This window comes from Hippopotamus amphibius, chromosome 3 (genome assembly GCF_030028045.1).
Source record: "Hippopotamus amphibius kiboko isolate mHipAmp2 chromosome 3, mHipAmp2.hap2, whole genome shotgun sequence".
Taxonomy (NCBI): Eukaryota; Metazoa; Chordata; class Mammalia; order Artiodactyla; family Hippopotamidae; genus Hippopotamus; species Hippopotamus amphibius.
In genome coordinates, this window is record NC_080188.1 from 140619056 (window position 1) to 140763234 (window position 144179).

Here is a 144179-nt window from a genome sequence, read left to right on the forward strand (position 1 = left end):
CTTAATCACTGCACCACCTAGGAAGCCCTGGCCAACTTATTTATAACTCCTCTTTTCAAGCCTTCTTCATTGGCAACCAATTCATTTTTTCTTGTAAATTTTTACTTAGTTCTGTTTTAAATTATCTCAATTTGTGCATAATTTACAATAATTTCTGAATCCCTTACTAGGCCTATGGACTCAGGATGTCCACTACTGTTAAGTAGTCTCTATCCCTGAGACAAAACATAATTAGGTCAATTAAGTCCACTGATGAAAGTCAACTCAAGCTATTCAATTTTTGTTTAACCTGAATAATTAAGGCTTGACCTCTGTGTGAAAGTCTTCAGAACTCTGTCTAGGTAGAGTTGAACCAGACAAAGTCATTTTGTCTGCCTGTGTCCTACAGCTTTTCCTATCTCTAGCCTATAAGACCATAAGAACTTGGGAGAATTAAGCATTCAGAATTTTCCATAAAACAACTATTAGAAAAAAAAAAAAAGACCCACACATGGAACCCTCAGATATTTTTAAGTGTGTGTTTAGCTTACTACCTTAGGGCACATGCCAATTACAGAACCAAAATCCACTGCCCCATGACTTGCTCTTCCTTCTCCATCCAGAGAAATAAATGATGAAATGTTCATGGCTCTTTGGAGGATCCAAGCTACTTGGTGAATGCTTTTTCCCCTAGCTTGCAAAAATTGTCCTACGCTCAAAATAGGTTATTCAAAGTTATTCTAAAAAGAGACATGTAGTTTGTAATTTCTGTTAATCTGAAAAAATCATGGAAAACTAATTCCACGTTTCCTCTGACCCTTTCTTATTTGTGATACACTCACAGCCCCTCCTCACAGCCCCTTTTCCAATTCTCAGTTAGAACAATTGATAATGTTTAGGATATTCTCTGTTGATTTCCTCTTCCAAGTCATGATTCTACTGCAAGTCATTTAACTCCTTTCCATAGCAACCCAGTTATGATATAGCAAGCAGTAGACTATGTTATGTTAGTGGAGTATGTACTACATATCAAGATTGTAATTTTATCTGAATGACTTCAAAGAGAAGAATAAAAATATGGAAATGCTTTTTATTTCAAAATAAGAGGGGTTTTAATATTTCTACACAGCATTAGATATAACCCAAACATCTCACTGATCCCCAAACAAGTATATTTCAAATCAATCAGTAGGCCTTATTAATCAATATTCATGTCATGTCTATCAGTATTCTGGGAGGATGAATCATAAACATTATCATTTCCATTTTATGGAAGAGAAACCAGACTGAAAGAGAGAGTGGGTGTCTGATCATCTGGTTTCTGGTTTCAGCTCTGACATAAACCAGGGCATCAGGCAGGTTGTCGAAACTTTGTGGCCTTATTTTTTTCATATATAGAATAACGAAGCTGGACCTCATTCTCCATTCTCATCTCTTCCCCTATCACTCCTATTATTTTCTTGCCCCTGTTATACTTCGGTAGATTCTAGAAGGGAAGAGATCCTGCCCATTCGTTTGGTAGAGGGACCCAGGACTAGCTATATAATTTGTGTGGTCCATTGCAAAATGAAACTTTCAGACTCCTTGTTAAAAAATTAAGAAATTCAAGAGGGTGACCACAAGAGTGTTATATACTAAACCCATGGCCCCTCTGGGCATGGAGGCGCTTTGTTACTGAATAGATCACACACCCCTGAGGCTGGCCCTGGAGAGACCGAAGGAATTTTTCCTTCCCATTTAGACACACTCTTTTGCTCTTAACAGAATGAAAATAAGAGAAATTTTGTTGAAACAGTAACATGAATCATTAAAGGGAAGCAATAATGGAAATACAGTATTAGAAAGTCAGTGTTTTAGACTGACCAAGATGGCAAGAGAGGGGGCTCCAGACTTTCCTTCCTCCCACAGATTCACTGAATATACAGCTACACATGGGTCAGTTTCCTTTGAGAGAAATCTAGAAACAAATTGAGTGACTCCTACACATTGGGTGACTGAAAAAAAATACCCATATCGACGAAGTGGGTAGGAGGGGCTGAGATACACATTCACCGTAAACTCCACCCCAAGCATAGTGCCTTTCAGTCAGAAGAGAACCCCCAAATTCTCAGCTTCTGCCTGTGAGCAAAGGTTTGGATCACACATCTAGAGCCCCAACTTTTACAACTGCCACCTGAGGAATGGGAATGCCCAAATCACCTAGCTGAGAAAGCCAGTGGAGTTCAGCATTCACAAGTCCCACAGGACCATAGCAAACAGATAAGGAATGGTTAAAGGGGCACAGGAGCACTCCCTGCAGTTATACCCCCGGGCTCAGTGCAAAGGGAGCCAAACACTCCCATCTCCCAGTTTCTGTTAGAGGGGATTTGGATGTAGACTTTCCCAGCTGCTGCCTGAAGTTCTCGCTTCTAATCAGCCTATATCTGGATGCTAACTGGGATCCTAAGAGGCTAAGAGAGCTGATGGGCACTTCCCCTACATTCTTCTGGCTCACAACAACAACAACAAAAACCAAGTTAGCAGCTTCTCCCTTGAAATTTGTGCCCCAACTTTTGAAACTGACACCTGAGGAATGCGGGCTCAAATTACGTAGCTCTGATATCTGACAGGGCTTGGCAGTCCCACTAGACCATATTAAAATTAAAAAAGCAGTTTTCCAATAGGCATGCAAGCACTTCTTGTAGCTATTCCCTCCCATGGCTCAGCATACAGGGAACAGGCAAAAACATTCATCTCCCAGTTTCTCCCTAGAAGGAATTTGACTATATACTTTCCCAGCTGCTCGTTGAGGTTCTGGCTTCTAATCAGCCTGCCTGTGGAATCTGACTGGGATCCTCCCTGGAGCCTGAAAGAGCTGGTGGGCATGTCCCCTGCTGTCTCCCTTAGCTTGCTACAGCAATAAACCAAGTCTCCAGCTTCTGCCTGGAAGAAACGTACCCACCCAGGTAGCACACCAAATATTATGTCTGCAAATTGTGATATGATCTTTTTTTTAATAAGCAAATCTTGCAGCTCTTTTTATTTATTTATTTATTGGCTATGTTGGGTCTTCATTGCTGCACACGGGCTCTCTCTAGTTGCAGCAAGTGGGGACTACTCTGTTGTGGTGCGTGGGTGAGGAGCCATTGCAGTGGCTTCTCTTGTTGCGGACCATGGGCTCTAGGTGCATGGGCTTCAGTAGTTGTGGCTCGTGAGCTCAATAGTGGTGGCTTGCGGGCTCTAGAGCGCAGGCTCAATAGTTGTGGCACAAGGGCTTAGTTGCTCCGAGGCATGTGGGAACTTCCTGGAGCAGGGATCCTGTCCCCTGCATTGGCAGGCAGATTCTTAACCACTGCACCACCTAGGAAGTTCCTGATATGATGTTATTTGTAGAAAATCCTAAAGTCTCAACCAAAAAACCAGTGGAATTAGTAAGTGAATTCAGTAAAACTGCAGTATACAAAATCATTATACAGAAACTAGTTGCATTTCTATACACTAACAATGAACTATTGAAAAGAAAAATTAAGAAAACAATCCCATCTATAAAAGAATCAAAAATAATAAAATACTTAGGAATAAATTCACTCACATAAGTGAAAGATCTGTACATTGAAAAGTATAAAACATTGAGAAAAGAAATCAAAGGCACAATTAAATGGAAAGATATTTTCTATCATGGATGCTAAGAATGTGTATTGTTAAAATGTCTATACTATTCAAAGCAATCTACAGATTCAAAGCAATCCCTCTAAAAATTCCAGTGGATTTTTTCACAGAAATAGAAAAAGGAATCCTAAAATTCCTGTGGATCCACAAAAGACCTTGAATAGCTATAGCAATCTTGAGCACAAAGAGCAAAGGTGGAGGTATCACACTTCCTGATTTCAACTCTATTATAAAGCTATAGTAATCAAAACAGTATGGTACTGGCATAAAAACAGACACATAGACCAATGGAATAGAATCAAAGCCCAGAAATAAACCCATGAATATAAGGTCAATTAATTTTTGACAAAGGCACCAAAAATACACAATGGGGAGAGGACAGTCTCTTCAATAAATGGTGAGAATTGACATCCCCATGCAAAAGAATGAAAGTGAACTTCTATCTTACAGTATACACAAAAATCAACTTGAAACGTATTAAAGACTTGAATGTAAGACCTGAAATCATAAAACTTCCAAGGTAAAATATATGGGATAACTCCTTGACATTTGTCTTGGCAGTGATTTTTTTGGATATGACACCCAAAGCACAGCCAACAGAAGCAAAAGTAAACAAATGGAACTTACCAAACTAAAAGTTCTGTACAGTGAAGGAAACCATCAACAAGGTGCAAAGGCAACCTATGAAATGGGAGAAAATATTTGCAAACCACATAATCAACAAGAGATTAATATCCTAAAGATTTAAGAAACTCATATAACTCAAGAGCAAAAACTCCAAAAAACTCAATTTACGAGGGTGAGTCAAAAATTATCTGCACTCTGGCTATAGAATTTATAGAAGTTTTAATATAACTGGAATGCAGATAATTTTTGACTCACCCTCGTAAAAATGGGCAAAGACCTGAATAGACATTTTTCCAAAGATGACATATAGATGGCCAACAGGTATATGAAAAGATATTCAATGTCACTATTCACCATGGAAATGCAAAATCAACATTATAATGAGATATCACCTCACACCTGTCAGAATGGCTATTATCAAGAAATAACAAACATTAGGGAGGATGTGGAGAAAAGTTAAAACTTGTGTTGTTGGTGGGAATGTAAACTGGTACAGCCACTATGGAAAACAGTATGGAGATTCCTCAAAAAAATTAGAAATAGAACTACCATATGATCCAGCAATCCCACTTCTGAGTATATATCCAAAGGAAAGAAAACCACTAGCTTAGATAACTAATGAGAACCCACTGTATAGCACAGGGAACTCTACTCATTGCTCTCTGGTGACCTAAATGGGAAGGAAATCCAAAAAAGGGGATATATAGTGATACACACACACACACAGACACACACAGCTCATTCACTTTGCTGTACAGCAGAAACTAACACAACATTGTAAAGCAACTATCCTCAAATAAAAATTAATAAAAAAAAGCAGCTTTGTTCTTAATTGCTAAAACTTGGGAACAATTAAAATGCCCTTTGGTAGGTTGAATGGATAAATAAGCTGTGGTACATCCAAACAATGGAATATTATTCAGCGCTAAAAAGAAATGAGCTGGGACTTCCCTGGTGGCACAGTGGTTAAGAATCCGCCTGCCAATGCAGGGGACACGGGTTCAAGCCCTGGTCCGGGATGGTCCCACATGCCGTGGAGCAACTAAGCCCGTGCGCCACAACTACTGAAACCCATGTGCCTAGAGCCCATGCTCCTCAACAAGCAAAGCCACCGCACTGAGAAGCCCGCACACTGCACCAAAGAGTAGCCCCACACTCCACAACTAGAGAAAGCCCACACACGGCAATGAACACCCAACACAGCCAATAAATAAATTAATTTAAAAAAAAAAAGAAATGAGCTATCAAGCCATAAAAAGAATGGAGGAAACAAATTCACATTACTAAGTGAAAGATGCCAATCTGAAAAGGCTACATACTATATGATTCCAACTCTACGACACTCTGGAAAAGGCAAAACTACATAGACAATAAGAAGCTCAGTGGTGGGCTTAGTGGGGTGGTGAAGGGTCAGGAAGGAGGGATGAGTAGGTGGAACTGAAATCATGCAGAGGATTTTTAGGGCAGTGAAAGTATTCTGTGTGATACTGTAATGATGGAACCATGTTATTATACATGTGTCAAAACTCATGGAATGTTTCAGTCAAGAGTGAACTACGTAATGTAAACCATGGACTTTGAGTGATGATGACGTGCCATGGTTGGTTCACTGATTGTAACAAATGCACCCCTCTGTTGGAGGATGTTAACAGCAGGGAGATGTGTGTCTGTGTGGGCAGGAAGCATATGGGACATCTTTGTACTTTCTGTTCAGTTTTGCTGTGAACCTAAAACTGCTCTAAAAAATAAAATTTATTTATTATAGTGGGGGAAAAAAAAAGAAAACCACTAGCTTGAAGACAGATCTGCACTCCCATTTTCACAAAAGCCAAGATATAGAAATAATCTAAGTATCTGTAGATGGATGAGTGGATAAAGAAAATGTGGCCTGTATATACAATGGAGTATTATTCAGCCATGAGAAAGAATAAAATCTTGTCATTTGTAACAACATGGATGAATCTGAAGGGTATCATGCTAAGTGAAATAAGCTAGAGAGAGAAAGACAAGTACTGCATGGTGTTACTTATACGTGGAATCCAAAAAAAAAAAGTCAAACTTATAGAAACAAAGAGTAGAATGGTGGTTGCCAGGGGCTGGTTGGTAGGGGAGACAGGAAGAGGTTGGTAAAACTGCAAACTTACTGTGATAAGATGAACAAATTCTGAGAATCATCATAGCGTGGTGAGTATGGTCAGTAATATTGTGTTGTCTGAAGTTTGTTAAGATTAGATCTTCAGCACTTTTTAAAAAAGTAACTGTGAGGTGATGGAGGTGTTAATGAACTTGATGGTGGGAATCCTTTTACAATGCACACATATATCAAACCAACATATACACTTTAAATATATTTCTCTTTTATTTTTCAATTATGCCTCAAAACAGAAAAATTTTAAGCATAAAAAAAGAAAGCCTGTAGTGAGGAGGATGGACCTAGAATCTGTCATACAGAGTGAAGTAAGTCTGAAAGAGAAAAACAAATACCGTATGCTAATGTGTGTATATATATATATGGAATCTAGAAGAATGGTACTGATGAACCTAGTGACAGGGCAGGAATAAAGACACAGACATAGAGAACGGACTTGAGGACATGGGGGGACAGGGAGGCTGGGACGTAGTGAAAGAGAAGCATTGACATATATGCACTGCCAAATGTAAAATGGATGGCTAGTGGGGAGCTGCTGCACAGCACAGGGAGATCAACTCGATGCTTGGTGATGACCTAGAGGGATGGGATAGGGAGGGTGGGAGGGAGGCTCAAGAAGGACATATGTATAAATATAGCTGATTCATTTTGTTGTACAGCAGAAACTAACACAACATTGTAAAGCAATTATATTCCAATAAAGATGTATTAAAAAAAAAAGAAAGAAAGCCAATGTGTTGTGGATGTTTGAAGCTCCTGTATACATTTACAATGCTCACCTCACTCATAGGTGCAGTAGGTAACTCCGGTAGTTAGTATCTAAAGATGCTCCCAATGGCTTAAGTCTCTTTGAACTGCCTTTGTGTCATTACCTCCTACATTGCATCCAGACTGGCCTGTGACTTGTGTGAACCAATGGAATGCAGCAGAAGTGAGGCTGTGCTAGTTCTGGGCCTGGCTTTAAAAGGACTGGCAGCTTCTGCTTCCTACCTCTTGAACACTTGCTTTTGGAAGCCTCTATCACCCTTTAAGAAGCCTAGCTTACCTGTTGGAGACACCGAGTGAACAGACCGCATGGAGAAGCCCTGCAGTGAGCAGAGAACCTGAAACTACTTGGAGAGGAACAGAGGACCAGCTTTCCCAACAGCCAGCTGCACCTCCTGATGACTCTGGCTACAGTCACTGCCTGACTGTAAACTCACTAGAGACCCCAAAGGAAGCCAGCAGTAAAACCACCCAGCTGGGCCCAGTCAACCTGCAGAATCATGAAAGAGAATACATTTGTGGTTAAGAATAAGTTTTGGGGTGATTTGTTCCACTAAAATAGCCTCACCAGTGAGTCTATCCCATGTGATTTAGAGCGGGGGTCCCCAAACCCTGGGGCGAGAACTGATACCAGTCCGGAGCCTGGTAGGAACCAGGCTGCACAGCAGGAGGTGAGCCAGTGAATCTTCATCTGCGGCTCCCTGTCACTCCCCATCACTCTCCATCACTCGCATTACCGCCTGAACCTCCCCCCCCCCCGCCCCGCCCCGCCCAGTCCAGGGAAAATTATCTTCCACAAAACTGGTTCCTGGTGCCAAAAAGGTTGGGGACTGCTGACTTAGAGGATACCAGAAGGCTCCCCAGTCTCACAATATCTGTAAAATCATTAGATGCCAAGTTCCCAGGGAAGGGAGTGCTTGAAAGTGGAAGGGAGAGGTGGAGGCTGGGGCCATAAAGAGAAGGGCACTGAGAGAGAATTTCAACTGTTTGCCAGTTTGGCCAGGGGCCAGTTCTAGCAGGAATAGCTGCATTTGGGCCAAGGGTTCCAATGCTCTGTAGTACAGGTATTCACTTTCCTTTAGGTGAGCCTATGTTTTCAAACAGTGTGCCCATGTAGTACGAGCTAGAATAAAGCCAAGGTTACATGCTCAGCCATCCCATGGTTATTTTAGGTCTGTTCTATTAGTGATCCCTAATCCTGAACATCAAATATGCAATCATCCCAAGGGAGACCAGGCCAGATTCACAAGTCCAGCGGGACTACTGAAAACATGCTTACTTGTATCTTTACTCAATGGAGGGTGAGAAAAATCACTGTCATGTCAGTAAGATAGGATATTTTAAGCACTTGTCATTTTATAGAGTAACATTGTTTTTCTCTCCACTTTCAAGAAAAACAAACCATTTAGAAATACTGTTTGTTTCCTATACTCTTAAATCATAGTTCTTTTAAAGAAAAATGTAGGAATGAAAGTTGTCTGGGTTTAGAAATGGTTTAAAAAAGTAATATCTGTTTTATTAATGTATATGGGGCTTAAGAGAACTATAATGAGGAATGTTAACTACATGAATATCACTTTATGTAGCATTTTTAATCAGTAAAAGATAAACCTTTTCTTGGTTCTTGATATTTTCCCATTTATGTTCAAATTAATACAGAAATAACAGTCATCATCTCACTTAGTGGTTAGAAGGAGTTATAAAGGTTTCACATATAAGGTTTTATTCTCTAATAGAAAAAAGAGAAATAATGGAAAATGTTTAATATTTAAAATAGCTATAAAATACATCTCCCACTCTAAATGGTTTGATATCTTTGAGTCCCTCCTATCTTTTTGAATATTCATTTCTAGTAAATATTACAGCCAAAGAGTTCCAGGCGAAGTGCAATACTTTGATTCCATGTTTTAGGAATGATGCGTATAAACCTGGAAAAGATTGGTGGGTTGAAAAAGTTCTTCACGTGTCCTTTGATATTATTATTTCCTTCAAAAATCTGAAAGCAAAATTTGAGAAAATCTTTAATGATGGCATAATGGGTATAAAAATCTTATACCTGAAACTAACATAATACTGTATATCAACTGTATTTCAATTAAAAAAACTTACAGATAATTTTTTTATCCTTTTAATTCAAACTGTGGGCATCAATGAACACTTACAACATTATCGCAAACATGGTCCTCAGTCAATTATGAAATCACACTCCAGACATACCTCTTTAGGGATGTCACCTCACCAGTGATCTGAGTTGAAATAGGGAAAAATAAGGAAATCTGATATGGTGCTGTGAGCAACCACAAAAGCATCTCTGCTTTTAGTTTCTTTGTAGCCATGTGACTTTGAGTAAATTACTTAGTCTCTGATTCTCCACTTCCTCATTGGCAAAATGGAGATAATAAATTCTATCTCACAGAAGTTGTAAAGATTTTAAAGAGCATGTAAACATATCACAAGTGTTTATTAAGTGCCACATAATGGACACCAATAAAATGGTTAGCTATTACTAACATTTAAAATGAAATGCAATCATGCATTTTTATTTATCCTTTTTACCCTATGCCCTATAACCTCAACTAAACTGTGTTTTAGGTGTGTTTTTGTCATCCCCAGCAAGTTCCCAAGATTTATACACATCAGAAGCTGTCATTCTTTGTTTATAAAAATGTTTACCCTACTATGAGGACATCTTGATACAGTGAGAAATAAACCAAATCAAGCCAAAAAAATAAACAACCCAGGGGTTTAGAGAGAGAGAGATTCAAATCCATTAACGAAGTGCTGAGCCCATGATGAGCATTCAATAAATGTCCATCCCCTTCTCCTGTGTTGCCCCTCCTACTGGTTTCAGCCCAATTCGCATTCCTGGAATATTAAGTTCATCTCCTTAGCTTTGCCTCTGGTAGTATTTTAAAACCACATAGCTAGGAATTTAGGAGTGTAATGGAATAGTTCATCTTGCAGGAAATCATTCTTCTCCTCAGGAAGGATAACAATTGTTTTCTCTTAATAGCAGTATAACACAAAGAAGTATATGGCCATGGGTATTTGATCAGTCATGAATAACAAGTATATCCAAGCTAATGCTAATATGGTAGAAGGTTTTCTAGACCGTTGGTATAGACTGTATGTTTGTATCCTTCCAAAGTTCATATGTTCAAATCCTAATTCCCAGTGGGATGATATTAGGAGGTGGGGCCTTTGGGAGATGATTTGGACTAGGATGGGGGTAGGGCCCTCATGGCACCTCTCTCTGTGTGTGCACGCACCAAGGAAGGCCATATGAAGGCACAACCAGGAAGACTGCCCTCAGCAAACACCCAACCATGCTGGCACCCTGATCTAGGTTTCTAGCCTCCAGAACCGTGAGAGGTAAGTGTTTTTGGTTTGTTACCCAGTATATGGTAATTTGTTACACGGCCCCAGCGGGCTGAGACAGCCCTTTCACCATGTTTCTCAATCAGAGCTAACTAGATGTCATACCATCCCCTGTTGTTTTGTCCTCGTTCTTTCATAGGTGGCTCAGTCAAAGCAGAAAGATAGTGTGCGTGGTCCCTGTCCCAAGACCAGGTACCTACAGAGCTAGGGCTTAGAAGACTTAAACAGTGATGCATGTCAGTGCCTGCTTATCAAATACAAAGAGCTATTTGTAGATCTGAGATACTGTTCTCATCATAGCAGTTTTCAAATTGTTTTTTTTTTTTTTTTTTTTTTTTAAACCAAGATACCCCTGTACCTTGTCCACCAAAGAGGACTTCTCCCTGTAAGGTTTCCATTCCACTCCCTGGTCACTGTACTGGATGGTGTAGCTCTTCACATACATTTCAGAGGACAGAGACTTGCAACCCTGCGTTACAATCGCAGTTATCTTCTTGATTTTGAGCAGATCAATTTGTAACCACTGATTGTTGTTGTTTGCCTATGAAAATGATCAGAACAATGCATTTGACAGATGTGAAAACCTTTGCTTTTTTAGACCAAGATACTCAGAAATACACTGAGCTCAAGGGATTTTTCTGTCTCATCCCTGAGGATTCCCTTCTCCTAGAATCCTTCCCTAGTCCTCCCTGTTTATTGCCAGCAGATATATAACCTTTTGGAATATTTCACACATTGTACAATAGTTATTTGTTTACTTGTGTCCCTTACCCTTTGAGGGCAGGGACTTAGTTTTGTTTCCAGGTACTCACTGCAATGCATGGCACACAGATGGTCCTCAACAAATACATCTGATTTGAGAAAAAGTATTAAATTGCTAAATTTTCTGTAAATATTTTTCTCTTAAGCAAGTCTGTTGAAAATACAATGATGATATTACTGAAGAGTTATCTGGGAAAGAATGAGATAGTATCCTCTCTCTAACTTATTTTAGAAAATCCCCACTTTTCTTTCTATTGCTCATGTCAAATAGGAGAAGTAGTCCAATTTCTTCTTTTCTGATATTTCAAATAAATGTAATATTTGAGAGACCTAATAAAGCTACACCCTGGGCGGGATGTGGCGGAGTAGTTGTCCTGTCTCTGGCCTAACACAGTCCCTAATCATATGTTTGATGATAGGCACTTGCAGGATGAGGATCAGAAAGACTGACTGAGTTTTGGAGTACTCTGAGATTAACATTTATCTTTGGGAGATTTATCATGCCCCATAGTCTCATTCAAATCTACATGAAATAATGAATATTGATCTGTTTTCTCAACATCACACATATGTGCATGTCTCTGTGTACACACATATGTATATATATGTATAATCGCGTTATTGTATTTTTAAAGCCAATTAATTGAATTAAAATGACTATTATATAATTTTGGTTAATATTGTAACACCCTCTGGTGACATCTGGTGGTGTTTTAGTGTGTCTTCAAGTTAAGGTACATGTAATACAGAATGCATATAGATAGCTAGAGGATTTTTGGAGGCATAAATTTTTTTGGAGGCATAAAATAAAGACACTTCAGTCAGTGTGCATACCTGCATATGTCTGGCTTAGATTTTCAGCCCCTCTAAAGAAACCCTATAAAAGACATTTCATACTGTTGAAGGGTAAGTGAAATAAATAGTTCTAACCTAAAATTCCAGATTTAAAATGGCAGCTTTAAAAATTAAAATTAGCCTTTTATCTTTGGAGCCTTTATTATATCACAGAGACTAAGAGCAAATTATATATTTTTTAAGGCTGTAAAATGGAGGGTGGGATGACAAGGTTACACCATAAACAGGTCTAAAGGGCCATCTGGGAAAGAACTGGTTGATACCCTCTATCTTTTTTTTTTTTTTTTTTTTTGGCTGCACTGTGTGGCTTGTGGAGTCTTAGCTCCCCCATGAGGGATGGAACCCAGGTCCCTGGCAGTGGAAGCGCAGAGACCTAACCACTGGACAGCCAGGGAATTCCTTTTATTTTTTTTTTTATTATTTTATTTATATTATAGAAATTAAATAAACATAATGTTATACATTATTATTGTTATTACTTTAGCTTCTGTGGGTCTCAGTTCCCCTGTTTGCAAAATTGCAAAATGAGGTGCTTGGGTTGCTTCAAATGGTGCAAGGAGCACAGATCTGTTTATTGGGAGAGTGGAATTCCTGATTCTGCCACCAGGCTAAGCTAAAATTATTTAACCTCCTTTGTGTTTGGACTTAAAAGGAAAATCTGGACCAGATGCTTTGTAAAACCCCTTGTCTTTCTAACACTCTGTGATTCTGTGATAATCCAGAAATGAGTTTCAAGGCACAGACATCAGTTCCCAAGACCATCTGTATGGGGTCCAAACTCTTCTGTTTATTCCACTTGCACTACACAATTCCCTTTTCATTTCTGGTGGCCTAATTTAAGACTAGGACATGGAATTCTATAGAAAGTCCAGGGAATTGGAGTGTAGCTTTCTTAAGGGAGGGGCTTAGGAGGATAGAAAATAGGGAACTTGGATTAAGTTGATTGACTGGACTGTTCTGATTTCTGATGCTATTCTGATTTTTCAGTTCAGTTGAAGAATGAAATAAATATGAGTCAATTATTAATAGTTACCCTAGAACTAAGTTACCTTAATTACTCAATGGGCCAATATCAAGGGCAATATAACTCTCTGTGAGATGTTTATAAAACTTAGATCACAGATTTATAAACCGGTTTTGCAGCATTTTATCATGCCACTAATTATCTAAATGAATGTTATATAAGTTCTGAAAAAAATGGGAACAAAAATTTAAATGACACAAGAAAATGAAAAATATTGCTAAGTTCTGGAGGGAATAAAAAGAATAGAAGATATTGCAAATCTAAATCATCTATCCCTAATGTAAGTTGTCTCAATCAGGAGTTGGCAAACTACAGCCCAAGGCCAAATCTGGCCTACTGCCTGTTTTTGTAAATAAAGTGTAATTAGAACACAGCCACGCTCATTCATTTACTTATTGCTGATGGCTGTTTCCCTGCAACAATGGCAGAGTTGAGTAGTTATGACAGAGAGTGTATAGCTTACAAAGCCTAAAATATTACCTGGCCCTTAGCAGAAAAATTTTGCCCACCCCTAGTCTAAATCAGGACCACAGAGATGATAACTTCCCTCTGAGCCCAAGTTCGAGCTAAAGCTATGAAGACAGCACACATCCTAGTTCTCAGACCAGGATCATAATCTGGAAACAGAAGATGATACTCTGGCTTCCCAGGTGCCCCAGGTTCCCTGTAGTGAGGGCCCATGCTTTCTTCTGAAAGGCTGAGAAAACTTCATTCTCGGGGGACATTTTACCTTGGCTTGCCAGGCATTCACACGGCCCTGGGCATTAAGACGGGCAAGAAAGGGTTCCCAGTAATCTCCCCACCAAGATTTTTTAAATGAGGAAGCTGTGATTTGCTTGTTTTCTATCTTTCCACTTTCCATACCCAGCGGTGTGGAGCATCCTGTCAAGAAAAAAGTAATGTGATTAATTACATCCCGTGGATATTCCTTGCATGGCATTTTGTACCTCAGAGGAGACAAGAAATAATATTACTGCTCAGTAACAACCAAAACAACCATCACAGCAATGAACATTTATTGTCCAAGTGCTAAACCCTGTTTTCAGGCTTTACATGTGTTACTTAATGCTCTTTAATATCTCTATTTTACAAACGAGAAAACAAAAGCACAGCAAGAAAAAGTAACTTGACTAAAGTAACGCTGCTAGAAGAATCAGAAACTTAGCTTTGAGCCCAGGCAGCCTGACATCAAAAACCATGTTCTAAACATCTAAACTCATTTCCCTCCTTCAGAGAGTCATTGAAACTTTGGTCTTTGCTTTGAGGTAGACAATACTCCTAAACTATCTGTGTATATAAAACCATACTCTATTTCTTCTTCTAACAAAAGCTACAGAGAAGTTGTAGGGGACCTTGGGAGTCACATTTAATATTTTATTTTCAACCCTTTGAGGGTGATCCATGTTATACAACCTTTAGAATTTTGCCAAGGCATAAATATGAATGTCAGAGGCAACAAAGCTGATCTGTGAGTGTAAGAAACATATCTAGTGAGTGCGCCCAGCTGACTGTCCATCATCATCTCTGTGACACTTCGTTCTTGCTAATAAATCATGAAGACATTTTCTTGAAGTGATACTTTCTCCATGAAAAAAAAAGACTTGAAGAAAGCCTACTGCTAATACTAATTATATAAACATCAAGAAAGTGAAGAGATTTTAAAAAGTTATACTTCTTGTATAGAAAATAGAGGTTTTAAGTAGATTAACATTGTTGAATGTCACATTTTAGGGTAGCTTGGCTCTGTGACCTGAACAAACTACCGGTTACATCATATACCATATGGAAGGAAAAGAAATAATGGCTTATGGAGCTGTTTCAAGTTTTCCTCCCTGTACAAAATTTGCATCTTTTTTATGTGCACCGTTTTTAAAGTCTTTATTGAATTTGTTACAATATTGCTTCTGTTTTATGTTTTGTTTTTTTGGCCAGGAGGCATGTGTGATCTTAGCTCCCTGAGCAGGGATCGAACCCGCACTCCCTGCATTGGAAAGCAAAGTCATAACCACTGGACTGCCAGGGAAATCCCCCATACTTGCATCCTACGTGGAAGATGTTATATAGCATTGCTATCTGGGCATTGGCAAAATGTCCATTTCCATATCCCTCATGAATATCAAGAGTTTATTGTACTATTATTCGCCTGTAAGTTTCTTATTTGCTGATAAGAAATTGATTCCAAGGTTGAGCTACTTTCTCCACTGTGAGCCAGGGTTTTTTCCCTCTACCCTGAAAAAGGCAGTGTAGCCCCCCAATAGATGTGCCACAGCAAGTTTTGGGTGTGCCTGTATATAGATATATTTTTTTTTGTCTAAATATGTCTTTATTGTGCCTTCTTTTGTGAAGAATATTTTTGCTGGACAAGTGTGCCTGTGTATTGATCTCCCTCCCTCCTCAGCCTTGAACAGCTAGGTGGTGCCTAGATCAGCCAAGCCGGGGGTGGATTGCTTCATTCTTTTATCCCAGACTATGAGACGGATATTATATTCTATATGTGCTTTGAAGTAAGAAATGTTGGAAAGCACCACTTTAAGAGTCAGAGAGGGAGAATAGTTGATAAGACCCTTAAACATCTTGTTATATACGGTAGAATTTTATTATGGCCATTTACGGTTACCTAGATTTATTTATGCCACAGGTCACAATCCATCCCCTGAAAAATAGACGCTTACATAGAAAAGGCTTGGGTACCTACAAAGAGTGTGAAACAGAATACAGAGTTCAAACGAGGTTTCAGGAAGTTGGGAGGCAGATTTATATTTCAAAAACATTCATTGAACACCTCATATATGCCAGTAATGTTGCTAGATACTTTCATTACATTAAAGTCTGTGTGATCTGGCTGGAAGACTTTGGAAGAGTCAGACCTAGTGTGACTCTCAGTTCTTATTGAAAATGGGCCGATGGAAGTCATTCTTCACTAGGGCCCTTCCTCGGAGGGTCAGGGCAGTGTCTGTATGATCCAAGCCTTGTCCAGAGAGATGATGCCTGCCCTCTGGCTGGTAGAAGCAGTATCAGTCTAGATCACAGGGAGAGTTTAGCTGAGTGGAACTCTGTTTCACAGAGGTTTTTCTAGGAGCCTAAGTGATTGAAGAGAACTAAAAATTCTACCCATTCTCCCATACCCCCAAATCTTGATTTTCTGAGTGGCAGCGAGAAAACCATGCATCTGTGTTCCTTACCATTAACCTTACAACCTTGCAGCTCCAATCGAAGGGCAGGTTTGTTATAGGATTTTGTTGGAGAGATCCTAATATATCTAGCCACAATAGGTGGGTCAAATTGATTCTCTTTTATTGTAGAGGCATCCCAATTGCCATCAAAATACTAGAGGAAAAGAGGAAAATTTAGTTATATAACGATTCTCTATCATGTGATTTTATAATAAAATTTTCATCCAATTGCATATTGTAATATTAAGTTTTCATGTAGCTTGAATCAAATTAATTTGGTCTTAAAAGATAATTGGGAATACTTCCACTTCAGGAAGATGGTATGGATGTACTTTGCCCTATTCCTCTTGCTAAGTACAACTGAAAACATAAAAAGACTTTGAAAAGTGGAGAGAAAGCAGACTGACTAGGGTTCTCAGGACCCAAGGAACAACACGGTGGTGAGTCTCCTGGGTGTTTTTTGTTTTTGTTTTTGTTTTTTAACCTCATATACAGACTTATAAGTAAAGAAGCCAGGAACCAGGAAACACCAATAGATGCAGAGAAAAACAAAACAAACAAACAGCAACAGCAAAAGCCTTCTTTGCTCTAGCCTCAGGATCAGGAAAGGGTAGTCTAGCAAGACAGAAAACTTTTAGACAACAGTTGTTCTACTTCAAGTCAAACACTATAGAATGGAAAACACTTTGGCCCCTTCCCTACCCACAGCAGCAAAGGCCAAATGGGGAGCCTAGACTTCCATGCTCATGAGACTGTAACAGGGTACCCCAACACCCTCGTGTCAGAGAAAGCCAAATAGAGACCCAGCACTTTCATCTCTTCCAGCTTCTAATAATGCTCCCACTCCTGCAGTGTCAGTGGAGACCCTCCCATCCCCACCCAGCAGCAAAGAGGAGGGGTCCCAGCTCAGATGTCAACAGGGGAGGCCAAGTGGGGGAATAGACTTTGACCTCTACCTGGCAGTAAAAAGGCTGTGCCCAATCCCCTTTCCCTGCCAGAATGGTGTCAGAAAGAGCCAAGTAAAACAAAAGATAAGAGCAGATATCAGTAAGATTGAAAACAGAAAAGCAATATTTAATAGCAGTGAAACAAAGAGCCAGTTCTTTGAAAAGATTAAAAAAAATTGGCAAATCTCTAGCAAGGCTGGCAAAGCAAAAAGAGAAGAGATACAAATTACCAGTATCATAAATGAAATAGACAATATCACTACAGACCCTGCAGACATCAAAAGGATAATAAGGGAATATTACAAACAACCCTATACACATAAATTTAACAACTTAGAGGAAATAGACCAATTGACTGAAAAAACACAAACTATCCCAAGTCACCCAATCTGAAATAGATAATTGGAATAGCCTGTAACTATTAAAGAAATTGAATTTGTAATTTTAAGATTTCCAGAAAATAAATCTCCACGTCCACCTGGTTTTGCTGGTGAATTATACCAAATGTTTAAAGAATTAACACTAATACTAGATTATCTGTTCCAGAAAACAGAATAGAGGAGCACACTCCCTAATTTATTTTATGAAGCTAGTATTACTCTGATATTAAAACCAAAAAGACAATATAAACACATAAAACTACATACAAATATCCCTCATGAACATAGAAGAAAAAATCTTTAAGCTATGGACTTTAACGTAATTTGTGTACTCTCTCCAATACTGATTGGTAAGAACCATAATTTAAGATTTTCGTGATCTAGTCTAAGGTATAGTGCAAATAATTTATTATTAGAAATAGTTAAATGATAATATAGAAGATAGTAACATAGTAAATGATTTACAGAAAAAGTGAAACTGATTCAAGGTTATCAGTGTAATAATGTTGGACTGACCCCTTGCATTCAGATAGCTTTCTTTGGAGAGGGGGGTGAGGCAAAAGGGGAAGAATTAGGGCTGGTATAATTAGGTCATTGGGGATAACCCTGACTGAGCCCCTGGACGATCTAGCAGGGGAACGTCAGTCCTTAGGCGCGGCAGCAAAAAAAAAAAAAACCTGAGAATCACACTGCCTCAGCGCGTTACTGGTACTAATACTACTATTTCCTTCAGTTACACTGAAATAAAGAACAAAATAAAATGTAAGAGTTAGTAACATCAAAACTCTTGGTGGCCAGTTTTTAGCATGAGCTCTTTAAGGCACAAGACCAGATATTCTACTCTACTGTATATCATCTGCGAATCTGAGAAGGCTGGGTATTTAGTTTGATTATAAAGAGATTTTTTTCCTTCAAGTTTTATGAAGCTTTAAAATTTCAGAAGTCAAACTTATCCCTTTAATTTGTAATATACAGACACATCATTTTGCCACTTTCCTCTGTAAGACACTCAGAAAGCCATTTGTATTTGTAGCACTCAGAAAGGTATTTTTTAAAAAGATACAGTAACCCTAGGCTCAGAAAGAAACAACAAAGCACACAGACCATCACGTTCCTTGTGCTGTTCCCTTTGAAGATCCGCCAGTTTTTCTGGTCGGAGCTGTAAGCCACAAAGAACTGGGTGGTGTAGTAGGACTTCAGGTAGTGTTTGGCACCTTGGGTCTGGATCCCTGTGAACAGGACTTCCCTTTGCATGTCTACCTGCAATAGAGCGAAGACATTAAGCAGAACCATCCTTGTCTACAAGTCACACATTGCCTTAATTCACTGTACAACTAACTTTCCTTAGAACAAAAGAACCAACACCTAACAAGCTAATAAAATGGCTAGGTGCAATCCATATTTGAGCACAGTGTACCTGAACTTGAATCCAAACTCAACCACTAGCTAGTTGTATGTGACATTGGGAAGTTAGTTAATCTCTCTGTGCCTCAGTATTTTTTTCATTTGTAAAACGGAATATTACTAGAACTAACCTTATAGGGTTCATTTTGAGTATGTAAAGTACTTAGAATGGTGCCTAGCACCTAGTAATTGTCGTGTCCCCTAACAACATTGCAAGAACAAGAAGAAATTATTAAATCACTGTCATATTTATTATGAAAAATTGTGGTCCAGTGGTTAAGACGGCACTTGTACTGCCGAGGGCCTGGGTTTGATCCCTGGTTGGGGAACTAATATCTCACAAGCCGTGCAGCATGGCCAAAAAAATTAAAAAAAAAAAATGCAAACCACATTTTTATTATTGTAATAGCAGTAAATATTATCAGGTTAATAAGACATACCTGGATCCAAGGTTTAGGGTTAAATTCTGTTGAAAGTTTTTCTGCGATCCAAGCATTATATGATCCACCATTGTTTAGTCTTGCTAATTTGGGTTCCCAATAACCTAAATCCAAAGGAAGAAAAAAATTTATTCTGAATTAAAAACAAAACAAAACAAAAAACAACCATACAACTAGCAATTTCTCAAGTGAGTTTAGTTCCAGTGGAAAACCAGATTCCTAAAGGAACTTCTGCTGCAGTTAGGAGATCAGGCAGTTGACACGGGCCTCAGCTACTAAGTCAGTCCCTGATGATGAAATCTTGGTTTCAGGCCTGTGCTTGGACAGCTGTCAACCACCATGCACCCACTTTCTTGCATTCAGCTCATATTTGTTTTTTCTCAGTTACATGGTCGATGTGGTTTCTGCTGAGTGTGCCTGCCTAACAGAAAGATACTGGAGGAGTTTATGGGAGTCTCATGATCCCTTACATTTGACCTTTTGATGTTAGGAAGAGTTTGAGGCAGAGAGAAGAAATTTAGGAGGAGTTCCTGATGCACAATGGGTGAACCAAAAATTTCTTGAATAGATGAATGGTTGACACAGCAAAGGGCTCTGTTACTGGGGACTGTAATACCTGGCCTATAAGACTCTGTGAATCTGGCTAGAATGTTACATGGTTTAGTCCCATTGACATCTTACATTCTACAAAAAACAGAGTAATGAGTAATTTCTGCTTAGAAAATACATATAACAAAGTAAAAATTCCATGGTTAGAGATTATATCTCTGGTGGGTCAGAAATTAGATATTTTACTTCTCTTTTACTATGTTGTGGTGGAGAAAAGCCTAGAGAGGCGCAATGACCCAGAGATTCAATAGGCAGGGTTGTCATGTATGGTTTTGCAGGCTGTATACAGCACAATTGTTGGACGTGCCTTTCACAGGCTATGACGCTACTACTTACCCCAATACTCAGAAGCCTTGATCTGTGAATCAGCTATGAGACCAGTGCTGAGTCCCATTGGCACCTTACAGTCTACAAAAAATAGAACAATGAATAATTTTTGCTTAGAAAGTACACATAACAAAGTAAACTCTCTATGGCTATAGATTATACCTCTGGTGGGTCAGTAATTAGATGTTTTCACCTACCTGTGTGGCACTGACTTAAATAGTCTGAGCATAAAATCGTAAATGCACTGGCAAGACTGGTACCTTAATAGAAATTAAAATTTGTGACACCCTAGTGGAAAAAACTCATCCTGAAGTGCAAATAGTTTTAAAATTGATTTCCATCTGTTTGTATCTTAAAATAAGCCGTTTTTACAATATTAAGTACTATCCCTCATAAGAGTGTGTTCTCAAAAGTTGACCTGAAAGTTACAATGTTATTTATATCCTGATCAAAGAAGGGAATACTAGCCACTGAGCTATCTGGATGTTGACACAGTGCTTGGTACTCAACAGGTGCTTAATAAATGCTGGCTTACTGGCTGGATGGTTGGATGGACAGACAGATGCACAGATGGAAACTGTGTTTCTCAAATATAAAAATGCCAAGTTCAGTGACTATCTTGGTCGTAGTTGAATTCCTGGTACCTTCCCCTCCTCCACCCTAGGAGTCTGGAGAATTTCTTACATGCACTTTCCCACGGGTCACAAATCATGAAGGAGGATGCTTTATATTGGTTCCCCAAATGAGAGGAATGCCTTTAGCTTGAACCATTTGGTTTAAGATTCCTAGCTGACTGATGTTTGCAGTATAGTCATACTATAGGTCAGAATAAAAAGTTACTGCTACAGATCATGGCTCTGTTATGTCAGAGTTCTCAGAGTTCAATATCTCTAATCTAAAACTTGGTGATATTCTAGGAACAGGAACTCTACTGCTAAAAAAAATAACGTAGCTCTTGGATGATACCTCTGTCTATGATGAGAAATGGCGTTTGCATCCCTGCTCTCTGGTTTTCTCCAACTTCTGTGTCTAGGAGCCACCAGCCAGATTTTGATGCCTTCATTTCAAGAGTTTTAAATGAACCTAAAATAGAGAGTAAAGGACAACATTGCATATGCAAAGATTAGCAGGTTAACATTGGTTGACTGCTACCAAAGAATCCTAAAATTCCTACATTGCAAGTGGTTTAGAATGTAATTTAAGTTACCCATTTCTCTTTAGGCAGGACTACAGGTATAACAAAACAACAACAACAACAACAGCAACACACGCACACACTAAAAATAAATTGCCCTGGGACTTTAAAAAATCCTCAACACCCCTTACTAGAAAGAAACTTTCATTTATCTAAATATAATGTTACAAGTTAACCCATATATAATACAGCTTATCAAAGCAACCTTGAATGATGTCATTGGGCCTCAAAAATATTGCACATGTTTCTTTTCTCTCCATTTCTCTAGTTTTTCTTTTTTATATGAGAAAATTAAAATAAAACATCCTTCCCCCATGTTTCAATTTTTTCTATGAAGTTTACATTTTAGATGGAGATGTACGAAAATTGTTTCAGAAAATCACTGAAAGAATGTGATTTCTGAAACAACTGATTATCCATTCTGGTATTTAATGTTACCTACCACCAGTTAATACTTAAATTCTGCTGACTATAATTTGGGACTATTTCCTAGATTGTGAGTAAAAAATAATAGCTGATGGTCATCCTCCTCAAATACACTAAAAAAGATCTCCAGCCTTCTACTCTTTAATGCAGATATTAAGTATGAAGATTCAGGCAGGCCAGCCAATCCCAGCTTCTTACAGGCTCATGGAAAGGATGACTGATCTGGTAATACTTGGTGAAAAGTTAGGAGTGAGTCTGACCTAATTCTTTCTGTCCCTGATTTTAAGAGTGGGTCTTTATAGCTTTGTTAAGGAGAAACTATCATCTTTCATACAAACAAGGACCCTCTTTTCCCCATCCTTAACCAAATCAGGCCTGTTTGGACTTCTGTGCCTACATCTTAGGCTGATTCACACAGCAACTTCCCCACCCAAGGTCCTGTCAAGGGACTGCCCTGACTAGCTTCTCAGATAGCATTTATGGAAGATAGGCTGGTTGTTAAAAATGCAGACTCCTGGGCCCCTGCCCAATTTCTATCAGAGCAAAGTCTTTAAGACCAAAACCTCTCCTTAGCATCTGCATTTTAACCAGCTTTGTAAGTTTTTATTATGCCCAGTACGGTTTGAGAATCAATGGCATCTAGCACTCACACCCCTGCTCACACACCTACAATACACACCTACAAACAATTCACTGGCACATAAAAATCCTTTTTGATGATTGTAGTTTGTTTAAACCTTATTATTTTGCATAGGAAAAGCTTTAAATACCTTTATTACTTTTTAGCTTTCATAATCATTTAAAAATATAATTTTCCCCTCATGATTCAGTTTATTTAAGATTCAGATTCCTACAGTCACTTGCCCAATGATTTCAGGGTGATTGAGGAGTAGAATTCAAGAACCCTGAAATCCTGGTAAGTTTCTGATCTCCGCCCAACAGAAAGCTTTAGCTGCCTGAGCCTTCTGAGATTCATTTTGTAATCTGCTTAAGATGTGGCCTGCATGACACATAATGGCTTGGAAGAACCTGCACTAGACAGAGCATCTCTGTAGAAGCAGGTGGGTTGCACATTCAGTCTGTGTGGCGCTACAAACAGTGCAGACATTGGCTGACTCTTCTGTATCCTGCATGCAGTTTTGGAATTTGGCTTTGCCCAGGATCCATATGAGAGCCCATGCTTTAACCCCTTTGGAAGGAGAGGCACAAGGAGGGAATGAGGGAGAGTTACAGATGCTAAGATAGTCCGCCTTCGCCATTTTGTAACAGGGAGCTCTTTTCGTTGCCGAGATTTTTACCAGGCAGAAGGGGCCAGACCCCTAACTGGTGCTGTCGAGTGCCATTTTCCAGCAAGGTCTGGCCATGAAAGTGAACCACGTGAATGTCTTGGGAGCCGCCTACGTTCAGCAGGTGCAACCTCACCCACTCTTGCTCGTACATTCTCAGGCCAGGCAAGTTGTAGATCATCCCATTAATGGCTGAAAGGACAGAGAGTTGTAATCGATTAAAAATCTGTGTACGCCAGGAGAGAGGCTGGTAAGGAAATGTGAGGCCTCCCACTCACCACCCATCTTCCTGATTACTCTGCATGCCGGGGCCCACCCGGGCATAGTAAGGGGCCCCCATATATCATAGTATCAGTGAGAGGCTGAAGCAGAACCACCTTCTCTGTCTCACACCAGCCTATGGCCGAAGTGTGGGTGGGCACCCTTTCCAAGCAGTTTATCACTCTTTTCCCCAGATTTACACTTTTCCTGTTCTGTGCTTTATCCATTTATTCTTTACATATATAGTATGAATTTTCCTAGGCTCCTAAAAGGGTAAAGACTAAGGTGGGCAGATAAGTGAACTCTGGTCTTTAGAGGAAAGAGGGTAAGTAAGGGGATATGCAGTGTATCACTCTAAGGCCTCCTAAATTCAGAACTAGTTCCGGGGGCAAAATTAGGAAGTCGGACTTTATCTCTGTTATACCCGCCAACCTTAGAGGTTCATGTTTACTCTCTCATTGTCTGATTGTTCCTCTGCCCCCTTCCTAGCTTGGATGTCTAGGGTTCTCAGGCTGTATCAACTCTTCCCTTACTGAAATGTGTTTTTTTAAGCATGTGATAAACTTGATCCCCTTAAAAAAAGAATACATACAACATTTTAATGGTGAAACTTAGTGCCACCCTGCAGTTAATTGGGATTGAAGTGAGGGAAGTTTTGGTCATTGGTGGTGGCTGTTGTTGTTTATTCTTCCAAAGTTAAAGGAACGACTGTGGAATTTCAGGAACCAAGCAAGTGATTTTTGGGGGGGAGAAGAACTGAGATCATTTTGATGCCCTAAAATTATATCAGGTACGAAAGCACCTCTCTACATACTCATAACACCAGCCTCACCTCCTCATCTTAGTTTCTGTGTAAGAAATAGATCTCCTAAGAGTAAAAGGTATCTCCAGTGGTTTTAGGTCAGCATTGCTAAACCATTACATCAGGACACAGAAGTGAAGACTCTCAACGTAGGGGTGCTCAGTAAACATTTGATAAATTGAACTGAGTGATAGAATTCATTCATTTACTAATCCAACACATATTTACTTAGTGCATACTGCAGAGGCCAGGAACAGGTGGTCTGCTTATCAAATACCCTGATAAGTTCTATAGTGGAAGATTACCAAATTACAGAGATTGAGATGATGATACATTTAAAATTAAAACTATATTGGATGCATTTTGCTCTTTCATTGAAGAATCAGGAAGCAGGGCCTCGAGGGTACTCAGCAAGTAAAGGGCATAGCCAAGAGACAGGCCTGTCTGATTCTGCAGTGTGTAGTTTCCCACTAGGTTGAGAGCTTTTCGGAGGATGTGCTTCCTACCCCTGAGGCCAAGCACCCTGGGCTGAAAGGCCTAGAGATGGTAGGAGAAGAGACAAGAAAGCTCTGCTTAGAGTCTGTTGGTCAGCTCTCAATCGACTCTATTCTAGACTGCTTAACAGAATTTTTTAACCTCATGTGATAAGCAAATTCCAGAGGATGGGATTTTGGAGCAGATTGTAAACCATATTGTTTGCCTTGTTCTACACCAAAATGTTTTTACAGGTGAGATCAGATCATATTCCACACTTACAGAAGTTTAATGAGGAAAATACACTAAAAAAGGTAGCCTTTGTATAAATGGGGTGGGAGAGGGAGCATAGACCCACTTAGGCTTGATGATTGGCTGGGGAGGGGAGGTGGCAGTGAATTGGATATTGTTTATAATGTCTTTTTTTTTTTTAATTGCTGAAGCAATAGCAGCTTTCTTCTTTCTTATTACACTGAATGACTGACCCATCTCCCAAAGCACAGGACCTTCCTGATCAGAAATCTCATAGCAATCAGCTCTATCCATCAAACTCTGAAAATAGCATCTTCATTTGTTTTCTAATCCTTAAGTCATTTTCTTTGTTGTTCACCAAATCCTAAATTCTGCCTTTCTCTAAAACTGTAATTCCATTGCCAATTTACAGACAAAATTGCTGAATGGATTTCAGAGTAGATATACTTTTCCCTCTTTTCCCACCCAAATGCTGTCTTGGCACCCTTCTTCCGTTACCTGGCTGCCCAGTTTCCTATATCATTTTCTTCTCACATGCTTTGGGTGCCACCTGGGAACTGCTGAGAGCTGCAAATATTACAGTCATTCTTATTTTGAAAGTATGTATGGGTGATCTCTTCTACATAAATAATTGATCCTTTAGAGATCAAGAAACAATTTTATTACCTGTTTAAATTGCAGAATAATGCTAATTCCTTTCCAATTTATGTTACCGACTGAAGCACACTGGCTTTTTTGTTGGTTTGTTTGGGTTTGTTTTGCAGCAGCCTTGTGTGCTATCTTTCAGATTTCAGATTTTGTGTACTCTTTCACCTGCAATGTCAGCTGCCAGGTTACATCAGCCCTCGTAGATATTTAAGGACTTGGTGTTACTTAGAGCTCCTGAATCCACAGAAGCATCTCATGTCTAATTATGGGAAGACGTATAGGCAGGAATCACTATCACCCAGTGATTTAGTTAAGAGATTAGATCAAAGTCAGAGGAAAATACCATGAAACTCATGGGAGTTTTTTACTTCTGAGGATGCACGTCTCCAAGACCTCGTGGGCTTCTTTTCATAGTACCAGCTCTTCTTTTCATCAAAGACCATAAAAAGTAGGACAAATTCTCTCATGTCCACAGGCATGTTGGACTCCTTATGAAGTGTTCCTTTTCGGCAGATCAGGAGGGGCCCTATCAAGCCTGAATGGATATCTTTTTCCTGGAAGACAGTAAGAGCAGATTGCACATACTCTTTCTTTCTCAGGATTGTCTTTGTTTCTCTGACAATCACTGAGCATAGTGAAAAGGAGACCTTCTCAGAGGCTCTGAATTTGAAGATTATACATGAATAGCTTAATAAGCCTGGCTATTGATCATCGAATTCTGTGAAGCTCACAGCGTGGTGGTAATAATGACGATGCTGCTGCTAATAGTGATACTATTATAAGTACTATTTATTGAGCATCTGCTGTGTCAAATATTTTGCCTATAGTATCTTATTTAATTCTGACAACAATCCTATGTGGTAAAAAATAAATTCATTTATTGAACAAATATTACCAAGTGCCTGCTATATATGCTATATACTGTTATCTCATTTTTAACTTTGGAAACTGAGGCTGGGAGAGATCAAGTAACTTTCCTAGGGCTACACAGTAAGTGACAGGATAGGAGTTGAAATCTAAGTCTGTGCTCTCTCTACCACGCTCAAAATGAGGGGGTCTTGACTTTGCAGCTCTTTTACTAAAAAAAAAAAAAAAAGCAGAAGAAAGCTAATACATGTTCAAAGAAATCACAGCTAAACATCTTCTGTAAAGGTAGTCGCTCTAACTAGGGCCAGCCACTTAAGTAATCCTCACTCCTTTCCACTGGACAAATGCTTCTCACTGCCATCCAGAGATCCGTGTGGAGAGTCCCTGGTTATGGTAGCTGGCGACTGTTCACCATGATGCTTACACATTCCTCATGGAGAGCAAGACAGACGTTTACTAGGAAATCATCGTGACACTTCCATTTGGTGGACTCAGGTTATAAGGTTAGGGAAATGACAAAAACTTTCGATAGCGCTGCTTACCGGGTTCACTGCTGAGTAGTAGGCCCAAGCCCGACAGGCAGAGCCAGGGTTTTCGGGCCCGGATCGCTCAGTAGCGTGCCATACATACGTATAAGTGCTGTTGGGCTGAACGGCATTGTCTTCCTTAAACCATTCAGGGGAGTCATCCTCATAAGTCTTTCCCTCTGAAGATTTTTCATAGGAAAGCCCGTGGGCATGAAGAGAATATGGTCTGGATGCTAAATTTTTAAAACGCACCTAAAAAATAAAAAAGAATGATTCACAAATGTATTTAAGCTTAATAAAGCCCAAGCCCCAAAATGTCAGCCTTATGGGCCAAAGTGGATGGCTGTTAAATTGAACCTAAGATATGCTGAATGCTTAGAATTGCAAAATAACTTTTCTACATTATTTCATCTAATTTTACAACCGTCCTATGAGAAAAGGCCTAAGTAGTTTACTTAGAAACACCAAAACAGGTTTGTTTTTAGGCTCAAAGCAAAACTATTGACATTATCTACAGATGAAATGATAAAGACAGGTGCTACAGATTTGAAAATGAATGAAGCTTGGTTTCTACTCACAGTAGGGTTTCAACCTACTGTTGTAGAGAGAATTCAAGTTAAAAATCTGGAGACAAAAGGTGCTGTAAACAAAGTATGAATGGGATTAGGTGGGAATGCCTGGTAGGAGCAATTCAGTTGAATGTTTAGGAGAGATTGGGGGAATTAAAGAAAGTTTTTTAGGAGAAATGGAATTGGCCTATATAGAATGAACAGAAACTTAGCAGAGGGAGAAATAAAATCATGAAATCATTTTTTCCCCAAGTTACTTGGCAAGCCATCTTTGAAAAGAAATGTAGTTATTTGTTAATTTTGAAAAATAAATAAGTCACCTGTAGCTCTCTTGCCACTTTCATCTCTACAACCCTCTGGTGCTTGTGGAAATTCCTCTGATGATCTTAGCAATACTTAAAAGATGACTTACTTGGATAACATCATCCACTTCAGCTCTAATGACAGGACCAAGTATGCCAAGGTGCTCTTCATACTCCCCCCGAGGATCAAGTTTGGTGAAAGTGCTATCAAGGTACTTTCGAAAAACTACTTTCTTGTATATGGTGTCCTCTGGAACATCATCAATGTCTTCACTGAAATGATAATAACAGCATTTGTTTAAAAGAACAAATTAAAGACCATTCAAAGAATTTAGGATATTATCTCTGTTTCTGAATATAGTATCTAGCATAGAGAAGATATTTGATAAATATTTGATGAACAAATGAATTAAAATATAAATGACTAAAATCACAAGCCAGTAAATATCCTTCAACTCTCAGCTCATATATTTCTAGGTATGTCCTCCTATGATCCTTTAGATTGGGTCAAATCTCTCTCTAGCATTCTTTACATTTCTGTAGTATTACTATAGTAGATATAGTAAATCCCTGTAGTAGTCTTATAATATTTCTATAGTATATATATTCATAATATATAATTTATTCATGAGATTATCAATTAATATCTGACTCTACCACTAGAGTGAAAGCCCCATGAGGTCAGGGATTGTGCTTATAATTTTTATTTCTAGTGCCTAGCAAATTATCTGGAACATAGTAAGCAGATATTTATTTAATGTATTAATGAATGACAAATTTAATGATCATTATTAACATAGCAGATTTTAATATCAAAAGCAGACAAAGCCAAGCAATGGGACAGTGCCAGGACAGGCAGATAATGATGGCCAGTTGATTTCGAGGGCCACCCCTGTAAAGGCCCCTGGATGGATGGGTGTTCTATACTCTGAAAGTAGCCACTTTTCCCACATTTGCTTTCACTGAATCACATTATTTCTCACGTAGTTCACCAGCTCAGTCTGGAGCTAAAGCACATCAGATTTTCCTACTGACTCTTAAATTTCCCAAGAGTCTGGGAAACAGGCCAGAAGCTCACCCATCAATCTCATAGTACGTGTTATACAACACAAGCCATCCAAAGAGAATCCCATTCTGCCTTCCTTCTAGTCTTTCTACCCTACTAACCCCATTCTTCCAGACCCTAAGCATAACATATAGTTTCACAGAACACATGGGGAGGAGCAAAACAACTCTGCCATAAAAATGGGTTGCATATCTGGAATGGGACATTGGATTTTTGAAGGAATTGGTTCCATCCCTTTACGCTCTGGAAAACCTTACTCCCTCAGGAACTTGCTTAGAAATCTCCAGATAAACTAGTTATTCTCATATAACTACATTTAAATAGGAAGTCATGGGAGAAAGTCTCTTGGACTAACAAAGTTCTAATATGGAAATGTCAAGCATCAGATTAATGACATAATTCCTGTAAGTCATGCCATCTGCTATGTTTGCTTACTCTAGTTGCACTTTGTTTTTTAATTTATTAGTGCAACAGTTGGCTTTTGTAAAAGCTATGGGCTATATTTGGACAGTTTGCACATCTGTAATCCTTTGGAATCTGTAGCTGCTTCTCGTCCCCTTTTCTCTCCTTTCTCTATATTATCATCCTGGAATACAGAACCCAGCCCAATATGGCTTTCCACACTTAAGCAAAATTACATTGAGAATTATCTTTTAACAATGTATAAGGGTCCTTGACTTTGTAAGTCAGGCCACTTATAAAACTGCATCAACTCCTTCAACTTGAAAAGTGGCTGGAACCCTAAAATGTTAGCGCTGAAGTGGACCTTGGGGGCCACTTGGTGTAACTCCTCTGTTAAAAAGACTGCAATTAACAAGGTTCAGGAAAGGAACTGACATATTCCAATGAACCAGGAATGGCTTAAAGCTTCTGAAGGGTTTCTCAATGCTCTTTGAAAAACATCTAAGTTCTTCCCAGGGTCCACAAAGCCTAGTGGCATGTGATCTCTGCAGAGCTAGCCAAACACCTTCTTAGCACCCGCCCTCTTCTTGAGCTCCAGCTACACAGGTCTTCAACTTAAGGGCTTCCTCCTTCCCCAGGGCCTTCGTCATGCTATTCTCTCTGTCTGGAATGCTCTCCCCTTTCCACTTCCTGTTCATCTTCAGATCTCAGCTCAAATGCCACTTCTCCAGAGTCAGATTCCCCAATCTTCACATCTCCAAGTATCACCTTTCCTTATTGGTCTTTTTCAAGGTTATTTTTCACACTGATTTGTGTGAGCACTTGGTTCATATCTACCTGCCCAACTAGAAATAAGTTCCATCAGGACAGGAGTCATGTGTGTTTATATTCTCTTTTATAGTCTCAGCACTGAGCACAATGCCTAGGAGAGAATAAGCACTCATTAAAGAGTTACTAACTGAGTGAGTCTATAAACCAAGTTAAAACAAAAGTTTAAATCAAGATAAATCATTACCTAATGAATGGCTCAGTTGAGGGTATAAACTTGCTTTTTGTTTCTAAGCTACTTTATACCCTTGGCCTCTGCTACTGGAATCTCATGGAATTTGAATTAATCTTCACCAAGATGTCATATACTTTATATTGATCAGTAAACAAGTTAAAAAATGTTTTTGTTCAATAAGTAATTGCAAAAGGTGATTTCTACATCACAAATTTGGATTTGAAGCCAACTTCAACGAAATCATATTGATTAGCCTATAACTGGATAGCTGGGCTCTGCATTGGAGCAAAAAGAGGGGGTAGGAACACATGTGATAAGAAAAGAAGAGAGAGGTGGGGGCTGATTTAACTACAAAATATCATAGACTTGGGATTTCCCTGGTGGTACACTGGTTAAGACTCTGCACTCCTAATGCAGGGGGCCTGGGTTCGATCCCTGGTCAGGGAACTAGATCCCACATGCATGCTGCAACTAAGAGCTTGCATGCCACAAGTAAGGAGCCGGTGAGCTGCAACTAAGGAGCCCGCCTTCTGCAACTAAGACCTGGCACAACAAAAATAAATTAAAAAAAAAATCATAGACTTCTTAAAGTGATTGCTCCCATATTGTCCAGATGTCACCTAAAGTAGAGAAGCTAATTTTGGAATTGGCAAAGGAAACAGTATGGGCCAAGTCGCAATAGGGGAACTAAGTGATACTTAGTTTAAATTATACTTAGTATAATTTGCCCAGAATAATCTCCTTAGACTGTTGTAATTACTTTTTTTAGCAGTAGTGGAAAAATGAGAATATAAAAGGAGAGAACTGGCCAAACCTTTGCGCAAATTTTGAATAATCCCAGGATAGTTCTTCAGCAGCAATGTAATACTTTTTTCTGTTTCCATTGTTGCTGCGAAGGTACCATGCTGCAATGTTGTCAGGATTTCTGGAGGAGTTGATGTCTATCCTAAGATCAGTTTGGTAAGGGTCATCATAGGCCACGAAGTCAAATTCACCATAGTTTTCTTCACTGCTCTCTTCCTTCTGCCTTGGAATAATTTCAACGTAATCTCCATCATCTTTACTGAGGCCTACTACAACCAGTGGATTAAAATCTCTTGGTATAAGAGTGTCATTTAGTATAGAGTGTGGTGAAGGAGATGGCATCTGACTAAGATCCGCGTAAGGGGAAGTCTGACCAAATTCTGGAAGAGGCAGTGACTGACCTGATTCAGAAGTATAGGACGTCTGATCAGGATCTAGAGGAGGTAATGTCTGTGTGAGATCAAGAGGAAGTGTTGTCTGACTGAGGTCTGGAGAGAGAGTTGCCTGGCTGAGGTCTGGAGAAAGTGCCATCTGACTGAGGTCTGGAGAGAGAGTCTCCCCACTGAGGTCTGGAGAAAGTGCCATCTGACTGAGGTCTGGAGAGAGAGTCTCCCCACTGAGGTCTGGAGAAAGTGCCATCTGACTGAGGTCTGGAGAGAGAGTCTCCCCACTGAGGTCTGGAGAAAGTGCCATCTGACTGAGGTCTGGAGAGAGAATCTCCCCACTGAGGTCTGGAGAAAGTGCCATCTGGCTGAGGTCTGGAGAGAGAGTCTCTCCGCTGAGATCTGGAGAGAGGGATGGTTGACTGAGGTTGAGAGAGGTGGTTGTCTGCCAGACTTCCAGTTCCAAGGAAGGTGGCATTTGACTAACATCAGTAGGGAAGGCCTTGCTTCTTAGGTCATTGTCAGGTATCTGGCTGGGCTCTGGAAGAGGAGATGTGTGACTGGGGAATGTAGTGGAGTTCGTTGGGTCAGAGTCTTGGATAGGGAATGTTTGATAGTGTTCCTCTGGGCTCCCTGTCTGATAAAGATCTGGAGGGGAGCTTGTCTGACTGGTGTCATGTGGGGGGTTCTGATCACGGTCAGGAAGTGAGGCTATGAGGCTAAGATTCATAGAGGGGAATGTCTGACTGAGGTCTGCAGGAAGAGATGATTCATTGGACGTAGAGAGTAACAAGGAATGATTATGTGTCCTGTCTGAAAATGAGTTGTTGGCCTCTTCTGCCAGAGGGCGAAAACTCCTTGGAGATAGAGGAACATGGTGTGCAGGCTTATTTTCCTTTTTCTTTTTTCGTGTCCTAATTAAAAAAAGGCCTTTCTTCAATCTACTATTTTCTCCATCTTGCCTTTCTTGTAGAGGCTTATGTCCAGTTACAAAAAACATTGGGTGGCCACTCTGCTTTCCATGCAGATTTTTAAAAGGGATATTTTCTCTCCAAGTCCTTGAGACATTCTGGGGGCTGTTTGGCAGCTCAGTAACAGCCTTGTCTTCATCAGCATCTTGGATTACTTTATAACTGCCTTTCTCAGAAACCAAATGCCATTCCCCATTCAAAATCTGAGATGGATCCTTTCGTTGTAAGAGTAACAGGTCACTGGGAAGGTCCTCCCAGGGTCCTGTTCTGGAAGAAGAAGTGTTGCCTTGGCTTAAATGTCTCCCAGTTTTATGTCCTGGGAATTTCATCTGGGAGAACCTATGCTTTGCTGCTCGGCCTCTTCCTGCCTTGAATCTTTTATGTTTAGTATGTTCTTGATTTCTGAATGCTTCTCTACCAAATGGAAGTAGGCTTATCCCTGTGACATCAGAGTGTGGAGGATCTTCTATAGGGTCTTCAGAATAAGGGCTAGAAAGCTCTGCTGTGGGAGGGTTGAGAACTGAGTTCTTATCTAAGCCAGTGTGTCCCAGGGGGGTACCAGCTGTGGTGGCTTCTGGGTGAGGAAGAGTTTCCCGAGGTTCTCCCAAGTCACTGGCAACGAGCCTGCTAATGTTACCTGGGGAAGAAGAATTTGAAGCAACAGCTCTGTCAGTACTTGGAGGAATGAATTTAGAGTTGTGCTCCAGAGCCAGGGCAGTAAGATTGAACTCATCTTCCTCCTGATTCCATGATGAATTTCTGAATGACCTGATTCCTAATGATAAAGCCAGTGTTTGCTGGTAATCGTAGTCAGCATCATTATCTTCATCTTTGATTTCTGAAGAATCATGCATTTTCCTTGTAGCCATGCCTGTAGGTTCTGAAGGTTCGTATATAATCTCATATGAGTCTTCATCATCCTCCCGGATACACTTAACATCCCTGAATCTCAGCCGTAGTTTTTTGCTTCTTGGATTGGAATTCATGGTAGTTAACATCCAAGTTCCTATGAAAGAGAGACAGAGAGAACAGAGAGCTCTGAGTATAGAAAAAGATATAAAAACCAAGGGACTTTTCTGGTGGCGCAGCAGTTAAGATGCCGAGCTCCCAATGCAGGGGGCGCGGGTTCCATCCCTGGTCAGGGAACCAGATCCCACCTGCATGGCTCAGCTGAGAGTTCACATGCCACAACTAAGGAGCCGGCAAGCCGCAACTAAGGAGCCCACCTGCTGCAACTAAGACCCGCAACCAAATAAATAAATAAATAAAACCCTACTGTCCATTGTGGCAGGTAATTTCCAGTGAACTTTCATCAGGGATACTGTGGTCTGTGGACCACAACTGATCTGTGAACTGTTGGTTACTGTTCCACAGGGACATAAGGAAAGAAATTGAGAGTAAAGTGTATAGGCAACCTTTTGGCAATTTGACACTTCTACGACATGCAAGCATGTGATCAGCACACTCATCTCATTTAATAGAATGTAGACCCAAGGTATTGGTCGTTGAAAATTAGGGAGAAAAGACTTTCAGCACAGATAGTTTGAAAGTCACTATTTTAGAATATATTTTAAAAGGGATGAATCAAGAATGAAATGGACTTTGAATATCACAGACGTCTTGTGAGTTGCACATTTTGTTAGAGAGCTGGAGTTAGGGGGAAGATGATGATGTTTACCCCCACAAATAAGAGACATTTAGATATGTCTAAGTAATAAATAACTCAGATGGGCCCGGAGCAATTTTGAGTCTCTCGGAAATGGTATGATTTGCTGGCACACTGAAGATTTCCTTGGAGAGTCTTCGATAGTTACCTCATGTTGATTATCTACTGAGTCCTAGGCACTTGGCACATATTACAGTTAATGGTCAAAGCAGCTCTGTAAGGTGTTATTATTCTGTTTTTCAGATGAATAAACTGAGGCTCAGTGAGGTAAAGTAATTTGTCCAAGGTTACACAGATATCAAGTGGCAGAGCAAGACTTAAACCCAGGTTTGATGAACCCCAAAGCCCATGTGCTTTCCATGACACTGCTGTCTCCGAAGCCAGTTTCTAAGGCAATGTATCAGATGATCACTAACCCTAGGGTGGGACAGCTGTCTTAAAAAGCTGAAAAAGGCATTTTGATAAAAGAAATGCTCTTTTGTGGCTGAATGCTCATGCTTTCTCCTCAAAGTCATGCCTTATCTTTTTACTGTTGTATCTTTACTTCTCACGTAGCCCAGAGGGGGATGAATGGAATGCACGTTAAAGGACTGGACCCATGTAAGTAATTAATTCCCCAAATAGAAATCATGAGTAGCCTTGAAGGGAAAGCCTGCCAGGCATCAGAGAGAGAGGCCCAGGAACCGCCGTAGTCTGGAGAGCTGCAGCAGACTGGGTAGTCCAGAGAGTCCCCTCTAAGTGTCCAAGCTCTCACCAACATTATCCATTGTGACGGTCACAGATTCCCCACGCATGGGAAAGAGGGTCAAGGTGTCCTCGTGCCTCTTTCCATAGATGAATGAGTGCCCAGTGAAGTGAACAGTCAAAATGTCATTCTGAGTTCCCACACTGCAGAAGTGCCACTGGACGGTGTCATCAAAGCAGAATCCTAGTGTGGATATGCTCTCAGGCACATAGCCATTGATAGCTGAAAGAGTGAAATTTGTTAAAACATCAGGCCTGTGCCAACAAAAGGAAATGTGTCTAATTATACTTAAGGTAAATATCCCAGCGGTAATTTGGTTGCATCCAAGCAGTGATTATCTAAGTAAGCTTTACCAAATCTAACATGTAACTGAAAGATCCAACTCACACTTTTCAAATGAGAGCTTATTCTCCTAAGTTAGCCAAGGGAGAAGTGCCAGGATAAAGACAAAGCCTTTCATTCACATTGATTTATTTATTCATTTGTTAAGTGTATATTAAATATTTTGTCCTCTAGGTTCTGCTTTTAAAGATATTCTGAAGGTCAGCTTAGAATATTAGCTAGAGTAATGTTACCTGGAGAAAAAGCATAATATAAGAAATACAAATTCTTGACACATTACTTATTGGATACGAAGTAATGTCTCTAAAAATGAAGCATATTTAGCACATTTTTCAATTTTAAGTGCCCCCCTTAGCATTTATATAACCTCTAGTTTGCACTCAACTGTCAAGCTCAGACATTTTCATTCTCTTTCTGAGGGATACAGTTTTAGGCAGTATCATTATTTACTTACATGTTAAGCATGATAATAAAATCACAGATATGGCTTCTATGAGGGTAGGGTCCATGTCTGCCTAGGTTACCACTATAGCCCTAATCCTAGTACAATGCCTGGCACTAGTGAGAACGTAAATATTTATTGAGTACCTGACATAATGTCTTTTTAGTTTGTACCTCATTCAGGAAACTTTTCTAAATGGTCTATAGCTGCGCGACTGTGGTAGCCACTAGCTACCAGTGGCTGTGGGTGCTCGAAATATGGGTAATGTAGATTGAGACATGCTGTGAGTGCAAAATACACTGGATTTCAAAGACTTCGTAAGAAAGTAAATCTCATTAATTTTAACGTTGATATATGTTGAAATGATAATATTTACGATAAATTAAACATTATTAAATTTCATATATTTATCTTTAATTTTTAATATGCCTATTAGAAAACGTAAAATTATATTTGCGGCTCATAATTTCTAACAGACAGCACTGGCCTAGAACTATGACGGATTCATTGCCAAAATGAAATTAAGTAAAGAAAGCTGAGGCTAACTCCCTGTTTGGAGTTATTTTCCTGGCACCTGCCAGTTCTGATAATCCCCCGTTGTTAGTCGTCTGGAGTTATGTGAACAGACCAGGGGGAAATCATCCTCATATCTGTGATTACTTCCCAGAGAAAGTGATCACAGTGACTCTCAGCTCTGAGGAAGGGGGCCCTGACCATTGTGGAGAAGTTTGCTTCCAGCTGGCTCCGTGAACTCTCTCCCAGACTTCCCACAGCAGTGGCTCTGGGCGCTGACTTTAAAAGTTAGCAAGAGTCTGAACCTTGGCTCAGGGAATTCTTTCTGTTCTGAACTTCTTACTGCGCACTTAAAACTTCTTTATGGATTGCCTTTCCAAGACTCTTGGCTCCCCATATGCATTTTTTGCCTTAGTTTGATTTGAAAATCCAGCTTTGGATTATTTACTTTGTTTCTGCCCTGGCCATGAAGAGTATTCACCTTGTACCTAAAACCCCCAGATACCTCTGACCAAGGCCTCTTCCCTCACCACCCCCACCCCTCACCCTGTTCTCTGCTTAGAGCGTGTGCACGTGCACACATGTGCACGCACACACACAAATACACACACACACACATTTGGAGTAGGAGACCAAGAAGACTTCTAAGGATAACAAGCTTTTGACCTCTTGCTGTAAAAAGATTTCTATATCACCTGGTAATTTCATCACCAAATCCCTGGACTGGAGGTAAGTGGCTTCTAATCCATGTCTCTGCCTCTAGGCAAGTCATACTTCAGCCACAGGAGTGAAAAACTGATGGACAAAAAGAGTGCTCCAACTTACTGCTCATGATATTTGACTCATAAAACTTGGGGTCATCACGTTTCACCTTCTCAGGACTTTCACAAAACTTGTAGATGTTGTCCTCAATGTACCAGCTCTTGTTCTCATCAAACACGGCAAACACAGCCTGCTGCTCAATGTCTGCTGTCCTCTGGGGGGTAAAAGTGCTGTGTTCAGTGATTAATCTCCTAGCAGATTGATTACCTACAACACTGAGTTCTCAGAAACCAAAGGGGCACAGGCCTTGGGGCCAGTGAAGCCATGAATTCACACATCTGTGAGAGCCTACTGTGTACAAAGCCCTTGTTATAGCCAAAGGTAACATGTCAAGGCAAACAGAGCAGACCAGAAAATTCAGAGATTAAAATATCCTACTAGAAAAATCCCATTTCAACATAGCAGCTGGAATTCTGTTTATCTCTGTTATCACCTTTCAACCGGAATGACTTATTGGATGTGTTCCAAATAGTTGCAAAGGATAAAAAAGAAGGTTGCAATAGGAAAGCTTTATATCTCTCTCTACCTGTTTTCCTTTCCCAGATCAATAAAGTAGGGTCTTCCAAATGTCTATTTTTGCTTTTTTCTAGGCATATATTTATTTTATATGCCTTGGGATGAGACTTCTTTGATTATAGCTTAGCCTAATTGGGAACTTTAAGTTAATGATATAAGACTTCTATTCTTCAATGAAGATAAAGTCAGAAGATCCATATCTTTGTTCACATTCTTCTGTATAACTTGGTCTTACTGGAGATAGACCATTGTCTGGGTTCAACTTCATGAGAAGCTATGTCTGCAAGCTATGTCTGTCTGTATCTCGCCTTTCTCTCTCTATTGCAGGTCTCTAAAAATAACAAGGACTGGTATGGAGCTTGACACTTGTTGAGCCCTGAAACAACCCTGTAAAATTTTTAGGAGGGGGTAATACCCTTTTGATGAAAGGAAGAAATTAAGAGAAACTGAGTGATTTGCTCAGCACATAGCCAGTATGGACAGAGCTGGAATTTGAAACAAACAAAATATACAGTATCACACTGTCGGCTTGCCTTCTCCAGTAAGAGTCCGTATGGAAATACACAAGACAAAAAATTGACTAAAGGAATAGGCATTGTTACATTCACACTAAAGAAGACTACTTAATATTTTCTGGTTCTCTAGAAGCAAAACCCCCATTTTTAACAAGGAGAACTAATCTGTTCCAGTCATAAGAAATTCCTGGAATTTCTGAAAGGTTACTTCAGGACAAAAATACCTGTATGCCTCGTTTATCCAAGGATCTGCTCTTACAAATTAGAAGTAGCCCTATCAGCCCGGAGGCAATGTCCCTTGTGATGTCCACGTTACTGTAATATGGTCTTGTTAAGCACTGAGCATCATTTTCTGTGGGTTCATCAGACTCGAGGATGTTCCACTTGTAAGTGTAGGTTTCCCCTGGTTGAACAGCTCTGATCATGGTGTCACTGCCTAAAACAAAATATTGTCAAAATTGTTTTCATTTTCAAAATTATTTCATGGGAATAAATTAAATAAACAAATAAGTAAATAATGAATGAATAATTTAGAATAATTGAGCTCTTGTTAGAATCAACGTTGGTAAAGGAATATTCTTTTTGTGTTAAGCTCTACTTGGTAGAACTCTGGATAGCATGTAGCTATTAGATATTGGTCCACTAGAGGGAGCTTATGGCCGTAACAAAAGACAAGGTATTTTGTAATTATTAGGGTAAACAAAATCCCTGACGTGAGCAGTGTTTGGTTGTGACTTTGAGCATACCCCTATACGTATACTACCTGACTATACAAGTTACACTACTGGGCAAGCAGGACAGTAGAAAAGTACGACAGCCTCTCAGAGGTCAATAGTTTCATTCAGTAGAAGTGAAAGGTTCAGACCTGAGGTGAAGGAAGAGTTGACTTCATCTTCATAAGGAGAGAAGGTCACACCATGAGGGTAAATGCTGTAGCTGCGGCTGGCCATATTTTTGAACACGATCTACAAAATTAACTCAAATTCATTATTTCAGGATTTAAGGTCAATCATGAAAATAGAGGTTGCTAGCTTTGCATATTTACTTGTGGGATGGGGTGTGTGTGTGTGTGTGTGTGTGTGTACATGAATGCAAACTACTGCTATTTATCTGAGCAGCAACCTCTCCCCATCACCTGACAGATGCATTTGAGAGAGTCCTACTCACATAGTAAGGTGAAACATGGAAAGAGATGTCTGACCTTAGAAGTGACGTTTTCCTCACAGTGTATCACCCTTTCCAAGTTGGTCCCCATCCCCCATCCCCTCTCCTTTCAGCTTGGACCTTCGAACCTGCTCCCTCTCTTCTCTAGACCATGATCCCCTTCTCCACCTGCCAGATCTCCTAGAACCCCTGTCCGTGAAGCCCTCTTCTTGATGGGGTGCAGCAAATAGCCAGATCCTGGATTTCCAGTGAGGCATGTTTATACTTTCTAAGAGCACCGAAAAGGGATCAGAAGTGAGGGAAGAAAAAGAGGACAGAGACAGGCTGCTTTCTGTCCTTTAGTTATTTTTTAAATGAACAGAATTGGCCGTATCTACAGATATCCTCTTGGTTCATTCCCATGAAGAGGTGAAGGGAGGAGGTTTATTCATACAGGAGTCCCAGTTAGCCTCCTTAATCTTCAGAAGAGAACTTTAATCCTATCTGCTACTTGCTTGCCAAAGCATTTGGATTATCCTTAATCTGCAGATTATCCGCATTCTAGAATCTTGCCGAAGATTGCAACTTTCAGTTCTCTGCTGTCTAGTTCTTATCAAAAGATGAAATGATGATGTGACACAACATTTAAGGAAAACTGTCTGAAGAACTCTCAGGGTTCTTGATGCATAACAAAATTTACCTTCATCAGAGACCAATCATCAGAGAATTACATACCTAGACCACCTTAATGAACTATTTTCATTCAGTTGGGTTATGTTCTCAGCTATAATGAGAAACATTATTTTAAAAAGCTATATAACTTTTAAATTTATTGTACCAGTTATAGGAATTTATCAAGGATTCCATCTGTGACATCATACAGCATCCTCTTTTTAAGGATCCATGGGAGAAATTTCTCTTTAGTCTCAGTAGCAGGGGACACTGTGCTTCTTTTATGACTACTGTGAATCTTTCCCTGACCTATTTCCCTTTTTACTTTGGCTGCTAGAAAGCTTAGGACAAAATTTGCAGACAACATTATAGGAGCATATGGTATGTGTTTCATTATACTTATCTTATCATTGGCTTTATTTTCTTTGTCCCCATATTATCCTTCACTCTAATTACATTGGCTCCTTGTTTTGTTCCTTTATAATTTGATAAACTGTTTCAGATTATTTGTATTATGAGATAGGCTGCAATAAGTGCAAATACTAAGTAAAAATTAAAGCTGCATTTGAATTAAAAATTATATGGACACATTAAAAAAATAAACCAGCACTTATAATCTGTTTTTCACTATTTAATTTCTTCCATGGGTCTATATTTCTGCTACTTACTTTAAGTGTGTCTCTGACCTGGGCTCTGATAATAGGGCCCAAGATCCCATCTTCTTTGATATTGGGATTCTCCAGGCGTTTGGTGAAAGATGCATCTTGGTACTGTTTGTAGACAACCTTCTTATAATGTTTTCCAATTTGGTTTGAGAAATTGTCCAAATGCAGAGATCTGTATTTTCTTAAAATGAAGTAAAATTTAAAAGATTAAATCATTTTCTCAAGTAGAGACACCAGTAGGATGGGGAAACCCTTATGCTTAGAAATTATGCTCTTGAATTAGCTAAAATGCTAGTTTTCTTAAGGAAAAAACAAACAAAATTTAATGTGGGATGCAAAGTCCTGATATCTTTTTTCTAGTTGGAAAACTGGAAACCTCTGATCTGTCTCCTCCACCGTTGATAAAGTCTTAATCATGGTTGGAAGCAGCCACTTAGATCTTCCTGTCGCTCTCGTTTCTAGAATAGACCTTAGCTATCTTTGAAAGGTCTACCTGGATGAAAGGATAAGATATACTATGAATTTTTCTTAAGTCTTTCTTATCACTTAATTTATGGTGCCCTTATTGGCTTTCTAGGTATTTCTCGATCTCTAAAAGCACATTTTCACTCTAGGAAGCTTCTGCTGTCTTTATTAAACATAGTTCTGTGCTGCTGGGCTATCTCTTCTACCATCCACCCAATCCTGGTGCCATCTGAAAACCAATTGTCTTCACCCATCTTCTGTAGCTACTGCAATAAATGTTTTGGGGGAAGCAACATGAACCATTTTCCCCCTGGGTCCTTTTTATAGCCTTAGTTTGCAAAAGCAGAGTTCCATGATAGAGTTTATGCATTTTATGCATTTATTTTACACAATAAAAAGCAATGACTGCTGCTAGAGAGTTCTGGATTCTTTTCTCAACCCCACTTCCCTAACTCCTGCATTTTCTAGATTTTCACTTGTATTAATTTTATGTGTATAATTCCAGAGCATCTTTATGCAAATATGACTTACAAATATAAATATTCTTATCCTTTCACTCCTTTAACAAGAGGCAGGTATTTATATATTCTGTACTATACCTTAATTCCTTTTTATTTTTTTTTGCATTTTTCCAGCTTTATTGAGGTAAAATTGACAAATGTATGTATTTGAGGTGTACAACATGATGACTTGTATATGAATATATGAGACTACCACAATCAAGCTAATTACCACTTCCATCACCTCACCTAGTTATTAATTTTTTTAAAATTTTGAGAACACAAGATCTACTGTCTTAACAAATTTCAAGTATACAATAAATTGTTATTAAGTATGGTTTCTATTTATTAAATTTCTTATTTTGTTCATTTATTGTTTTCCTGGTTTCATTTGGTTACCTCTTTGTGTTATCTTACACCTCACTGAGTTTAAGATGATTATTTTTAATTCTTTGTCAGGCAATTTGTAGATCTCTCTTTCACACTGGTTACTGGAGCTTTATTAGTTTCCTTTGGTGGTGTCGTATTGCCTGATCCTTCATGAGTTGTGTAGCTGCTGGGCCTGCAGCAGCATCTGTGGTTGGAACACCTTTTACCAGGAGCTCATAGACCCTGTCTGGTCCCTGGGAAAATGGAACTGCCTTAAGGACATTGGCCAATAGAGCTGGCACTAGGATAACAGTTTATTTCAAGGTCCACAACTGGGTTTGCAAATGGTAGGCCTGTTACCAAGCGTGTAGATGGTTGTGGCTCTCATCTGGCCCTTTGGAGGGCTCCCAGTGGGTCACTGGGTGGGTCCCTGAGTGGGCAGAACTGCTCCTGAACTGCAGTTTGGAGGTCTGGAATTAGGTAACAGGGCCATTTCAAGATCCATAGTGGGACCAAGGTCTGCAGGCCAGCCTCCAGAGGCAGGAGTGGATGTGACTCCCAGCAGGTCCCTGAGCAGGCAGGACTACTCCTGGATCATGACTGGGACAGGGATGGAATTAGCTATGCTTCAAGGTCCACAGTCAAACTGAGGTCTGCAGGTCAGTCTCCAGGGTCATGGACAGGCGTGACTCCTCCTGGGTCCCTTGTCAAATGGTGCTGGTGGCAGGACCAAGGTTAAGTGGGGCTGTAGCTGAGTCCATAAGGGGAGGAGGCTATTTCCAGGTTTGTAACTCTATCACAGTTAGTGAACCGACCATCTCAAAACAGTCCTCCTTGGTCTTGGCTTCCACTGGGATTTTGCAAGTTCCTACTTTGATCCCAAAGCTCTCACAACAGCACTTTTGTTTGTGGATGGCTGCCAAATTATCGTTGCTATGGGGGAATACAAGTGGGGGAATCTGCTATTCTATCATCTTGCTTCCTTGACTTTTTAATTTAAAAATATCTCTTGGAGAACTTTTTATATTAATATAGAGAGAGTGTTTGCATCCTCTTTAAAGCAGATGCATAATATTCCATTGTATGGATGTACCATAACTTATTATTTTCCTATTGATGGATGTTATGAGTTGTTTCCAATCTTTTGCTACAACTAACAGTGCAGCAGTGAACATCCTGTACATATATCATTTCACCTGTAAACAAGTATATCTATATAGTAAATTCCCACAGTGAGATTGCTGGGTCAAAAGACATGTGTATTTATAATTTGAATACAAATTGCCAAGTTGTCTTCTGGAATGGCTTTTCTAATTCACTCTTCCACCAGCCATGCACGATAGAATTTGTGTCCCACAGCCTTGTCAATAGATTGTCATCTGAACATGTGAGTCTGATAGGTGAAAAATAGTATTTGAGAGTTTAATTTGCATATTTCTCTTACTGTGAGTGAGCTTGAGTCTTTTTGAAGTTTAAGAGCTATTTGAATTTCTAATTTTCTTAATTCTACTCTCCCATTTCCTAATTTACAAAATAAATAAGAGCTGTTTCTAACTTGTGGAGTTAAAGCAAAGCTCTTAGAAAGATTTAACACAGTGCTTGGCAATAGGAAGCATTCAAGAAGTGGTAGCTGCTGTTATTGATGTTGTTACTACTACTATTATTATTTTGCTGAATTCAATTGGTGAGTTGGAATAATTTCAGATTGATCTGAAAAAGAAGACCTGAATGAAATTGAATACATGTATTCCCTTGAAAGCTGTCAACTCATTTCACCCCATGCATCTAACACCTTATGGAAAATGTCTTGAACCTTTGTACAGTAGTAAGAATTCCTCAAACTCACTTGTCCATGTTTGCCGGTATTACAGGTGCATAGTCCCAAATGACTTCCTCTGCAGTGATGTAGTATTCCCATCTCTTAATGTGCCGCCTCTGGTCTCGAGTTAGTTTCTTAGGATTCCTGGTTTTCTTTGCACAGTTTTTAATGTCTATGTAAGCCTGCATCCCAGCTGAGTTAGGACATAAAGACAATGAAAGTATTTGAGAGAAGAAATTAAGGCTTAATTTGCACATCTTTTAAATAAATTTGTGGAAGTTTTCAATAATCACAGTGAAAGTAAGTCAGGCAACTTTTGTACATCTTGATTTGAAGCTCTTTTAGTACAGTGGAGAAGAAGCAAGAATAAAAAAGCAAGGGAAAGAGAGGATGGGTTGGGGGAAGACTTGGAAAGGCATCCTTTGTTTCTTCCAGGGGAAGAAAACTTCTTATAATTTCCAAATCCTTACAACTTTATGACTTAGGTCATGTCAGTTTCTCATATTTCCTATAACCTGTTCCTTTTATTTGTAAAATGAAGATAATAATAGCATGTACTGTATGAAATTGTTGTTAAAAATTAAATAAGATAATACAAAAAGCACTTAACCTCAATAATGTTAGTTTTGCTGTTGTTTCATTATTATTTGGGGCTCTATCTTTCAGGGATATTGTGACAATTTCATTACTTCAAATATAATTTTGACTGCTTAGTGTGAACCAAAAATGAGATTATCCCATGAAGTGTCTCTTTTTTATATGTCTTGCTTTTATACACATTATTTTGGTAACACAATGACTTTGTATAGTGATATTTACTTGGAACCATCCTCTCAACAGTTTTAAAGCAACACTGTATAATAGAACATTAGTTATTTTGTTTACTTGATACCATATAACAACCTAGACTGATTTTTTTCCTCACCAGAATTCACTGATGTTCTTTAAAGCCCACTCTTCAGCTGGTTAGATACTATGTTTTTTTCCATTCAACAGACATCCACAGAGTTCCTCTTTGGGCCAAGCTTTGTGCTCATCTTGTTATGACAATCTTTTCATGTTAAAACTTTTACACTTCCTGTAACTTGGTGCAGAAAGTGTAAAAGTTTACACTTTGAAAACTTTTAACTTCTGTAAAAAAAAATTACAGAAGTTTGACGGGTTCCAACACCTAGTTCTTTTCCTTTAGCTGCATATTAAATACTCCAAGAAAGAATATCTCTACGTGTGCTTTCATTTCCTTCCTCCTTTCTTCTTTCAAGGAAGTAGAAACCTCTTTGGCTTTTGCATCATTTTAAACAATCTTTGTCAATTTCTCTACTTCCTCCACCCCCCACTAATGAGTTATAAGTCTAAGAGCAAAGTATCTAAATTTGGTTCTCAAGAACCAAGGAATGTATGTCTGCAGTATGGGAGGCTTGCAAGAGCAAAGGAAAACGAGGGAGTTAGTGCCTAGGAACAAAGGACCCTACATTCATAAGTAAGACTGTTGGAAGATTTTCTTGCCTTGAAAATGTTTTGGGATGAGTGAAGATATGACCCACTTTCCCTCTGGGCTCACGGTCATGTTTGCAGTTGTGGACGTGGCACTGACAAGAGTGATAGCTGAGATCTTATGATGGTTCTGCTCTAGGACCTGGCCGTTGAAATGAATGGAGAACAGTTCTGGCCCAGAGCTCATTCCAATCAGATGCCAACTGATGTGGTCATGGGCACAAACTGTTATATCTGAGGGAGAGAGAGAGACAGGGCAAAACAGGCAGTCAGCAGTCTGTGATAAAAAATTCACTCACCAGATAGGTATTGAGTACCTGCTTTGCATCAAGCATTTTGTAAGGTTCTGGAGGTATAGACACTCTCATTGTGGTTCCTGCCCTAGAAAAGCAGACATCTGAGTGGTGGGCAAACAAACAGTCACAATTCAGTGCAGTAAGTGGTACTGTAGAGCACGGAGATGGGAGATGTCTGTTCAGAAACACAGGGATTGCTAAGGCCAAGGAGAGAAACAAGTAGGTGACCAACCATCCTGGTTTACCGAGGACTGAGGGATTTCCCAGGACGCAGGACTGTCAATTTAGAATTGAGAAAGTCCTGGGCAAGCCTGAGTTGGTTACTCTAGAATCAATCTGAACTCAGCTGGAGGGAGTTGCCAGAGCCTCCAACAGGGCTAAGTTTAAGGGCCTAATCCTCTAATCCTTAAAAGGCCTGATCCTAAGAGGAAGAAGATGTGAAGATGCTTTAAGGATTTTATACTGTTTCTTTACCCACTGGTTGATTGTTTTAATGACGAGGCAATGAGCTACTCTGCGGGTTATAGGATCTTAAAATGCAGTGGATAACTCCTCATTATACTGGGTTACTGGGAGCATTTCATGGATGGAGTAATGAGAACTGAGTATAAAAGCTGTTTGTCTCCTTCTTTGCTCCCACAGTGACTGGGAAAATGCAAATTTGCTCTGTGGGAGATTCCGAATCTGGCTTCTATCCTTGGCTTAGGTTTTAAATTTCAGATCTATAATCACTCAATACTAGATTGTGGGGCCATGAATCAGCCCTTTACCCAAAGAGGGGCTAAGGGCTTGTCTATTTTAGACCATTGTAACAAGACCAGTTCCTGCTATCACAGGTGAGACCAAGAAGCCGGAAGGTAGGAGGCTTTAGTGGAAGAATGTATCTGCCTCCAATCAATGCTTATAGTGGGTTGGGTATTTCATGTATCTGTGTGAGCATTTCTCATATTTATTCAATTTATACTGCTCCGTAAGGCAGTTTTACAAGCATTAACTTTTTTCAGTTTCTACTAATGACGTTTCCCTACACTGCTCTTCCTAACCCCAGCTATTCTTTTTCAACTATAGATTCATAAACTCTATGCCCCAATAATTATTAATTTTCATTTTTTCATATGGGTTATTTTGGCTTCTCCTTCTCTACATTTACACAGATGATTCACTCTGCCAGGACACAGATACAATTTCTCTTTTGACTACTCCCCTGCGGGCTTTCTCTAGTTGCAGCAAGCAGGAGTTACTCTTCATTGTGGTGCACGGGCTTCTCATTGCAGTGGCTTCTCTTGTTGTGGAGCACGGGCTCTAGGCGCGCAGGCTTCAATAGTTCTGGCACACGGGCTCAGTTGTTGTGGCTCATGGGCTTAGTTGCTCCACTGCATGTGGGATCTTCCCACACCAGGGCTCAAACCCGTGTGCCCTGCATTGGCAGGTGGATTCTCAACCACTGTGCCACCAGGGAAGTCCTGATGATTGACCCATGTTTGTAAGTTGAGACAGCTAATTGCCAAAAACTATACTAAGGTAGAGAAGTGAGCAAGGTGTCAGAGCAGATGTGCTAACTCAGTTAACTAAGTTTTTAAACTTTGAGTCAAAACCCTGGGTCACCTGACACTATTTGTCATGACCTGGGTGGGAAGATAGAATCAAATGAAATGGAATATAATTTAAAAGCAATGTCCGGTAAGAGAAGCCATTTGTGATTTCCAGATATAGAGAATGGCCTCTGAGAAGCTTCGTGTTTTGAAGCATAGTTTATTTAATAAAGAATATTTTCATTTTCCCCATTTTCCCCCCACAGGATCTTTGGTTCTAGGTCATCTCTATCAATTTTTCCCTCTCAACAATTTTTATGATTTTTGCTTTTTCACAAGAGCCTACATGCAGGTGAAAAGAGAAGAAACATCCCACATGCCATTGAATGTTACTCATCCATCATCTTTTGAAATGCTAGTAGTGTTTTTGCATGTTGGGTATTTCTCCTAATCTGTTCGTCTTCACTGTGTCTTCACTGCATTCTTCCTGATGACCCTTCCTGCTAGGGATTGGCCTGGAACTCTGTCTTGTAGGGCTTCCTCCCTGGAAGAAAGCATGGTCACCATGCAGCGGGGACCACACAACTCACTGAAGGAGACTAAGCTGATATCCTGGATGTCTTCCTGGAGATATAGGCCAAGGTGAAACCTGCTCAGAGCACTACATCTAATAAGACTGCATACTTCTTTTCTTAGGTTGCTTTTAAGTTGTCTGTTGTACTTGCTAGTTAAAAAAAAAAAAAAAAGATAAAATCTTGAGAACCACTGGACTAGATTACATTGCCTTTCAGATTAGGAGTTAAAAAATAGTGAGTATGGTCAACTTCCCTAGTGCTGTAAGGAAAACAGTGGGACAAATGCTTCAGCTGTTTTTGGATAGTGTACAGCCCACGTGTTACCTGGTATCGTCCCATTCACATAGCCATTGACTGTGTACATTAGGGATGATGTTTGGTTCCAGCTTTTACTTTCATCAAACACAGCAAACATCAGTACATGTTGCTTATCAAACATCTTCTGAATCCCATCCTCAGTTAGGGTGCCTGTGAAAAAAGACATACTTTTAACAGCATCCCAGCCAGAAGGCGCTCATTAGCCCTTCCTAGATAGCAGAGTTTAAGATAAGCAGCCAATCGTAATGATGTCAACTGTAAAATGTTCTTATAAAGATATAGCATCTATGAAGTAATAACGATTGAAGGCTTTTTAAAATCCCAGTGCCACCTGTTTTTTTTCTGGCACCTGATAGCTTTGAGGAATGGGGCTTTAAAAGTAAATTTGATCTGGTACACATTTGATGAAATGTGTAAACATTTGATGACTGTCAAGCCTTCAGTAAAAGTATCCATTTCTTCCAGTGTCAATAAGTCAATGCATAGGTACCATAGCTTGTTTGGTAAAAGCATCACACTCCAAGTTTAATGTAGCCATCTTGCTAGTACATGTAATGGAACACTAGAGGATTGGTTGAGAGGGTCAAGATTAATCCACTCTCATGAGGAAAGAATGCAGCTGATAGTAAAATGAAAGAAGAGACTTTTATAAGTTAAAATTTTTTCAGTGTCATCACAGTATCTTCTCTATACCAGGCAATGAAAATATGTATTTGTGTAGTGAATAAATGAATCAGCAATGTATGTAGGTATGGTATGTGTGTATGTATAGACAGATGGTGAATCCATCACATCATTTTCCACAGTGCAGTTTGTCGTGGTTGTTTGTTTTAATGAAAGATGAGATGAATTCTTTGGGGGTAAAATAAAAGTCCAAGCTTGTTCCTAAGAAGCCCACCCAATGAAATTTCTTATAAAGTCATTCGAGCGTGTTTGAAACCTACCACCCAAAGTGTTCAGCTTGTTTACAAGAAAGGAACCTGGACTTTTGTGTGTTTATAGACCAAATTACCAACCCGAACCTCAGATATGTTGGTCAAAGTTCTTTCCAAGCACTCTCAGCAGAGTATGGGCTGCTCTATGCTTTCAGAAAGACTTAACCTTTGCAGATCATATAGGCCTGACAGCAGAACAGCTCCCAGACAGAGATTTACTTGGGAGAGGCTCCCAGGACCAGGATGAAGGATGGGTTGGAGAAACAGAAGAATTTTCCAAACCCTCAAATATCAATGTCAAACAGTGATCTGGTGTCTGCACCCTTCTCTTTCTGCTTGATTTATGAAAAGATACCAAGACACTCCCAAGCCTCGTTCCAATATAGTACTCCTTACCAATCCAACATTTTTGTTGTTGTTAAAAATTTTTTTTTTTACCTTTCTTACAAATAAGCAGAGGTCCAATCAGCCCAGAGTTGAAGTCCTGTACCAGGTTCTCATAGGAGTAATAGATGTGTGTGAGGCATGGAGGGTCATCGTGGGTGGGCCCACTGTCCTCACTGATACTCCACTCATAGGTATATTCTTGGCCCGGGGCTACAGCATCGTCCATCCTCTCCACGGGGAGTGTGTGGTCAGGGTAAGAAGCACCTGGAGACAGAAAAGCGATGAAAACATCTGGATAGTTTCTAAGGACTACTTTTTCATCTCTCTCAAATCTGGTGGAACATAAGTTCTCTCTGAAGATATATATGCCTTCCTGTAGTAAACCTTCATTGTTTGGAAAGACCACATATATCCACTTCTATGTCTATGTAATTATAAAGGCTTTGACCCATCATGATCTGAAGTGAACAAGAAATGTGACTAGTACATTATTTAAAGGTTAGCAAGTAAATTTTCCAGAGTATCTAAATAATTATTATTTAAATATAATCAGAGAAGTGAATCAGGAAATCATCTCAGAATCCAAGGATGGGTTATAACTTCTCTATGATGCTTGACAAGACATCCTATATTTTTAAAATTTTTACTTTTTTATTGAAGTATAGTTGATTTACAATGTTGTGTTAGTTTCTGGTGTGCAGCAGGGTGACTCAGTTATATGTCTATGTCTATATCTTCTTTTTTATTCTTTTCCATTATGGTTTATTACAGGATATTGAATATAGTTCCCTGTGCTGTACAGTAGGACCTTGTTGTTTATCTATTTTATGTATAATAGTTTGCATCTGCTAATCCAAAACTCCTAATTTATCTCTCTCTCACTCCCTTCTCCTTTTGGTAACCATAAGTTTGTTTTCTATGTATGAGTCTGCTTCTGTTTTATAAATAAGTTCATTTGTATCATCTTTTAGAGTCTACATATAAGTGATATCATGTATTTGTCTTTCTCTGACTTCACTTAGTATAATAATCTTTAGGTCCATTCATGTTGCTGCAAATGGCATTATTTCATTCTTTTTTATGGCTGAGTAGTATTCCATTGAGTGTATATATATGTGTGTGTGTGTGTGTGTGTGCGTGTGCGTGTGTGTATGTATATATACATATCACATCTTCTTTATCCGTTCATCTGTTGATGGACATTTAGGTTGCTTCCATGTCTTGGCTATTGTAAATCGTCCTGCAATGAACATTGGGGTGCATGTATCTTTTCAAAGTAAAGTTTTCTATGGACATATGCCCAGGAGTGGGATTGCTGGATCATATGGCAACTCTATTTTTAGTTTTTTGAGGAACCTCCATTCCGTTTTCCATAGTGGCTGCACCAGTTTACATTCCCACCAACAGCGTAGGAGGGTTCCTTTTTCTCCACACCCTCTCCAGCATTTATTATTTGTAGACTTTTAAATAATGGCCATTCTGACCTGTAGTTTTGATTTGTATTTCTCTAGTAATTAGCGACGTGGAGCATCTTTTCAAGTGCCTGTTGGCTATCTGTCTTCTTTGGAGAAATGTTGATTTAGGTCTTCTGCCCATTTTTCAATTGGGTTGTTTGGGGTTTTTTTATTGTTGTTGTTATTGAGTTATATAAGCTGTTTGTACATTTTGGAGATTAAGTGCTTGTTGGTCGCATGGTTTGCAAATATTTTCTCACAGTCCATAATTAAGGTATCTTATATTTAATCATCTGTTAGCATGGGTTATAAGTACACTCGGATCTGTTTATATATTGTTTTGCTCTGTATTTCATATATTCTTTCCAACTGATGCCAACCTTGGCCCTGTTTTATCAGTTTATCCCATCTCCACCATCTGATTATCCCAACTCTTTCCCCAGAGTCTTAGAGTCTAGCTCCTATGTGGAGTCCAGCTGTCCTTGTGAGTATAAAATGTATCTGCCCTCTGAAGTTTACATGCCTTACTTCAGTCCTCTGTGCACCCAAAGGCCCACCAGTAACACTCTCATGTGTATTCAGCTTTCTCTGCTGGTGGGAGAGGGGGGAGGATATAGACATGCTCTTCCTTATTGAAGAAAGGGAACTGTGATGCTGAAGAGTAAAAGCAGTGTGGAGGGTTGGGTGGGGCTTTCAACAGCAAAAGGAAGATGTGGCTAGAGATGGAGCAAGTGAGGTCAGGAAGGGCAGGGATCGTTGCCATAGACAGCAAGTGGGGAGGGCAGTTTCTTCTGAGGCATTCCTCATTTAATTGGGTGAAAGTTTCACATCACAGACTGGTGCCAGAATTCTCTTTGGGATATAGTTATCTTTGTTCAGTACAACAGTGGATAAATTCCTTGAGGTGGAAGGTAAGACCATCAGAGTGTAGATGTGGGTAGAAAATATAGATCAGAAAAAAGGGCTAAAATGTTTTACATGCTGGAGTAAAGGGCCAGCGGAAACTACTCTTACTGAAGTGACTGTACTTTTTGAAAACAAATGATTAATTTCTTTTCTTCCCTTCCCCCTCTCTGTTCCTTTTCTTCTCCTCTTTATTCCTCCCCACTTCTCTCTTTCTCTTCTCCCCTTCCTTTCATCATGTTTATTGAGGTATAAATTACAAACAATGCAATTCACCAATCTTAAGTACAATATTTGCTGAATTTTGATGAATATGTACAGTTCTATAGCAACCATCGCTATCGAGGTACAGAAGAGTTCCATCACTCCAAAAGGTTTCTGTGGCCATTTGTAATCAATACTTGCCCCTACTCTCTGGACACAGGCAACCGCTGATTTGCTTTCTGGCATAAGAGGACCCTCACAATCTATTTCCCAGCCTGTAGCCAGTATGATCCCTTAAAACCCCAGATCTTACTTTGCCATGTTCCTGCTTAAAATCCTGACAATGGCCTCTTATTTCTCAAAATCCTTAACATCAACCGCAGGTCCATGTATGATCTACCCCTGCTTCTCTCTCCATTCTCAACATGTGTGACTTGTCCCCTTCTTTACTATGTAGCAGTCACACATGGGCCTCCTTTAGTTTCCCAGAAATGCCAGGTTCCATCCTAGCTCAGGGGCTTTGTAGATACTGTTCCCTCTGCCTAGAGTGTTCCTCCTCCCTTTCTTCCTTTGGATAAATGTGTGCTTATCCTTCAGATGTCAGCTCAAGTGTAAGCTTACTTCTTGCCTGATCTCTGATTGTGCTGCGTGTTTTTTTTTTTTCTTTTACAGCTCTCATCACAATTTATAATTATGTGTGAGATTATATGATTAATTTTATTTCTTCCTACTAGATAATAATTATTTGTACCATGCCTATTTCTGTCACTAGAATATGAGCAACTCCAAGACAGGTGCTGGATGGTATTTGTCTTATTATCTCTGGTGCCTTTCTCCGTACCTACCATGGAGAAGGTGCTCAATGAATGTTTATTGAACCCTCAAGATGTAAGGTCCTGTGGGCTAGAAGCAAGGTCATCAAGTCTAAGTTCATGTGTATGTTTGCTAGAATTTCATGGTATTAAAACATATTAAATGCCAACATTAACAATATGGAGATACTATATAAGAATCTGGATTGCTGGTTTCTCTTAAAGAATAACAACAACAACAAATAAAAGCTGGAGATCTGGTGACACTGGATCAAATTCCTGCTGGAGTTTGGCTGGAGCTGAGTCCTGGCTGCCCCCTTCAGATAGGACACTGGCTATCTGATCACCAGTCCCTACTGGACTCAGGTTTTCATTGAATTACCCTCCTGGCTGCTGTAGGCGTCTAAGTTTGTGACCCTTGTGCTAGTGAAACGCTTAATGTGGGACGCTGTTGTATCTTTCTTTTTCCCCCCAAAAAGATATCCTTTAGACACAGATAACCAATATTTAATAGGCTGAACTTTCATTCTGTTGGTAAAAAGGATTTGCGTGTTAAAATTATCAGAAGCTGATAAATGTTAAAAACTGAAATAACTTCCTGTGAATAATATTATTCCAGTCTAAATCAAAAAGAAAAAAGAGTTTATGAGGAAGAGTCTCTGCTAATAAACACAATGAAAAGTTTCTCTGGAAAGTTGCAAAATAGCTTTGGTAGCAAAGCACAAACAGGACTGATAAGGAGATTTGCCCTCTCAGGGTAAACCTTGTCTATTGACGGGAATTCACATGGCAAGTTGTTGACTAAAGCTATGTTGAATCAAGCAGGATGACCCTTATTCAACGCTTCATGCTTTGTGACCTCATGAAGTTAAAAAATGATATTTCTGGACATAATGCTTCCACTGTTCCAACTGTGATTCTACTATAGGGAATTCCTATAGTAGAAAGTGGCAGTCATAAGCTCTCAAAAGGACAAAATGTAGGGTGAGAGAGAACTTTTGAAGTTCTTCCTCTCTTTCTCTGGATAAGCATATGCTCACACTTCAGATATCAGCCTGTATGTCAGTTTACTCATTCCCTGTCTCTGATATAATTTCACAAATATTAAATTAAAAATTGTGATGATACTATAATTAAAATATTTGTGAAATTATGTGATTAATGATACTTTCTCCTGCTAGATTGTGGGAGAAAGTACATGAGTTTGGGGCCCAGAATTGAAATTTCTTGATTGTACCACTTGCTACCTGTATGAATTTGGGAAAGTTTCTTACCCTCCCTTTCAGCTTCAGTTTTCTCATTCATAACTTAAGATAATGTAATCATTTTCTAGCAATAATATTATCATTTTCGATGGGTTCTGAGGGCTGAGAAATATATGTAAAATGTCTGGCACCTAACCAGTGCTATGGCAACCTGTGCTAATACACTGTAGTATCTTGGCTATTTCCTTTCCCGGCCGTTTCTTAAATTAACATAGCCTTTTTCATTTATGAAGAAATGAACTTCATACTTCTGATACGATATACCTTGTGTTCTTACTTTCTCTTAATATGCATGAGAAAGACTGAAGCTGGTGATGTATCTATTCTAAAGCAGGTAAGAACTGGCAGTAAGATCAGGTCACTGCTCACAACAAAATTAGTAAGTTTCAGAGCAGGTGAGAAATAACACATGGTTTCTCCTTCCCAGTCGGGTCCCCAGTCCCTCAGTTTAGTTCAGTAATGACTGTCATCATCATCATCTGTGTTCCAGGCTCTGGGCTAGGCGCCAGGACACAAATGTGAAGAAGACAGCCTGAGACCCTAAGGGGCTCACACCCCAGTTAATAGTAGACTACATGCTGGTGCCCTGGTTGCGATGGATTTCACTTCTAGATTTCTTCTAGGGCCACTTCAATGGAGAAGCCATAATCAGAACACACTGTTCATCTGTAATGAGACCAACCAACATAATTATCTAAGAATCATGTAAGAGGCTCTAACACATACTAGATATAGCAGTGTAACCAATTATCCAACGATACCAAACAATTTTAAATGGTCATTGTTACATATCCAGGTTTATTTGAACACATAGTGATTTTTAATGTCTATATCACTGATGAGTAAGTTACTGAGAATTTCACATTCACATGTTAGTTAAACATAAGATAAATTTCAAATAATTGAATGAATATTTTAATTGTTACTATTTCTACTACAAGGTGACTTATGGGCATATTGAAACAAATTTGCATATGGGGATAGATTCTGTAATTATACTGAGTGAGGATTACTAATGAGACAGTTTGGGGATAATTTTTCAATATTTTAATTCTTTTCACGTCAGAGTATTTTATTTCACCTTTCATCTAGAATAAAACAGGCATGTTGTATCTTTGAGTTTGCAACCTATATAACATGAGGTATGAAATATAAATAGCTATTTAGAGGAAGCATTTATGAAATACATTTTTGGCAAATCTGATTTTTGTTTTGTAATCAAAACAAAAAGCTTAAAACTCTTAACCAAAAAGATGAGACATAGACAGGAAATACTATTATGCTAGAGCATAAAAAGTCCTTGTTCAGCTTCTTGCTAGAATAAATTCTTTACACAAGGGAAGCCCTTTATTTTATATTTTCTCAATTCTGTTCCCTTCCTGCTTAGTCCATAGTCAGCTTTGTGATTTCTTTACCCTTGTCATGATGAACTAATTCTTCGCCAAGAGGCTCTGAGTATTTTTTTTCAAATGTAAAATGGTGCATACAAGCTTTGAAAAAGTGAAGTTACATAAAGAGCCAATTTGGTCACCCATTAGGGTGCTTGTTCATGAAATCCTCCCTTATGATTTATTTTTTTGGACAGCTCTTTTCCTCTCCATTTAATAAACTTAGTGAACAGTTCAGTGTGCATTTAAAGATTCAGAACATTCTTTTAGAAGCTGTAATTTAGGCAGTGGGCAGATTAGAGTGCTGATGTTTTGTCAAGAGCCTGATTTCATTGCACAGGACGTGCAAGTCTCTTTCAAAGGAGAGTTCGTATTTTTTAGATTTACAAGAACTATTATATTATCCCTTACAATTTGTTTCAGGTATTTATCATGTACTCAAAGAAGTGTCTATATAAGGCCAAAATATACAGATGCAAAGTGAAAAATGTAATTGACTACATTATGTCAAGCATTGGAATGTTTTGAAGAAACCTAGAAGACTGAGTTTTCACATAGAGAATTTGGCAATACTTATAGGCAAAGAACACTCTCTCGTGGAAAAGTTATTTATTTACTTATTTATTTATTATTTGGAGAGTTGGCTTACCAGCAGACAGCTGGATATTTTAGGACTAATTTTGTCATATAGTAATTATAATGCAACTCACACAATTTAAATTGTGAGAATATAAATCAAAGGATAATATTAAGATTCCCTCTGAAACAAACTATTAACGGTAACTGACCAAACAGCTTCAGAAATCTCACTGGACAACAAACTTTGCTCAGAGGTGTAGCATTATAATCAAACAGTTCAGCACGTACTAGCTACAGAGTTTCTGAAATGTTAACCTCAAATTGAAATTCTTTTATTTTTTTGTATATTTATTTATTTACTTGTTTGTTTTATCATTTTTAACTCTTTGGCACCATGGCTCCAGCATCCCACCCACCGCCATCCATAGACCAATGTACCCGCCCAGCCAAGGCTGCATGGTCTCCAGATAACCTGAAATTCTTTTAATGATAAAAAGTTTTAAAATGATTAGGTACAGTTGCAGATATTTTATTTACTGGTTTAAAACATGTTCCTAGTAAATAACATTTCTAAAAGAAATGTTCTTGTAAGCACTTTTACAAATCACAATTTGTCCATCCAGTCAAAAAGGTTACCCACCCTCACCCTATGTAACTGTACACGTGGGGAGGGGGTACAACTGGAAATCATTTGGAAACACCACACTGCAAGTTGGCCTTTATGTCAGATGCTGCCAGTTTATGGATTAAAGGCCATCATGAGACCTCCACAGTAAATACAGTAACATCTTTCCTAGCCAGGACTCAGATTTCCAATCATCTCCTAACTAAAGCATAACCAAGAATTTAAAAAGCAAGATGGTTCCTGGACAAGCAAAAGAAATGTTACAAAATCTATGAATGAAAGCTGAGGGTCTTTACCTGTAGACAATACCATAGGCAGTAATGTAGGCCTTCATTTAAAGTTTGTTTACTCTTAGACTGCACACAATTCTAACATTTGTGGGTATTTATAAAATCTCATAGTAGAGTGGAAGTAATGGTTTAGAAAGCGATTAGTATTTTAATTCTCCTCTTCTGTTTTAAAAAAGTCTGGGAAATTATGACATTTAGAAAGATTTATATCCAAAGTGATTAAAAACAAGTATCTTACACTTAAAGAAGTAAACCTCAAACTATCCAGAAAATGTTACTATTCAGAACAACTCACTCATTCCTTATGTACTCTGGATAACTGAAGTTTTCTGTGCAATTTTAGTTCATTTTGTCAATTTAAATTCTATCGTGGAGTTTTCTTTCATTTGAGTGAAAATAAAATGAGGAGCACTACATAAAGCCAAGGCCTTCATTCAGTCTAAGCTTCTGGAAACAGAATTTAATGCCTGTACTATAAACAACCATGAAAGAACCACAGAATTTAATGCCTGTACTATAAACAGCCATCAAAGAACCACATCATTATTGCATGCAACTATGTGCCAAAACCCTTACATATATTATGACTAATCCTTGCAATAACTTTAGATGGGAGGAATTACTATCCCCACTTTAAAGATATAAAACTGAGGGTTAGAGGTAAAGGAAATCGCCTAGGTAAACTTAGGGTTCAAACCCAGGTCATTCTGGCTCTAAAGCCAGCATTCTTTCCATGGCTCTCTTTTTCTTCCAGCTGATGACAGTAGGTCTCCAAATCTTTGGTGGGGCTCAAGGATTAATTCCCAGATAAGGAAGACTGCTGTCTAGGTTGGATCATTCACTGGTTAGATCAAGCAGCCACACAGGCAAGGATTGAGTCCTCTCTCAAGCCATTTATATTGTTTCAACCTCCTACCATTCATCTCTCAAATATCTACCTCTGAGATAAAGGAATCTGGATTCTCTTGGAGTTGACTCATCTAAAGAAATAGTTCAAACCATAGAAGGAAGCTATGGGTGAGGGTGAGTGCCAGACATGAAGCAGGAGATGTTTTAGTCTAACAGAGGGCACAATAAAATGAACAGAAGGCTTGTCTTATTTTTATTTTTACCACAGAGGACACTTTTTATCTGTTTCCTAGGTTTGCATCTCATCTCTAAGATAAAATTTGCCTTTCCCCATCAATCTGTGTTTACCTTTCCCAGACTCATGAAACCAGGGGCAGTAACCAAGTGACCAGTGGAAGTGGTGGGAGCATTTTAAACAATTGCTCATAAATGATTCTGGCTGCAGGGGAGTGTAGGGACAAATAATCAGTAAAGGAAGGGGGGTAATGTTGCAAGGTTCATTCCCTGAGCAAACAGCTTAGCTAGAGCACAAAGTCCACAGAGTTTGCCTCCTCCCACATCTGAAACAGAACCTGCATGGGACCTTTTGAGGGTTCTACTTATGCATTGTACTGCTGAATTCCTGCAGTCATCTGGAATCCTTATAAGTAAGTGACATTGTTCTTCACTGTGTCACTATGTTATTGCATGCTACCTCACTCAGAGTCATGCCAAAGTGCGTTTTTAAGATGCCTGAAATTACAGTTAATGCTTCATTGTCTTTCCTCAAGCCAAAGATTAAGTGATAATACTGATAGTCCTGGGGAGGTTAGTTCATTGACTTATTATCAGTCATTTATATGTTGTCAGAATAGGTTTGATAACAATTTACATAGGAAATAATAAATATAAAAGTCACTTTCTAATCCCTATATTGTCAGATAAATATTATTTGAACATATTTTAAATTTCTTAATTGAGATATAATTGACATATAGCATTATAATTTGAACACATTTTGATTGAAGAATTACCTTTACCATCACAGCTAATATTTATCAGGTGCTTATTATGTGCTAGACATTGTTTTAATATTTCATGACAACAAACCTATATGAGGTAAGTATGATTACTATCCCCATTTTACAGATGAGAAAGATGAGACACAGAGAGGTTAAGTAACTTTTCAAAAGTCACACAGCTAAGAAGCATCTGAGCCAGGATTTGTACCAGGCGTCTAGTTCCAGAACCCACATTGTAAACCACTCTCCTACTCAGTTCTTCTCTTCAAAGGTATAATGGCTGGAACATCTGGGAAAAAGATTTGTGAATCATGAAGGGTTAAATTTTATTTTTAAATATTATTATACCAACATCTATGACAATATGGATAATTTTCTTACATCAGTTCCTAATTGAACTCTACTCTGCTTATTGTGGTCTGAACATCAACATAATGGAAGTAATCAGAACAATATCAACATAGGTACTTACCATGCTGTGGCTGATGTGGTCACTTTTATCACCACCATCTTCATAATCTTCACTGTCATTGCCATCATCATCGTCACCATTTATGGAGAGCTTGCCAGGTTCCAGGCACCATGTTTAATATGTTACCTAAGTGAGCTCATTTGATCCTCAAAGTAATCTTATGAAATGGGTATAATCATTCCCATTTTATAGCTGAGAAAACTGAGGCTCAGAGATGCTAAGGTCATAGAACCAGAAAATTGTAAAGCTGGAATCTGAAGTCTGCCTTCAAAACTTATGTTCCTAAGCACTTAACTATGTCCAAAATTTTAATACTACTTCTACTACCACTGTTACCACCAAATATCACTTATTAAGTGCCATCTATGTGCCAGGGCAGCCCTCTGTCAGGCTAGTCCTATGTTGCTATTTCAAACTATGTCTCATGGGCCAAATCCAGTCAGCTGCCTGTTTTTGTAAATAAAGTTTTATTGGGACATAGCCATGCGCATTTATTTACATATCATCTGTGGCTGCTTTTGTACTGAAGGGTAGAGTTGAGTAGTTGCAACAGAGATTCCATGGCTCACAAAGCCCAAAATATTTACTGGCTCTTCATAGAAAAGTTTGCGGACCCCTGCCTTAACCCATCTTGCAATATACGTATCATTATCCTCATTTTGCAGAGGAACATATTAAGAGTTCATAAAGATTAGGTAACTGGCCCATCCAACTATTAAGAAACAAGAACCTAGCAAAAAAACACTGAGGTCTAGATGACTCCAGAACTTTTTCATTTTCCTCTCTGAAATCACAAAGGCAACAATTTTTATAATTACCAGTTGCAGGAAAGGCGATTTCTTTAACTTGGTTAACAGTATGGTTCAAAGTGTTTGACACAGGTGGTAAGCGTTGTACATTTTCCCTTGCCAGAGGGATGTTAAATTCCCCTTACCTTCTGAGAGTTTACTGTACTTAATTCCTTGAGGATGGATGCTTAAGGGCTTGTCTGCCTTATTCTTAAAGTGAACTTTCATGATGTCTCCAACTTCAGCATATAAAGTAGGCCCAAGAAGTCCTATGAAAACAAGGATTTAAAATATGTCTGTTCAGGATTACCAAGACAGAGCTGCTAAGCAAGAAAAACATGCAGAAAACACCACGGGTGATCGCCGTCATTCCTCTCGGTCCTGAGGCTGATCTGCTTATCATCAGTCTAGAAGGCTTTGCTAGCTCATTAACTCTGTATTACAGGCAGGCAGATAAGAATGGGATGGTAGAAACGCTTGGCTTGGGCCCAAAGCTACTTAAGAGAGTAGAAAAAACAGTTCTGACCATGTCCACCCCGTTCTGGTCCATTGTTATTCCTGGGGAGACTGCGGTCTTAGGTCAAGAAAGATGTACATTTTCACTTATACAGGGTGATGTGGGAAGGGTGACTGGCTACTTTAGATCCCTCTCAGGTGGGAGACCTCAGAGATCTAAATGAAGTCAGGGAGCAAATCAGACTCTTCTCCCGTCCTGAGGCAAATTCAAAATCCCTGAGGCAGGAATGAGCTTGATGTGTCCAAAGAACAGCTGGACAAACAGTGTGGCCAGAGTGAGAAAAGTTGGGGGTGGGGGACTTTGGATTTTCTTCTAAGTGAAATGGGAAATCACTGGAGCTTTGTGCAGCAGAGAGACATGGTCTGATATGTTTTAAAAGTTTATCCTAGAAAAAAAAAGACAAAAAGTTCATCCTAGCTGCTGTGTAGAAAATATTCTGTGTAGTGACAAGAGTGGAAGCAGACCATGTGGTATAGACAGGAAACAATGGTGTACTGGGCCAGCGTGTGTAGCAGTGAAGTGGAGAGAAGAGGTTGGATTCTAGACATTTTGCCAGCAGAGCCAGCAAAATTTGCTGAGGGGCTGGATATGGCACTTGAGAGGAGAAGTCAAGGATGACCCCAAGGTTTTTGATCTGAGCAACTGGATAAATAATGTTATCAGTTACTTTGATGGGGAACACAGCAGGGAGAGCAGGTTGGGGTGCAGAAATCAAGAGTGAGGTTTCACTTACTACATGCCAGGTGCTGTACTAGGTTCTGGGGCCACATGGATAAGTCCCTGTCCTTAAGGAGCTCACAAGCTCGTTTAGAGATAGACATATCGTAGGAGCTACTGCTGAGATATGAGCCAAATGCTACTGGAGCAGAGTGGATGAAGGACCAATTCTGTCTGTGGAGTTATGGGAAGAGTTGATATTTGAGTCAGATTTTTTTTAAAGCTTATCACATGGATCATTATTTCCATTAACTTTAAAAAAAAATATTTATTTATTTATTTCATTGTGCTAGGTCTTAGTTGTGGCCGGCTTTGCGGCTCACCAGCTCCTTAGTTGCAGCAGGTGGGCTCCTTGTGTGTGGCATGCGAACTCTTAGTTGTGGCCTGCATGTGGGATCTAGTTCCCTTACCAGGACTGAACCCAGGACCCCTGCTTTGGGAGTGCGGAGTCTTAACCACTGCGCTACCAGGGAAGTCCCTTGAGTCAGATTTTTGAAGAATCATATGTTAGAATTTCCCAGAGTGTAGTCCTTGGCTTTTCTTCATGAGAATCAGTGAGGGTCTAACTAAAAGGCAGACTCCCAAGTAAATTCCGTCTCCGCCCCAATGAACCTGAGTCTCTGGAGGTGGGGTTTGGGAGTCTGCATTTTAGAGATGTGCTCCTGAGGGATTCTGATGTCCTCTAAAGCTCGAGAACCTGCCACCAAATCAGACAATCGAGTGTTCTCACAGCCAAGCCCTCCATAAGCTCTTATGGGGTTGGCTTCTGCCCATCACGCATCACAGGAGCAGGGGAAGGAAGTTACAGTAGTCATGGAATTCAACTGACATTTGTTTCAGCGGTGATAATTATAATTGTCCCTCTTGATGTATTTGAGCCCTGTGAGTCCTTACATTAAACCTCCCAATACATCTTTGAGGTAGATGTTAAGATCCTTATTTTATAGATGAGGAAACTGAGCTGCAGATAATGTCAATATCTTGCCCAATGTTATACAGCTAATTAGAGGCAGAGCCATGATTTAAACTTAAATCTGTCTGACTCTAGATTCTGAGCTTTTAACCACCTCTTTGCATTGCAACAGCCCACGCTGTAGTCATTCATTCATTCAACAAATATTAATTGAGCGCACACATTATCCTAAGTTTCAGAATTGCCATGGTGAGTAAAATAGATGCACCCCCTGCCTTCACAGAACTTAGAAAATAGAAGGAAAGACAGATTTTAACAAGTGATCGCACAAATATTTAATTGCAAACCGTGGTTTGCATTATGAAAGAAAAGTACACGGTTCTCTGAAGAGATTTGACAGAGGCACCTAGTCTAATCTTAGAGGCAGGGAGGGGAGCAGGGTTGGGAACTACTTCCCTGAGGAAGTGATGCATTAACTGACGTCCAAAGGCAAAAGGCAAAGAGATGGACAAGGGCATTCCAGGGAGTGGGATTAGCATGTGCAAAGGCTGTGAGGTGCCAGAAAACTTGGCCTATTCAAAGAACTGACAGCCAGGAGGTAGGCAGAGTTTAGTATGTAAAAGAGAAAGGCAGAAAGTGGAGCCAAAGGCATGATCAGAGGTCCAGTCACACAGGGCCTTGTAGGCCTCTTAGAGTTTTGCCTTTTAACCAAAGACTACCTGGAAGCAGGGTTGTGACATGAAGCAGTTATTGATTTCTGAATCTCTGGCTGCATTTGTGGAGTATGATCTGGGGAGAAACCACAGAGTGAAGGTTGAGAGAACAGATGGAAGGCTCCAGGAGAGAGAGGATGGTGACTTAGTTTAAGATTAGGGCAATGGAAATAATAAGGAGAGAGAACATATTAGAGAGCTATTTAGGAGATCAAATTGTCAGGAAGCGGGTTGGATATGGAGTGGAGGGTGAGGGAGATCGAGTTGCTGTGGATGGCTGGTGAGGTTCTGGCTTGGAAGACTGGGGGGATGAGGGTGCCAGTTCTCTGAAATGGAGGACGCTGTGGGAGGGTTTTGTTTGATGGGTGTGGTGGGCAGGATAATGGCCTCCCAGAGATGTCCATGTCCTAATCCCTGGGACCTATGAATATGCTACCTTATATGGCAAAATGGGTGTGATTAAGCTAAAGATGTTGTGGTGGGGAGAGTTTCCTGGATTATCCTGGTGGGCCCAATGTAATCATAAAGGCCTTCATAAAAGGGGTGCAGGAGTATCTGAGTGAGCGATTGGAAGATACTACCTGCTGGCTTTGAAGATGGAGGAAGGGGCCATGAGCTTATAAGTGCAGGTGGCTTCTAGTAACTGGAAAAGGCTCTCTCCTAGAGCCTTCAGAAAGAACAGAGCTCTACAAACATCTTGATTTTAACTCATTTTGGACTTCTGGCCTCAAGAACTCTAAGATAATAAATTTGTGCTGTTTTATGCCACTACGTTTGTGGTAATGTGTTTCAGCAACAATAGGAAACTAATTTCTTATTAGCAATGATAAGATGTGATCTCTGAGAAAGAGGTCCTATCTTTCCCTGTCTCCTATCTTTCCGCCCACTTATTCCTTTCACTGAACTCCAGTCCTAGAGTTTATACTGACCTTGTGCCTGAAGCTTTTTGTGTGTTTTTATGTTAGTTCTGCACAGGACCGTGGAGGCCACATAGTTCAATCCTCATTTTAGAGATGATTACAAAACCTAGGAAGTAGGTGGGGAGAGTGGTTTGCCTAAGGTCGGTTGGTGACTGGGTGGCATTGCTGGGACTAGAACTCATTGCTAGGACTGGACTCTTGAACCAGAGCTTTCTTTCTTTACCACCTTCTGCAGGGCAGGTCAGATCCCCCACTTTCCTGGAACAGTCCCAATGTCTACATCATTTTTGACTCCTGGCCACATCTGACTCTGCTGGCGGACCTCTCTCTTCTGGCTGCTATCTCAGTCCTCGCTCCCAATGGAAGCCCCCACTGGCTACTCCCACTGGCCCAGAATACCCCTGAGCCCAACTGGGTGCTGACTGCTGTCACACTGTCCACTGCATTTTGTTGCCATGGTTGTCTTGATCATTGTTTGTTGGCATCACGTGGCTGCAAATGCCAGATGCCCAGAATAAGTCTTTTAAGTTATTTAACCTCTTACTGCAATGAGTGGTTTGGAATATTTATTTAGCCTCCCTATCTGCTTTTTCAGAATTAAAGCAAAACAAAGGGATATTTTTATAAATGCAACCCAAATACCTCCATGCATGTAGGCAAACACACAGCTGAATGTTGTTTGAGCTGCTGTTTAGTTCCTCCAACAGCCAGGTGACCTAAGACCTTTTCCATCCTCTCCTCAGTGCCCAAAGCCAAACTGGGAGAAGCTGTGGCCTATCTTAAGATCCCAGGAAGGTAGCACAGCGTGTACCCAATTTCTTGCAGTTTTGGAGTTGGAAAGGACTGCAGGAGGTCAGCTAATCCAATCCCCTGCTCTCAGGTGAATAATGTGTTATGGAACACAGGGCAGCCCATTGTTGCTGCTATTATAAAACCCCTTTGGGGACAAACATGTCATAATCCTTCTTGAAAATACACAGAGACTCAAAACTAGCCATTTTAAAGCCCAAGGCAGGATTCCTGAAAATGAGCCTGGCACCTCTACCTGTCCACATGTCCACAAACCTCACTGGACAGGTGTCTCTTCAGACTTCCAGTCCTAGCCTCACCTGCAATTGCAATAACTTCTGGGCTCAGGCTGCAGAAATGGGGCACGTGGCTAGAATCATACCCACTAGATGGGTGCAGCAGGAAATGAGAGAAAGGTACAAAGAACACAGAACTAGGCAATGGAATGGGGAAGGCCACATAATCAATGGCAGTGTTCACACCGCATCTCATTAAAAATCTGAGGCTTTTCCTTTACACCAGATTTGCCTCCTTGTATCAACTATTATAGGAATACAGAGATGAATAAGATACCACCCTTGTGGTCCAGGGGTTCATATTTAAGCAACTTTGGGAGTTCAGGAAGAGGCTGCATAAAAATGGATGTTATGAGTTCACATAAAACAAATATGTTATGAGATATACAGGGGCTGACAGAATGGTAATGTTTTAAGTGTACCAGGCGGAAACATAAATCAGCTATCAAAGTCTACTTCTAACTAATGAGGTTAAATCAGGAAATCACTACAAAATTAATCATCTCAAAGGACTTTGATCACAGTCCTTTCCTCTTCAAATATGATCAATGCCCCTGTATCACCTAGAAGACAGTAGCCAGCTTGGCACTGGTCCCTCTATCCCTTACTGCACTCAGCACAATGGCTGCCACAGCACAGACATTCAAATTCAGTCAACTTGGCAAAAGTCACAAAAATATCTGCCCAATTCCTCTTTTCCCAGGCCTAATGAATATGTTTTCCAGCTCGTTTTCCCTTTACCCACTTACAATTTAATTTAATCAAGTCGATCTTAAGTATCTATTGTACATACTAAGCTTGAAGCTGGAGCTATAAAAAAATGAATAGACTACAGAGTCTGTAAAGACAGGAGATCCTTTAATTTCCTGCCCAAAACAGCAAACTTCACTTTGTTAGTAACCTTACTAATAAAAGGTTACTCACCTGGTCCCTTGCAAGGCCCCCCCCCACCCCGCCCCCAGCCCCCCATGAAGGTACTATCTCTTCTACCTCAGGCTGATCCAGCTCAGCTTTGAATCCCATCACTTCCTGTTTCTTCTGAGTCTGGCCCCATCAATTATTCTCCCTCAGATTTTTTATTTTAACATGTAGGTGTGTTTTTTTTTTTTTAATTTTATTTATTTGTTGGCTACATTGGGTCTTTGTTGCTACACACAGGCTTTCTCTAGTTGTGGCGAGCGGGAGCTACTCTTCATTGTGGTGTGTGGGCTTCTCTTGTTGCCGAGCACGGGCTGTAGGTGTGTGGGCTTCAGTAGCTGCAGCACGTGGGCTCAGTAGTTGTGGCGCATGGGCTTAGTTGCTCCGAGGCATGTGGGATCTTCCCAGCCCAGGGATTGAACCCGTGTCCCCTGCATTGGCAGGCAGATTCTTAACCACTGCACCATCAGGGAAGTCCTCTCTCAGATGGTTTTTTTGTTGTTTTTTTTAAAAATTTATTTATTTATTTTATTTATTTATTGGCTGCGTTGGGTCTTCGTTGCTGCACACAGGCTTTCTCTAGTTGCTGAGAGCGGGGGCTACTCTTCATTGTGGTGCACAGGCTCCTCATTGTAGTGGCTTCTCTTGTTGTGGAGCACAGGCCCTAGGCGCGTGGGCTTCAGTAGTTGTGGCACATGGTCTCAGTAGTTGTGGCTCACGGGCTCTAGAGCACAGGCTCAATAGTTGTGGCGCATGGGCTTAGTTGCTCTGTGGCATGTGGAATCTTCCCAGGGCAGGGCTTGAACCCGTGTCCCCTGCATTGGCAGGAGGATTCTTTTACCACTGCGCCACCTAGGAAGTCCTCTCAGATGTTTTTATCCTCTTCTTTTCTATTGAATTCTTGCCTTGAGTACTTAGGTATTTTAAGTCACTGTCATTCTTTTTTAAATAAACCTTTTAAAGTATCCTTAAACCCCTCATTCCCTCCCAGAACTACCCTATTTCTCCTCCCATGTGGAGCCAAGTTTCAGGAGAGAGTTATCTATGTAAGTTCCTTATCTTCCATTCACTTCCATTCCATTTCCATTACCAGGGGAAGGGGCACGAGGGAAACCAGGTAAAGAGAGAGTTTCAAGAAGGGGGACGTTACACGTCCTAGTAATGTCAAGTGGGAAAATAACTGGAAAGCAACCATTGGTCTGGCATCTGAGAGGTCATGGGGGCCCTTTTTTGAGAATACTTTGACATGATAGAGAATGAAATGCACCAATCAACACAGGAAATTGTTAGTGCAGGAAAGGGGAGAAAAGGCAGGCAGAGTCAAGGAGAGATTTTTTTTCGAGATGGGATGTTAATCTGAGCATAAGTTATGTTCTGTTTTATTGTTGAGGATTTTTGACAGAAGGGAAGGCTCCAGTTAAGGAGAGATTGAAGATGAAGGGAGATCTGGGAGGAGGCAGAACAAGATGGAATGAATAAAAGAAGTAGAAGGATGAGTCCGGGGAAGATGACAGGTCTTCACATGGTTAGCGGGGGGCGGGGGATGAGTGAATTATCGAATTATCGACTAGGGCACCCAACTGGAGGAAGTTCTCTCTTAACAGCCTTTATCAGTCCTGTGAACTATGTTACCATATTTACCATATTTAAGATCCCCGAAACCCATTCAGCCTACTTTCCTTAATTAAAAAAGAAATGAGGAAAAAAGAAGAGATTTTTCTTTAAAAATTATAGCTATGATGTACATCCCACTAAATAAAGCAGACGAGATGGGAAAGATAGATGCAAAAGAATCAGGCATATACAGTTCCTTTAAATGAGTCTAGGGACCCAGATTGGAAGCAAATGATCCTTTGCAAGGCTCATCTGTGCTCATTAAACTAGACCATAAGCTCCAGGAAGGCAGGAGATGCGTCTGCCTTGTCCACTGTGGCATCCATAGCACCTAGTTCAATGCCCGGCCCATAGCATGTGCTCAATAATAGTTTGTTAGATGAATGAATAAAAATTCAAACACCTAAAAGTTTTGTTTAGCTTTTTTTATCAAGGTTAAAAACAGCCGGCTTCATGGGCATGTGACCCATGCAACTGCATAAGCCCCCAGGCTCAGAAGGGCCCCCAGCTTGGCTTAATGCTTTGCTGTCACTGTTTTGAAATTCTCAATACTATGAATGAGAGTCCTACACATTATGTAGCCATACTGGTTAAAAACAACAAAAACACACATTTCTATAAAATGTCACTAAATGGATATTTTTAGATATATATGAATATCAAATTATCCATAGAGCTTTACCTTTAACATTTAAAAATATATTTCAGGCTTACCTGAAGTTCTGGATTGCGGTTTTTCTTTCCGAAAGTGTGCTTCATACTCTCTGTAGACAGTTTTCTTAAAGGAGGTTGCAAAAGGAGTTGAACTGGAAATAAAATAAATTTGAAAGGTTTATATGACATATACTTCTCACATTACAACAAAATAGACCTCTCATGTCCTCAGACTTTGACTAGAAGTAACAGTATTTTTAACTGCATTTCAGAAACCCAAGGTCTTATAAATGTGACTAAAAAGTGAAGTTAATAAAATAATTATTGTCTTCAAGAATATTCTGTTGTGATAACCATGCTTGCACACATTTAGTCTGCCCTAACTAATCCTGTAACTCAGAATCAATTTTCTAAAAAAAGAACCCAAGATTACAGAGTGAACCCAAACTGTAGGCTTAGATTTTAAATAATTAAAGAGATGACCAAATCCCTTATGCATAAATATGTGAGCTGTTTCTCAACCCATCAATCAAATACAGTTTTAAGCTACTGGGGAACATTGTAAAAAAGGATTGATTTGGTGGACTCTATTTCTCGCTGAGAAGTTGAAGATCGTTTTTGGAGTCAAAGCCCTGGGATTTGTATAGATACCAAACGAATGAAAAAACTGTCTCGGAAGGTTTAAGTAACTTGCCTGAGGAGAAACAGTTGATAATGGCAAAGCCAAGATTCAAAAACCATTGTACAGTCATCCCTTGGTATCTGTAAGGGGTTGGTTCCAGGATGCCCCTTGGCACCAAAAATCTGCAGATGTTCAAGTCCCTTATATAAAGCGGACTAGTATGGTTATCCCTCTGTATCTGCAGGTTCCACATCCACAGACATGCAGGGCTGACTGTTTTCGTGGTTAAGAATTCAGAGAGAGGGAGGCAGGGAGAATACTGGGATACTTTCCCATCTTTTTCTTCTGTGTCTCTAAAGATAGGCACATCATTCCTATCCTTGTCTTAAACTCAAAGACGAAGGTAAAAGGAAAAATAATTGTGGGAAATTTCTTATAAATGTCTAAACCAGTTGCCCATATTGGCTTTGTTATGCTTCCTCATCCAGCGAGTGGTCTCACTTCAATTAGGGCATAACAGAGAGGGACACTAATCACATTTACCGTGACATCTGTGCAGCACAGAAGCTAAGAGAACTGATTGTAGATTCAGAGTATCTGGGTCTGAATCCTGTATCTTCCCCTTGTTAACTATATAGCCTTGAAAAGTTTATTTAATCCATTCATGCCTCTGTTTCTGTAATCGTGAGCTGGGACCAATAGTAAAATCTCCCTCACAGAACTGTTACAAGTTTAAATAAGTTGATACCTACAAAGGGTTTAGAGCTGGCATATCGTAAATATTCAATACATGTTAGCTAATAACATTTTAAAAGTGTAATGAAGGTTGGTTTTCAGCTTTCAGGTTTTCCCAGCAAGCAGAAACATTTGTAAGTGTAGTAATTCTCATAATTTTAAAATGTGGGATGCAAGAACTATGTTAACATTTGGAGGCAGAATTAAAGGAGGTATGAGGGGCTTCCTAGGTGGCACAGTGGTTAAGAATCCGCCTGCCAATGCAGAGGTCACGGGTTCGATCCCAGCTCCAGGAAAATCCCACATGCCGCGGAGCAACTAAGCCCGTGTGCCCAAAAAAAAAAAAAAAAAGGAGGTATGAGTAAGTATTTCTGTAAGGGCTAACTGTCAAAGCTGGTGGGTTCTCAGTCACTGGAAGCATTTAAGTAGAAAGTAGACAACTATTTGCTAGAGGTATTGGTGCTTTGGGTGTGGGAAAAAGTAGGAAGTTAAAACATGAAATTTGAAAATGAATTAAATGACCTCATAGTTTTGAGAGCCTTAGAACCATAGTATTCTATATGTTAGTTTGTGTCCCTAACATGGGGGTCCGTTTTTATTTATTTCTGTTTTTTTTGTTTGGTTTGGTTTGGTTTGGTTTTTTTGTACAATTGAAACGTAGCTCCTGTCCCTAACCCTAGATCTTTAAATATAGGAATATAGGTGACAGGATAAAATCTTTACTAAGAAAAATCAGTCTTTTTTTTTTTAACGTTAACTTGATTTTTATATACAGCATTAAAATATTATCTCTTTACTGCGTTTTGTGATGCCCCTTACATCATGTGCCCATAGCAAGCGCCCCACTGCCCATGCCTGGCCCCACCCTGGCCAGAAACAGCATTTGGTATGGACTTTCCCCCTTCTGCAGGGCGGGAGAAACATGGTTATTAGAGATGAAACCGAGTGGATCCCTGTGGGGCTCCCAGGCATGGAGGCCTTTTTTTGTCCCCTGCTTCTTGTAGGCAAGACTGCAGCCTCCATGTCCTTCCCTGAGTTGAAAAATCAGTCTTTTATGTGGAGTAATTTTAATAGAGGTATGTTTCCTAATATGTTTCCCTGTGTATATTGTGTGTGCCTACTGAGGTATATTTATTTTAATTTGAACAATTGAATTGCTATTGGAAAATAATCTGTCTGGACAGAAAGTTAAAGATGACACAAATTCAGACCATATGTATGATGAATTTTCCATTTATGAGGACTATTTAAAGATGATTTATTCATAAGAAAATCATATAAAGCTAGAACCCTTGAAGGAAAAGTATACATGTATTTTTTTCAATATCTGTTACTATATACGTGTAAGTGATTGAACACGTTTCCTTAGGAAAGTTTCAGAGACATTCACTTGGGCCCCAGAGCAAGAATAAAAGATATATTTCACCTCTAAAAGGCACTGTCCTGCCAATATTACATGAAATAAGGAAAGATCTTTGCTTTTGCTAAAATACACTTTAGCAAAAGATGGCGTGATCTACGTTGATTTCTTTATAGTGAGTATCATTAGCTCTAGGTGTAGGACAATTTAGAACAAGTTCTTAGTTTAAGCAGCCAGATATACAGGTTAGATTTTTCACATAAAAGTACTAACAAGAAATGACATGATTTAAGGTTCAAAAAATCAGTTGGTATGCATTATCAGTGTATGATTTTGACTCAGTCATTGACACTAGAGGAACAACTCTGGCCAGAACTCTGGAAACTCAGCCACAGAGTGAGAGGATAGGGTGACCAACCATGGCTTCCCATGTGAATTCACATGAATCAGGGTTTTGCCCTGTGTGATCCTGCCTCCAATATTCTTCTTGTTATTCTCGCTGTTAGTTACAGAGGCAAGAACAAACTCCCAAGCATAAGCACAGCGTGACACTGGAAAGCAGCAACCACGTTAGTGTTCTACCCATGAGCAGGAAAATCAGTGTTGGAAAGACTGCTGTTTCCTTTGGGGTTTTAGTTACTAGTGGTTCTGTAAGGATGTGGGTGTGATCTAGACTATCACCTTGAAATACAATATTTTAAATGATTTTTTTTAAAGAGGGACTTATTATTAAGACCAAGATGCATTGCCCTCCAAAATAACCCAGTTACAAAGGAAAGATTTTAAAAGGGTTAATGTTATATACTAAAAGGTTTAAAACATTACAGTATTTTCTTGGCAGAGTGCTTTGGTTTCGAAATTGTCAAAGAGGAACACATCTTTCACAATCATTTAAACTGTGATGTTAAGTTTAAAAAAACTTAGTCACCCTAAGAGGTTTACCATTAAAAGAAATAAAAATATAACTAACTGGAAATATTGAGTAGAACCTATGGAAGTATTGAGTAGAACCTATGATTTGTTTAATTTCTGGGAACTCTTATTTTTCATCTTTCAATTAGGTAAATAGTTTGCAATGCAAATACAGTTTTATGATTTAACTCCCCTCTTAGTTACATATGCCCTTTAATAGTGACTCTATTAAAATAGCCAAGTAGACCACATCCCAGAGAGCGATTAAGAATGAGAAAAAAATGAAGTCACACATAGCAGAAAAAAGGTAAAAGAACAACAATGTTGCACTTTTATGAACTGATGATATTTTGAAAGTCATTTATAAGAAAGCAACAAAATTATGGCAGTTGTTATTGAATAATCTGCTTAGAATAAAGTACATGGTATACCTCTAGTTTCAGAAGATGAAGCTATGTGGACATGGAATAAATAATATGTAGCTAGAAGTTTAATAAAAATACCAGACTGCTAAAAATCTGGAACAGGAGTGAGGAGGTAGATACCGGGTGCTTTTGAATCAATCAATATATTAAATCAACAATCAATACTAACAAAACTATTAACAACAAACTCTTGAAACAGCATCTAGCTAATCAAACAATATTTTCTATATCCTCAGAACGATAAACTTGTATTATTGGAGGCAAAATCAGCATCCACCAAGCTTACTTCATTCATCATACTCTCCTATTAATTGTATTTCCCTACCTGGAGTTAAAAAAAAAAAAAAGCAATGGAATTGCAAAGGGACTAGATTATCCTCCCCAGAGAAGCCCACGCAGACGCCGCGCCTGCCTTACCTGAGGTTTGTGGACTCAGGGTGGTAGTTCCAGCTGATGCTCTGCGCGGCCACGTAGAACTGCCTCAGCCGCGCTGCTTCAGCCCCCAGGCTCCCCCAGCCGGCGCCCAGGACCACGAGGACCCAGAGGCAAGGGCCAGCTGGGAACATGTTTCCTTTCCCGCTCCTGCCTGCCGCCACCGCCTCAGGGGTGGGTAGGGCTGCCTCCGCCGATCGCGCCCCGTTTAGCCGGGCTGCCCGCTGTCGCTGTCGGGGCTGCCGTGAGCGCCAGGCGGCTGCGGGGGGCGGTGTCCTCCTCCCCTTCGGCTCCCCCAGGCGCCTCGGCAGCTGCAGCCCGGGCTGTCCCCACCTCCTGGGCCCCTTCCAGGCTGGGGGTTGACTAGGTCACTGCTCCAGATGACAGGAGGTATTAGGGAGAGCAACCAGGTTAGCGGCTGTTTTACTACCGGTGAAGTAAGGGCAGCGATCAGAGGCTCCAGCAGGCAGGGCAGTGCTCAGGGATTCATGAGATGGGGCAACACTGACCTCCAGGCTTCCATCTGCTGACCCCACGGCGCAGTAGCCCCTCGCCAGCCCCAGCCACCATAACGCTGCCTAGGGCGGAATTCACACTTGCCAGGCCCTCTGCAGTTCCCGGCGCAGTGGGACCCAAATCCTTTAACCACTTTACTCTCCTGATCGAAGGAAGAGGGCATTATGCCCTGTTACTGGGCACAGAAATATTGTCTTTTCAAGTGGCCAGGAAGCAAGGGGATTATCACATGAATGGGGCCTGCTGGCCTGGCCCACTTTCCTGACTGCTACCCAGGCACAGATCTGTCTTTTAAAAAAAAAAATGATTGAAATATAGTTGATTCAATGTTGTATTAGTTTCAGGTGTACAGCAAAGTGATTCATGTATATACGTGTATATCCTTTCTTAGATTCTTTTCCATTATAGGTTATAATAGTTACAGTCCCTGTGCTATACAGTAGGTCCTTGTTGTTTACCTAGTTTACATGCAGTAGCATGTATCCGTTAACCCCAAACTCCTAATTTATCCCTCCCCTCTTCCCCTGTGGTAACCATAAGTTTGTTTTCTATGTCTGTGAGTCTATTTCTGTCTTGTAAATAAGTTCATCTGTATCATTTTTTTTAAGATTCCATATATAAGCGATATCATATATTTGTCTTTCTCTGTCGCACAGTTTGTTCTTGATAAGGGCCTGTGGCCACCTAAGGCAGTGACAGAGGAGAGAGCTTAAAGAGCTTCACTGAGTGAATCAGACCAGATTTCAATCCCACTTACTAGCTGTGTTCTCTTGGATAAGTTACACGACCTCTCTGGATCTCAGTTTTGACATCTGCAAAATAGGGGTGATAATAATAGTTTTCCCCGATAGGGTGGCTGAGAGGAAAAAAGAATACTGTGAAGTATATAATTCCTAGCAGTCGGAAAGCACACAGCACATGTTGATTACTGTGATTATATTTTTCCTGCCTCCAGGGCCCCTTATGTATCTTGGAAGATCTGGCTGTTTCACATGGCCTTAAGATATGATTTTGCTGTTTATAGAGAATCTGAGAATTATCTTGTCTGAAGCAACATTATGACTTATCCTGGGTTCCCTGAATCTACATGCTTCCAAGCTTTTATCTATGATTTGTCTCAACAGATTCAGTAAATTGTAATCTAGCACCTCACCTGAGGTCTCCGTGATGTCTTCAGGCTCCTCAACACACAGTCTCTGTCTTTGCTTCTTGGCTGATATTATTTGATCAACTTAGAGTGCCATTCTCTCCTCTTTCCTGTCCACTCTCTAAAGTCCAATCAGAGTTCTAACTATCTCTTTGATTCTGGGCCAAATTGACTTTTCCATTTTATGAATTCCTACCACACTCTTCAAATAACATGCTCATGTTGATCACTCTCTATCACTTTGTATTAGTATCTATTGTATCCCCAACTAGATTATAAGCTATTCAAGAGCAGGAACAGTGCCTTATTCTCCTGTATCTGTAATATCAGTGGTTCACAAAGCTGGTAAACCATCAGAATTCCCTGGGAAGGTTTTACAAAATGTCGATCCTGACTCAGGAGACAGGACAATAATAATCATCCTATAATACTACGCCTAGTGATTGGCATAAAGTAAACATGCAGAGATGCTATGGACAGTGTGTCAGTGAAACTTTTTAAGAGCCACGTGTCCCTAAATCCCGAGGTTATTACCAAAATTCTTGCAAAATCTAGTAAGCTTTAGTTAGACTGTTTCACCATTTTTATTTGCGTGTTTTATTTGCATGTTTACCTAGTCTGTGTGACATGTTCATTGCCTCACATTACACAAAGAGGACAACTATATTGTTTAGCTTTATATTTTTTGTATCAGTTTCAGACAACTGCTGTGTAACTTTCAAGAAGCTATTTATTAAGCATGAGAATTAAAGAACGTGTAAAACACACTCAGGTGATGAAGATATTTTCTCTCCTCTGATTTTCTTCTTGTGTGTTTAGGGTGGTGGTAAGATATGTATTTGCTGACCGAAGGGTTGAGTTTGTAATTGGAACAACCGTGATTGTGCATTACATTGATGTAAACAAAGTGATGGACACAGACCTTATTCAGCAAAACGTCAAACAATAGAACATGGCATTTGTTCTACTGAGGGAATCCTTTTAATTAGACATTCAAACATTGGTCTTTGGGTCCTCTGGGGGAGAGTGACAGGTGGAGGGAAGTCCAGTACCTTCCTGGCTTGATTCTTAGTCTTCTGCAGCCTCTGGTGCCATCTAGAGGCTTCTTTTGAAGCCTTGCAGCAGAGGTCTAAATGGCTTCACAAACAGCAAGCACTGAAGACCCCAGAAATCCCATAGAAGTTCCCTCAAGTCAGAGATACCTCCTGCCTTCCAGCAAATAAGAGGACGGCTTCCTCCAATCCAAAAATAAAGAGGCATTTTTATTTTTCCACAGTCTGGTCTTCTGGTGAGTCACACGCTCCAGGCTCTAGTTAATTAGCATCTCAAGTCACCGCTGGGGCAAAGCCCACAGACCACTGCAGAAACATTCAGTCCCAGCTTTTGAGGCTTGTGTTGGAGGAAGAGGAAATGGATCAGGAAAGGGTGGTGGGTGGAGAATTGGGGCTTGTGGTACAGTCCTTCTGCTCTGGTCCAGCGCGAATCTAAAGGAAACTCCATGTCCTTTATTCACAAGTATTTGCATAGAACTGCAGCAAATATGCAACTGTTATAGTCAAGTCTATCGGGAAGGCTGATGTTCAAAAACAGGATCCTGGGGAGGTTGAGTGAGGTGACCAAGAAAAGGACAGGTCTTTGAAAATGAGACAAAAAATTAAAAGAATTATATTTTCCTGAAAAATATAGAAGAAAGCTCTCATCTTATGTGCCCCCTAAGGCTTAGTAACATCTTTTTCTAGATTCCAGATATTCTGCCATCTAGGCTACTTCTCTTAGGAAACTCAACTACTCACTGAGCTTTTGGGGCGAGAGAAAGTATCCTATTACTTTTGTCTTCCCAGCAGGTCGCATAGGCGATTGGCTGCCTAAAGTTTGTAAAATTTTTCTGGCAGTCGTGACTTCCAGTAATCAAGCAAGCCACCGTATCAATACCATCTAGCAGGCAGGAATGGGAATGCGACACATCCTGAAATAAGTTGTCTAACTAGACAACTTATCCTGCAGGAAATGAAAATCCTCCTATGAACTCCCTTTCTATTGTCACTCTACTGCTATACCTGTCCCCTACTGCCAACACAATTTATGATCATGTGAAGAAAAGTCAAGCTTTATATTCTTCCTTCTCCCCCTACTGTTCTGTCTCCTTCAAACATACTTTCATAGGTAACTTACCTTAAGGGGTTGGGTCAAAGGCAGCATTCGTAAAAACTCCGTATGTTCCTAGGTGGCTAAAGAACAGAAACACAAAGATGACGTGCCATATGGTGCTTCGTCCTTGCCCCCAGTCCTGCGCATAGTTCCTCCAGAGACCACGGATTACCGCCCCACCCCTGGAGATCTCTGCTTTTAGAGGGAAAGAAGAATGAAAACCAAAGAGCTTTTCGAGACCCCACTTAACAGCTCTGGGTAATTTGCACTGCACTTTATACCCAGGTTATTGTTGATGCTTGAGGTACTGAGTACCTGCTACGCCCCCTGCTGTAGCCTGTTCTTGGTGAGAGGAAATCTTTATAAAATTACAGCCTTGATACTTGATCACATGGCAATAGTTTTCAATGAATGGTAGTACTGCTCCCTACAGGCGTTTTTTGATTTTCGTAATGATCAGGACTTACTCTTGACATTTAGGCAGGGGCCAAGGGTGCTGGATGTCCTAATATGCCTGGGGTGCAAAAGAGTTGTCATACACACTCCATGTAACTTCAGAATAGCTACCCAACATTCATGGAGATGAAAAATCTCTGCGCCTGGAAATTAACTGCTTTACATATAAATATTAAGTTTTTTGCGCATCTACTAAACGCAGTTGCTGTGTGAATTAAGGGAAGATAATAACAGGTTTTCCAGCTCTTTACCAGCGTTGTTCATCATTTGAAAAAATCAGGTTGGTGTTGGCAACGGTTCTGATGCTGTTTGAGTCACTAATAGAATATTCCTGTCAGTTGAGCTTTCTGGCTGTTGCCTTCATAGTGACTCTGCTTGAATGAAGGTACAAGCATCTGATGACCTCATAGCATCTGCTAGTGTGATGCCCCAGCTCTAGTATTTTATTTCTAAGTCACTTTCCCTTATATTGCGCCTTTATATTATCATTAGGGCACTTATTGATTTTTTAAAACATTACATACTGCTAGGATGTATTATCTGTACATTTCACTTCAGATTTAGTCAAGGGGGCATTGCCAAATATTTGTTTCATAAAACAGGTGTCTGTATAATCATTTTGACACACTACAGTGAATTAAAAAGTCAAACTAGAAAAACTTAATCATAAAACATTTCCATCTTACCTTTGAGGGTTCAAGGGGCTTTTTCCGTCATCTGAAATAAGCAAGAAGAGAGATTGGTTTAAAAGAAAAAAATGAGATGAGGGAGAAAGGTCATCAGTGATAGGGATTATTGGGGAGAGTCAGCAGACTGATTTTCAGATAGGCTGATTCTAAGGGACGTTTTGGGGACAATCTCTTCCTGAGAGGTAGGACCTGTTTGAAGCTAAAGTAAACATTCGACAGTATGTAACTCCAGAGGCTGCTCATCTTTCTCCTCTGCCCTTCCAGTAACAACCTCTCCTCCTGCCTCTGGTCCCTGCCTTCATCCTCTTGGCTACTCTTGGTTGTTGTTGAGACCATTGGTTCTCGAAACTCATTTCTTTGGCACTGGAGGGCTTCTGTCTTTGCATCCTGTGTCACACTTCCTCAGTCATTATTTGGGCAAGTTAATCACTTAAACAAATCAAAACCAATGTAAAGGTGGATGTTTTCCTTCCCTGCTCACATATGTGATTGGGGGCCTCCTATCTTAATCCAAACAATGGACTCTGATAGTGGAAACTATAAACATGGCAGCAGGCCTGTCAGTCATCCCATGGGCATATAAAAATGGAAAAGCATCTCATGCCTAAATATGTTTAGAAAATATTAGATAAAATGAAGATGAACAAGTATATTTATTACAGGGCATGGGTGAGCCTTCAATGTGATAATGAATGTACACTTTGAATTTGCAGGGGAGGGACATAGTATGCAGCATTTTCCTAGTATTTGACCATAGAATTCTAGAAAGTTTAAAATCAAATTGGGACAGGTCAAGGAAAATTCCCCATCCCCACAAGTGAATTTATTTTTTATGAAGATATTGGAGGATGGGTGGCTGCTGGTCCCTCTCCATGGTTCAGAGAGTTCCCTGGAAATGTCTCAAAACTAAAGAAAGAACTTGGGGAAGGTGCAGGAATAGGATGATTCCTGCAATGTAATGGAGATTAGGATTCATGTCTTGGGAGCTCTCACCTCTGCCTTCTGGATTTGGTGAAGTAGGCACAAACATCGCATGGAGGGACTGGTTGTAGCTTTTTGGTCTTTAAGCAGCGTTGTTGTTTGTCTGTTGTCCTAGTCACTCACTCAAGGGAAAGTATATGAAGGAACATAAGAAAACCAGCCTAATACAATGCTGGCTTTGTGAAAGGAGACAGCATGAGAATAGAGAACAAGGGGTTCTTCCTTTCAGCAGTTAAAAATAGGTGTGGAAATCTCAATTCCATGAGAATGCTTGCAGGTACTTTTAACATAGCCACTTTCTGTTCCTGGATTTGAGCATCCCTGACCCCTCTGATACCCCCAGTTATTTTCCACGAGGAAAGATGAAGAGCCCCATTAGCTTATTAGAAGAGGCTTCTCTAAGTCAGAAAGAGAAAGACAAATACCATATAATATCACTTGTATGTGGAATCTAAAATATGGCACAGATGTTTCCATCTGTGAAACAGAAACAGGCTCACAGATGTAGAGATCAGACTTGTAGTTGCCAAGGGGGAAAGGTGGAGGGAGAGGGATGGACTGGGAGTTTGGAGTTGGTAGATGCAAACCATTACATTTAGAATGGATAAACAACAAGGTCCTACTATATAACACAGGGAACTATAATGGATAAACCATAATGGAAAAGAATATTAAAAAAGAATGTATGTATGTGTAAAACTGAGTCACTTTGCTGTACAGCAGAGATTGGCACAACATTGTAAGTCAACTATACTCCAATTTAAAAAAAAAAGAGGTTTCTCAATTTATGGACAGGCTGAGCGTCTGGGGCAGACAATGAAAGGATGTTTGAACCCTTAAGCAATGGTTCTCTTTCTCTGTTCCTAGGCCACAGCTATCTTTTGATGAACAGTCTGAGAAACACAGTTTTCCTTATAGAGGCTCTTCAGTCATTTGGATCACTTTCTTCCTTAATCCTGAATTAGCTCCACAAGTTTTCATAGCACATACACATCTCTCAGCTTATCATACCCAGTCATTACTAAAGCAGCAGCTCTTTACACCTCTAGCTTCATTTTTCACTTCCTCCACCAGTTTTTTTTTTTTTTTCTGATTCAGATGCAATAAACTACTGATCATAGCACTTTTCCAGTTATTTCACCCTTTCAGATATCTTCACATGCCATTATGTCTGCTGGAGCTCTACTTTGATTTTTTCCATTCCTCTTATTCTTCGAAGTTACGCTTAAAAGAGGCTTTTCTGCCTTATCAGTCTGGGTGGGACCCCTCTATTTTGTGTTTCAGTAATAATTAGGTTGTATTTTTGTCCTAACACCACCTTTACATTGGTTTTGCAACCCTTCAGTATTAGCACTGATTTAACATGTCTGTGTCTCCGATTGGATTATACATTCCTTAGTATCAGGGACCATCATTCTGGGTCCCACTACCTGGCATGGTTGGTCAATAAATGGCTATTGCGTGAAAGAATGAGTGAATGAAGGAAGTATAACTCTTTTCCAGTTATTTTTGGTGATGTATAAACTGGCCTCATCAGATCTTGGCAGGGGGGTGGTAGGGGGAACCTTTGAAAATTCAGATTTCCAGGCCCATCTCCAGATCTCCACATATGAGGACCTGTATTTTCTATTTTCCTGAAGGTGACTCTGATGGGGCGTTGGTTCTCAAGATCATTTAACTTGGCCTTGTTTTCTTTTAATGCAAATGTTTTCAGACATGAACTACTGAAGTTGTGGTTTCACTGCCCTGCCCCAAATCACATGAAAGAAGGAAATAAGGAGAACACTCCTTCCTATTTACCTTTTTGTCTGCAACGCTTTCTTAGCAGAGCCAGGAGTATCCCACACATCGTTAAACCGATTGCAGAAGCCACAGCTCCACCAAAATAAGTCAGGGCTTGCTGGATAGTCAATGGCCCCACTGCAAAACAAACACACACACACATGCAAGACATAAGAAGTGTATTGTACAGAAGACCATCATTCCCCCAGAAGGGCCCCAAGAACGCGAAGATGTGAGATCAAGTAAGTTATCAAAGGTCCTGGCGGTGCTAACAAGTGGCATGAAAAGATCTAGAAGTCATAAACCACTGCAACAGAATGGGATGCATGCAGGGCCTGATTTTCTTCCTAATGCTTAAATATCAAACATAATTTCCAAAGGAGTCAGAGTAAGGAATTAATAAAAGGAATTAGATGATTAAATGGTAAACACAGTAAATGGAAGTTTGGATGAACAAAATAAACAGAGGGTAATTGTGAGGGGGCAATTGAAGATTTTGTGTGACAAAAAGTAGTTTCAACAAGCTGCTAGAGAAAAAAATGAAAAAAAAAAAAAGGGGGGGAGGGGGATAAAATAAGCCTTACAACCGGAGCTTAATTAAAGAAGATATATGGTATTTTGGGAGGTATATGGTAAGCAAAGATCATCTGAGATAATACATTAGGGTTCTGCATTAAATAACCTTCCGTTAAACACATTTTGAAACTTCAAGATGTACTACACGCAGATTATAAAGAAATGAGAGGATTCATTTCACAAACTGGAGCTTTGAAAAAGGAGTCATGATCATTTACACAGAGTCACTGAATTTGATTCCCACTGCTCTGCATAAGGTACGGAATGAATCTGTTTGATTCATTGTGAAACAATTATTAAATGCAGGGAAACCCAGTGATGGAAAGCGAGACCACTGTCAGAAATTCACAGAGAAGCACTGATTTCATTATTTTCCGTATCAAAGCGACTTCCTAACTCACATGAGACATATACCTTGGCAGGTTGGCAGGGCAGCTGACCACTGGCCATTCTCTTGGCACGCTGTTCTCTCTGAGCCACTAAGTAATTGATCTTCTGGGCAATGGAAGCTGCAGGTTGATCGGTAGCTGAAATTTCCCCAAGGGTTGGAACAGTTCATCACTACTGGCTCAGTCACGTGTAGCTCGGAGCATTTGACAGCTGCAGAAAAAAAGAATGCAGGGAAACACAAACATATAGAATGAACATCAAAGAAATTATGATTTCATTTGAAACCTGGCTAGCATTGCCAGTAGATGAAGTAGAATACAGAAAATCAGAAAGGAAATGAGCTACTGTTGACATTCCCACTAGCTCTTCCAACCTCACACGTGCTCAGATATCCACTCAAAGAGTGATAGCCAAAGAACTAGGATGGGCACATCATGGCGATTCAGTAAATACCTGCCAGTGGATTGATCCATCTTCACTACAAAAGTACTATTTACAAAATTTTGCTTCTCAAAAATACTATTGTTCTAAATGTTATTGTTACTACCATTGGCATTTGGCTGGCATGTCAGCTCCTACTTCTTAAAATGCCAGGGGTTCAGCATAGCTGGCCTCTGGAAGTTTGAAAGAGCTAGAGACTGCCATACTCTTTAAACTGTTTTTTTTTTCTCCCCAGGGAATTTCAGGCTATGCTCCCAAATTTGTGGATAGAAAACTAAATTTAACTCAGATTTAACTCAACTCAGGAAACTGAATTTAACTCAGACAAATGTTATTGAGCAATGGTGACATTTGCAAAGCAATGTGCTGTGCTTCACAGGGAATGCAGTGATGAAAGAGACAGTGCTTTGTGCACACAGCTATAGGTCTTCAAGAGGCACCAGTCATGATTTATCTTTTTATTTAGGTTCCAATGATGAAAATACGGAACCGCTACACGGCCACATCATTCATAGAATCGCAACTTGTATTTCACAGTTCATATAGCTGGTTTCCTGTGTAGCATGCTTGTTGTTCTAACACATTTTGGACATTTACATGTTTCCTCCTTTGGGTCTTTGAGTACCAGGGCATTAGCTTGTGACCTAAGGCAGGGGAAAAGTGATATGCCTGTTGCACGTTACTTCTAATTGGGATTGGTGTGGATTTCATGGAGGAGCTGACCCTTGAAGTGGTCATTGGGGATGGATGGGATTTTGAAGGCATGTACAATGACTAGCTTGCTGGAAGATAGCATCAGAACTGCCTGCTCCTTTTCACATTACCTCTGCATGCTGGAGCTACCGCTGTCCATTGGCCAGAAGGTCTGCATTGGAGAGCACCATCTCCCACGAGTGTGAATCCAGCTTTGCATCCGAAGTGGCAAGTGGTATTCAAACCAAAGTTTCCCAGATGATGCCGACAGAACATTGTTCCCTGCTTCGGAGTGATGAGGGATGGGCATCGCACCTCTGGAGTAGGAGCTGATGCTATGTCTGCTGTGAGAAAATGTTTCAATGTAGAGAGCTCCCAATTAAAAGGAGCACAACAGAGTTAAGACTGACATGGAATAACTGCCTTCCACTCCTTTCATAATCAGGGAAGTTCTAGCAATAGCTCCTTAAGGAAATTAAGGAAAACTATTAAAATCAGGTATGGAAAACTAGATGAGAAAAATTACCAAAAATTGTCCTTGGAGAGATGATTCTCCTGGCCAGAAGAAGAAACTGGGGGGACGGGGGTTGGTCAATGTTATTGATATTAAAAACAAAACAAACCCAGAATTATTGGGGCAGAAATATAAGAATTCAGTAGAAAGAGAAGTATGAACAGGCCAACTGCTTGCCCGTTGCTGCTTTATTGGGAGGTGGTATTTTCCTCTGGCCAAAGGTCAACATGAAATGTGAGGGGTGGATGATGCCACTGGCTCTGTCACTAATTCCCATGTGGCAGAGAGATGACAGTTGACCTCTCTCCACTTCAGTTCCTTGATTTGAAACATTGGACAAGTGACTCCACCCCTAGTGCCCTCTCCTGGCAATGGAGCAATGGAAACCATTCAATTGACTCAACAAAGCTCTTTGAGAAAAAGAGGCCAAAATTATGAAAGAAAATTTGTGCTTAAGAATAGGTGTATATCTTTTATTCACAAATATGAAAAAGTCCTGTCCCTCCTTGTACATGTTTTAATCCCTAGGCTGTGTTTCCTAGACCCCAATAGATAACCCACTTCATGACAAGAAGTGGAGCTTTCACAATAATAATATCATATGTACCTGTCACATAGTAAAAGTGTATATAAATGTTTGTTATTTCTGTTGAGGAAATTTCCAGAAGAAGAGCTGTCTTAGCAAGTGTATACTGTTTTACCTTCGCAGGTCGGTGGGGATGCTGTCCATCTTCCAGAAGGTGTGCATTCAGCCTGGTTGGACCCCTCCAGCTTAAAGCCCTTGTTGCAGGAGAAATGGCAGGTAGAGCCAACAATGAATTCTCCATGAGTGTCAGGACAATCCAGGCTTCCCTGCTCTGGGGCAGATAGTTCTGGGCACTTGATGGCTGGAGAATCAAATCAAGAATGTCACAATCTCCAAGTTGATTTTCAAGCTCTGTTTTGCACCAAATTTATTCATTCACGTTTTCAACAAGTATTAATACTCATTGAGCTCCCACTGTGTCAGGTGTTTTGCTAAGTGGCAGGCATTTCACAACAAAAACAACAAGTCATGAAGTATAGAGGGCAAGGGGAGGGATGGTGGGCTTGCAGAGAGGAGTGTAGGACGAAGTCACAAAAATGAAGTCAAAGATTTAAGCAGTCAGACTCAAGAATTCACAGTTTCATCCTCTTCTCTCTGCACCTTCTGTTTCAGAGACCTCGTAGCCTCCCCCGACTCTCACTGTCCTGTCTGTATAAATGCAGTCCAGGGTTTCATTTCTGTCCTTCCTGCCTGAGACTACTTCTGGTTGGATATCCTGCTGTGTCCACAAATTCAACACATCTAAACCCGCAATCATCATCTTTGGTCCTAAACTACTGTTTCTTCCATTTGAACCTCCAGTTCCCCTCTTTCTTTTTTTTTTTTTTTCCCCTTTTAACCACAGTTTCATAGCAAAGGAAAACTCAGAACCTCCTGGTGAAGCTAGATTAGTCCCTGGGAATTTTCTGAACTGACCTCATGTGTTCTTTCCTCTGGTTCTTGGCTCGCACGGCCCTATATTTCTTTCACTTTTCGCTGAATAAAATCGCACCCATCCTCTAGGATCCAACCGAACACAGCCTCTCCAAAGCCTCTGCTAATCACCACAGACTGAATTCTTCTCCTCTGAACGCATCAGTTTTTTGTTTGAATGCATATGCTGTCATATCCCATGTCATCTCTTCCCTCTTCTCCTGGATGAAAAGCTCCTAAAACCCAAGAACCATAAATCTTCGTGTCTCCCACAATTCACACTGCAGCATCTCAAGAGGTGGAGCTCAACAACCGTATGCCAAGTGGATGAGTAAATTAATTTTTAACTTACTATTTCCCTCAAAAACTGCTTTTATAAACTATTACAGTTACATATTTCTCTTGGGATCATGTCTTTCTCCCCACAATTGGTTTATGACATAAAACTATTATTTATCAACAAATATTGGGTTCTTGACAAACTGAGTGACTATTCTTTCTTTAAATCCAAGGCTATCTGAAAGCAATGCCTTGATCAGATAAGGCTCATTTTGCTTAGCAGTTTTGCTTTTTAGAAGGACCTCTTGAAATCCCTTGTAATGCCTCATGGAAAAGTGATATATCATCTTTTACATCCTGGCCCACGTGTTTTTTGGTGGCAGGCTGTTCTCCGAAGGATTGTGGATCCTTATCATGTGAATCCATTCAGATAGCCAAAGTAACATCCTGAGTTTCAGTTTGCAACTCTTAAATTTTTGAGTAATTGATAAATCCATGCTTGGCAGATCAATTCCATTTATCAACCGTTTATTAAACATGTCTACTGGAGTAAGTCATAGGCAGTAAATCATTTATGAACATTTTCGCTAAAATAACTTTTTCAGAATCTCCCAGAATTTCATATTTAAACCCAAGAAAATGCATAACGTCAACTGCATGAGAGCAGGGGCCTTTTTTTTAAGCTCTTTATTAGAATATAATTGCTTTACACCGTTGTGACAGTTTTTGCTGTACACCAAAGTGAATCAGCTGTATTTATACATATATCCCTATATCCCTTCCCTCCCGCAACTCCTTCCCACCCTCCCAATCTCCGCCCTCTAAGTCATCACCCATCATTGAGTTGATCTCCCTGTGTGATGCAGCAGCTTCCCACAAGCTATCTATTTTACTTTTGGTAGTACATATATGTCAATGCTACTCTCTCACTTCGTCCCAGCTTCCCCTTTGCCTCCCATCCCGTGTCCTCAAGTCCATTCTCTACATCTGCATCTTTACTCTTGCCCTGTCACTGGGTTCATCAGTACCATTTTTTTCGATTCCACACGTGTGAGTTAGCATACGGTATTTGTTTTTCTCTCTCTGACCCACTTTGGAGAGCAGGGGCCTTGTCAGCTCTTTTTAACTCTGTATCCCAGGCAACAGTACCTGGCACAAAGTAGGGGGTCTAAAAATATTTGTTGAATGAATGAATTAGTTAGTGAGGACAATTTAATTTGGATGCATTCTAACAAGTGTTTTTACATGGTGTAAAAAGAAACAAGAGGTGTTACTATTTTAAAAAATTGATTTAAGTGAGCCCTAGTATACAAAGAGAATTACTACAGCATGAAGTCTACTTGGGGGATATTGCTTTGCTTTCGATCTTGTCAGGCTTGTTCTGCCAAAGTTATAGATACAGTCTTTTGTATCTAGGAAAGTCTCTGAACCTTCTTCTGTAAACATGAACCTTGTCGAATCAAAGGCCCCTAATAAGGATTTGACTAACTTGCGTTAAGGAAGCATGTTTTCCTGTCTGAGGGGCATTCTTGATGAGGTACATGGAAGCCTAGCCCAGAGCTGGCAAGTGGTGGACGTTCAGCAAACATGGGCCTAATTAAATTTGTGGAGTTGCCAAGCAAGCTGCTGGAGTGAAGGGACCTAGAGCAGATGTAGAGGAAAAGATTTTTACCAAGGAATGACCTCTGTGGGTAACTTTAAAAAGTAGTCATATCCTTGAGTCTACTCTAAAACGTTACCAAAACCTGAGTCATTACAAGAAGAACAGAAAGTGGATAAGGGTTGCTTTGATCACCATACTGAATGCTCTGTTTTCATGGACTTCAAGGCAGTGCTGTCTACTGGAAAGGTCTTCGTTGCTGCTTTTCTGTAATCCACGAAGTAGCTGTACATGATTGCATGTGAATTCATAAATTATTGGGATAACTGGCACTCTATTATCCACTTACAACATATTTAGTTAATTCTCTGCTTCTTTGTATTATCTCTTTTTACTTGGGTTGAATATAGTTTTGTCAACATTTTTTTGGAAAGAAGATATAGTATAAATAATAAATTTAATTGAGTTGGCTATTCTGAACTCAAACTTTAAAAATAAAGACTTTGGAATCTTCATGGAGAGACATGTTGGAAGAGTGGAGAAATAAAAGAGACGTGAGCCAGGCCAGAGTTTAGAGGGCACCAGGGACATGGCAGAAGGGCAGAGCTAGGATTGGGACTTGGAGCCAGGACCTTTCCCTCCCAATCAAGGTGAGGTTGGTCATTAGGAGTCAGGTCCAGCAGAAAAACATGGTCTCCAGAGGGTCAATTACAAAGTGACTGGGAGAACAGGCATCTGTGTCAGGATAGTGGCCCGAGAGGCGGGGACATGGGGTCACAGAACCCAGGTGTAAGCAATGCAGCACTGCTTAGGTTCAGGGATAGGAATTCAGGTCCTGGGGGCAAAGGCAGGGAGGGGACTGGAAAATACCGGCAGAGCTCAAGCCCTAGAGAGCCCAGGAAACTGGCATTCTAACTTAAAGGGAAATATCTGTGGACTCACTCAAAAAATGGAAACTCACATGGCGCTGTGAAGCAGAGACTCAGCATTGCACCTGCCACCCCACCCTACTTACTCGCTAGCCCTCAAGCCCTTCTGATATAGCCTAGGACTCTGCAAAACACCACGTGAAAATCAGGGTTCAGTGCCGTAGGGTTAAAAATTCATGGACTCGGGCATAGGGCAAAAGAAGAGGAACCATGTGCCTAAATCTAGAGAATACATTTGGAGAATGAGGTGGAAACACAGGTACAAAAACCAGAGCTAATGATTAGGCTCAGACAAGGTGGACACCCCCAAAGCCCGTAGTTGACTGAAGCGGCCGCCCATGGTCGTTTGGTTCTAGACACTGGGCAGGGCTAGGCCTGAAGGGTGGGGGGCAAATGGAGGTGGAAAAAGGATGAGGGGAAATGGGGGCCTCAGAGCTTACAGATTTAACAACCAGGTTGATTGCATGTATGATTTAAAATTTAGTGAGATATTTCTTAGGGATTTTGATTCCTTAGATTTAAAACAGAATGTAGAAAACCGGAGCTTATGATAAATGCCCATGGAATAAACAAATGAGGGACTGAGAGAGACGTGATGAAGCACAGACCCTAATGATATCAGCCATCAATGTTCTAAATTGCTTGGGTGGCTTGTAGTGTATCTTTTTGAAGCAGGTGATAGCATTTTATGTCCTTTAACCTACGGTATTCGTGTCCAGGGAGGAGACTTCAGAGGTGATCTTGTCCACTCTTCTCCTTTTGGAATCGAGAAAATCAAGGGTGTGTCATGATTTACGTGGTCCGTGACTTCAGGGAAGAGCAACACGGGTCTTTGGATGTTAATCTAGTGCTCATTCCACAAGAAGGAGTAAGTATTTAGCTCTTTTCACGAATAGATTTCTATCAACACGTGTTCTCATTAGCTCACTCTTGTTCTCTCATTTGATCACTCATTTCAGCAACTGGACAGGAGCAGTGCAAAAGAGGAAGGTTACAAGTGACTGACCCGGGATTTAGAAACCGGCCACTGGGTAGCAGTGCAGCATAGTGGCGGAAGCTCTGGCCCTGTAATCAGGCTAGACCTGGGTTTGAATCCTAGCTCCTTACATCCTATCTGTTTGATCTCTGCCAGCTATTTATTTTCCGTTTCCTCGTCTTTAAAACAGGGACAATGATAACCATGTGAAGGATTGTTGTGTGGACTGACTGCAGAGATGCATATGAAATAGCTGGTACTTATTTACACAAGCCATAAAAATTAGCTATTGCTGGTACAGTACACAGAACAATAGGACAATGGTGACTTTTGAAAGTAAACGAGCTATAAGTTAATCAATTCGTAAACTTCTATTTTAGAGCACACTATAGACTAGGTGTGTGTCAGCCAGATGTTTTGGGGGAAACAAAACAGGTAAGACCTGTCCCCTGCCTTTAAGGATCCCATAATTCATTGTCAGTAGGGCTTAAGCTTGAATACATTAACCAGTGAATGATAAGCTTCAGTTCAAAAGATGCTCGTCACACACCTGCTTTTTCCCTGTCTAGTCGCTGAAGGAAATACAAAGGTGAACATGGCATAGTGCCTGCCCTCAAGGAGCTCCTAATCCATGTAGAAGTGGAGCAAGGGGAGACATACACAAGCAGTTAGACTGTGAGATCTTGAGGGGCTGGGATGAAATCACATCCAACCCTGAGGAAGCTCAGTGTCTGGGGCTTAGTAGTGCTCAGTGAAGGTGAGCGTGGAAATGAACGAGTAGGAGTGCAGTAGAAAAGTCTTGATAATGAAGTAAAAGCCCCAGTGACATAGCTGAACGTCATCACTTACTAAGTGTGAATTTCAACAAGTTACTTAGTCTCTGGACCTCTATTTTCTCATCTATAAAATAGAGACAATACTGCCTGTCCTCATTATTTTAGAGCTGTAACAAACATCAAATGTCACAATGACACTAAAACACATTGTAAAACTGTGAAATGTTTAACATTATTATTAGAAGAATATTCAGAGAGAGAGAGAGAGAGGCTTTTGGTCTAGATTGTTATGCTTTGGAAAAAGCTTTCTTTAGTTTAAGAACAGGTTGACATGAATTCCTGATGGTCCTCCGTCTGTACTGTTACCTGAGAAGCCATAAGAAAGGATAGACCCATGGTCCTACCTTCACACGTTGGTGGGGAATCTGTCCAGTGTCCAGATGGAGTACAGTCCAATGTTTCTGGTCCAGATAAAGAGAATCCCTCATCACAGGTGAACTGGCATGTGGTGTTATAACTGGAATCTCCCAGAGGCTGGACACAGGTCTTTGTTCCATTCTGAGGGTTTGGCAGAGGAGCACAGGTAATGGCTACCGTGGGCATGGCCAGGGAGGAGAGAGGAGGTTGTTTTAGAACACGGCAACTTAAATCAGTGTGTGTGTGTGTGTGTGTGTGTGTGTGTGTGTGTGTGTGTGTGTGTCCTTAACCTGCCAGGGCAGCATGGGTTAGAAATGACTGTTTGAATTTCATGGTGCTTTGTCACCAGAGAGAGGTCGTGGACGTGTGAAGCAGCAGCAGCTGACAGTGGACTGGTATCCTGGAACGCTCACTCCCAAAGAGCTTTAGAGGTGATTTAGAAGGGAGCTGGTGCTTTGTTGGGAGAGACAGTGATGCAGCTGATGTGAGTTGCACCTGGACAGGAGAAGGAGTGGCTGCTGCCTTGATACCTTCTTCAGAGAGAGACCCAGTCACCTTGCCAGAAAATAATGACAGGTGATTGGAAATAGGGAAATGGAGTAAAATACTGTTTCCCCCTCCAAAAGTTCCTTTCCTCAACCAAGTGATGGAAAGAATCTGGGTCCAAAACCTGCCTCTGTTACTTACTAGCAATGTATCTCTGGACAGTAAGCTTTCTGAATCTCAGTTGCTTCAGCTATGAAATGGGAGAAATAGCAATCCTTGCCTTGTGGGGATCCTCAGTTATATAAAACTAAATCATAGGCAAAAATTAAAGTAAAAAATATTTTAAAAATCATGACACAAAGTATGCACATAATGTAACTGGCCACCTGCAAATGCTCTTCCCACCAGTCTCGGCCGACAATGACCAGCCCCAGATGACCCTACTTGTTTACTTACAAAAAAATGAATAAGATCTCATGGTTCTTTGCCACAGTTTATTCAGGTGGAGTTTGTGGTGCTGGAAAATTTGGTTTGGTTGGCGATCATGCTCTGTGACTTTCAGCAAGTCACTTAACCTCTCTGAACCTCACTATGGTCACCTTTAAAATGTGGAGAATAGCATTACCAGCTCCCAGGATTTTTACAAGGTTCAAAAGTGAAAACTATGTAAATGTTAATGGCTGTCAAGATATCCTTCAGCCAATTAATGAAGTAAAACTCAGATTAAATATATTGGCATTAAAAACGAAGGCTAAGGGGACACATGGTTTAGGGTGTTTCTTCTTCACTGTTTGGCCTGATTGGGTAGTGTTTGGCTTTAGACCAGAGACAGTGGTGGTATGGATGAACCTAGGGCCATTTTCAGCCACTGATTTGAACTCCTTGAGGCTTTGAGAGCATTTTCTATACTTTTCTCTTCCCCTCCTCCCTTCTCCTCTCCAGCTACATTACCCCCAATCTCATCTGTTTGTCCCAAGACCTAGTTATTTTCTGCCACTTGAAAAGTCTTTCTGTATTCAGTGTGGGCATGGGTGGGGAGGGGAGAGGAGACAAGTCAGGAAGCCTATAAAATGTAAGGACAAAGTGGGAGGGTGTTGCTGCCACGAGTCCGTTTCCAGCTCTTTTGTGGCTTTGCCTTCCGATAGCCCTGGGGGGGGGGGATACGGGTGCAAGGGGGAACCTGGAAAGGGAAATTGCCGGGTAACACCCTCTCAGGAGCGTTACAGCAGCTAGTAGGTTGCAAGCCTCGTGGTACCTTCCTGCCCAGACCACATTTGGGTATTTCACTTGACGCTCACCCAGCAGCAAGAGGAGAAAGTCAGTGTAAACAAAGAACTAAAAGCGGAAGGCAACGGCAAGGTCACAGGAAGCCGTGGTGAATGTCAACCTCCTTGCTGTGAAACACCCACAGGCAGGCCCGTGTGGGGCAATGAACTGTAATCTGTGCCCTCCATAGCCCAGGGTTGTCCGGAAGGGTGCTGAGCATTGTAACACCCTCCTCAGGGCTCCAAGCTCTGCCCCAAAGCTGGGTGGACTCTAGTATATCCAGCCTTCAGTGTAGCCAGGGCAAGGGCTGAGCAGCCAAGGTCACAAGCCTCACCCTGGTCTCTGCAGACCCAGCTCAGAAGGTGTGCCCGGCCCTAGCCCTCATGGCCTGCCATGCTATCTCATGCCTGGGGATAAAGGACACGCAGTTCTGTTGAGCTGGGCAGCCTCTTTGTTCGTTTCTTCATTCATTCACTCACTGTTGACCTAACTTAACAGCAGTGTATGTGCATGTGTGCTTGTATGCGACCTGAATAGCAAGTGGTTTCCTTTGTATTAAAAACATGTATCTGCCTGCTTTCACTCATGTTGGAAGTGGGTACAAAGTGAAAAGCAAAGCCAAACAATGCAGAATTGTCTAGTATTTTGCCTATCTAAAATTGCATATGTATGCATCTTAAAAATACTAAACATGTGGAGGAAAATATTGGAAGAATTCATACCAGAATGGAGAAACATAACCCGTGTCTGTTATAGAGTAGGGTATTTTAGAGGGAGTTATTTAAGAGGATTTTCTTGTTTCTCTATTTTCTTATTTTTCTATAGATTTATAAATAAAAATTGTATTTTTTGAAAGCAGTATTTACCGTATATATAAGTAAATAATTGGATACATTGGGTAGAACAAGGAATGGGGAGTATAAAAAGTGTACATCTGTCCTTCAATTCCCAAACAGATGATTAGAACCAGTTCTATTTCATGCAATAAATGGCGTTACTTTATATCAAGTGTAATGCAGATAAATGTGCTTATGCTGAATATTCTTCTTCTGAGAATCCTGTGACTTTGCATGTACAGATTAGTTTCTTCCTCTTTTCATCAGTCTTCACTACATCCTATGTGGGTTTCTCCTCTCTTACACAGATCTTGGAGGATGTTTACAGCCAGGCACCTGTAAATTCTGCCCCTCCCATTCCACTGTTAAACCCTTGAGTTGCCCCCGATTCCACCATGATACTCCATGGTTCCTAGGGGTAAAGTGCCAGGTCAGTCTTGGAACAACCATCCTGAGGCTATTTTTCCTCTCTGGCCTTCTTTCCAGATGCTATCTTTAGCCAAATGAGAACAGTTCGCCTGGTTCATGATAGGAGCCTTCGGGTCCTGGTAGAGGCCCAAGGACAGAATTGGCCACAGGCCACTCCCCCCGTTCTGTTACCAGACATCCTGTCGCTTGTGGTATCTGCCTTGCCCCTGAAGGCATCTGCATTTGGGATTCCTGGGTTACCTGATGATAGTGTTTATTCATTTTCCAGTCCATTTCAAGTTTCTGTCCCCTAGACAGTTACCACCTTTAAAATACAGCCTTTAAAAATAGGCCTACAGTTTATTTCCAAGACACTGGAAAGAATTAATCTTACCTTGGCATTCTGGGAAGGGAGCGCTCCAGTTTCCTGTATCCAAGCATTGCAGCACACTTGCGCCCACCAGGGATAAGCCTTCATCACAGGTGAAGCTGCAGGTCGTCTGGTACCTAAAGGCACCGAAGGGATGGGAGCAGTTCACCTGGGCCTTGTCTGAGGCTGGGAGATCCTGGCACTGCAATGCTAAGGAGTAGGAAGTGAGAAAGTAAGGGAGTGAGGAAAGAGTGATATACAAGTACCTCTTTCTAGTGCCAAAAAGAGGGATTTCTGAATTGGGCATGTTTAACCTGGAGGATGAGAAAAGTGTCATGTAATCTCAATGCCAGATGAAGGACTCTATGGGGAAATGCAGAGCCATTGTTAAGCATTTGGCAATAGGTATCCATAATTTTAAAAATATCGTACTTTTGCACCCAAGAATCTATGCCAAGTATGTAACAAGATGTATATCAAAAATCAATTCAGGGGACCTCCTAGGTGGCACAGTGGTTATGAATCCTCCTGCCAATGCAGGGGACACGGGTTTGAGCCCTGCCCCAGGAAGATCCCACATGCCACAGAGCAACTAAGCCCGTGTGCCACAACTATTGAGCCTGCGCTCTAGAGCCGGTGAGCCACAACTATTGAGCCCATGTGCTGCAACTATGAAGCCCATGCATCTAGAGCCCGTGCTCCATGACAAGAGAGGCCACCACAATGAGGAGCCAGAGCATCACAACAAAGAGTAGCCCCGCTCGCTGCAACTAGAGAAAGCCTGTGTGCAGCAACGAAGACCCAACACAGCCAATAAAATAAATAAATAAATAAATAAATTTATTTAAAAAATCAATTCAGGGAATTTTTATCATGATATTATTCATGAGAGCAAAATATTGAAAACAACCATAAATGCCACTAATTAGAGGCTGAAAATTAAGGATGGTGGATCCATGGAAGGAGTGTGATATGTGTCACCTTGAAAAGATATGGGAGGTGTCTCAATGTATGATGTTAAGTGAAAAAGCAGAATAAAAATTATACATACACCGTGAACTCAGTCATATAGTGTAGATGGCCATAAATGGAGAGAACACATGTACTCTATATATGTTGTCTTTTCTCATCTTTAAAATGGGAGCAATAATTTTAACTACCTCATGGAGTTAGAGTAAAATGCTCCATAAATATCCGTTATTATTAGTACTAATAGTATCAGCAGCAGCAGCAGCAGTAGTAATAACCCTAAAATCATTATAGCTACGCATCAGATGCTGACTCACTGTCAGAGCGGAAAACGCTTGGGAGGCCTATCAGGGGAGCTATTGAAACCACATATCTGGATGCTTAAGAGAATAGCCAGTTGTCTCTTCTGGATGCTGAGACGTTTACCTACCTGGAGATAAGAATGGCTCCAGTGACCCCTTAAGACCCTTCCCTTTTAAGCGTGTCAAAGGGCTCTCTGTGTCTTGTCTCTCAGACAATATATTCCATTCCCAATACATCCCATTCCCCTCACTTAAGCCTCACTATTGGGGTGCATGGTGATCTCTTTCTCTCCTGCCTCACTTCTTTTTCAATTTTTTTCCTTTGCTGGTAAGAGGTTTATTTAGCTTCTAAAACAATTTATACACATTTCAAAGGCGAAGAAAATACGTATAATTACAAATTTTCTAAAGTAAATGCTCTAACAAAAGGGAAGGAGGAAAAAATCTCTCCCCTTACTTTTTCTTTCTTTTTTTTTTTTTTTAAGCTCTTTATTGGAGTATAATTGCTTTACTCTGTTGTGCCAGTTTTTTAACTGTAGTAAAATACACATAGCATAAAGCTTATCTTTTACCATGTAACCATTTCTAAGTGTACAGTCCAGTGGTATTAAGTACATGCATATTTTTATGCAACCATCACCACCATCCACCTCCAGAACATTTAAACAGTAACTACCTCTTCCTCCTCTAGTCGCCAGCAGCAACCATTCTACTTCTTGCCTCAATGATTTTGACTACTCTAAGTGCCTCCTGTATGTGGAATCATTCAGTACTTGTCTTTTTTGTGACTGGCTTACTGCACTCAGTATGATGTCCTTGAGGTTCATCAGTGTTGCAGCATATGTCAGAGTTTCCTTCCGTCTTAAGGCTGAATAATATTCCATTGAATGTATACACCACATTTTTCATATCCAGTCATCTGTGATGGACACTTGGGCTGCTTCCACATTTTAACTATTATGAATAGTGCTGCTGTGAACATGGGTGTATACATCTCTCTTCTAGACCCTGCTTTCAAACCACTGCCTCATTTTAAAATCAGGGTATACTTAGTCCCAGGGGATTCACATAAATTGCTTGGGATCTCACATGAAATGCCAGTATTTTACTTCTGGGTCATAAATTCCGTGTGGGGTACCGCTTGTGGAAAAAAACAATCTTAGTGACTTCCCTATGCCTTAGTTCTTCAAGAGCAGAATATCGAGAACGTGAACGATTTAAAGGTGATCATTCTGTAAAATCAGATCAGAGACCTATGACTTACAAGGTGGTGTTATTATCATTATTTTACCTAGATTTGTAAAGCTCATAGCACTTTTAAGCTTGCATTTACACACATTAATCCACAACCACTAGTGGGGTGGGTAGGGCAGATAATAGGACTCATTTTGCAGGTGACACTGAGTTTCAGAGAGACCAAAAGCTTGTTGCTGGAAATGACAGAACTGGACTAAATGTCTTGTTATTACTCTTCCACTATTTCATGCTGTTCCTCATGCATTATTCTTTCCTCCTAAGCCCCCTCTCCTTCATGCCGACTCACCACATCCGTGTCAATCAATGCAGTGCTCGCCTTGCGTTTCAGAATGCTGTAATGAACACGTGCCTAAGACTGCCCTCACTCACCACTTCATCCCTAGTGCCCAGAGCAGAGGGCCTGGCGCATAATAGTTCTTAGTGAATGTTTCAATAATAAATGAATGACAGAACCACATGCAGCTGCTGATGCCTTTCATAAGCTGAGAGGCAGGGAAGCAACGTTATGATGTCACAGTACCTTGACAGACTGGGGCTGGCGCCGTCCATTGTCCCAAATCAGCACATCGGACTGTGTCGGCTCCTCTCAGCGTGAAACCCTCAGCACAGAGAAAGCTACAGCTGGTGTTGTACTGAAATGCTCTCGAAGACAGGGAGCAATCCATGCTTCCGTGGACAGGACTCTCCAGTGGTTCACAGGCAACAGCTAAATAGAAAAAGTGACGGTCTGAAACTGGGCAATGGAGGGGCTCCATTCTTTCTTAGAAGAGCCCCTTGAAAGATGCTCCGTCTGTTCGACCCACGTTGTCAGTATATTCAGAACCCTAAATCCTCCCTTTTCCAAAAGGGAGATCTGCCTAGAACACCGTGCCATGCCCCTTTGCCTAGATCACTCACCTGCCCTTCAAGTGTCAGCTTAGACTTCACTTGCCTTGAGAAGCCTTCGCTGCCTACCCTGGCTCGGGCTAAAAGCTCTTCTGGTGTGCTCCCACAGCCCCTGTTCTTGAGCTGTTCATGCACTATTGTAATTCTGCCCTTAATCTCCTTGAGGGTGATGTCAGTCATCCAGAGTTGTATTCCCAGAGCCTGGCAGAGTTTAGGACATTGAAAGTGCTCTTTAAATATTTATTGGCAATATTGGTGAAATTGGACCTGGAAGGAGCAGATATGGAACAGACTGGACTTTTAAGGAAAAAGCTGGAACAACATAGCTTATTGTTGACGCTCTGATACCCAGCCCTATAAAACGATTCTGAACGAGCCTTGAACACAGGATGTCATCCTAATCAGACTTCAGTTGCCAAGTGAATGCAGCCCAAGTTCAGTTCCTGAGCACAATTAAGCCCCGGGTGACCTCAGTTCTGATAAAGACTGGTTTCCTCCTGCTCTTCCTTGGTAAAGCACTTCATCTCCAGGATACTCCTGGAGTTTTTCAGAGTATAAAGACTACCTGTTAGCTTAGACCTCGTTTTTTACAAAATCAGAGCATTTAAGAACAAAACCCCTCTAGTGTTCCTGTCTTACTTTGCAGATGAGAAAAGTGAGGTTCAGAAATTTTAAGTGACATCCCTAAGGTCTTTTTTGTAGACAGTAGTAGAGCTGGGCTTATCCCAGGTCTCCTGGGAATTCACTAATCCAACATTTAATTTCCCCCATCCAATTCCCCATTTTTGCTTATAAAATGAAGGTGTCAGGCAATTACACAGAATTTGGTAACTGCCTAGCATTGTATCACAACCTCTTTTTCAATGCAGTGTTCCTTTGATCCTTTATCAAAGGCTACCACCAAGGGCTATGGTGAGCAGTCTCTCTCTCTGTCCTAACAGCCACTGTTCTGACTCCATCTGAAGTATAGGGAGGACAGTAACCCACAGCTTCTATACACTAGTGAGGCAGGGAGGGAAGAAAGAGGCAGAAACAAAGGATCTTTGCAAGATACTTTATACAAGCGATTTAACTGTATACATTTTATATACTTCATCCTCATCAAAGCTCCTTGCAATTCGTAGCTCATTTCATGGAGGAGAGAACTATGCTTCCTGGAGGCTGAACAACCTATTTCAGTGTCAGAGCCTGGAGGAGGTCATCCTGACATTAAGAGCCCTTGATCTTTCCTGTGCGCTGTGACTCCTTCCTGGTGGACTGGGAGCTGCTAATGAAAAATCCTACCCTTGAAGGCTGGCAAGGATGCAGTCCCCCAGCCAGGGCCAATGCAGTAGAGTGTGTCCCAGCCCCTCACTCGTTGGCCAGCTTCGCATTCAGATTTGCAGCTGGAGCCATTGCAAAGGCAGCAAGGGGACGGACACAGTGTAGGGTTCCTTTGCTAGGGGCTTCCAGGAGCTGACACTGCACAGCTGCAGAGATCAACCAAGGACAGAGAGAAAGGTACTGAGGAAGGAGAAAAACCATGCCCACAGCTGGAGAGCCATGGTGAAACCAACTCTGGAAGTCCAGGTGGAGCTAGGAATCTGTACATGTCAGGAGACCCTAGTGATGTTTGTCCAGACTTGTAGTACCAGGCTTCAGGGGGACCTAAATCTCTTTAAAATAAAAGACTCCTTTACGTGTTTTCTAATGTCCTCTATTCCCTTTACTGCTATAAACCTGTCCTGGTAGGTCTTCTAGTGTCTACTTACAGATGTAGATGCTACCCTTTCCCTCTTAAGTGAAATTTATGAATGAGGTCGTTCTGAAATTGTTTTGAAGGTACTGAGTTTTGGGGAAAGGAGCACTTTTAAATTTGGTGTAAAATCAATAGTAAAATCAGCCTCTTGTTTTTCTAGAGCCCGACCTTCTTTTCCTATCCCAGATGAACCTAATCTAGCTGAGTGGTAAGTAAAAGGAGAGTTGAGTTGTGCTGATTCAGGCCAGTTTCTCTCTAATCTGGCCAGTTTCATCTGTGCTCCCAGCAAGAACCAGGTGCAGTGGATATTGTAAATCCCCAACTGCCTGAAACTCACCTTTACACACTGGAGCTGGGGCTGTCCACACCCCTGAGGCTGTGCACTGCACGACCTCTGGCCCAACTAATGCAAATCCCTCTTCGCAACTGAAGCTGCAGCTGGACTGGTGCTGGAATGCTTTTGCCGAGTGGAAACAGGTCATGCTTCCCTGCTCAGGAGACTCCAGGGGTGGGCACTGGACAGCTAAAAACAACCACAGAGCAATGGCATGAGACCTTAGTTTTTGCCTGGCATCTTGGAAGCCTTAGCATGCTACAACAGCTGTCTACACCTTTCCAAAATGTCAGGCAAGGTGATAAACTTGGTTGGTTAAATGGCACTTTCCATAGCTGTTTGGAAAGATCCAAACATTCTTTTTTTTGTTTCCTTTTTAAAGAAGCAAGATAAAATTATCAAATTAATAATACCCACCTCCTAAATCATCATTGTACTCTGTTCGCTTTGCAATTAACCAAGGGAGAAAGACCCTTTTTTTTAGTACTTTTGCCTGAGAATCAAGATTTAAACTAACTACCTCACTCCACAGATACAAAATACCATGAAAATAAAAATTAGTGTTACTCTGGTTGATGGGTAATAGTAATAAGCAGAATTTCCCATCTGATGTAGATCCTTATTATTTCTCTAGTTTTTTTAAGTGGAGGAAGCTTATTCTCCCCTCTGAAATTCTGGTTGTGGGTGAGGATGGAAAGAATTGGGTCTACATACCTACGCACTGTGGGGGCGTGTTCGTCCAGATTCCAGAAGCCAAACATTCCAGCTCGCTGGGCCCATTCAATGTGTACCCTTCAGCACAGTGGAAGCTGCACTGTGACTTGAAAGAGAAGTTTCCCAGAGGGTGACTGCAGTTCATGAGCATGTGTTGAGGGAGGTCAAATTCACCACACTCTGTGACTATGGGGACAAAAATATGGATTTCTTTCTTTGCATGTTGAAAGACAGTGTCGGGTTTGCTAAAAGCTGGAACTGTTTGTATAACCCACCTAAACCAACCTCCCTGGTCTTCTAACCCAACCTGTTCATCTTTACTTGGTTCCTTTGTATTGGTTCCATCTTGGGAAATAATCATTCTTTCACTGATTTTTATTTCCAACAAGCAAAATTAGCCTGAAAGAGTTCTCTTTGTTTTACTGCCTTTACATTTCCCTTTTACCTTTTGAGATTTTAGGAGGAAATGCTCTAGGAATAAAGTGTTTCAACCCAGAGTGTGTGTCTCAGACACTTTGAGTGAGGCAGACTGACAGATGGTAGAGAGAAACCCTAGGACTAGCCTTTACTCACTGGACAATCTCCAGCATGATTTACTTCCTGGCATCACCTCTAGCACATGACCAATGACCACAATGCTATCGACAAAATAGTGGCCTCACCATATTCACATTCTGGTCCGTAGAAGCCAGGGTAACAGGAGCAGGTGTAGTTCCCGATGGTCTCAATGCACTCTCCTTGCTTGCTGCAGGACATGTCCTGGCAGGAGGCTGCATGGATACAGAGGGGTCAGGATCATGGGCATTTCCAGGAGGTGCGAAGAAAAGCTGGGTTCTTATTGCAAGTCCCAGACTTAGTCCCACTTGGGTAGGCTTGAGCTAGCCAGACAACAGAAAAGCCACAGCATCCCCTGGAGAGCCAGCCTGTTGCCTGTGAAGGGCACTGTAGGAGCCTGCTGGAGCATTGCCTGGCTTCTATTTTAGGCTGCATTTAGTATTGCATAAAGAGGGATTGCCGTGGTAGACACAGAGGGACAAATGGAGCCAGCGATACCTGTGTAGACAGAGACGCTCCTCTAGGTGGCTTTTAACCTAGAGCATCCATAGAGTTGTGTTATTATGTGAACTGCTATGACATATGTCACAGCATGGAAGTTAGGAACTGGACATGGGGTAGCAGGAGTCACACGTATATAATCAGAATCTGTGCTCCGCTCCCTACGATTATGTGACCTCAGGCAAGTTACTTCTTTGAGCCCCACCTACTCAATGTTAGGGCCAAAGCCTTTCCACCTTTTGTCTGATTTAAGTCTATGCCGGGGAGCAGGGGAGCTGAATGAGATGTTTAAGACCTGCTTGTGGTTAAGGACAAACAGCTTTATGGGGAGCTGTGTCACAAGTCTAAGCATGGCAGACTTAGATGGTGCAGAGGTGACTGGCCTGCCAGGCCCTGCTCACTACGTCTATGCCACTTGGATGACAGAATGGGGGGGGGGGGGGGGACCGAGTTTCTTTCCTGCAAGAGACTCATGGAGGGTATATGCACTATGCACTTGGTGGTGGATTAGTACTAGAACTGATGCTGTGAAAGCGCTGAGAGTGTTTTTATTGATGAGGTCATAGCTGGGAACAAAGTCTGTGGCTAGGCTGTTTTCTGGTGGTGTTTCCTAAGCCCGGCCACACAATGGTCCACGTTGGGGTCTATCACAAGAGCAAATCCATATGTCACATAGCGGGTTGTGTTATTTGATCTCTGTGTTCCCTCTCCGCTCTGAGAGGCTATAGCTCTATAAGCTGTGCAAGGTCCTACAGCAGGAAGTTCTCACGGCAGCCAGTGAGCTTGGTGAAGCTGCACTGAACCACTGGGAAGGGTTTCAAGGAAAGAGAAGATGCAGGAAGCAACAGCAGGTCCTAGATAGAAGTTTGGTCCACGTCTTCCATCCCATTCGCCTTGACCCACCAGTGCCTTACAGTAATACCTGCCTGCCCTATGCTCTTGGAGCATAAAAGTTTTGTTCTGACTGTAGCTTCCTCAGAATCTCAGAACTCCAGGAATAGAAAAACAGCCAGTGTTCTGTATTCTATTCCCTTTCAGGGTTTCCAGGCAGGTTAGTAACTTATCTATTTCTTGAATCTCCAGGAAAGAACATAATGATGATTCATTGAATAAATCTTTTTTTTTTTTTTGACACCCTGTTTTGAGGTCTAACAGATCCTGACATTTAGGGAAATATTTCCAACTGAGTTTTCTGTTTCAGTGTAGTGTACCTGTTTCTCATCAATCTCCCAGAGAGAGCTGATGGTTCCCTACATCCTTTACATCTTGGATGGCCAAATGCCAATCAATGATAGTGGCTGCCTAGAGTATTGTATTCGTGAGCTGGAAGCCAACTGTGTTCAGGTGAAATCGTAGCAATTAGAGACGTCTGCCATTGTTGCAGGCCAGAGGAGTGGCACTGTTCATTATCATGCGTGCCAGTACTTTTCCATCTCTTTTCTTCCTTGCAAACTTTACTGAGGAAGACTGTCTTGCAGATATGGAGGCTGAAGTTTGAGTGGGGAGGGGAAGCAGTGGCATATTGGAACATCTAGTGGCAGCCAAGACAGTCTGATCAGAGCCGTTGTAGGGGAGGGATAGCCCAGGAAGTGCAGGGAGCTGATGGGAGAGCAGTAAGATGAGCTAACATTCTGGTAGTGTCCATCCTGGCCTATAAAGAACAAGTCATTATTTTATTTATTAATACGTTAATAAATAAGTTCTTTATAAAGTGAGATCTGACTACGTGACCATGCGTGTATAGATACGTTTCCCTGCGGCTAGAAGACTGTGTGAGGAGAGGGAGAAAGTACAGGGAATACTCTATACTCTGTATTCTTTTCCATTATTGTTGAGGGCTTCTGAGGGGAGGTGTTTATAATCTGAAGTATTTAGAACATATATAGCAGAGTGTGGCATCTGTAAGATGATTTATTGAAGGAGAAGCGTCAGAGTATCAGGCCTCTATTGCCTAGGGCAGTCCATACTTTCCCTAGCTACAGTGTTCACATGCTACCCAGGGCGGGGCGGGGGCTCCTCGGGTTGGGAAGCCACGTCAGAAAGATGGCATCAGTCCGGCACGAGCTGCACGACCACAGGAAGACCAAGTTTTCACGCGTGTCTGCTTACTCTGGAATCTGGAGAGTGGAGGATCAAATATACTCACAGGATTTTACCTTCAGGTACCTCCTCCTTTTCCTCACCCCCCAACCAACCCCAAGTCCAGTGGACACGGAGCTATGTTGCTGTCGAAGGGAATCTGTAAAGCGTTGTCATCCTTGGCCACGTTCTCAAATTGTCTCCTGAGAATGTCGAGCAGAGTGCAGTCGCATATGTGGCTAAAAACACCACCTTTGGATTCAACATGAGTTTGAAACTGGTTCCGTCATCAAGGAACTTAGAACCCTGGGCAGATTCCTGAACAGCTCTGAGCCTTTCCCTCAGCAGCAAAATGAGAGGAGCAGAAGGAGCTGATTGATGAGGTTCTCATGAGGACTAAATGCAGCTAATACTAAACGGACAGATGACACATGAACTAATAATAATGCCTGGAACACTCTGATGTTCGACAGGTATTAGTTACAGCTGTATCTACTAGAGGCAAGGCCAAGTTCCCTCTCAACTTATGCTGCCTCTTATTCTAGGGCACAGTGGTACAAAAAAGCTCTGAACATAAATTTTTAGGGGACTAAAACTTCCTGAGCATCTATCTCATCAATTATAAATTAGAAGGGTGGACTGGATGGTATTAAAACTTCCTTCTAACTTCAAAAGCCCTGTTTTCTCTAATCCTGATCTTATATTCTTCAAGGTGCTCAATCATGCTGCTTGATGGACAATGTACTCTTTGTTTTCGTGTCCCTGACTTTGAGACTCCATATTATTGACTCGGGGGTATATTAACAAACCAGGGAAGGCATCTTTTTTTTTTTTTTTTACATTTCTAAAAGAGCAGTTTATAATCTCATTAGGGAAAACATAATAGCTTTCTAATTGTTCCTCCCGCTTTTCACTTTTGTCACCCTACAGTCATTTCCGTGATGTGACTGCTTCCATGAGGTCCATTCTCCCCAAGGAGGTATACAAAGGTCTCCATGCTCAGATTCCTCATTACCCCGTACACACTCACTCACTCCACTCCAGTTACATTCACTCAACTTGCATTCCTTGGAGAGGGGGTGTTTGTATTACCTGTTGTATCTGCATGAACCATTCTTTCCCAAATCTTCACAAGAGTGCTTGTTTCTCCGCCCTCGATCTCAACTCGTATGATCACAAGAGGGGCCTCTCCTGACTCCCACTATAAAGCGGACCTCTCACCCTAGGCCCCTCCTTATCTTCTTTCACATTAATGTAGCTAACTTTAGGGAAGGCATTTTTTAAAACAGGCAGATTTCGGAGGAGAGCAGCCCCTACCTGTATAGCACAGTGCCCGCTTTTTTTTCCTGCAGGGCTCATCATTCCACTTGCCGGCGGCTGACGACCTCTTGATGTAGATCTCCACACAGTCCTGGTTGTCGTTCTTGTTGTTGGGCTCATTGTCAGCCCAGTTCTCAGCCTCCTCCGTGAGCGTCTTGTTGGTTCCCACCCAGGTCCATTTATTGTTGATCTTTCGGATCCCAATCCAGTAGTAAGAGCTGTAGTAAGGTATGGTCTTATTGAGGTAAGCAATCTCATTTTTATTCTGGATGGCCACTAAATCTGTGTGGTATCTCTGGCAGAATGCCCGGGCATTATCCCATGAATATGATTTGCTGCTGTAGTGATAGGTCCACGCTGTCACTTCTTTCCGGTTAATTAGCTCTAAGTGAAGGAGAGTGAGGGTCAGGTTAGCATCCCTAACGAGAAGGAGGTTGTGAGCCTAAGTATATACTTCTGTGTAGTCAGTGAGTTTGACTAGAAGACAAATACCAAAAACATGACCGTTTTATGTCTAATCTAGTTGTTTTAAGGAAAAAGAGTGGTTTCCATCTTTTACTTAGAAGTGTCCCTTAAGTCAGAATAAGAAAATGTCCTCTTCTGAGGATCCTTGGTATTAAAGGTCTGGACTCATAAGATACCAGAGTTGGAAGGGACCTCAGAGGTCACCTAATCTTCTCCTTTTATAAATGAAGGAGATGTTAAATAATTTTCCCCAGCTCAAATTAAATGGCATGTAAAATGTCTTGATGGTTGCCTCCTATCTACAGGTGCTGCCTCTTCACATGGAAAATAAGATGCTTTATGATGTGCTGGTCCAGCCTCATCACCCACCATATTTACTTTTTTTTTTTTTTTTTAATTTTATTTATTTATTTATTATTTTTTGGGGGGTACACCAAGTTCAATCATCTGTTTTTATACACATATCCCCGTATTCCCTCCCTCCCTCAACTCCCCTCCACCCTCCCCGTCCCAGTCCTCTAAGGCATCATCCATCCTCGAGTTGAACTCCCTTTGTTATACAGCAACTTCCCACTAAATGCCCATCAACAAACGAATGGATAAAGAAGATGTGGCATATATATACAATGGAATATTACTCAGCTATAAAAAGGGAGGAGATGGAGCTATATGTCATGAGGTGGATAGACCTAGAGTCTGTCATACAGAGTGAAGTAAGTCAGAAAGAGAAAGACAAATATTGTATGCTAACTCACATATACGGAATCTAAAAATGGTACTGATGAACTCAGCAACAAGACAAGAACAAGGACGCAGATGCAGAGAATGGACTGGAGAACTCGAGAGAGTAGCATAGACGTATATATACTACCAACTGTAAAGTAGATAGCCAGTGGGAAGTTGCCATATTTACTTTTTTAGCAAAACAGCAGTCCCACTTCCATGCCTTTTGCATTTGCTCTTCCTGCTCTTTTGGCTGCCCTCCCTGCTTAGGCTTGGTAAACTTTTCCTCCCCCTACTTTCCATGACTTCTCCAGGTAGGTTGGGTATTGCTTCTTCCAGGCTCCCACTGCACCCCGTGTCTTCCTCCACCGCATCACCCCCCACCCCTCACTGCCAGGCATTGTAACATCTGTTTATATGACATGGCCCACACGTGTTAGATTGTGAATCCTGATGGTGGTCTGTTTTTACCTCTGGATTCTTAACACCAAGCATAGAGCTTGGCACTTAACAGGCATTCGCTCCATACTTGTTGAGTGAAACACAACAGGTCTGTGTTAGGGGCTCATTATATCTCCCGCTTTGCAACCTTGCACTTATCCCACTGCTCTGGGCTGTTTCCCTTTGATAAATTATTCTACTTCCTCCATCTCTGCTTACTTACTTGTTAAAATAGGGCTTAAAATAGGACTTAAAGAAATGTTTGTGAAATCAAATGAAATAAACAATGTGCCTCTCAAAAGTATGAAGGGCACTGTGATGCAAGGTGTTGTTATCCTAGCCGGTGAGAGTTCACCCAGCCAGAAGAGGCCAGTTCCCAGGTGAAGAGGTTTACAATGTAAGCAGTCAGGCCTGGAAATGGCTCTTTTTCCTGTTTATAAAGTCTAGCTCCTATTCAACCCTCTCCTCTGCTGCCCACACTAGGGTTGGTTCTGTTTGTCCCTCCCTCACAGGCACCTCTATGGCATTTTTTTTGCCGTAAGACTTTACTCTGATATCACCAGGGCTGCATTTTGGCTTGCATGGACTCTAGGCAGTTTTGCGTTCAGAGTCCCCTTCCTCAATAATAAACTATTAAAAACTGTATTTTATAACTGCATGGGTATAAACATGAACATACTAGTATTATACACTAAAACATTTTCTTTGGCCTAGAAGAAAATGATTTTTAAAGAAATTAAAGCACTTTTGTGGGTCCCTAAAAGTAACATGGGTCTGTGTCTACTGAGTCTAATGGATAAGCTGGCCCTGGGTCTATCTATTTACATTCTTCCTGAAGCCTTTTCTATCTATGTGATGGTGTTGGGCGCATTTTCCCTCCAGGAATCTGGGCTTGAACAGTTTCTCCATTCCTCATAGCAACCGGCTACCATCCTTAACTTCTCCCACTTGGAGAAGTGACCCTCATCACTGAGGGCCAGGTGAAGGGGTAGCATCACGTTTACCGGAGATCAGGGCACTGAAGCAAAGGAGTCGGGCAGTTCCCAAGACCACTCTCTGAGATCTCCAGTTCCAGATGGCTTTTAGGCAGCTGGCCTGAAACAAGAAAAGAAAGCTTCCTTTTAGTACCCATGTGCAATCAGTGTGGCCACAAAATTCTAGTTCATATTCACGGTACTGGGTTATAATCCTGCCTGTTTCCATTAGGGGGTGGCTCAAGCCCTCTGCTCTATGTTTATTTCTCAGTGCTCCGCTTGAGTCCTACTCTAGTTGGACACTGCACCAAGGCGCAGGACCGAACTCATTTCTTCATTCATTCAACAAATACTTATTGAGTAACTACTTTGTGCCACTGGTATTTTCTTTTATGACATATTTTGTAATATTTAAAAGTGGTTAAAAACCACTTTCATTATTATTATGCAATAATCTCCCTTTAAGAACTGGTATGCCATACCCAAGAATAATAGGAAGTCACACAAAAAGTCCCTGATCCACACAGTTGTCTGACCTGTACTTTGATGCACAGGGCATCAACTGATTGTGCTTGGCTATACCATCTATTCTGTATTATTGGTCTATGTTTTCTTTTCTGTTTTACTATTTCAGCATATATCTATAATATTATTCAATGCTTAGTGTATGTGTGTGTATATATAGATTTAATTTTTATTAATATATGAATAATAAACTTATTCCCCTTGGATCTATGGCAAGTATGATTTCTCAGGAGCTCCATGCTGTTGGGATTTCATCGAACCTATTAACATTTTTAAAGTGGTCTTAGACAAATAAGTTCTGGAAATGCTCATTCAATGCCCTCATGTTATACGTGAAAACACTGAAGGTTGGAGAGTTTAAAGTGACATACTGAACATGACAGAAGCAGAGCCTGACTTTGAAATAAGAGCTTTTTCCTCTTTACTTTTATAAATCTCCAGGCTTTCAAATCCATACTGCGTTGTTGTTGTAGATGATAGAATATGTGACATGTCCAAGCCTAGCTGCTGCATATGTACCCATCCAGAGCCACCCCAGTATAACCACTAGCATAAAAATTGTGCAATTTGCTTTGCAGCTGAAGTTTTATTGCTCATCCAGCCAGATTGCTACCCCAAACCCTTCCTGTATAGAAATTCTCAATTGCCACAGCTGGGCTCCAGAGATGGATGATGTAGAGTGTGTGGGGGTGGTAATTGTGGTGGTAGTGCGTGTGTGTGTGTGTGTGTGTGTGTACACGTGCATGTGCACAGTGCATATGCACTGTTGACTGTAGCCAGACCGGATAGTGAGGTGCATATAACACAAATCAGTGCAAGTCTCCCAGATAAGAAGCCTGACATGTTTCCATCTAGGAGTTTCTGAATATTGGCTTCAATAAGCAGGCATATTTTGTGTTCTTATGAACTAGGACACTTATCAACTGGCCTCTGCAGGACCTATTATCAAACATTAAGAGTGTCATAATGTTATGATTTATTTGCACAGGAAATGTGCTGATAACCCCTTAGTGGAAACTTAATCCCATGGAGTTCTCTGTGGATTGGGTTGCATCAGCAGCTCTTCTTAGCACCACATCTCTGTTAAGTACTCACAGAGTACCATGCCAGGTGCTACAGCAGAAATCTTTAAACCAGAATGAGCCTGGCTTCCCAAGCGGTACACAAGCAAGGAGGATTTAAGTAAATCTGTGTTTAGATTCTCAACTCCAACATGTACACTTTCCTAAAACCAATCCGCCTACCAAGGTATCCTTCTCCCGTTTTACAAAAGAAATCACACCTTTTATAACCTGACTCTTATTTGTCATTAGGCCTTGCCTGTGTATGTAAAAAACATCGGTGTGCCAGAGACCATCCAAAATATTGGCTTAGATCAATCACTTGAATGCTTCAAATGATAGTGTAACAAATCCTTTTCAAGTCCAGTGTTTCCATTTCTCTCTTTTCATCAGCTGTGATCGAGACCCACTTAAATTGTCAGATGCTAGACCATTGACTAAATGTTGATGATATATCACTATGTAATTTGGGACATGAAACTTGGAAGGAGTTCAAAGAATTGAGAGACATTGCTATAATAAACTTCCATTTCCATTTACTTATTCATATGAATAAAAGTCCTTAATGTTTAAAAATCTCAAAAAATGAAATATAGGAATAGAATTGATGCTGAACTGCTTTGATTATGTCAATAAATAACATGCATACAAGGTTACATGAATAGGGAAAAAGCCCCTCTTCTTATGTGGAGATGAACCTTCAATAGCATCTTAAATATGGAAGTTTAAGTTACTTTATCAAAATTTGTAGTATGTTTATGCTATTTTATTTAATTGTGTACTAAAAGTAATTGTCATCCTCACAATCAAAAAGGAAAAAAATTTAACACACAGATTTATGGTTTCAAAGAATTGAATCTTTTACATTTCAAATTAATTATGTTTTTATTTGTGTCAGAAGTATGATATAGTGATCAATAAAATAATTTAAGCTTAAAAATGAATTAGATTAATGGATAAAAAAGATGTGGTTTACAATATACAATGGAATATTACTCAGCTGTAAAAAGGAATGAAATTGGGACATTTGTAGAGACATGGATGGACCTAGAGACTGTCATACAGACTGAAATGAGTCAGAAAGAGAAAAACAAATATCGTATATTAACACATATATGTGGAATGTAGAAAAATGGTACAAATCAACTGGTTTGCAAGGCAGAAATAGAGACACAGATGTAGAGAACAAGCATATGGACACCAAGTGGGGGAAAGTGGGGAGAGTTGGTGGGGAATGAATTGGGAGATTGGGATTGCCATATATACATTACTAATAAGAAAAAAAATACCAAATTGTACATCCTAAAGATATGCAGTTTATTGTATGTTAACTGTATCTCAATAAAAAGTACCCCCCGCCAAAAAAAAAAAAAAGCAAAGCCAAGACATCAAAAAAAAAAAAAGAAAGAAAATGAATTAGATTAAAATTCTGTAGAGGAAGTGAAATAGAAATAGGTATTAAAGAAGAGAAAGTGAGTAATACAAAATTCCCTATTATTAGGAACTAGTTTATATTTTTTTTTAAGTGATAAGTGTAATCAGATCACTATGGTGTTTTATTCCATTGGATAAACTCTAGGAAATGATGTAACATTTATTTATCATAAAAGGCCAATCTTTACAATGTACTGGAAATTCCATCTTTTATTTAAAAATTTATGATGCAAAATTTTAGCTCTCCACTTAGAAAAGTTCGAGAAATTATATACTTTTCCAGAATTTTTTTGGAGATACAGAAACAAAAATATTGCTGGTGAATAGTATAGCCTAATGAAGGGGACCTCAATATTTGCCTTTGAAACTCTGCTAGGTTTCTTCTCAAGTAGATTGGAGGAGGATCGTAGTATTTTTAATCTAGTGGTGCTCTTCCTGTGCCCTTAGAAAGTGGTTTTCTTCCTGTAGAGAGTATTTCTAGGGGTTTATCTGGCTTTGGGACCAGCTCAAGGAAGTGTGTTGGGACAGTGACCAAGTGAGGTTCCTATCCCCTATCTCCATTCCCAACTCCACCACATCAGAGCTGTTTTCTATTTTAACTTGTTTGTTTAAACTTTTCAATATGGTTTGGTTTAAACAAAATTGAGAGAGAGAGCGAGCGAGCGAGAGAGAGAGAGGGAGCTGATTTTAAACATTTTAAGGTTTTAGAGGACTAGTAAGTGCTTCTGATCAAGACACAGCATCTAAGAAAGGAAAATGCAAGTCATTGTGTGTCCCCTGCTTTAATCTGACGGTATGTTTCTCTTGTTTTGTTTTTTAATCACCAAATACCAAGAATCACCTCTCATAGAATGTTTGAGAGCTTTAGGAGAGCGAAAAGATTACTACCAAATCAATTAAGCATTTCTCCAGCATTCTTCAGCAGGTCTTTTGGACCATGGATGCTCAAGATAGGACCATCATCACTGCCTATCACTGAGAGTCAGTGAGTTTAGATGATTTGCCGAAGCTTGCTCACCAGAATGTATATATGTTGGTTTAAACAGTGATTCTTATTCTCACAGAACTCATGAACTCCTTTGAAAGTCTGATAAAAGCCATAAGCAGGATTCTTTTTTAAAAATTTCACACTTGCAATTTTTTTTAGACAATTTCAGAAGGTTCATGGACCCCAAGTTCAAATCTCTGCATTAACTGTACGGCAGCACCTTGACTCATCGGCAACTGAGAAGGGTTTTGAGTGTGGGTGTGGGGGATGAATAATGGTTAAAAATCTTCCTTTGAGTAATACTTTTCCTCTGAAACTTCCTTGGGGTAGGTATGCCTTCTTACATCTGCCCCTGCTTTCAGCGTCATCTTTAGGACAGGACCACGCGGGATCTAGGATGGTAAAGAATTAAGGACTCTGTCCTGGTGTTTTTTACTAAACACTTTGTGTTGAAACACCAGGAAATGCTGCTCTAGGAGAAGCAGCAGTGTGCTCTGCTAATTTTTACTTCATGTTCTTTGGCAGCCTGATCCAAACTGGAAGTCACTGAGAAAGAGTCTGAGACGGGGTCATTAAAATAACATCCTGTGCCTGTGTAAACCTTTATGCAGGCTGCTTTGCACCATGGTAATCTTTAATTTTACTTTCCAAAGAACTGAAAGTGATTGCGGGGTGAAGAGAGAAGCAGAGACAAAGTAGAAGGAGCAAGAAGTGTTTTTCCCTCGACTGTTCCATAGAAAGGGGTAGTAGATGCCAGTAGGAATCCCATGGCTTCCAGCATTCCAGGTGGCTTGTAAAAGTTGGCAGGAATGGTACCACAGTAGTGATTCTGTTCTCCTGTCTATGTTGTAGACCCCAGCCTTGCATTGTTAGAGGCAGAACATACAATGTCCCTCCCTAGAAGCTCCGCCTCCTGCCTAGGTCCTGTCTGATTTCTCTCCTTCCTCTACAGTTCAGATTTCTCAATTTCCTTGTCTCCCTTTTCCTTGTCCCACCAGCCTACAAAACTGCTCCTGCTGATTTTACCGCTGCCTTCACCACTGACTTCCTAATTCCCAAACCCGATGAAGTCTTTCATTACCTTCTTTGACTTTTCTGCAGCAATAAATATTTCTGACTACTTCCTTTTGCTCAAAATGCTTCCCTTGGTTCCTGTCTTGATTCTTTTCTGACATCTTGAGCAATTGTTCTGAGTCTTCTTCTGAATCTATGTAAACCCTCTGCCTTCACTTGCTGAGACAGAGATTCCCCTGGGTTCCTGCATCCGTGACCCTATTCTCTTATCACTCTTCTGCTCTCCTAGGGCCTCCTTATGGTCATCTGTTTGCCAATGGCTCTCCATCAGCATCTCCATCCCTGACTTTCCTCATGAGCATGAAGTCTGCCATCCAAATGCAAAATAAACATGAGCATACAGCTGGAGGGAGCTGCTGGCTGAGGCTTCTCAGGGCAAGGACTACGACTTACTCACGTCTGAATCCCAGCCATAGTAGAGAGCAGGTGCTTACTACCTAATAAATGTGTTATAGCTGAATGAATGAATGGATGAAAAATGGCAAGGGAATGACTGTTAGACGCGTACTAACTGGGAAAATGTTGGGAAATATGTGATAATTAGAACTAAGTACAATATGATTACAGCAGCAATCATATCAAATTTAAAAGTGTATTATGATTAGGTAGAAGAAGGCTGTGCAAAGAATATGTTCTGGGCACTGTGTCTCATTCTCTTTAAGTGCGGGAGAAACAAGGGGCATGATGGCTTGCATCCCATGTGAGAGAAAAAAGGAGTAGGACTCGCTGACTTAACTGCATGCAGGTGGCAGACAGGGAGAAGTGGAGGAGAAGTGGAGGAGTCAGGACCTACCATAGCTGGTGTGTCTCAGGAAGGCCTGGATTAGAAGCTGGAGAAGAGAAGGCAAATTCCATGTAATTCTCTGGAGTGGGTGTCTCCCTTTTGAAAGTCCCCAGCACCAAAGAGGGCTCATATAAGGGATGTATGTTCTTATTAATAGACAGTATCACTGACTCAAGCCCTATAACCTACCTGCCCACAGAGACCCTGAAGTCCTCCATCAAGTGGGACCGGGGAGGAAAGACCAAGGATCCCTTCATATCAATCTGCCATCAAATCCTATTGACTTTACCTTATGATGAGATACCTGGCCATTCTCCAGATTTCCACTTTACTGCTACAGCACTAATTCAGACATTATCGTTTTTTTCCTGAATCAGAGAAATCATCTTCTTATTGGTCTCTTCGTCTCAAGATTACCCATCTCCAGTTCTTTATCTCTAATGCTGTCAGAATGATATTCCTAACACAAAATCTGATCATATTGCTTCACTACTTAAAATCCATCAGTTGTTCCTACTCCCTGATCAATACATACCAACTCCTTAAGATGACACTGTGATGCTCTTTAAGATGAGGCTTTTTCCTATTTGTCTAGTCTCATCTCCTGCCATTACTCCTCAGTTACCCCCCTGCCCCTGCCAGAATTCTACGGTGCATTTATAACAAGACATCTTGCACTTTCTCTGTTTTTTTTTTGAGACATCTTGTACTTTCCAGGGTGCACTGTATGTTCCCTATGTTCTTTTAATGTCCATAGCACCCTCTCCTTCTGTGAGTGCCTAGCTCTGAAAGTCCAAGAATCTCCTCCTCAAAGGAGCCTTCCCTGTTATCAATCCCTTCCTCCCCACACCAAGATAGGCATGCCCTTACTATTGCCTCATTACTTATTTCAATAACTATTGATTTATTAAGTGCCTACAATGTGTCAGGCACTGTTCTAGGCACTGGCAATTAAAATGATAAAAGAAGACAAAATTCCTGTCCTTGTGAAATGTATGTTCTGTGGGAGACAAACAATGAAACAAACACCAATACATATACAACAGTACTGAACAAGTAAACATAAAAAACAGAAGATCGTGCTAGGTAGAGAATTAAAGCCAGGTTATGTGATAGAGTGATGGGGTGGTTATATTAGATAGGGAAGGAGGTCAGAAAAGACCTCTCTAAAAAGGCGACATTTAAGCTGAGAGCAGATTGACCAGAAGAAACCAGTGAGAAGCAGGAGGGAAAGCGTTAAAGATGGAAGGAAATGCTAATATGAAGGCTGTAAGGTGGAAGGAAAATGTGGAGTGTTGAAATAAGATGAAGACATCAGTGTGTCTGGAATGGAATGAGCAAGGGGAAGAAGTGTATGAGATGAAGCTGGGGACAGATTACTTTGGGCTTTGGGAACCAAAACAAGGAAGTGAGGTTTTTGTTCTCAACCCAAGACAAGTGGGGCAGCGAGCAGATTTTAAGAGAGGTAGTGATGTGGTCTGATTGCTACTGAAAATCGGGAAGTCCTAGAGGTTAGTTGAAAAGGAGCTGGTTTGGGGTCAGATCTTGTGAGTCTGAAAAGCAGTTGCAGAAGGGATCCAATTGCCAGGGTTTTGAACAGAGAAGTGTCCTGAGTAGATACATCTAATGATGGTGTTTTTCTTTTTTTTTTAATTCGAGATAATATTATAATCTGTAGTCTTTCAAATTAAAAATCAGCAAGTCTACAGGTGGTTTTAAACAAATGATTTCTCTTCAACATTTATTTACATATACTTGTAGCACACTGCTAGGTACATGGTGGGGCACTGAATAAATATTTGCAAATGTTGGATATTATAATATCTACAAAATCCGTTTGTTTTGTCTTAGAAATTTCCTATGGGGAAGAAAGGGAATTAAAGAGGATAAATGGCAGTGTAAAGGGAGGAGGTAGATGTGAGAGTCATTGAAGAGACCAGAATTATACAACTTATTGGTGGCAGAGTCTAGATTTTCAAGGCAGTACAACTGATATCATATTATTTCCCTTAAGTTTCTGGGTGGTGGTGGTAATATAGCACCACCTCAGCCTAAAGGCAGAAAATCAAACAGTGGCCTCAGCCTAAAGGCAGAAAATGAAACAGTGAAACAAAGAGGTCTATAAGCCAAATAACAAATAGAAATAAAGTCAGGAAGGAGCCCAGGACATCAAGCCCAGGACATTAAGAATCAAGTGTGTGTGTATATATATATATATATATATATAAATTAGACTCCTGATCACTGTTATTTAGGGTGAAATATTAGCATTAGAAATAAAATAGCATACTTAAAAGATTTTTTAAGCCATTTGGACCATGGCTGAGCTATATCTCTACAAATATCAAGTATTCATTTTATGTATTTGAATTTATAAAATTTCTGTTTTGCTTTTCAATCAGAAAAAACAAGCCACTTAGAAGACAATGTAATAAATGCAATTTATGGAACACCATATGCCTATGCTCTAGGGTCAGGTCCAGAGTTTTTTCCCAGGACTGCCTGTTATATAGTAAGTCACCTTGATGTTTGAAGGTTTGATTAATAAACCTCCACTGACAAAATTCTGAAGCTGTACCTTCTAAGAGCTAGCAACCAGCCCAGGAGAGCATGAACCATTTAATTACATTTTGAAAAATAGGTAATGGAAGGAAGGGTAAGAACTAGAATCAGCAGACCTAAGATGGTTAAAAGGTATAAATGGAAGTGAATCCGGGCCTGCTCCTTAGCCCCTCACACCCTGACTAATACTGACATAATTTAACTGTAAGTTCCCCATCTAGAGCTCTCCCCTGCTGAGATCCATCTGATTGATGACACCCCACCAGATAAACCTTAACGTCTTCCTCAGGTCCTAGGGTTAATTGAAGCCACTCTGAACTTGATGTTGAACTACACACAGAGTTTGAGGTTCCTGAATCCCAAGAGACAAATGTGCTCAAGCGCAAAAGAAGAGGTCTTCTCTTTGGAATATTTAAAACAATTCCAGGGCTGGAGTTCTTAGCACTTCATTGCAGAGTTTCAGCCTAGTTTCAGGATGCCAGTGGGGGAACTTTTGAGCTTAAAGTGCAGGAGGTAATAGGGTGGCATACTTAACTGGGGACCCACACGGAGGGCTGGGACTCCCTGCAGTTATCCATAAAGCTCAGAGTTTATGTGGGTGTCTGCACTTTCATCTGGGAAAAGCAGTTGTACTTTTTGTCAGAATCTCAAAGAACTTCATGATTCAATCTGTTAACATTTCTCTAAAATAGAGGAGGATCCCAAAGAGAATAGAAGGAAGAAAGAACTGCTCATGCATTTAAGCTGACCAATTCAGGAAAAGTATGCAGGAGATAAGGCAAAAGTAATCCACATTCTTACATCATTGGAGTTCAAACTCAGGACAGACTCAAACTCCTTCCTCTTCTTTTCCTAGTCCTTTTATCCCTTTTCTCCCCAACCTGGAAAATCCTTATTACAAGTATGTGAAAATGGTACTGTAGTAAAGCAAAGAGATGGGGTAAGTCAGGTATAAGTGCTGCTTTCTTCTGGTATCCCATAGGAAGGGGCTCAAAAACAGGGACAGTCTGGTTCCTCTCTAGCCACAGACTACAGGAATTTAGACCTTAGGACTGTATGAGATACACCTCGTAAGTCAAGGGTAAAACTGTGTGTGTGTGTCTTATCTAGGATAATATTGAGTTCAAGAATGCCTTTTCCCTTGGATCTTACCTGGATCACAAATTCCACTACACCCCAAGAATTTTCTCTTGCTCATAACATTTACTAATCCAAAGCCATGTGCCAGACTCAGACCTAAATGCTTTTCAGTGTAAACTTGTTTAATCCTCACAATGATGCTACAAGTAGAGTACTGTTATTCTGTCCATTTTACAGATGAGGAAACTGAGTCAGTAACAGGACTGAGAGTTGGGGCAGCAATGGGAACCATGTGGATACTCCACATCAGTCCCAGCAGACTCCTAGGGCTCAGAGAAAGAACTAGGAGAGCTGGGGGTGGGAAACCATTTAACTGTAGTCTTATCCCAGGGCACTTGCCCAGCGTTGCATTCACCCCAGACAGAAGAGCAATCTGGGAGAAGGGGGTTGAGGGTTAACAAAGATTTGCTCCAAGAGAGTCCCCGTAAGCCCTGCTGGGAAAAACAGCAGCTGTGGAGCCAGAGGACAGGAGTTCAGATCCAGACAACATCAAGCCTAACAGTGCACTTTAGGTAAAACACCTATCCTCTCTGTGAGGCACAGCGGCTGCATTTGTAACATGGACATAGCAACTCACAAGGATGCTGGGTGAGTCAAAGTGGACGGACGGCAGGTTTTGAAATGCTTACAAACTCTCAAGGGCTGCTCGACATAAAGCTCCATGATTACTGCTATTCCTCATTTTCGGAAGCTTTACCTTCCTGACTCAGCCCCAAACCACTTCAACCCAACCACTTCCCATAGCAAAGAGAAATGATCTTACCATCTCCTCTGCGACACGGCTGGCTTTCTGCCGTCTGTTCGACCCACACTTCTTACAGTCTTTCTGCCTCCCCTCAGCTGTGAGGCTGTTTAGAAAAGCAACTTCCTATTCACTTTCCTGCAAGTCACCACAGCCCTTCCCATGAAGTTAGAATGCTGATAATACGGGAGCAATGTTGGCAGCTTAGAAATAACAGTCACCGAGGAGGCGGGTGGGGCAGTCACCGACTTCCATGGAAGGTGGCCTGCACACAGGGGCCAGTGTGAATCACTCCTGCGCATTCCCAGCTCAGTAGTGCAGGAATTGTACCCACATGCCAAGTGGTCAGGTTTCCTTTGACTATGATATGAGCTCCAATTTAAGGTCATATGTTGGAAAATACACTGTCTTTTTTTTTTTTTTTACACTTTGTCTTAATTGTAATGTCTCAGTGTAAATTTTCCAGTTATCGTGAAATCTCAGTGAATGTTTTCTATTCCAACAGGCTTCTGAGGAATAAGGAGCAAAAATAGCAGCAAAAAATAATTAGGTGGGAGAGGGAAAGCCGCTGAGGATTTTCTGGCAATTGGAAGGATTGTTGGAAAGAGTTTTGGAGTGAAAATATAGAACAGACATGGGTCATTATTAGAAAGGAATTGTGCTTCTTAAATCAGAAAAAAGATGTAAAAATGGTTAGTGTGGTGAAGTAAAAGGCTGTGTGGTACAGTGGTTAAAACTTGGGCTCTGTGATTCAACTGTGCAAGACCCTTCTTGGCTCCATGCGTGGCTCTCTTCGAGGCAAATTACTTAAACTCTCTACACCGTCTTCTTCTTCTTCTTTTTTTAAACTGTGAAATAGAATGATAACAGCAGAACTTATCTTACGGGGCTGTTAATGTGATTAAATGAGTTGATATGTGGAGAGTGCTTGAAACAATATCTGGCCCACAGTTGGCACTCAAGAAATGTAGGCTGTTGTTATTACTCTTCAGAGTTGCCGTCACACAGCGAAATCAAATATCAAGCATTTAGTGTCAAGTCAGAAAACAGTAACTCCAGTTTATCCCCTTAGAATTCTAGTTGTATAGTGGTGGGTATTATTCTTCATTCACTCCGCGATTATCATAGCTTGTAAGTAGGCATCTCAGGGATCGATTAAAAATGGAATAAAATTGAAAAAATCTGGAAGTACAAAATGAAGATGATTTGAGGAGCTTGGGGCTGCCTTTGCACTTAGGAATTTGGGACAAAGAGGAAAGGATGAGTACATAGTAGAAACAGAAAGCCTGGTGAAGGAGGTGGTGATGGAGGAATGGTAGCAGGGGAATGAGAGATGCTGAGGGAGAGGAAAGCAGGGGGACTTTGGGCAGCATGATGCCAGACTGCCTGGCTCCCCCGCCTACAAGCTGTGTGACCTGGCAAGTTACTACCCTCTCATGACTCGGTTCCCTCAGCTATGTTAACAGATAAGGATAAGAGTCACCCATCAGCACCACGTGGAAATGTTTCAGCAGTTAAATGGATGTGCATGTGACGTGCTCAGAGCGATACCTGGCGCGTTGTAAGTGCAGTGGATGTGTTAGCTGTGAATGTTCTAAGAATTGCCTCCACTTCCTCCTGTTCTTATTTTCACTGTCCAGATCCTCTTCTTGGCATTGCCTCATTTAAAAAAAAAATTTCTCAGGTGAACATGTGGGAAGGTGCTATGTAGACTCTGGGTTCTACCGACAATGTGTTTTAAGTGGGATAAAGTTAAATTTTAGGGAGTGTGAGGGAAGTAGAAAAGGATTCCAAGGAAAAGGAGTGGAAGGAAAATAGCACTGACTTTGTTTAAAAGCTGTTCAGGCTGAATACCATTTGCTGGAATGGATTTAGTCGATGCAGAAAATTTATATTGCTTCTAATTACGTGGCCACTAAAAACATGATTCTAATATAATTTAATTAGTAGTGTTACTTCTCTGTTTCATATGTTTTCTCATCTCTTTGTATTGTACTAGAAATTCCCAAAGAGCAGGGCCCCTTTTTTATATTAGTCTTGCTTCTCCTGTAGTATCTAGCAGAGGGCAAATAGACACCCAACAAATACTTGTTGATTCATTGATTAGATTGACAGCTCTGGGTAGACGCAATAAAAGTGCTGCCTCCCATCTTCCTCTCTGAATTCCATGTATCTTATTTCAGCGGTGCATTCATATACAAAAGAAGTATTTAAGCTCCTTTGCGGCTTCAGGCATTACGCTAACACTAAGTATTCAACGATGAGCAACATCTGCACAGAGCTCACAGCTGTTTTATTTGGAAGGGTGGGGGCACTGGATATTAGATTAAAAGCGCACAGTTAAATAGAGGAAGAACAAAAATATGATGTAGGGACAACATTCCAGGCCAGTTGAGGCTTAGGGCACCCTAGCAGCTATCAGACAGCCACAGTGGCTGGAGGATGGTGAAGGAGGCCGGGGAGTTAGGGAGCACCCAGACATTGCCAGGTCTCACAGGCCATGTTAAGGTTGTATCTTCATGTGCAGCACGTGTCATCGGGTCAAACAGAAGGCAGTTAATTCCTCAGGGAAGTTCCATCTGCACAGCTGCTTCTCTACTCAGAGAAGACTAGGGAACTTTCTGCAGAATTGTCTGTAGGAGCACAAGTTAGAACTTCAAAAAAAGAACATATAGCTTTCCTCTCTCATTGTTAATATAATACATGTTTATTGTAAAGAAAAGAAAAGCATAGAGAAGGGAAAAATATCATCCAAAGTACTGTCACCAATGGAATTGGAATCACATTGTATATTCAGCACAATGCTCTTGTCATTTGGTAATATATCATAAACCTTTCTGATGCAATCTGTTTCTGCCCGTTACAACTAAAAAAACGAAACAAAACAAAAACAACAAACCCTAAGTGTCTGTCACTCCCCTGATGGCTGACAGAGTCATGGACAAAGATGTCAGCTCTCCCTGCATAGCTTTTGGGAGATATCTTACACAAGTTTCATGAACTGCTAACTCTTCCTGCTGAAATTATATTTAAATTGGTCTGTGGTATTAGGGTCGAGCATTTTGTTTCTTTATCTTTGCTTTCCAGTTTTTGAAAGGGAAGGAAAGGCGAGGGAATCAGTCATCTGGGTGAAGGTCTCAAACAGTAAACATGAACTTTCACAAAACTATCTATGCACATAAACTTAAATAGAAACCAGATTCTCAGGACACACTCCGTATTACCCTATTTATGCACACTTAGCCCCATCCAGAGTTTCGTTTATTTGTCCTACGCATTCTTGTAATGGCCCATTCTGTGCTATCTTCTAAGCTACTCTCTGGAGACACACAGATGAATAAGATACAGTCCTGGTCTTGATGGAGCTCAAAGACCAGTGAAGAGACGGGTATAGAAACATAATTGTAAAAATATGGAGGAGGTGATGTACACACACATTTTCTTGTGCGGGCGCCGCGAGAAGATATCTGCCTCAGTCTGATGATGGCAGTGGAGAGGTGGTTGGAAAGGATGCTTAGAGGAGGTGACCCTTGAGCTGAGTAGAATAAGTCAGATTCTTTTGTGCAAGCTCAGTGGTTGGACATGCCTACACAGAAAATACTCTAAACTCAGCTGATGAATTAGGAAGTGGTTTTTGTATTAAGAGTATTTTTATCCTTCCCAGAGCATATTGTGTCTGAGCCCTTTGATCACCCGAAGGTTGTGATAACCACAGAAGGGTTATCAGCCACACTTGAACACTAGAAACACAATTAAATGGGTGACCTGTTTGTACATGAGCACCAGGGATAGACTTTTTCAAAGTCCCCGAGGAAGTGAAACAGAGATAGTGTTACATTTTTGAGCTGCCATTACGGAGCCCCTATTCTTGGGCCAGATCCTAAGCTAAGCGTTTTATTTTATTTTATTTTTTCGATCTTTATTTGAGTATAATAACTACACTGTTGTGCCAGTTTCCACTGTACAACAAAGCGAATCAGCTGTATTTATACATGTATCCCCAGATTCCCCTGCCCCTGAGCCTCCCTACCTCCATCCCTATCCCACTTCTCTAGGTTATCAGCAATCATCGAGTTGATCTCCCTGTGTTAGGCAGTTGCTTCCCACTAGCTATCTATTTTACATTTGGCAGCTAAGCATTTTAAAAGCTGTATCTCACTGAATCCTTGCAACAGCCTTATGGGTTAGTTCCATCTGCTCAGCTGGCTCATCTACTCAGAGATTATTATGATACACATTTTATTAAAAAGTAAATTGCAGCTTGGAGGGTTAAATGTTTTGCTCAACAGACATTTTAACAGACAGAGCTGATAAATGAAAAAGATGGGATTCAAATTCAAGTCCAGCTGAAATGATACCACACTAAAATGTGGGGGTTTCATTAAACTCATTAAAAAAGCACTTTCTGGAAAAGGAAGAAGAAGTCCTTCTGACCCCCTTCTCTTGGTTTTCTGGTGGGTATTCCATGCGTGAACTCTGGTAATTAAAGATGAATCAAGAGCAAAACTAAATCAAGCTACTTCTTGTATTATTATTGAGACTAATAACGGCTTGACACATTCTCTAGGTCTGTTTCCCCTACAATATGCCAGAGGCAGGAGAACAAAATACAGAATAAAAATACAAATTTAGCATTCAGAAGCACCTCCTCTAGTTCAGAAAAGTGCTCCTCCAGTTCATTACACTTTTTAAAAAAATAAATTTATTTATTTATTGGCTGCATTGAGTCTTCGTTGCTGCTCTCGGGCTTTCTCTAGTGGTGGCGAGTGGGGGCTACTCTTCATTGCTGTGCACTGGCTTCTCATTGCGGTGCCCTCTCTTGTTGTGGAGCATGGGCTTCAGTAGTGGCGGCGCGAGGACTCAGTAGTTGTGGTGCACGGGCTTAGTGGCTCTGCAGCATGTGGGTTCTTCCCAGCCAGGGCTCAAACCCGTGTCCCCTGCATTGGCAGAAGAATTCTTAACCACTGTGCCACCAAGGAAGTCCCAAGCCTTTCATTTAATTGAGGATTAAGCAGTTTACGCAGTCAGACCTTTCAGACCAGCATCTAGTTAAGTAACAGCGTCATCGTCAACAAGAATGTATTGAATATCTGTTACGTGCAGGACATTGTTCTAGGACTTGGGACTGCACAGAGCTATGAGGCTCAGTTTGCTAAGTCTGCATGGAAATCTGCATCTTGGAGCTTCAATCTATTGATAGTTGGAGATATAAGCCAGATGCAAAGAAAGGAGAAATACCTATACGAGGCAGTGCATGCCTACACAAATAATGAGGGCAACCAGAGTTCAGGAGAGAGCAAGCTAGTGGAGCATGGAGGATACAAAACAGAAGGCTCAGCCTGTGCTTTCTGCCCCAGCCCCACAAGTCTGCGTGAGGTCAGCCTCCATGGCTCCCCATATAGCTGTGAATGTTCCCACACAGCCAGTTCTATTACCATTGACCTTGAACAACTGCAGGGGTTAATTTATGCATAATTTACCATTGGCCCTTGGTATCTGCAGTCCCTCCACATCTGGGGATACAGACCATGTAGTACTGTAGTATTTACTACTGAAAAACACCTACGTATTAGTGGATCCAGGCAGTTCCAACCCGTGTTACTGGAGGGTCAGCTGTATTTCTTAAAATATTTATTTGATTTTAGAAATTGAACAATTTCAGATTAAGAAGAGAGGAATTGCAGGGGAGGAATGCATTCTACATTTCCAGCGTGCGAGTGCTAACACACACATACACACACACACACACACACACACACAGAGTACACACACTTTTTTTTTAAATTGAAGAGTACTGTTGTTAACTATAATGAATGCATGAGTCTGGTGAATACAGAATTTTTTTCCTTTTTCATTCTTATTTGCCCCTATTATAGGTTCCTAAATTCAGACTCAAAATGTATGTCCTTCTTTGAGACCCTAGACTTGTAGTGGCACGAAGGCTCTGAACCCTATTAAGGGGCCAGAACCAGGCCAGTTTCAGCTTAGGGCTGGGTCTATGGGAACTGAATGAGGGAGACCCTGGAAGGGAAAGATTCAGACAGGAAGGTCTGGGGCCAAATCCTGAAGGAGATCAGGAGTCAAAACTCCAAGGCAGCAAACAGCTTCAAGACTAAAGGGTAGGAGAGGAGGGGCTTTGAAAGGGAGAGGAGGCCAAGGGACAGTGGATGGACAGACTAGAATGCAACAGAGGAGCCCATCATCTTCCTTGGTCAGCCTGGCTTAAGTCCAGGAAGGTCAAGATGAATGTCAGAAAAGGTAAACACCATCTGCTTCACTCTAAAAGGAAAGCTTAGCAGAGGGTTTGGGGAAGGGAAATGACACTGGTTTGGCATCAGCAGTATCTCTTCAAGTATTTAAAGGGCCGTTGTGAAGAGGAGGAACTATATTTTCTGTGGGATCTGAAGTGGCATGCATGGAATAGGCACATGGCTAAAGGCTGTACAGGCAGCTGCAGGCTCTGGAAGGAGAGCAAGGCTGTGGCCTTTCATCTTGGTGCCAAGTACCCTGTGCAACCACAAATACCACCTCTGCTGGTTGGGCCTGAACCCCAGTCTTCCTCAGAGGACTGCAAGTTTCTCCAATGCAGGCACCATGTCTTAGTTGTTTTTATAACCTCTGGCTCTTAGTATACTCACTAAAAACCAATTCAAGTCACATCAGCTTCCCTGCATCTGAGATTTTCTCTCTCTTGGCCAGCCATCTATTGAGAGCAGTGATATTTTCTTTACCTGTAACAATCCCTGCTTCTCCATAGCCCTGGTAGCACTGGCACCCTCTCCACATCCTGTGCTAGCCCATAGCTCATAGAATGTCGCTGCATTCAGAGCCATGTACCCATGTCCTCTCCCACCACACACTTAGCAATTACATAACCTTTCAGTTGAACAAAAATATGTAGAATTGAAGAAATACTAGATTTTTTACAGATAGATTTGGAAGTTGTATTTTTGGAAATGGCGTCTTGAACAGCGTCGCTCCTCTGAAATTGGGACTCAGCAAAGTTTGCTTGTGCAATCTGACCAAGCAGATTCTCACACAGAGGACGTAGAATCCCCGAGCATGATTAAACAAAGGCAACTTTGAGTGTACGAGGGTGAGTCAAAAATTATCCGCACTCTGGCTGTAGAATTTATTTTAATTAACTTTTAGAAAAGCCAAATACATCATTTTCCGACATAATCTCCTTGCTTTTCAATATACTTTGTCCATCTGTCAACAAGCTTTCGTATTCCCTCATTAAAAAATGTTTTAGGCTGAGCTGCAAGCCATGAATGCACTGCTGTCTTCACGTCTTCATGTGGACGGACATCTGGCTCCTTCTTGATGGCTAACACTTATGCAACCTTCCTTGTACTTCTCTATCTATTCAGACACACTTCTTCATGAAAAAACACTTTCTCCATACTGTGCATAAAGTCTTCGATAAATAACGGCACCAGGTAGAGCCTCAGACCACAAAACACGAATCACTGCACACTGCTCTTCTTTCATGCAAATCACAAGTGGGGCATCCATTTTTGCTCGCACCGCAGTTACAAATGAACTGATGTAACGTGTTCACACCCGCACAGCAGTGACTGGGGAGACAGTAGCCTTGAACGGAAAGCACCGATAAGACAGGGCAGCCAAGAGACATTTTAATACAACTGGAGTGCGGATAATTTTTGACTCACGCTCGTAACTGGCCTGAGGGTCCCTGAGTGTGTCCTACAAGGTAATTTTGAAATATGTTTCAAAATTATTGACATATACACTTAAAAATTGCTCCCTTGTGAATATCTTTGTTATCAAAATGGATAATTTGTTGAAATACATATAAACTCTGGCTGTGACATCAAACAATAGACTATAATAAACAGAAAAATGGCAGCTGTATAAAGTCCCTTAGCTGGAAGTAATCAAATCAAGCCCAGTTTTTTAATCTGCAAATAATTCTATGCTCCTGGCTCCTGATAAAAGGGAATTGTCTTACCAAGAAGTATAGTAGCCTCCTAGGGATTTGCTTTCCTTTAACAATGAAGAGACAGGGAAAAGCGTCATTTGAACTTTTAATTTGGGTGATTCGTTTGTACTTAAACTGAGCTTCATAAGTGTTCTTCTCTTTCTATATTTAGACTTGTTGTTTTACTCTTTGTTATTACAATAAAACTCTAATTTTTAAGCTGACCTGTCAATGTCATTAATAAAACTAAATTTCCACAAGAAAATAGTCTTTTGCTAAAATGAAAATATAAAAGTAATATATTCTCATAAAAGATCCACACCATACAGAAAGACCAAAAAAAGTGAAAATCATCCATGAAATCACCCCGCCCAAAGATAATCACTGTTAACTTGGTAGGCTTTCAGAATTTTTAATTCATATATTCACACAAAATTTTTCAACAAAAATAGATTTAAGTTTTCTTTTTATATTTTGGTTCTTAAAACTAAACCATATATTAAGGACATCTTTTCATGTTAATAAATATATACCTACATCAGCCTTTAGAAGGGCTGCATAATATTCCATTATATAATGCACTGTAACTTATTTAAAATATCCCAGACTGATGAAAATCTTACTAGCATAAACAACACTGCAAACGTCTTAGGAGATTTATCTTTGCCTACATTTGTTCTATAATTTCTCTAGGCAAATTACTAGACGTGGATTTACTAGGCCAAAGCACATGTGCACTTAGAATGCTGGCAGATATAATTTTATTATCCTCCAGATAGAAGTATAACTTTGAATTCTCACCACTAGTGTATGAAAGTGTCCATTTCTTCACTTTCACTCTAGTACTCGGGTTTGTCAATTTTAAGACACTTGGCCAAGTTGTTAAACAGCTACAATAAAAATCTCTTTTTTCTAATTTTTATGAGAGATTATAATGGAGCTTACCCTGTCTGTAATGTTTTGAGAATATAACACAAAACACTGGGATACTGCATAAAGATGCTTTGCATGTCGTCTCCTGCCACTTTGCAAGCTTGGGGACTTTGGTGCAGTCACTGGCAGTGAGGCATGAATGGTGGCAGGCTCAACAGTGGTGAAAAACAAATGAAAAGATAGATGTCCAAGACACAAACAGGGACCGTCCCCTGGGTTTTGTGGCTGCTGTTTTTGTAGTTGTTCAGCTTCTGCTTGCCTGCCTTTTATAGGATTGGTCAGTTGGCTCATTTTTACAAAATTAGGTTATTTTAGTACTCAGTTCTGGGGACTACATTGCTAGAAAATGGTTAAACTCAAAGAGGAGAATTCTGGTAAACGAGAACCTGAATAATAAAAAAACTCCATATGTTCTTTGGAAAACAACACTTGGCACCCAAATATCTTGATTATCAAAATGGGTCATTGAATGAAATACATATATACTCCAGCTGTGATATTAAACAATAGATCGTAATATAATAAAAAAGTGGAAAAACAGCAACTGTATAAAGTCACTTAACTGGAAGTAATCAAATCAAGTCTGAGTTTTTGATCCTCAAATAATTCTATGATCCTGGCCCTTGATAAGATGGAATTGTTTTTCTCAGAGGTTTAATAGCCTCCCTGAGGATTTACTTATGAGATGATGGGGATCCTGAATGACCCTAAATGGAATGTTGGGGTCCCACTAAGTTTAGTTCTAGATGTTATTATCCAAGGGGCAGAGTGGTTCTTTTTTGAATGAAGTAGTCTGCTGGTAATTGCTAAACACCTTTTAGGTTGAATCCATTTTTTCCACTCTACCTTGCTCAGAACTTCAAGGTTTCAGTAGTCTGCATTTTATAAATACTTGAGCTGTGTGGCCTTGGGAAAGTGGCTTAACTTCCCTTAGTTCAATTTTCCCTTTGTGACCTATGTAAACAATGAAGAGGCTGCATAATGCACCATGACAAATTGGGATTTACCCCAGGAAGGAAAAATTGTTTTAATTACAATTACGTAATTCTTCATATTAACAGATTAAAGAAGAAAAAGATGTAACCTTCTCTATACACAAAAAATGTTCAGTGAAACTCAACATTCATCTATTTTTTTAAAAATTAGAATGTTAGGAAACTTCTGTAATATGATAAATGATATCTAGAAAGGAAATCTATATTAAGCATTATTCCCTTTAAGATCAGCAACAAAACAGGATCCCACTACTTCCACTTCTATTCAATATTGTTCTAGATGTCTTAGATAAGAAATAAAAAACAAAGAATAGAGAATGTTCTAATTTCATTCCTTCACATGTAGCTGTCCACTTTTCTCAGCACCACTTATTGAGGAGAATGTCTTTTCTCCATTGTATATTCTTGCCTCATTTGTTCCAGATTAATTGACCATAAGTACATGGGCTTATTTCTGGGCTGTCTATTCGGTTCCATTGTTTTATGTATCTGTTTTTGTGTTAGTACCATACTGTTTTGCTTACTATAGTTTTGCAGTATAGTCTGAAGTCAGGGAGTGTGATTCCTCCAGCTCTGTTCTTCTTTCTCAAGATTGTTTTGGCTATTCAAGGTCTATTGTGTTTCCATACAAATTTTGAAATTATTTGTTCTAGTTCTGTGAAAAATGCCATTGGTCTTTTGATAGGAATTGCACTGAATCTGTAGATTGTCTTGGGTAGTATGGCCATTTTAATGATATTAATTCTTCCAGTTCAAGAACGTGGTATATCTTTCCATCTACGTTGTCTTCAATTTCTTTCATCAGTGCCTTATAGTTTTCCTAGTACAGGTCTTTTACCTCCTCAGGAGGTTTGTTCCTAGATATTTTATTCTTTTGATTAGATGCTAAATAGTATTGGTTTTTACATTTCCCTTTCTGATATTTTGTTGTTATTGTTATTGTATAGAAATGCAACAGATTTCAGTATATTAATTTTGTGTCCTACAGCTTTACTGAATTCATTGATGAGTTCTAACAGTTTCCTGGTGGCATCTTTAGGATTTTCTATGTATACACGGGTGAGTCAAAAATTATCTGCACTCTGGCTGTAGAATTTATAGAAATTTTAGTATAACTGGAGTGCGGACACTTTTTGACTCACCCTCGTAGTATCATGTTATCTGCAAACAGTGACAGTTTTATTTCTTCTTTTCCAATTTGGATTCCTTTTATTTCTTTTCCTTCTCTGATGCTGTGGCTAGGACTTCCAAAACTATGTTGAATAAAAGTTGTGAGAGTGGACATCCTTGACTTGTTCTTGATCTTAGAGGAAATGCTTTCAGCTTTTCACCATTGAGTATGATATTAGCTGTGGGTTTGTCATATATGGCCTTTATTATGTTGAGGTATGTTCCCTCTGTGTCCACCTTCTGGAGAGTTTTTATCAAAAATGGATGTTTAATTTTATCAAAAGCATTTTCCGCATCTGTTGAGGTGATTATATGGTTTTTGTTCCTCAATTTGTTAATGTCTGCCATTTGCAACAACATGGATGGACTTGAAAGGCATTATGCTAAGTGAAATAAGTCAGGCAGAGGAAGACAAATACTGTACAATATCACTTATGTGTGGAATCTAAAAAGTACAAAAACTAGTGAATATAACAAAAAAGAAACCAACTCACAGATATAGAGAACAAGCTAGTGGTTACAGTGGGGAGAGGAAAGGGGGGAGGGGCCATATAGGGGGAGGGGAAAAAGGAGTACAGACTATTATGTATCAAGGAATATAGGCAATATTTTATAGTAACCATAAATGGAGTATAATCTTTAAAAATTGTGAATCACTATATTGTTCTCTGGAAACATATAATATTGTACATTAACTATATTTCAACTTAAAGATGAGGACTCGATGATGGGTGATAACTTAGAGGGGTGGGAGGAAGTCTCAGGAGGGAGGGGATATGGGGATATATGTATAAATACAGCTGATTCACTTTGGTGTACAGCAAAAACTGGCACAATAGTGTAAAGCGATTATATTCCAATAAAGAGTTTTAAAAATAAAAGATGAGGACTAAAAGGGAAAAATAGGTGTAAGGACTGGAGAGTAAGCAATAAAATCATCTTTATTTGCAAATGATGTAATTGAGTAGAAAACCTCAATGAATCTACAGATAAATTATTAGAACGAATAACAAAACTCTAAAATGTGACTCAATAAAGAAATAATATACAAAGTCAAGTTGCAATTCTAGGCATCAACACAAAGAACTGGAAAATGTGGTGTTTTTATAGGAAGGCTTTTACAGTATTATACAAATTTCAGATACCTAGGGATAAATCTAACAAAACATGTGTGTGCCTTTATAGGAAAAAATTATAAAACTTTATTGAATACTCCTAAGATTAATCTTATTCTATATAATTCCAATTCTAGTAAAAATCCCAGTAGATTTTTTTTGTTATAGAGCTTCTTTTTAACTTAATAAATGTTTATCAGTCACCTAGTCCTTGCCAGACACTGTACTAGGCATGGTAGGATATAGTAGTGAGCAAGACATATCCTTCTCCTTATGGACCTTAATCTAGACAGAGAAACTGACTTAAAATCAGTCAATGCTAGTATGCAATGTTGATTATAGGCTGTGTGAGTGACATTTTGCAGATGATAAAACTGAAGCTTAAGCAAGTTAGTTGCCTTGTCCAGGACTGCAGAGCTAATATTAGAACCACTTCTTAAATCCAAGGTCATGAAGTCTGGCTTCAAAGCCCCTGTTCTTCCCATGTCACCATGCAGGTTTCTAAGACCCCATTTGGCTAAAAGTTCAGCAACTGCACATTCCTCTGTATACCTCTATGGAGCCACAGATGCTTCTGAAACATCCACACAGTATCTATGACCTGGACACAAAGCTACTTAAGTTAAGAGCTGCAGCAGCAATAAAGTACAGGTAGAGTGTTCACTTAGGCCGGCACCACTGTGCTCTGTGTTTAGGCAAAGTTGGCAGCTGCTGTGGTGTGATTTCAGGGATGCTTTTCTAAATCCTCTCCTTCCTGGACTCTTGGTTTCTGAAAAATTCCATAATTGAAGAGTCAGGCTGCAGGACTTCCAGGAAGATTGTGCAATAAGAGAAAATGTCAGCAGCCTCCTTGTCTCCGATGCCATTATTTTAGTGGGCTGTTCTTTTTTTTTTTCAGTAATTATAGTAATAATGACACAAAGGCACGACCCTATATCACAATTAAGATTTTGCCACAGTCTGGCTTGCTCCTGTAAATTGCCTAACCTCAGTACCCAGATGCATTGTGGAGGGAACATCTATGCACAGCCATGCCTCAGAAATGGGATCTGAGACCTGTACCCCCAGTCCTAGCTAATGAAGCCCTGCAGCTCACCTGGCAGGAGTCTTGGGCTGCCACTCCATCTAGCCTGCTACCTTGGCCTTGCCGTAGGAAGCTTCAGTAAGTAATTTAAGACAAGTGCTTAAAACTATCTTTTCAGATTTGTGAATGATAATGAACATCAATAAGTCAAAATCATGGAGACCAGGGACTTCCCTGGCGGTCCAGTGGTTAAGACTCCTTGCTTCCAGATGTAGAGAATGGACTTGAGGACACGGGGTGGCGGAGGGGTCTAAGGGGAAACTGGGACGAAGTGAGAGAGTAGCATTGACATATATACACTACCAAATGTAAAATAGATAGCTAGTGGGAAGTTGCTGCATGACTTAGGGAGATCAACTCGATGATGGGTGCTGACTTAGAAGGCTGGGATAGGGAGGGGGTAGGGAGTCATGGGAGGGAGGGGATATGGGGATATATGTATAAATACAGCTGATTCACTTTGATGTACAGCAAAAACTGGCACAACAGTGTAAAGCAATTATATTCCAGTAAAGAGCTTGAAAGCAAAAAAAAAAAAAAAAAAAAGACTCCTTGCTTCCAATGCAGGGGGCACGATTTCAATCCCTGGTCAGGAAACTAACATCCCACATGCTGTGTGGCACAGCCAAAAAAAATAAAAAGATAAAAGAAATCATGGAGGCTAAATAGGAAGGAGAAGAAATGCTTTGTAATAAACAGGAAGCAAGCCAGGAGCTGAGAAAAGCCTTTTTCTAGAAAGTGTTTTACTTCATGAACCTGAAAGATCAGGAGATTATTTCCTACAACAGGCTACTTGCTATGTCCAGTGAGACAAAAGAGAATATGGCCTCAGGGACAGGTGTGAGAAATGTGATATGTGAAAGAGCAGAGAAAATAACGGCAGTAAGCAGCACAAAGCAGAGCTGTTACTGCAGAGAAGCAAATGCACGATCCAGAAGACAATGTCTACGTTGTAATGATTGAGAACTTGGCTCTTCCATCAGACAGATCTGGCTGTAGTTGAATTACAGTTCTGCCAGTTATCAGCTGTATGACCTTCAGAAATTTACTAGAGCTCCACGCTTCAGTCATAAAATGAGGATAATAGGAGGATTAAACAAGATAATGCATTTATAGTGCTTCACACCATACCTAACACATAGCAAAGGCTCTAAAAACTAACACCTCTTATTATTTTTATTCTAACCAGTAAACTTGACATTGATTCTTTGGATTTAGGCACTCAGGATCCTCTGCTAAAATGCCAACATCCCTGGGAAAGGTAGACATTGTTATTATAGTTGAGCGTCTGCTTTTTACAAGGCAGGTTTATTAAACAACTACCTAACTAAAAAGGGGGAAGAGACAACCAGCATTTTGAAGGGTGAGGTGAGGTGTGTTTCCCCAATGTGATCATGACAACCTCAGGAGAAGGGAGACACAGAGCGGAGCACCAGGTTCCTGGCTCTTCCCATTTCCATGCGCATGACGGACCTCTCCGTTCTGGAAGAATGCTGATGGTATTAGCAGACCCCCCGCTTTACTGCAGAATTACAAATTGCTTCCCATTGCCTGTAGAAGACTCATATGCACACTGGGGTTTCCTATATCTCACTAGGTTTGTCAACTCACATTCCTCTCCTTGGGAGATACTTATCTCCAAATGTCTCTGACATAAAGACACAATTACATACAAAAGGCCATAGCATGGTCTAGGGAAATTGCCTTATTTATACTATCTCTAAGATCCCAACTGGGTTGGTAAGAAATGGAGAAATAGTGGAAAACTACTGAGTTAAGCCATTTCTAGGTGGTGTGTTTCTACTGATGAAGAAGAGGGCCATGAGCACCGGGTTCTTAGTGAGCAACAGGAGACTGCAGATGGTGACAAGGAGAATGCAGCAGCACCAGAGACCAATTTAAGCCACATCACACCTGGCCCTAGCTCCAGCTTTGGTTTGGGCACCACTACAGGAGCAGCGAGACGGCAGCATCTTTTCCTGCCTTCAGGTACCTAGGGAATTACACAGGAAGTCAATTACACTGGCCTGGCAAACTTGGATGACAAACAGTGGCTATCTTTCCCGGTCAGTGTTATACTTCCCCTGTGAACACTTCCCATTGTGGAAAAATCTAAACAAACCAGAATTAACTGGAATCCAATATTTTCCTCTCTGTAGTGAAAAATTTCCTTGACTAACTCCTTTAGGAAACTCCATGTTGGGGAGTTACGAAACTGGAGAAAGAGAGCCTTAACACCAGTGCATAATTATTTTAAACTCTATGTGTTGAAAATAAATATCTGATCAAAAAATGTTATACATACAACAGGTTGCTATAAAGCAATGATGGTGAACAATCTATACACAACAATATGGATGAATCTCATAGATGAAATGCTGAGTGAAAAAAACCAGACCAAAAAAGAGAACATGCTGAAAGATTCTATAGATAAAGTTCAAAAACAGATTGGACCAACCTGTGCTGTTGGAAATCAGGCAAGGGGTTACCTTGAAGGGCTTACCCTTGACTGAAACAGGTTAGGGAGGGAAGATGCTCCGGTATGGGAACGATGGGTTTCTTGATCGGGGAACTGATTACACGAATGTATTCAGTTGGTGAAAGTTCTTCAAGCTGTACATTCTTGACATGTACCCTTTTTCGTGTGTATTTTATACTTTGAAAAAGTTCAAACAGTAGTTAGGAATCAAGACTAGCTAAGTTAGCCTCAGCCTTCTGGCTTGATCATGGTTTCATCTTTCTAGAAAAAAAGTCATCAATGATTTTAAGATTGGGCAAATTTAGGGGGAAACCTGAAGTTAAAAAATTCAGGTCTATTAGGTCATTTATTGAGTCATCAGGTTTATTAGGTTTATAGGTTTATTTTCTACAAATTACAGCAACATGGGTTTATTCCTTGATTCCAGCCCTTAAGGAGTCAGAGCATTTTGTTTTTTTCTTCTAAAAAGGCAACATCTGCCTCCAACACCTGAAACATACATTTCACCACACTTGGTAAACAAGGAAAGGTATCGGTAGGAGAAATTTTGTTCTATGTCCTATCAGATGCAGAAAGTATTTGAAACTTTCCAGGGGAAAATAGTCTGAAAACAAATAAATGTATGCTACAGATGGACGTTTTAGACTTCTCTTTCTTTGTGCTCAAGATCTGTTCCCTACGTCCCTGGAAACTGCCCCATCTGCTGCTGCTGCTTCATCCCTTGCCCCCAGAGCCAGCCCTGGAAGAGCAGCCTAGGGCCGGGAAGGGCTCACCAGAGAAGCGCAAATGGAAGTCACCTTAATACGAAGACATTTCTAAAACTCACTTGAAATCCTACCACCCAGAGATAATAGTAGTAGAGTTAGACACATAAATAAGCACAAGCATATACACATGTGTACATACGTATATCATTCTAGACCTCTTTTTCTTCCTACCACTGAGTGTGGCTTATAACACGTTTCACTAAAAAAGGCAGGGGTTGAAATGCTTTATGGTATAAACCTGAGCATTCTTATTAAAATGTTTACTTTATTAGAGAAATTATCATTTATTGAGCAAAAGCCAGTTACCTTGTATAGATGATATTTAATCTCACAATGGCCCCAAATCTCATAACAACCCTGTAGCACTGACGTAGCCTCCGTTTCATACACAAATGTGGAAATTGAGCCTCTGAGGGATTAAATAAGTGGGGCAAATTCATTTAACTCAGAAGTGGAAGAGGCAGAATTTGGACCCAGCTCTGAATGATTTAGAAGTCTTTGGCCTTTCCTTATAACATACCTCCCATGAAGAGGAGCCCTTACCGGTGTTTATCTTATTTGATTTAAGTCAAAGTTTTTGAATTAAAAATTTTGCGTATAGTGTGAGATCTTCTGAAGCCAAAGGACTCTTATTCAATATTTAGTTGAAAAATTTAGTGTTTTTATGTATTTTCACCACAAAGGTGAATCATGGAAAGATTCATTGTGAATTTTTTCCCTTTGGACATCCACTTTTTTTCCCACCTCAGCCCCATTAAAAGATAATTTCTTAATCAAAACCCAGTTTTTATAGCATTTTCCCAAGATTAAAAGGGCTCTATCATTTTTGTAATGATACAATTAACAGATTATTCTTGTCTTTAAAAATTAGATATTATAAAAAGTTATAAATAATAAAACTGCTTGAACTCCTAGAAAATAGTGGTTAAGAATTGGATATAAAATACATACACACATATTCCTAAACTTCTTTCTCTTTATAAATGCATGTATCGATTTTAATAAATATTGAGAGACTAATGCTCTTTGAATAAAAATAAATAAATACAGTATTACATGCTTCCACACCATGCCTTTACTTTATGGTCTTTATTACAGGAGTCAGGAAATAATATTTTTTGTCATCATTATTATTGCTAGGAGTTAAGTGCCCTTTGGAGCTAGACTCCTTGGTCTTTAATCTGAGATCTGTCATTGACCAGCTATGTAATCCTGGGCAAGTTACCCTTCTTCTTCACCTTCTTCACCTGCAAAACAGAAAAATAATATCTACCTCACAGGGTTGGTGTGAGGATTAAATAAATGTATGTAAAACACATAGAACAATGTATGTCACATATGAAACCCAAATGTATTAGCTATTGTCTCATTTGCCTACTGTTTCTCTTTCCAGTAAGCTCCATGCATGCAGGGACAAGGTTGGTCTTGTTCCCTATTGCATCCTCAGCCTGGCACGTGGTGTGTGGTCAGTAGTTGTTGACTGTTACTATTAATAGCATTCAATATGCATCTGTTGAATGGGTGAAGGAATGCCCATTTCCTGCAAAGGTATTTGATATTGACAGAATAGTGGGAGAAGCCCACATTTGAGAATCAGACAAACAGATTTCAAAACCTTATTATCTCATCCTTAACCATTGACTTTCTTAGAGGGAAAGAGAGGTCAACATATTGAACCTTTCTGACCCTGATTTCCCATTTGTAAAATGGAGATTACAGTTCCTTCTTGCAATGTTGTTACATGGATTTGAGGCAATTGTGGTAGTTGATCAATAAAGAATGACCATGTCTCACACAAATATCACATTGTAGTATCCAGAGTATTATGCTTTGCGTAACCCAAAGGGGCATGATTCATGTGGAATACAACATAAATGGTGTCCCCTGGAATAGTCACTGCAGGAGCTTTGAGGGTATCTGCATTACATTTATAAAAATGACAGAGTAGCCCTGTAGGGTTGGATATTTTGGGGTCCATGAGAGCAATTTAAGATTAACATTAGCTGCAGAAACCTTCTGCAGGTGATATTTTCATTTTCAAGCCATGGAAAATAAGACATAGCTATACACTCAGGACCTGGGGTTAAACTCAAGCCTTTTAAATTCCAAGTTCTCTATTCTCTAAAGCCCAATAAATACAGTAAGAAGGGTAAAGCAAACACTGAATAAACTAGTGTCAGTGTTTGTGCTAATTGCTCATTTATTGTTCAACATCTACCAGATGTTCCAGAGCTGAGAAACATCAGCTCCACTCTGCACCCCATCTCTGTCTTGCATCCTGGGGTGGATTCTGCTCAACTAGAATCCCCAGTCAGGACAGAGTCTCAGAACACAAAGAGAACCTTCTCTCCAATCAGATGAAGAGGATATTTGGCAATAACAAGTTGCTTCGGAGGAAAAGTGGGTTTCTTGGTATGTTCCTTGTCATCATTACAAAGCTGAAAGTTAAATTTATCTTCGCTTGTAGCAGAACACCCTGTGCCCAAACATCTTGTTTGTTTGCCTCTGCTATTGTTGCTGGGGTGCATGAATCAGGATCCCAGCCCCCAGGTTTTCCCATGGCTTTCTTATGAGCATGGTCTCAAAATGTTCGATGAGTAGTCATAGGTTGACACATAAAAGGGCCAACCTGGGGGCTGTCTAGGGCTTGGCCAGGGAGTCCTTGGCAGAGTCCTGGGCATTACATTTCAACAGAGCAGGAAGGGGAAGTGGTGGCCTGTAACCTCAGGGAATGTTTCCAGATGACCTACCCAAATCTCTCTCCTACTTTTAGGAAGTGGCCTAGCCTAGAAGAGCACCACCTATGGTAGAACTGCAGACTCTAATCAGGAGATTCTGTTACAATTTTTAAAAGCACTCAGGTGTTGGCAAAAATAAATGATCTTGGGTTAACTGTAACTAGAATATTGGTTTTCTCTTTGGGGAAGAGTTGGTCAATCATATCTGTCGACACCAGCTCCCCCAAAGAACAAAAAATGTACTGAAGTTGTAGCAAGAGGAATTTAAGCTAGATGTAAAGAAGAACTTCCTGAATATGAGTTTAATTACATGTTGGAACTTTTTTTTTTTCAGGGAAGAACTGTTCAGAGTCCTTCCTGAAGAAGGAAAGCTAAAATGATCTTGTAGTTAACCAGACCTCTGCAGGGTTTGGATCTATGCTGACATTTATTCTCTTATCCCTGTCATGAAGCATGGTGGAATAAGTGAAAATGCTTCGTATTAGTATGTTTTTATTTTTATTTGCAAGGCATAAATAGATGGATTAGATTTTTTTCAATTGAAGTGTAGTTGATTTACGATGTTGTATTCGTTTCAGGTGTATAGCAAAGTGATTCAGTTTTCAGATTCTTTTCCACTATAGGTTATTCTAAGATATTGAATCTAGTTCCCTGTGCTATACAGTAGGTCCTTGTTGTTTATCTAGTTTATATATAGTAGTGTGTATCTTTTAATCCCTAACTCATTTCTCCCTCCCATACCCCTTTCTCCTTTAGTAACCATACCTTTGTTTTCAATGTCTGTGAATCTATTTCAGTTCTGTAAATAAGTTTCTCTGTATCATTTTTTAGATTTCACATATGAGTGATATATGATGTTTGTCTTTCTCTCTCTGACTTACTTCACTTAGTATGATAATCTCTAGGTCCATCCATGTTGCTGCAAATGGCATTATTTCATTCTTTATTATATATATATATATCTTTATAGATGGATTAGGTTTTGATCTTGATCTAATTGTAACATTTATGAGCACAGATGCAAACAATTTTCAGGCATTAATTATCTAGCCATGAACAATGTTTCGGAGTTAATCATCTAGTAGAAGAATCATACACATAAATCAGATATGTGTGACAGGATGTGAATTCACAGAGTGCTGTTGAATTTTAGTAGAGGAAAAGATTACTCCAATTTAGAAATTTAGGAAAACTCTCCTTTCATGAGCTGGGTCTTGTAGGATGGGTTTAGACTTAAATAAATGGAGAATGGGGAAATTGGAGGTAACAGACCAAGTAAAGATTTGGAAACGGAAAAGCACAGAGTGAATTCAAGGAGAAACAACTACTCTAGCGTATCTAGAACCTAAGTTAAGGTTCAGAGACCGCGCTGCCAGACCTCCAGTGCACAGTGCAGTGGTGAATAGCAGTAGTGGTGGTTAGTGTGTGGTTAGAGTGTCAGCTCAGGTTCTCCAAGAAATAGGCACTTAGATGGGTAGACATTCAAGAGCTGTGTTGAACATTAAGTTGTTCTTAGTATTTTTCTTTAAAAGAAACACGTGTGAAGGATAAAAGGCCCAGAGCAGAAGTACAAGACAGATAGGAAGGGCCTTCAGGATGGGGTGCAAGCATGGCATCTATAAAAAGAAGAGGAGGAAGGAAGGAGGAGTGGGTAGGAAGCATTTCAGACTGTTGAACAGCCCTGAGACAGCTTCAGCCAGGCCAAAGGGGAATCCTTGAGGCAAGGCTGCCCATTAGAGGAGTCCACACCCATATGACGGGCTTGCGCTATGTCACCAATGTTGTCAGTCTTTGACTGAGAGCAGCCTGAGTGATGCGTAGCCTCAGCATGAAAGTGGTGGTGGATCCAGAGGGGCAGCAGCCAGGAATGTCAGTCAAGGTGGCTTCCTACACTGGAGATCTGAGTGGTGAATTTCATGGCTACAGCAGTTGGTCAGCGTCGTTGGTTGACCCCCAATTAAAGAGGCACAGCTTCTAACAATTCACCGTTAAAGATGATGTTTGTCACAGTGTTTACTAGGAATCCTTTTTTTGGCTAAGGAAATTCCCTCTTCTAGCTTGCTAAAACTTTTTCTTTTCCTTTTTTAAAAATCATGAATTCTTTTTTTGGCAATATTGATTGAGATGATTATGTGTTTTTTCTCCTCTAAGCTATGAAAAAGGTGATTTATGGTTAGAAATTTTCTAATGTAAATTCTACCCTTATAGTTCAGAAATAAATTTAGTATGAGGTTATATTTTTTATTTTCTGCTATATTTGGCTTGCAAATACTGTGTTTAAGATTTTTCATAAGTTAGATTGGACTGTAATTTCTTTTTCTTGCAAAGTCTTTATCTAGTTTTTAAATCAAGGATATTTTGGCCTTCACAGAATAATTGGGGGATAGTTCTTCTTTTCACATCTCTAGAAAATGTTGAATATATTTGAAAAAAATCTGAGCGTTGTTTTTTTTTTTTAATTGGTAGAACTCACTGGTAAAATTATCTGAGCCTCATGTTTACTTTATGGGAAAAGTCTTAACTCCAGTTTCAAATTCTTTATTGATTATAGGAGACCATTCAGGTTTTTGTTTCTTCAGGAGTAAACAGTAAATTTGGCAAGTACATTTTTTTCAGCAAATTTGTGTATTTTGACTATTACCAAATATATTTTTATTTTGTTCTTAATATTTTAATTAAAGTTATCTGTGATATCATTAGATATATCTTTTTTATACTCCTCATTTTGTATGTTTGTACTATTTTTCTTGTTTCCTTGTTCAGCTTGTCTACTTTTTGATCCTCTTTGATTCTCTACTGTTCTTTTTTCTTATGTATTAGTGTCTGCTCTTAAATTTATTTCCTCTTTTTACTTTCTCTTGGTTTATTCTATCATTTTTCCTCTAACTTATTGAGATATTTAGTTTTTTGCCTTTTTGCTTTTTTAATATAAGCATTAAAATGATAAAATTTCCTTGATATTTCTTTTGCTGTACTCCACAATTACCAAATGTAGTATCTTAAATATTATTCAATTATAATCAAATTTTTTGTGTGTTTTTTTGACTTAGGAGTTATTTAAATATTTTAAAATTATTAAGCATACTGGGATTTTTAAAAGTTTATTTTTTTAATTAACTTATAACAATTAGAGGAGGCTTTGATCTGTATGATTCTGGTTCATTAAAACTTATTGACACCTGCTTTATAGTCCATTATATGATCTATTTCTGTACATGCTCCATGTGTAATAGAATTGATTTATTGTCCATGAAATCAAACATAGACGTTTTTGCTTAAGGATTGCAGTTGAAAATACTCTCTGATGAAGATGAGAGGCCTGATATCTATAAAGTTGGGCTTTTTAAAACATATTTCAGTGTAGGAACAGACAGCAGTTTCTAATCTCTGGGCCTTAACTTCCCTCTGGGTAAGGAGTCTTTTATTTTTAATCATCCATATATACATCTGTATTTTCTCAATTAGTGGGTAGTAAAAAGAGCTACTCTCCTGCAATTTTTAAACTTTATTGAGTGTTCCTCATAATAGAAAAGTTTGGAAACTACTCTTGTGGGTGTATGCTTTCTAAAGAAATACTGATTTCTCTAGCACATTCACACAGCGCTTCAGAAGTGACTAGCACAACTGCATGTTAACGTTATCGCCAAATGTGCCTCCTGCCCGTTGACTCTAAATCCACCTGAAACTGACCACATAACCAAAAGTGAGCCCAATGGACAAGTCCCAGCACACTGGGACAGGGGAGGCCAGTCTGTATGAGGGTTTCTGTCAAAACTGCATTTCGGAAACTAAACTCAGATTGCTTCCATTTAAGGGGTCAGAATTGATTCAAACCCACATCTTTCAAGTCAAAGCCACAATGAGGTATCATCTCACACCAGTCAGAATGGCCATCATCAAAAAAACTAGAAACAATAAATGCTGGAGAGGGTGTGGAGAAAAGGGAACCTTCCTGCATTGTTGGTGGGAATGTAAGCTGGTACAGCCACGATGGAAAACAGTTTGGAGGTTCCTTAAAAAACTAAAAATGGAACTACCATATGATCCAGTAATCCCACTACTGGGCATATACCCAGAGAAAGCCATCATCCAAAAAGAAACATGTACCATAATGTTCACTGCAGCACTATTTACAATAACCAGGACATGGAAGCAACCTAAATGCCCTTCAATAGATGAATGGATAAAGAAGATGTGGCACATATATACAATGGAATATTACTCAGCCATAAAAAGGAATGAAATTGAGTTATTTGTAATGAGGTGGATAGACCTAGAGTCTGTCATACAAGTAAAGTAAGCCAGAAAGAGAAAAACAAATATTGTATGCTAACTCATATATATGGAATCTAAAAAAAAAAAAAATGGTACTGATGAACCCAGTGACAGGGCAAGAATAAGGATGCAGATGTAGAGAATGGACTTGAGGACACAGGGTGGGGGGGGGGGCAGTGGGCAAAGGGGAAGCTGGGACAAAGTGAGAGAGTAGCATTGACATATATACACCACCACATGTAAAATAGATAGCTCATGGCAAGTTCCTGCATAACATAAGGAGATAAACTCGATGATGGGTTATGACTTAGAGGGCCAGGATAGGAAGGGTGGGAGGGAGTCGTGGGAGGGTGGGAATATGTGTATAAATACAGCTGATTCACTTTGGTGTACCTAAAAAATTGGCATAGCAGTGTAAAGCAATTATATTCCAACAAAGAGCTTAAAAAAAAAAACCATAATGGAAAAGAATATAAATAAAGAATGTATATATGTGTAAAAAACAAACAAACAGAAAAACCACACATCTTTCAGAGCCCTTAGTTTGGGGACTTTTTCCATCCTCAGTCTCCACCACTTGTCTTCACGAATCCAAAGCCATTTTGACATATCCTTAACTCAATCCTATATTAAGAATAAAACAGATATGTTCATGCAGAGGAAATATAACAAAGGAGGGACTTTCCTACAAGATCTTTGAAAAAAAAAAAAGAACATTTGCATAAACCATTTTTAACCAGAGTCTTTGTTTTGTGCCTTTCCTTTCTGAATGCTTTGCAGTCCCCCTCCCTGTCTCTGGACCCCAGCTACTCAGAGACTAAAGCCTTGATCTTGCATTACTTTGCAATCTTCCTGGCTCCACCCTAGTCATCATGCTTGAATGATTACATGTACTGCCCAGTCTCCCTGTTTCCGTTTCTTTCCGCTCCTAGACCCTTGGACGCGTTGATCTTCCCAGAATATCATTGTAATCCTGTCCCTCTCTGCTCAAGTTTTCCCAGAAACTACTGAGTAAACTTCACAAGTGTTAGTCTGGGGTTTAAAGCTATCCTATGCCTTTTTCTCTGTTGATTCTCTGCTAAGCCCGTAAACCTGTCTGACACCTCTGACTTCAATACCTTTGTCTTAACTCACCTTCTGGTTCCTAATTGGACCTCACTCAGGATCTATTTTATCTATAAATTCTGCTGCCCTTTGACAAGTGGCCCCTCCCTCCTCTGGACCACGATATCTCATCTCTGAGCTTGCACACTCTGCATGCCATGGTTCACACTGCCCCCACTTGCAGTTAGAGATGTTTTCCTCCCTCTACTTCCAGATGCTGGGTCCCAGCCTCTGGTAACATTTCTTACAATAGTGAGTTTTCAGTAGATGTTTAATTGGTTAGTGGAAAACCATAACCCCATGCTATAGGCCCCTCTTCATACTAAATATGCCCATGTAATTTAACACTCAGTAACCATTTTAAGCATCTATTGACCTCCATATATAGGGGTGTGTTCTAAGGATGCTGAGATCAAGGGGCACAGAGCCTGTTTTCGTTTTTCTTTCTTTCTTTTTTTTTTTTTGAAAAGAGAAAGCTTTTATTTTCTTTGGTTCCTGCCTAACATGCTAAATTCTGTTCAGTCAGAATTTTAAAAAGGAAACAACGTGATTAGGATCTTTACAACCTGATTGTTCAACTGGAGAAGGAGCAGACATGGAACCCAATAAAGTTCTTAAGAGGTTCTGAAGGAAAATGAAATTGCTAAAGCAACACGTATTCTATCTTTTTTAAGTGCTTCCTTAACTTCAGCTAAGGAATGCAATCTTTAGTCTTGAGTGCTGCATATTCTACTCTGGTTCATCAGTCTGCATGTCATTTGATTTCTCTAAGGTGCTATGATAAAGAAAAGGAAAGATGGTATACTGTAAATTAAGCATGGCAAATAAATGTAATTCACAAAGGCCCAGAAGTTAAGGATTTGCCCAATGAGGTTTAGACTGAAAGCGACGCTATGTATTGACTAATGTTTGTGTTCAAACTTTTGGACATGTGAGCAAGCTGAAATGGAATTGTTGCAATGGTATAATTATTGCTTGTGGATCTGAAATAATTTATGAGAGGCATTTCGTGGGACCATATTGTCTGTAGGCTTTATCTGGGATCCATCTATGACCTTCATGAAGTCTCTGCAATTGTAAGCAAAATCTTTTGTGTAGAGACAAAGCAAGTTTGGTAACAGACTTTTTCTAAATATGACCTTGAAGTCAAGTCCATCTTGCTGAATGTTACAAAATTGGTTTTCTATTCATTCATGATTTAAAACATTACTCCTAGAATCATAAATAAATTATATCTTAGCTCTTCTACAATCTCTGTGACCTTGTTTAGAAAGCCATTTACTTCTTTGGTTTTCAGTTGCCTCTTCTGTAAAATAAGGAATTGGCTGAGATCATCTCCAGCTTCCTTTCCAGCTGGGCACTTTTTGCGGGATGGTACTCCAGCAAAATGGGGTAGAAAATGAAATTTATTTTGGTCCTGTCCTCTTCCCACTCCATTTACTCCCCTGCTCAATGGTATTCTCCTAACTCTCACTTCTGTGCAATCCAGCTATCAAGTCCAACTTTGAGAAGGTCCAGGAACAATCACCAAAATTGTGTTGAGATTTTGATGCAACCTGAAAAGGAGCAGAAATGATGGCATTTCTTGCTGGGGTTGGCTCTTCCAATCAGAACTGGCCCAGTGATTCTTTAGTGTGTCCTTGGGAGGGTGCCTTAAACGATGTGGGAGGGTTGAGAGCCTGTCCTCTTGAGGTCACTTTTTTGGATGATTTTGGTGTGAACTGGGGAATGGCCACATTCTTTTAGCCTGCCCAAGGAGCCCAACATCAGTGTTTAAAACCAAATCTACTTTGATTTTTTATTCCCTTTTCCCTTCAGCATTAGACACACAGCTCCTTTTATTTTTTTAAATTTATTTAAATTATTTTTAAAATTTATTGTATTTGTTTTTTATTTTTAATGTTAGTTTAATGTGTTTATTTTACTCATTTTCAATTTTATTTATTTTTGATTTTACTTATTAATTTATTTTAAATGTGTTAGTTGCTGCTGTATAGCAAAGTGATTCAGTTATATATATATATATTCTTTTTCATAGTTTTTCATTATAAGATAGTGAATATCTGTGCTATACAGTAGGACCTTGTTGTTTATCTATTTTATATGTAGTAGTTTGTATCTGCTAATGGTAAACACCTAATTTATCCCTTCCCCTTGTTTTCTCTGTCTGCGAGTCTATTTCTGTTTGTATGTCCATTTGTGCCATATTTTAGATTTCACATGTAAGTGATATCATATGATATTTGTCTTTCTCTGTCTTACTTCACTTAATATGATACTCTCTAGGTCCATCCATATTGCTGCAAAAAGCATCATTTCATTCTTTTTTATGGCTGAGTAATATTCCATTGTGTATATATATCACATCTTCTTTATCCATTCATCACTGATGGACATTTTGGTTGCTTCCATGTCTTGGCTATTGTAAATAGTGCTGCTATAAACATTGGGGTGCATGTATTTTTTCAAATTAGTTTTCTCTGGATATATGCTCAGAATCGTATGGTAGCCCTATTTTTAGTTTTTTAAGGAACCTCTATACTATTCTCCATAGTGGCTGTACCAATTTACATTCCCACCAACAGGATAGGAGGGTTCCCTTTTCTCCACATTCTCTCCACCATTTATTGTTTGTGGACTTTTAATGATGGCCATTCTATCCGGTGTGAGATGATACCTCATTGTGGTTTTGATTTGCATTTCTCTGATAATTAGAGATGTTGAGGTCTTTGCATGTGCCTGTTGGCCATCTGTATGTCTTCTCGGGAGAAATGTTTGTTTATATCTTCTGCCCATTTTTTGATTGGATTGTTTGTTTTTTGGTATTGGGTTGTATGAGCTGTTTGTATATTTTGGAAATTAAGCCCTTGTCACACACAGCTCTTTTTAATATTTCCTTTCCTTTTCTGTTAAACAGACACTTACTAACCATGTGGACTTAAGTTATTTAATGTCTTTGAGCCTCAGTTTCCTAAAATTTGAAGTGGGGATAATAATATCTGTGGCCAAGGATGAAATTCTATGAGGAATGTAACCCCGATGTCAGGTAGGGTCTCTCTGCTCCTTAAAATCCAGATTATTAATGAAATTTATGGATTATTTTGAATAGGTTATACAGTGTATTACAATACTGATCATCATGAAAGCCCAAAACCATCTCTGAGAGCTCTCAAAATTCCCAGAGAACTTAATTTTCATGGTCACTTTGGTACTGATTTTCTTCTAGATAT

At 40.3% G+C, this 144179-nt stretch overlaps 2 protein-coding genes and 1 non-coding gene across 3 annotated transcripts; 1 reads left to right on the forward strand and 2 right to left on the reverse strand.

Annotated features, from left to right (window-relative positions):
• Positions 1 to 8878: 8878 nt before the first annotated feature.
• Positions 8879 to 72737, reverse strand: F5 (coagulation factor V). Its single transcript, XM_057728126.1, has 25 exons — positions 72589 to 72737; positions 68178 to 68269; positions 60213 to 60335; positions 49488 to 49700; positions 48121 to 48264; positions 45406 to 45627; positions 43927 to 44092; positions 40750 to 40927; positions 39132 to 39231; positions 38491 to 38702; positions 37239 to 37389; positions 35126 to 35338; positions 31362 to 33711; positions 28187 to 28349; positions 27221 to 27457; positions 26155 to 26365; positions 23387 to 23566; positions 21434 to 21550; positions 20477 to 20548; positions 19532 to 19635; positions 18792 to 18947; positions 16370 to 16514; positions 13918 to 14069; positions 10905 to 11087; positions 8879 to 9164 (listed from the first exon to the last, which is right to left on the reverse strand). The coding sequence occupies exons 1-25, from the start codon at positions 72735 to 72737 to the stop codon at positions 9018 to 9020; spliced, it is 6180 nt and encodes a 2059-aa protein (XP_057584109.1). The 3' UTR covers positions 8879 to 9017.
• TRNAR-CCU (transfer RNA arginine (anticodon CCU)) lies at positions 30922 to 30994 on the forward strand. Its single transcript has one exon. It is a non-coding gene; the product is annotated as a tRNA-Arg (tRNA).
• A 2358-nt stretch (positions 72738 to 75095) lies between the features above and the next one.
• SELP (selectin P) lies at positions 75096 to 116427 on the reverse strand. The gene is made up of 16 exons (XM_057728127.1): positions 116366 to 116427; positions 106065 to 106155; positions 103429 to 103815; positions 99639 to 99746; positions 98977 to 99162; positions 98266 to 98451; positions 95826 to 96011; positions 92802 to 92987; positions 89399 to 89584; positions 83638 to 83823; positions 82554 to 82763; positions 81313 to 81498; positions 80341 to 80460; positions 77557 to 77587; positions 76439 to 76494; positions 75096 to 75899 (listed from the first exon to the last, which is right to left on the reverse strand). The coding sequence occupies exons 1-15, from the start codon at positions 116366 to 116368 to the stop codon at positions 76440 to 76442; spliced, it is 2307 nt and encodes a 768-aa protein (XP_057584110.1). The 5' UTR covers positions 116369 to 116427; the 3' UTR covers positions 75096 to 75899; position 76439.
• Between the last annotated feature and the right edge of the window lie 27752 nt (positions 116428 to 144179).

What these genes read in the sequence shown, in the direction of transcription:
- F5 (XM_057728126.1), bottom strand. Translation starts at nt 72,737, where the DNA reads ATGTTCCCAGCTGGCCCTTGCCTCTGGGTCCTCGTGGTCCTGGGCGCC. An exon ending in TGTGAATGGGACGATACCAG is followed by an intron (nt 45,628 to 48,120) that starts GTAACACGTGGG and finishes TCTCTCCCTCAG; the next exon opens with ATATAACAGTTTGTGCCCAT. An exon ending in AGGTCAGAGACACACTTAAA is followed by an intron (nt 39,232 to 40,749) that starts GTAAGTAGCAGA and finishes TTAATTTTGTAG; the next exon opens with ATCGTGTTCAAAAATATGGC.
- SELP (XM_057728127.1), bottom strand. An exon ending in TTCCCCACCAACGTGTGAAG is followed by an intron (nt 83,824 to 89,398) that starts GTAGGACCATGG and finishes TTGATTCTCCAG; the next exon opens with CCATCAAGTGCCCAGAACTA. An exon ending in AAAGCGTTGCAGACAAAAAG is followed by an intron (nt 77,588 to 80,340) that starts GTAAATAGGAAG and finishes TGCTTATTTCAG; the next exon opens with ATGACGGAAAAAGCCCCTTG.